Source organism: Sarcophilus harrisii, chromosome X (genome assembly GCF_902635505.1).
Source record: "Sarcophilus harrisii chromosome X, mSarHar1.11, whole genome shotgun sequence".
NCBI classification, from domain to species: domain Eukaryota; kingdom Metazoa; phylum Chordata; class Mammalia; order Dasyuromorphia; family Dasyuridae; genus Sarcophilus; species Sarcophilus harrisii.
The window spans coordinates 75,276,435-75,399,909 of NC_045432.1; the positions used below are offsets into that span (position 1 = coordinate 75,276,435).

The following is a 123,475-nucleotide window of genomic DNA, read 5'->3' on the forward strand; positions in this document are numbered from 1 at the left end:
CAGAATTAGGGAGATAGAAGTCCATGTTCAGATCAGATCTGGAGTGATGTGTATCTCAGGGGATTCTTGTAAGGGCTTAGGCAATATATATGAAGTATGTAAAGCTTTGTAAACCTTAAAGTGCTTTATAAATTTTAGCTATTATTGTTTCTAGAGGACCAATGATGAAACACATCTCACTTTTTTTCCATAGAGAGGTATTAGACCTCAGGTTTGGATTTAATCAGTCAGCTAGGATTATTAAGCTCTTCCTGTGTGACAAGCACCTTTCTAGTTACTGGTGACAAGTCACAAGGCAGTTGTGTCCTCAAAACACAAATAGTCTGTCTACAGTACACAACGTATACATATAAAAGAAATATAAAATGATTTTAAAAGGAGGAAGGCACCAGTTATTAAAGAGATCAGGAAGAGCAGAGTTGGAACTTGAACCAGGATTTTTTTGCTTAAGCAATTAGGATTAAGTGACTTGACCAGGATCACACATCTAGTAAATGTTAAGTGCCTGAGGTCAAATTTGAACTCAGGTCCTCCTTACTACTATCTAGATGTCCCATTGAACAAAGATTTTTGATGTTGTGGAGAAACCATTGCATTTTCAATCAGAAGATTTGGGTTTGAATTCTGGATTTGCTACTTCCTACCTGTGTGACTTTGACTTAACTACTTTACTTCTCTGAGCCCAATTCTTCATCTGTAAAATAGTATATGGCTTCTTTCAGTTCTAAATGCTTTGAACTGCAAGTCTAGCATTTTTTCTACTAGACCCATAATCAGCAAATCCAGAACTAATTAGATGTTTCTTCTACCTAAGGGGCTATTAGCCATTGATTAGGATCCTTAGTAAATTAAAATGGTATTTAATTTGATGGTGTTTCTCATTAAGTATCAGGAAGCAAAGCTAAGCAATAGTATATCTGATCAAGCAGAAAGGTTTACTTAACCTAATAAGTTTTCTCAACTGAAATATAAATATGGGATTAAGAGTTTTGCAAACTGAATGGAATTGGAAAGATATCCGAGAAGCTTTATACATAAAGAAGCCTTCCTTGGACATTAAGAACACTGGATCCAAGATCAGCAGACCCAAAGTTGAATCCTGCCTCTACCACTTAACTACCTGGGTGTCCTTAGACAGGTCACTTCCTGTTTCCAAGATGCTTTCCAGCTCTAAATATATGATCCCATGCTCCTTCACAAGTAGCCATCCAGTCTCTACTTGGAGATCTCTAGGGAAAACTCACTATCTCTGGAGACACTACAACTCCTTCCACTTTTAGACAACTCTAATTGGAAGATACTTTTCCCTTTGTTGTTTTTGTCGTTCAGTCATTCAGTCATGTTTGATTCTTTGTGACCCCATGGACTCCAGGGCACACCAGGCCCCTCTACCTTTAACTTTCTCTTGAAGTCTGTTCAATTTTATATTCGTTATTTCCATGATACCATCTATCCATCTCCTGCTCTGTCATCCCTTTTCCTTTTTTGCCTTTGGACTCTTCCCAAATTCAGGGTCTTTACCAATGAGTCCTGTCTTCTCATTATGTAGCCCAAGTATTTAAGCTTCATCTTCAGTATTTGACCTTCCAGTGAATAGTCTGAATTAATTTCTTTAAGCATTGACTATTTGGTCTCTTTGTTATCCAAGAGATTCTCAAAAGTTTTTTTCTAGCACCACAATTTAAAAGTGTTGATTCTATGGTACTCAGCTTTCCTTTGCAGCCCAACTTTCAGTCATACATTATTACTGGAAAAATCATAGCTTTGACTATACAGACCTTTATCAACAACATGATGTTTCTGCTTTTTAATATGCTGGCTAGATTTGCCAGAGCTTTCTTTTGAAAGAGCAAGCATTTTCATGGCTTCAGTCACCGTCTGCAATGATCTTGGAGCCCAGGAATATAAACTGTGACATTGCTCCCATCTCTTCTTCTTCTATTTGCTAGGAAGTGATGGGACCAGATGTCAAGATCATACCTTCAAACTAGCCTTTTCACTCTCCTCATCAAGAGGCTTCTTTTTCACTTTCTGCCATCAGAGTGAGTTTGTCTACATCTCTGAGACGATTGGGATTTCCCCCAGCAAACTTAATTCTGGATTTTGATTCATGCAGCCAGGAATTTTGTGTGATATACTTTGCATTTAAGTTAAATAAGGTGACAATATACGGCCATTGTGGTGCTTCTCAGTGATGTTAACATCTTTCTTGTATAGATCTTTGGCGTATTCTTGCCTACTCTTCTTAATCTTTTATATTTCTGTTACATGCTTACTATTTTTGGTTTTTTATTATGCCCATTTTTACATGAAATGTTCCCTTGATATCTCTAATTTTCTTGAAGAGATCTCTTGTCTTTCCCATTGTGTTGTTTTCTTCTATTTCCTTGCATTGCTTATTTAAGAAAATATTATCTCTCGCTGCTATTCTCTGGCATTCACTTGGGTATATCTTTCCCTTTCCTCAGCTATTTGTAAAGCCTCATCGGACAGCCATCACTTCCATTAGCCTTATAATTGTTATCATGCTTCCTAAGGCCCATTTGACTTCATTCTCCAGGATGTCTGGCTCTAGATCAATAACCACATCACCATGGTTATTGATAATGTTAACATCTTTCTTGTATAGTTTGCATATTCCTCCCCCTTCTTTATTTCTACTGCCTCTGTAAACTTCCTACCACTTTTGTCTTTTATTATGCCCATTTTTTTCATGAAATATTCCCCTGATATTTCTAATTTTCTTGCCTGAAGAACTACGGACAGAGGTTCTCAATTTCGTACAGGAGGCAGCAACAAGAAACCTTCCAGAGCAAGAAAGCAAAAATGGATGTCTGATAAGGCTTTATAAATAGCTGAGGACAGAAGCAGGGCAAAAGGAAAAGGAGAAAGGGAAAGATATACCCAACTAAATACAGAATTCCAAAAAAAGAAAGAAGAATTGGGAAGATTTTCTTAAATGAGTAATGCAAAAGAAATGGAATTTTCCTGTACATGAAGCCAAAATGTGCTTCAGCCTCCACATACTTGTTGCTTACTCATAGTTCTGCCACCTGGGGCCAAATAGAACAAGTCAACAAGTCCAATACTGCTTTCATGTGATAGCCTTAGAAATACTTGAAGATAACTAGTGTGTCTCTCCTAAGTCTCTTTTAGATTAAACATCATCATTTCCTTCAAGCTGATCTTGATACAGTATAATCTTGAAGCATCTCACCATTTGAGTACCCTTTCCTAGATGGGTTCTATTTGACCTAAACTGGAATCAGTCTATGATTATCACTCTGACTTTATTTTCTTCCATATTTTAACCTTCAATCTAGGTTCTATCACTTGAATGTTTAATTTCTTATTCCCTTCTCCAAGAATCCTTTACCTCTTTGACCTCTTGGCAGTTGTGACTTGATGATTCTTATCACTTGGAAATGTAACTCCTACCATTAATTTTTCCATTCCTGCCTTGTGTTACTAGAGAAAGTGCTAAAACTGACCTGATTTTACCCCTGAAATTAGTTCTGGACCCTCCTGTTCTCTCTCCAACCTTATCTGTTGCCTCCCTAACTCATTACTCATTTCTTACAGGACATTGCTTGAGTAATTATCTCTTCTCATACATCTTCAATTTCTTTCCACTGGTTCTCCCTAATTTGAATGTAAATATAATCAAGTTTCCCCAGTTCAGAAACAGACAAACCAGAAAAGCATTCCTCTGGCCCTTTTACCCCATTCATCTATTATCTCATCTCTTCCTCCTTATTGCTAAACATTCAGGAACTCAAATGAGTCAGTGTCTCTATTTATCTCATTCTTTATCTGTATCTTCTGACCTTGTTGACCACTTCTCCCTCTACCTCCCTTCCTGGATACTCACTTTCAATATTTTCTGGCTCTCACTCCTAGTTCTCCTGCCTTTTTGATCACTAACTCCTCATTCTCTTTTGCTAATCATCACCCATGACCTGCTCTTTATAGGTGGATATCCCTCAGAACAACATTGTAGACCCTGCTCTGCACACTCTCATCTCATCAACTCCCATGAGTTGAATTATTATCTATATGTAAATAACTTTCAAATTTATACAGCTAGTCTTCTTCTGAGCAATAGACCCTCGTCTCTGTGTGCTACATATCAACCTAAATATCTTAAACTCAACAAGTATAAAACTGAAATTATTATTCTTCCCTTAAATCCATCCCTCATCATATTCCGGTTTCTGTCGAGTATACCATCATCTAAGTACCAAGGTTCACAAAGTTCCTAGACTTTTCCCTCTCCCTTATATCAGATATCCAATCAGTTGTCAGGTCTCATTGTTTCTACCTGGACAACATCTTATGAATCAATCTCCTTTCTACTCTCATAGCTGCCACTTTGATTTAGTCCCTTATCACCTCTGACCTAGATTATTGTACAACTTCCTAACTGGTTCCCTTATATCTAGTTTCTCTCTCTTTGTAAGCCATTCTCCAAACAGCTTTCAAAGTTATATTCCTAAAGCATAGATCTATGAGCCTTTGTTCAAGAAGTTCCTGTGGCCTTTAAGGTAAAATACAAACTAGTCTGTTGGCCCATCACAATCTTGCTCCAACCCAACTTTACAGACATTTTACATTCTTCTCTTTAATGAGCAATTTGTTGCCACCACCCCGGGCTACCTGCTATTCTCTGACCTTCCATTTCTTACCTTTGCACAGATTGCCCCCAGTGAATGAATGAATGAATGAAAAAAAAGACAGTATTTATTAATGTGCCAAGCACTATGCTAAGTGCTTTCACTACAAATAGAAAAGGTGAGATAGTCCTGGAATCAAGGAGCTCATATTTTATTTGCGGGAGACAACATATAAGATCAAGTTCTGCCATGGGGCAAATGAAAAGGTCCAAAAGATGTTAAGGTATGGTAGTAGTAGCAAGACATACAGGTCCTTAGATTACAAATGACTGTTGGGAGTTCAGGAGGGGGAGGTAGGGCAAATAACCAAAAAATGAAGTTTTTGACTCCCATATCATCCAATCTGTGTGAGCAATAAAGAAGCCTGATGGTGGTGAGTCTGAAATGATAGGCTGTAGGACAACCTAGAACAAGTGAGGGAGGGCACCCTCAGTGTATGGACTGCCCCACTTCCTTTCTTTCTTCTCTTAGAAAGTATATCAAAATAATACAAAGTAACTTCAATGGGGAGAGATTGCTGCTAAGTGAGGAAATCACGAAAAGGTTTCATGTAGGAGGTAACATCTAACCTATGTTTTGAAGGAAGCTGGGAATTCTACAAAGTAGGTGTAAGGAAGTAGTTCATTTCAGATGGGGGGCGGGGAGAATTAAGGTGGGAGATAGAATATTATTAGCAAGCAAACTAATTTGAAAAGTAAAGTGTGTGTATGTGTGAAGGGAAACTGAGAATTCACTTTGTCAGAGGTACTTGGGAACCAAATTGTGAAGGGATTTAAATGGGAGGCTAACTATGATGTATTTTTTATCCTAAAGACAGTAGGGTGCTATTTAAGAATTTTGAATAGGGAGTGTCACAATCAGATCTCTTTTAGTAATATCAGTTTAGTAGCTGAATTGGGAGGGCAAATTTGAAGGAGAGTGACTCAATGCAGAGAAAGTGATTGGAAAGCTGTTTTAAAAGAGTCCAGGTGAAAGATAATGAAGGTCTGAATTTGCATAGTGTCTGTGTAAAAGGAGAAAAATAGGAGATAGAATTGGTGGGATTTGGCAACTCATTAGATATAGGAAGTAAACGAGTCAAGGTTAACATCAATGTTTTGAACCTAGTGATTGGTAAGAATAGCAGGAAGACTTTGAAAGTGATGTGGATTGGGGGAAAATATAATGTTGATTTTGGACATATCGAGTTGATTGAGGACATCAGGAGGAAATGTCTATCAGTCAGCTTGAGTAATCTAGGGTTTGGGCTTGGCAAGGTGTGATGTGTTGATATTACAAGGGAGAGGACAAGGGACTTAAGGGTAACTGATGGTATGATCGAACTGATCAATCAGAAGATGAGAAAGAAAACCAGATCAGGTTTAATGAACTGTTTGAACAGGGAAAGATAGAGGGAGTGGAGATCTTAATGTTAATGAAAAATGTGTTTAAGAGGAATAAGGCAGAAGGAGATATTGATGGTATAGGACAGCAATAGCCTATACGAATTGACCTTCCCTCAACCATGTAAGTTAGACTACTTTTCCCTTAAAATGTACTGAAACTGTCCTTGAAATGGATTGACTCAGGGAACTAAAACTCAGCTTTGGACATACTTTCTTAGTCATTTGAATATTAAAACAATTAAGACTGGAGGGGTTGGAGTCCCTCCCTGAGGTTTTAGATGATAGAGTGACAGCTTGAATAACACTGAGGAGGAAGCAAAGCTGGGTCGCATTTCCCAACATCTAGCCCAGACTTCAGAGGAATTATTATGATGTGACCAAAAGGAGAGCCTACAGTTTTGCTTCTCTATGTCAACAGAGCTTTCCAGAACCCGACGGAAGTGGACTTCAGCAAGAATTTACTTTTGCTTACACCCAAATCCAGAACAAGAATTTTCAGAGCTCTGACCAGGGAACAGCAAGCAGAATTTATCCTGGATCAAAGCACTTTCACAACACTGAAAACTTGCAGGACCCCACTGAAAATAACTCAATCAACTCTGAGATCCTAGAATAATGCAATGCTCAGTATCCCAAGAAGGCAGCAACACAACCAGCCCAGTCATTCCCTTCAGAAATACCACAGAATCTAGTCCTTGTATCAAAGTCCAGAGTCAAGAAGTATAATGAAATAATGGGCAAATGGGGAAAAAAAAAGTGCACATGAGACTATAGTGGTAGGGATGCTCAGAACTCAGAATGACTTAATTTCTATAATCACTACCTCAGAGAAAAGCAAAGCTTGGTCGCAAACTCAAACTAGAATTTCTGGAATTTTTTAAAGATTTATAAATGTTTTTATAAATGGAATGATAGCTCATAAGGAAAAACTGGGAAAGAAATGAGAGTTATGGAAGAAAGAATTGGAAAGGTAATTAAGAGTTTAACAAAGAGGTACAAAACCTTCCCTAAGCAACAAACTGAAAATTAGAATGAATCCAATAAAAGTCAATGACTCTGAGACAGTGTAAAACATTAAAACAAAGTCAAAAGACTAAAAAAATAGAAGAAAATATAAGGTATCTTGTAACAAAAATAACTGGCTTGGAACATAGATCAAAGAAAAACAATTTAAGAATCAGTGAATCATTTGAACATTATTACCAAAAAAGAGACCCCAGACATCCTGTGTCTAAAAGAAAACTATCCAAATCTCTTGGAACCAGAAGGCAAAGTAGAAATAGGAAGAATATACCAGTCATCATTTCCTGAAAGAGACCTCAAAATGAACTCTCAAGAATATCATAGCCAAAATTTAGAGCCTCCAGGTCAAATTAAAAATACTGGCAGCTGCTAGAAAGAAAGAATTAAAAGTACCAAGGAGCCATAGTCGGAATCACACATGGTATAGCAGCTACCATCATCAAGGAACAGAAAACATGGAATATCATATTCCAGAAGGCAAAGGAAGGACTTTACAACCAAGAATAACTTACCTAATTTTTATTAGGTTATTAGGTAAGAACATAATGCTACAAAGGGGAAAATTGATCTTTAATGAAATAGAGGAGTGACTTCCAAGCATTTCTGATGAAAAGACCAGAACTTCAGAGAAACACTAAAGCTCCAACAGGAGTGAAAAGAAACAAAAAGGTAAATCTCAATGAACAGTGATAAAGGACTGAACAATCTGGCCTCTTGTTCACCATTTTTTGACCATTGAAAAAGAAAAGCTTGTTTAAGTTCAGGAGCAACTTAAAAATAAGTGAAATTTTAATAGGTGAGGAAAGGGAGATGTATAATGACTGCCCAATCTCACTCCAGCCACGTGGAACTCCTCACACTACCCCACTGTTGCCTGGATCTTAGTCTAGATATTGGGAATAGATATTCAAAATGATGGGGTGGAGAGATGACTAGAACTAGGGATGCCTTTTGGGAAACTTTAAGTATAATTTTCCTTTTTTTTTCTCTTTTTTTTTATTTAATAGCTTTTTATTTACAGGTTATATGCATGGCTAACTTTACAGCATTAACAATTGCCAAACCTCTTGTTCCAATTTTTCACCTCTTACCCCCCCACCCCCTCCCCCAGATGGCAGGATGACCAGTAGATGTTAAATATATTTAAATATAAATTAGATACACAATAAGTATACGTGACCAAACTGTTATTTAAGTATAATTTTCCAAGACTTATATAACAGAATTAATTGTTTAGGTAAATTAGAAGCAAGGTCACCAAAGAATATTAGAAAACATGTATTTGTCAGTTCTTAGAAACTTGCCTCAGTTTCTTCATCTATACAATCAGCTGGGAAAGAAATGGCAAACCACTCTAGTATGTCAACTTAGAAAACCCTAAATGGAAGTTGAGCATAACTGAAAATGAGTGAACAACAGCAGATGCACATAAAATGTTGCTATTAATGGGGATTGTGTAAAATTTGGGGGCTAAATTTTGTACAAAGGAGAAATTTAATAGAGTGATAATTAATTCTTTAGATAGTCTGCAAAATGATTAGGAAATCTGCCCCTGAAAGCCTAATCTTTGAAACTTTGAGGTTTCCAAAGTGGGAGAAGCATGAAATGGGAATTAGAAGCCTCTATTTGAAATATCTCCCTATCTTTTGCCAAGGGTTAAAACTGAAAAGCTTCAGGGAAAGGCGAGGGATGGGGCTGGATTATGAACAAGAAAGGAATTGATTTGGTTTATTAGGTAATTTAAAAAGAAATCAAGAAAAAATTATTGGGGACTGGGAGTGTGCTACTTTGGATCTTTGAAAATGAGCTAATCGATGACGATGGACTCTAAAATTATGTGGTGCTGTCCATTAATGGCCCTTAAGGGGAAAAAAATTTCTGAAATTTTAAATGTTACCATTAAAGATTAAAAATCTAGATTTGATCTGCCTGAAATTTTGTTCTGCAACTAAATAGGATAATTATGGTAAATAGAACTTAATATAAACTGCACTTGCTACATGGAATTAAGAAACTTATTAGCTGTGTGACCTTATGCAAGTAACTTTATCTTTACCTCTTTCCTAATTTGTAAAGGGGATAGGATTAACTGACCAGGATTGTTGGATCAAATGATATGATTGTGAAGTGCTTAACATAGGGCCTGGCATGTGATAAGCACTATATAAATGTTAACTATTGTTATTATTTCTTTAGTTGAGTGTAATTGCTCCTTATTGGATAACTCTATACCGGGTTTTAAATGGGATTAGTATAAAATGCCAAAGGTGATAAAATGATTTTTTATGTAATATAATTTGGGAAGCCATTTGGTTGAATTGACATCCGTTGATAATAAGTTTTGTTTCATGTTTTAAATGCATAATGATGGTGTTTCTAAACTTTTTTCTTATAGTGTACAATGTGATTGTCAGAAATGCTGTTAGACAAGTTATTTTTCTTTTCATCTAGATCCTGTTAGATTAGGAATTGAGCAGTTAAAGGATGTGATAAAATAGATTTTTGAAAAGATTTAACAGGTTATATTTTGTTTTTAAAATAAATAACAATAATTTACTGAAGCGGGCGTGGGGTGTTGAGGAGGGGAAGTTGCATAGATCTTTTACTATCCTTATCTGTGAGATCCTTTGATCTTTGTATTCAAGCTGGGTCATAAAATCTGATCAGCTCTCTAGTGATAACTGCATGAAGTAAAATTCTAAAGTACAGAAGTTTGAGAACCCATAACTGAGAAAATTGGATCCCCTCTCCCAACCTTTGTCAAAAGGGAGAATTTACAAGTTTACTATAATAAAGAGTAAGGAATTCAGATTGGTTTAAAATATATACAAATCCAAATGAATCCACATTTGGCCTGAAGAAGGATCTTTTAATTAGAGCAAATAAGAGGCTTTGAGGATTAGACTTTCAACAAGAAATAAGGAAGCTAGCAAGTATGTGTTTATCTTATCTTTTGGTCTGTGTTTTTTCTTTGTAAAATGCTCAGAAAAAACATCTTTGTTTTACATTAAATATTGAAATTATTATTATCTGAAATTATTTAACAATCATTTATGTAGAATTATGAAGTTGTATCGGAAGAGTCTATAATGGAGTTATCTTTTTGAGCCGACTTGATAACAGTGGACTTTGGATTCAAGGATTTTAAGATAGGGTCTTTGAACTTTAGGTCTTTTGTTGCTAAGTGGATTTTGAGTCAACTATCATGTATTTACTCTTTGTGTAATTTGAAGGACTTCAGAATATGGTTATGTTCATTTATAAGTGAGGGATTAATGAAATGTAATTGTTAGGGAAATGTGGGAAAACTAATAACATTCAAGCCCTAAGCTGTGAGTCCTGAAAATTTTCTATTTGAGGTAAAAACTCTGGGAACTGTAATTTAATATTGTTTTTGAGTTTGGGTTACAGAGTTGGTTGTCTGAATTGTCATGAAACCAGTAGTTTAACATTTAAAGAGAAAATGGCATGTGCTGCAATTTGGGAACTACTACAGTCTGTCCCTGAGAAAAATTGGATGAACTAAGCTTAGAAGCCTCTTGACTCAGTTTCTCCATAATGCTATTTCCTTCTGAACAGGAAATTTTCCTACTTGGTTAATTTTGGGCTTGGCTATGGGACCCTGTCAAAAATATGGAGCTTTGTCACTTGTGCCTGGAATCAAACGTAGTTAAGGGAGCTTTTCTCCTCTTATGGTATATAACAGGGAACAGTCTTGACAATGTTTTAATCATGTTGTCCTTCCTTTTTTTTTCTTTTGTAGCAAATTTCCATAAACAGCTGTGAATTGTAGAAGTACTATACTAAATATATTGTAAGTATATACTAAATATGTTAATTAATAGATTACTACTGGACTGTATTTGTGGTCAAATTATAATATAGGGATGATATCCTCCTAAAAAGGAGAATTAGACAAAGTAATAAAGATGTAAGATAAGAGCTTTCTAATTAAATAGAATAGTATATTTTGAAAAAGCAACAGGATTAGACAATTTCTCTAAGAATTAAAATATATGATTGCCTTCTAAATGTTTGTAATGAGAAATTTGAGCTTTGACTATATTAAATTTTCAAAATTGGATTACTGATTTTTACATATAAAATTGCATTGATAATTATAAAGCAAATGAAATCATTTTCCTGTTTTGAAGTATCTGTTTTAAGAGACAGGAGGGCTCTTTTTCCAAGTCAAATCTTTATGAAATTTTTTTTTAAAGATTCTTCTTTTAGACTGTTTGTAGCATTGTCCCACATCAAAGAAGGTGCTGTATTTTCAGTGATTCAAAAGAAATATGAGATGTGTGAATGGAAATGATTTAGTTGTTGTTCAGTTGCATCTGACTCTTTGGGATCCCATTTGGGATCCTCTTGGCAAAAATTCTGGAATGGTTTGCCATTTCCTTCTCCAACTCATTTTACAGATGAATTGAGGTACTTTGAGGTTAAATGGTTTGCCCAGAATCACCTAGCTAGTAAGGGTCTGAGGCCAGATTTGAACTCGTGAAGATGAGCCTTCCCGATTTCAAGCTAAGTGCTTCATCTACTACTATGCTACTACATTGGCAGTATACTTTCCAAGAATGTCCACAGAGATGATGAGGTTGATGCACACATTGCCAAAATGAGCTCTGTGCTTGGGAGGCTCAGAAGGAAAGTGGGGGAGAAAAGAAGCATTAGACTGACTATTAAACTGAGGGTCTACAGAGCCACTGTGGTGAACTCATTGTTATTTGCCTGAAACCTGGACAGCTTGCCAGCGCCATGCCAGGGAACAGAATCACTTCCTTCTGAATCGTCTCAGGAAGATTTTGAAAAAAACCTGTGCAGGTACAGGACATAGAGGTTCTTTCTCAAGCTGAACTGCCAAGCATTTAATCTCTCCTGCAGAAAGCTCAACTCTAACAGGCTGGCCATGTTTGAATGCCCCCAAGGTGCATTTGCCAAAAAGACAATTTTACAGAGAATTCACGCAAGCCACGTGCTCACGTGGAAATCAGAAGAAGTGATACAAGGACGCTCTCAAGGTCTCTCTGCAGAACTTTGGAATCAGTTGTGAGATAGGGAAGACACTGGCACAGAAGTGCCCAGCATAGTGTCCCCACTTTAAAGAAGAAGGTACTGTATTCTTAGAAGATCAAAATAAATATGAGATTTGCAAATAGAGACATCTCCATTCCACGTGTTTAAGATGGCTTTTTTTGGGTCTGAGCTGTGGTAGAATCTTCTGAGTTCACATCGATCTGATCAGCTACAGTTGGACATACTGTACCTTGACCCCCAACATAGTGATGGCATTCTGGTCCTCTTCAAACATGAAGAACAACAATCATCAGCACCACCACCGGCCAGCATTGTCCATATCGGGTACGGAGGTCATGTAAAGAAAGAAATAGCAAGGAGTGCGTAAACACTGAAATTCTCTGAAATTGCAGGTGAATTATGGGTTCCTGATTTGATGTTCTTCTTGTAGCTCTATTAATAGGTTCAAACCCATAAGGCTTGACCTGATTTTCACCCCATGAAATACTTGTTGGAAAAACAAATTTGAGATTGTCCTAAAAGTGTATGAAGTCTTCTTAGGTGTGGAAACAGAAACCATTATTTTTTATTTCTGTTACAAAAGGATTCTTTTTTTCTAAATTTGTCAGAGCCTGTTCTCTGCTCTGTCTTGTTCATAAGGGACAGTTCACAAGCTCAAGAGAAGCCCAAGCAGCTGCAGGCTTAGTGATGGGCTAAGAGGTGAATCTAATGAAGAACACTGGACACATAATTAGCCCTGTCTGCAAGGTCCAGGGTATGTAGTTGGCATGGAGATCAAGAAGACAGTACAGTACCCATATACCCATTAGTAGCACTGCTGGGATTCTAGCATTGGAGTGAAGTGGAGGAAGAAATGCACCAACTAAGCAAGTTTAATTTCAGCTTAGTCTATGCAATGGGGAGATGTCAGTGAAGCTCGGGGCAACAATGCTTCTCTGTCCTGTGCTACCCACAAGGCTCAATGCTTCAGAAGACTGGCCCATAGCAAAACAAAAAGAGGGAGAACTCCGCTCACTGAGTATGCATGAGAAGGGCTAACGCCCCAAGTTCTTTCTTTGGGAATGTGTGGCAAATGAAGCACTCCACAGAATATCAGGAGGGAGGGACACATATTATGCTGCATATTATACAGAAGGACATTGGCCAGTCCCAGCGTACATAGATGGACTTCACGGCTAGTAGTTGAGAGTCCCCTTAGAATCACAAATCGTCAATTAGTGAACCCAATGGAACGATCTATTGGCTTCAAGTTGGAGATGAGGGCAGGGTCATCAGCTCTAGCATGTGTGCAGCAGAGTTGGGTATCCATCATGAAAAACAATGAAGAATCTGCCTGTTAGTTAATGGCTATTCCTAGACATATCTAAAAATCTCAGAGGAGCTGTGATTAGATAAACTTGGCGAAGGTCAGCAGAATTTGGGGAAAGAAGATATTTCGAGAAAAGCAGCTGGAGATTTTGATACAGGAGAAGAGAAGTAAGTTGGTTAGAATAGCCTGTGTGGGAAAGGAAATGTGTTTCTGAACCCTGTCTCTTGTTTCTTACTTTTGGCCATGTCAGCAAATGTCTGATTTTCTAAATTCCCCACACAGACATGATAAATGATTTCTGAGAAATATGATTGTAAGCAAGCCAAGCCAAATGAGATCTGAGAAAGAGAAGCCAAAAAACTCCTCAACAAAAACTAACCTAAAGCCTTTGCTGCTTCTCCACCTCCAGTTTAGGTATTCATGAAAACATTAGTCAAGAAGAGGAAAGAATGAAATATGAGCTAAAATGAGCAGTGGTGAGAGAAGTGGCCTCTCCTACCCTCATCCCTTACTTTGACGTTCCACGATTTAGTATTGTTCTGACTTTATACTTGGAACCCACAGGAGGCTGGCTTGTTGGAGGCCACTGAGAGCTGAAGGAGCTTAGTAGGTCTGATTATCTGTATTTCACTCCCCCCCCCTACACACACATGCCATCCCCAATTCTCTCCTACATCTTTCTTATTCCCAATTTTGATCAAAATCCCTGAAGTCTTTCCACTATGGCACCAGAAGAATTTCCACATCAGCATGGATTAATATGGTCCCTGAAAATTCTTCTGACCCAGGAGATGGACCAAGATTCTACCAACTTTGGCAGGGTGGTAGCACACTGGGTGAGAGCTTCTCAATGCTGTCCCTCGCTTATTCTTTACTTAATTTCTTAGCTCCTGGACTTTTAGAGTTGGAATGCTTCAGGGATCTAAGACTAAGCTCTTATGAGTGTTCCTCCAACATTGCATCTTTCGAGCTCTCTATCTTCCTTCTTATTCTATGCAAATTGTTGTCAAGTCATCTCTGAAATCTACAATAACAGAGCGTATATGGTATATTGGAGGCCATTTTTTAGGACTTGAACATTCAGTGGCTGTCAGAGTAGCCCATGGGCTGTCGGTTCCTTTCTCCTGTTTCTTGATTGGCTTACCTCCTTGCAACCCATAAAACTTAATGAAAATGAAGTCCATAAAGTGGTTCCTTTCTCCCTTTCCAGTCTTCTTACACTTTATTCCTTTCACAATCCCTATAATCCTGGGATGCTGGATTCTTTACTGTTCAATGCACATGACAGAACATCTCTTAACTCTGTATGTTCACTCATTGTTCTTCCTCATCACTGTGTCCTGGCTTCTTTTTTCTTTCTTTCTTTTTTTTTAATTAAAGCTTTTTTTATTTTGAAAACATATGCGTGGATAATTTTTCAGCATTGACCCTTGCAAAACTTTCTGTTCCAAATCTGCACCCCCCCCCCCAGAGGGCAAGTAACCCAATACATGTTAAATATGTTACAATATATGTTAAATGCAATATATGTATACATATTTATAGTTATCTTGCTGTACAAGAAAAATCAAATCAAAAAGGAAAAAAAAATGAGAAAGAAAATAAAATGCAAGCGAACAACAATAAAAAGTGAGAATGCCATGTTGTGATCCATACTCAGTTCCCACGGTCCTCTCTCTGAGTAAAGATAGCTCTCTCCATCACAAGACCATTGGAACTTGCCTGAATTACCTCATTGTTGACATCAGCCACATCCGTTAGAATTGATCATTGTATGATCTTCTAGTTGCTGTGTACAGCGATCTCTTGGGAACCTGAGTTTTCTTGACTGGGTTTCAGGTCCATGGCCTCTCCTTTATATAGCAGTGAAATTACTTTGTAAAATATGGGGGATTCGGTTTGTTATGCACATGGGAAGCAGTGTGCCAGGGCCTAGAGTGCTGGTCTTGCAGTCAACAAGATCGAGCTTCAAATCACACTCCAGTCCTAGTTGTGTCACCCTGGATAGGACAATATACTTGTTGGCAATTCAGAGAACTATTCATTTATCAGCCAGAGTAATGAGTGGGACTTGTCGGGCAGTTCCCACATGGATGGAACAGCAGATTCTTAAAGTTTGAGCACATCCATCCATGTAGATATGTACACATAGTGGCTAATTCTTTTGAATCCCTGTTTGGGTCCTAATTTTTTCTGGTAACCGTGGTCCTCTGAAGCTTTGTCTTATGTGGTCTGTGTCTGATCTGAAACTGCGCACTGTGAACTCTTTGGTTTGAGCAGAACTTGTGCAGTGCATGATTCCCAGCAGAGTTAAGCTTGGTTCTCATGTACATGCGGGTACCAAGTGTGACTTCTTCCAGGCCAGCCTCCTTCTGTCACTGTGGCAATGGGAACCTATATACACACACACTCTCCAGACACATGTGCACCTATTCATTCACGTTCTTACTACACACACTCGTGTGCTCACACACCATACACATGCACACGTTCACTTGTACACACTTATACTTACCCTACACCCCAGACTTATACACATACCCTGTCACATATACATATATTCACTCATATCCATGCTCATATATGGACACATGTGCCCACAACTGTTAGCAACTGCTTTTGATTTCACTGCTTTCCTAAATGACAAAAGCCTTTCCTTTAGAGAGTTCCATTCTTCTGGCCTAAGGGACAGCACCAGGCTGAGAGAAGATCTGGTTCTGAGCAGGCGCTTGACCATGAACTTGCTGTGTGCTTCAGAGCAAATCGATTTCCCTGTATGTGCTTCAGGGTAGTATTTGCATAAGATTGTTGTGAGCACCATGACCTCTGAGGAAAGTCAACTGCACAAAGTAGAGGAATGGGCTCCTGAGGATATTCAGGGACTTTGTACCTCCACTGTGATACAGGGCAACCTGGAAGTCTACTGTGGGGAGGACAATGTCCAAAGCAAGGAAGGCTAGAATCTGCCCTCTTCCCACCATCTTCTGCCTTGGTAGGAGACAGCTGGAAGACTGGGTAGTCTTGGGCACCAGACTTGAGGGAGAATATTGTTGAGCTGCAGACTGGCAGGCTGCTGAGGGCTCTGGGCAAGCACAAGCAATCGAAGGAGTTGGGGCTGGTTAACCTGGAAAAGGGCCTGGTTTAGCTGTCTGAAGGATGCTGGTGCTGGGGAAGACTTAGCTTTCTTCCAGGGTCTAAAGGGTGGAAGTTCCAGGGAGGCCAAATTGGTTTCGGGGTGAGGGAGTCCAGCTCTCTTTATCCCTGTCCCTGGAGATTTAGATGAGTACCTTCTGGGAGATGGAGGGTTCTGGTGCTGGGCAAGAGCTTGAGCCATAGTTGATTCTAAATCCTGCATTGCAGCTTGCTCATAATTTTTCTCAAGAATTATCCCTGGAGCATTTTTAAGTATTCACTGTGTTCTAGGCACTGTGCCTCCACCCTGAGGTTATCAATAAAACCATTCTAGATAGTCTTTGTCTTTAAGGTTTTTGTATGTCTAATTGGGGAAGACAACATGTAAAGGGGAGCTAGAGAGGGAGGGAATCTACATGTGATTGTGTGGCTTAGGGATATCTAGGGAGACCTAGGGCACTCCAGAACTTAGCAAGCACAAATCAAAGTGCAGAAGATCTTGGAATTGGGGGTCAGTAGCCTTGGGTTCTACTCCTGCACATCATATCCATAAATTGTGTGGCCTTGGGCTAGTTATTTAACAAAGTAAAGGAAAAAGCTGTCGTCAAAGTGCCTACAGTGTGCCAGGCTAAGCAAATACAAAGCAGAAACCAGCCCATGTCCACAAAGAACTTACGTCCTGTCATAGGAAATGATGTGTACGTAAACATACATGAAATTAATATCTGATAATTTTGTGATAGGGAGCCTGAGGTGCTGGGAGGAGCCGAAAAGACCTTCTTGAGGAAGATGTTACCTGTACTGTTTCATGAAGAAAATTGGGGATTTCGAGAGGTAAGGAGAGAGTGTCATAAAATCGGTGAAATGTTGTATGTGTAGTAAATACTCTGACCTCACTCTCATCACAAGGCTAGCTACTTTTCCCTACAAATGGGTCTCAATGCCTCTGAGGGATCGGGGCTAGCTTTCTCTAATGCTATTGGCTCAAGGGCCCATTTTAATGTGTTTCTTCCATACTAACCACCAGTGACTAGTGCCTCGATTCCATTTAACTAATTACTATCAGTTAGATTTAACCAAAGGATATTTACTTTGAAAACATGGTGAGAGAAACACAAACATTTTCCCCTTCAACACCTCAGAGGGCGCATTTTTCTCTGATATCTCTTCTCAGTCTTTGGGGAAAGTGGGCTCACACTTGATCCAGTTTCTACATCGGTTTGATCCCACCACATTCACATCCAAATTCAGGATTTTTGTTGGATGGATCCTTATCTCAGCTACCGCGAAGTTAGGGCCCTAAGTCTCTGTGCTGCACAGGGCTTTAGTGCTAGATTGTCTGGCTAGAAACCCTGGCAGGACCCCCTCATCTGACCTTTTTTATAAAATTATTTATTTTTAATACACATTGCTTCATTAATCATGTTGAGAGAGAAAAATCAGAACAAAAGGGAAAAACCATGAGAGAGAAAGGGAAAAAAAAAAAAAACCAGAAAAAAGAAGTGAACATAGTATGTGTTGATTTACATTCAATCTCCATAGTTTTTTTTCTGGATGCAAATGGCAATTTCTAGCAAAAGTCTATTGGGATTGCCTTTGATCTCCTGACTTTTTGAAAGTCACAAGGTTATAGCCTCTAATCTCCTCGAGTTCAGTCCAGGTAAGGGATAGCAAGATGGTACAGTGAATAGAGCACCGGCCCTGGAGTCCGGAGAACCTGAATTCATATCTGACCTCAGACGTTTAACAGTTACTACCCGTGTTACTCAAAGCAAATCACTTAACCTCAATTGCCTCTCTAAAAATAAATAAATAAAATAAAAAAGGAAAGTCTTTCAGTCCAGGTGAGAGACACTTGGAGGCCTGAAGAGAAATGGTGGCTGGTTGGGTGGAAAGATGAGGTTGCACATGAAACTCCTGGAGATAGAAATGACAAGATTTTTGGCAACTGCTTGAATCTGGGGGTGAAGGAGAATAAGTTGAAGAAGACCACAACGTTTTAGACCTGAGAAACTGGAATAATGGTGGTGTCTTTGAAAAAGAAATAGGGTGAGTTTAAGAGGAAAGATAACATTGAGTTTGAGATGTGTGTGTACAGGCCATCTAGTTTGAAACTGGTGATATACTTTTGGAGCTCAGAGGAGAAACTGAGGTAGGCTATATAGACCCCACTGGGCAACAATAGCATAGAGATGATAATTGAACCAATTTAAGCCATGTAAACTTAGTAAGAGAGAGAGTGAGAGAGCAAGAAGGAGGAGAAAGGAGAGAGAAGAGGGGAAGAGAGGAGACTGTTGGTTAGCTCCAGTTCTTTCTACTCTAGACTCGATGAAGGGAGCTCTTCTCCATTGGGCATCCCTAGGCAAACAGATTTCTTGAGGGAATGATTGTTTCTATTTTGTCTTTGTATCACAAACATGCAACAGGCACTTAATAGATGCTCTTTGAAGAATGTGCCCTAGTGTTTCACGTGCATGAGGGTAGACAGATAAATCACATGCTTCTCATGTGTCTAATTCTGTGCAAAGTGCTGGGGTTACAGATAGTCTCTGCAGTCAAGAAGCTTATGTTCTAGTGAGGCAGAAACATCTTAAAGAAAACTGGAAATTGGGTGGGGGAAGAAGAATGAATTTTCAGGGTGGCAGGTGAAAAGGAGAGAATGGAGTTGTGAGGTGAAGTGTGGCTGGGGAAGAGCAGGCCCCACTCCTTGTGGGGAAGACTGGTCCACCTTGTTCTGAGAAGGGAGCAGAAGAGTGCTTGGGCCGGATCAAGTTGAGCTGATCTTAGTTCTGTAGAGAGATAGTAAGGGGGGAATTTCTCTTCTCCCATCCCCTGGCAAATGAAAAAAGTTCTTAAAAATATAACTTTTCAAAAATAAGGCTTTGCATTGTTTTCGATTACATTATGAACTCAAAGAACACAAATACTTTCCTACACAAAATACCAGAGAAGAGGCCTTCACTGCAAGCTCTTATCTGCTGTACACAGCTTGTTGTTCCTTTTTTGGGCAGAGGGAATAAGTTTCCAAATTGAACATAGTGGTCCCAACTGCTCTGCTTATCTGTCCTTTTCTGAACTCTTGCTCTTTTCTGTTGGTTTTTAAAAATGATTTATGTTTTTTTCCTTTTGTTATTCGTTTTTAAAGTCATTACTATTACCACTTGGGCCAAACTCTCCCTACCCCCTAAAAAATCAAAAGCCCTCTTGTTATAAATAAGCAGAATCATTCCAACTAAGTCCACACACTGGCTTCTTCTGAAGATGTGAATTTCCTACACCGCTGCCTAGGTGACATTGTTCTTGAAAGAGATGCCAAAGTCCTGCTCCCAGCAAGCCTTTGAACTCAGGCTGTGTGTATACAGAGTGTGTTCAGGGGGAACACTTGGGCAAAGGGGAATGCTATGACCTGGCCCAGCCTCACTTTTTGCTCAAAGAGCCAATCCATCTCTGAATTGGTCATGAAATATATGTATGTGTCTGTTTCTTTTGGGTGATGCCTTGGGTAGTCAGGGGCACACCCCTCAGGAAGGCGTGGAGAAGGCCCGGACCTGGGAGGCGTAGCCCCAGCAGCCAAGAGTGATTCCAGCACACTGGGATTAGCTCACTCTAGCAGTGGATGAGCACCTGGGAGTGGCTTGTGACAGAAGAAACCTCCCAACAGACTGAATGGAAGGAGCCCATAATGGGAGAGCTTGGGCTGCAACTGTAAGTGATTTGGAAGACCTTAGGTGCTATTGTCTTTCTGTTTTTGAGCTGAAGGTGTGCATGTGTGGAGGGGGCAGCCAGGGGAAGAGGGACCCAACTTTGCCATCCTGAAAGGTAGATCTTGCCAGGAGGATTCCACACATCCCAGTAATCCCAAAGGGCGACGCTTGAAAGAGGAGGGCTGAGCTTTCATGAGCTTATATAATTGTTATAATAACTTGAAAGTCTTTATTACTGGGGATGTGTCAATATAAGTACAGAGATTAGAGGCCTAACTAATATAGGTGGTGAGCAGTAACACTAGAGCTGATATTTTGGTCAAAAGTTGGTTTCCTCCTTTGCTTTCCCCCATAATAAAAAGGAGGACAGATTTTCTGCCTGGAAGTTCTGAAATTTCAGGATGAAAGAGAAAAGGAGAGAGGGATACACACACAGAGACAGAGAGTGAGTGTGAGAGATAGAGACAGACACAGACATACAGAGACAGAAAAAGACAGATAGACAAAGAATGTGATAGAGTCAGAGAGAGACTGAGAGAGAGACAGACACCCACAGAGACAGACAAAGAGGCAGACAGAGAGAGACAGAGACATATCTAGAGGTAAAGGGCATTATTTCCCATATTGCATGGGGACTTTATTTCACAGTTAGGAAGGCCAAGAAAACTCCATATTAATAAAGGCACCTGGATCAAGTTTAGCCCACTGGCTCCAAAGTCTTGATCGTGGGGAATCAAAGGCTGGCTCCTCATGGGAAAATGGTCACTTTCCCATCACTCACCAGCCAGCTTTTTGAGAGACAACTTGATGGCCTAGTGATTAAAGCATTGCTGGACTTGGAGGCAGGACAATCTGGGTTCAAATTCTGTCTTACACACCCACTAGTTGTGTAACTTTGGGCTGGTCACACTATCACTATCTGCCTCAGTGTTCTCATCCAAAATGGGGAATAATAGCACTCATCTCTCAGCCTTATGGGGAGTCTTCGGTGAGGTAGAAAAGGTGTTTTGTAGCCTTTAAGGTGCTAAATAAATGGCTGCTATTATTTTATCCTGATTTTTGATTTTCCACTTAACCCAAGTAAGCCTTTTTTTTGGGGGGGGGGGGGCGAGGCAGCGATGTTTTGATCCTGAACTAAGCCACAACCAAAATGATAAAAGTGACTGCAGAATCAATGAAAACCTAATTCAGGGGAATGAACATGCAACCCTGTTTTATAAGTAGTACAAATAACATGATAACTAACTGATTTTCATAATCTATTATACATAAAAGCCAGTGGGCAAAGCAGGAGAGAGGCAGAAGGGGTGGAAGGAGCATGTTTGGAGTCAGAGAGCTCCTATCATCTGTAACCTGTCAAGGCTAGCTCCTTGACACCACCCCAAACAATAGCCAGGAATTTGTCTCCAGCACCCTACTTAGCCTTTGGGCAAGACCAGCTCTGGGGGAAGCTCACCTCCCTTTCTTCCTGTGCTCGCCTCCTCCATAGGGTTCTTTACCCAGAAGGATCTTGGTAAGGTGCCATTCAGCTGGAGTCCTGATTCCACTACCTAAGACTGGCATTGTGACAGCTCAGAATTAACAGTCAGCAAATCCAGAACCAGCTGGGCTTCCCTGTCTGTACTTGAACTCAGGTGGGGAGGGAAGAACTCTGACAGGAACTTCAAGGCTACTCACTTCTACCCATCCCCAGTGACTCTGCTTCCAAAACAGACTTCTCTAGTCATCCCAATCTATATGTGGTCAGTGGACCCAGATAGCTCTGGAGGGGAAAGTGAGGCAGAAGATCTTGGGCAGCCCTCCCTCACTGAAATCCAAGTCACTTTCCTGTCATGGCATCTGTCCCTGATGCCATGGGCCTCTTCAAAAATGGACAGACAACAACCACAAAACAAACATCATTGTCTCTCTGTGTCTCTGTCTCTTTCTCACAATATGGATGCATTCAAAGCATTGAAATGAAGCTTAAACTAATTTCAAACCTAAATAACTCTATCTTCATTTTAACCAATCCTGAGACTAGTTTACTAGGAAAGAAAAAACTAGACCAAAAAACTAGACCAGTGCTTTTCTGTGGAAAAACTTCCCCTAGCCTGTATTCTATTTGAATAGATTTTCTCACCAATAGTTAATTGCCCGTACTATGTATCATCCATATCCTGCTTTAACTGCTCATAGCCATATAGCTACTCAAGACTGTTAAGAATGAAAACAAGAACGTGCCAGTTTATAATATTTGGTGGTTTGCGAAGTTCTTTATGAATGTCACCTTACTTAATCACCACGGCAGCCCTGACGAGAGGATCGCTGTGAGAGGGATGCTGTCTACCTCAGTTTACTATTGAGAAGAAAAAATAAGGCTGGACTTGCTCATGGTATGAGTATTAAAAATAGCATTGAACTTTTTTTTTTTTTAACCCTTCTCCAATTGAGGTCAAATTTGAACTCAGGTCTCCCCGACTGCAAGTCTAACACCACATCTACAACACTCTCTGGCTCTTTTTTTCTGCTATACTTTGGAGGTTTTTAACAGAAAGTTTGTTTTCTGTACTCTTAGGCTTTCCTGTATCTTGTTAATAATGTAGCCAGGTTTCCCCAAGTAAGTGTAAGTAGGTTAGTGGAGTAAGGGTCTCCTTTGATTTTTTGCTTTTCCTATAAGAAAATCATGCTGACAGTATACAGAGCTATCTCTCTCTGTGTGCATCTCCCTTGTACCGCAAATAAGAAAGTTGGCCATTGATCTTGTAGTTTTTTTTCTTTTAGATATCTAAGCTTATCTCACAAACTCCACTCTTCAAGTCAAATAGAAGCCGGTAGCATAAGGTGGAAGGGCTAGGAAAACGTCTAAGTTGTAGTCAAGTCTGTTCCCACAAGAAAACTCTTTCTTCCTCATACGGTTATGAGGAACACACTGCATTAAATCAAATATTTGCATAAAGGAAATGTTTTGTGTATGTTTTAATAAACCCAGCCCTAAAGGACCAGAGCAGCTTTGACAAGACAGTGTTTTCCTAGTGTGAGATATGGATGAATGACTATCTTGTTGGCATTCTGGGGGCACGCTCGCAAATATTGTTTGACCTATTTTTAAAGTGATGGCTTGGTACTGCTTGGGTACTTGGACATATCCTTTCAGAGACTTGTTTTGTCCAGAGGGCTGTTGCTAATTGGATTGAGGATGGGGGTAGTAAGGTAGCAGAGTCTTGGAGGATGTGATAAGGTGCTGAGCCATGAGTGCGCTGAGCCATGAGTGCTCTAAGCCACTGTGGAGAAATAGCACCTGGGAAATGAGCTGAGATGCTGCAGCAAAGTGGTACGGAATGGAAGCCCTCAGCCTTTGGGTGGGTGGTTCTGTCATAGTAACTCTTGCTCTTTAGGAGGGCAAACAAGCCTGTATAAACACTCTGGAATTGGGAGGGAGAAGACCTGAGTGTGAGGCCCCCCTTTGCTTCCACCCCCTTACTTAGCTGGGTGATGGGGGCCAAGATACTTGACTTTTCCAGTTCTCAGTTTCCTCCAATATAAAGTGAAGGACCATGGGTAGTGGCTAGAAATCCACGCTGGCAGCTGAGAAAAACATGGATTGAAACTGTGCCCTGGACAAGTCACTTAATCTCTTCTTAGTGTCATTAACTCTCAGTAGTAAAAACGAGGTAGCCAGGTAGCATCTTTCTGACAGTTATTGTGAGGATGCTATGGAAATGTCAGCTCTGACAAGTTACAGCAAGTCACATTCTGCTTTCTGAGGACCACGCCAGCGAGGTCCAGAAAGACTCATCATCAATATATTGGCTGCTTGTGGAGGAATTCTTTGGTCATGGAAAGCCATGAAATAAGAATCCAATATGGCCCCCGGTCCTGGGTAGCCCCCTTCTCTAATGTGACTGGTAGACTGGTAGAAAGGGGAGGCAGAAGGAATGAGGAATTTTGAGATAATATAGAAACTGAGATGTAGGTACTCTATGAATGTGAGATTCTTGCCATCCAGTGACTCCAAGAGAAACTCAGTTGCATCAGTTCTGATACTGTTGGATGGCAGAGAATGCTCTGGGTTTGATATCCTAGACTCAGGCTGCTACATTTCCTTTTCAGGGTTCTAGGATCCCCAGGATGGATTGAGGTATCTCTTCTTGATTATCATTAGTTCACACCTCCCCACTTCTCCCTTAGCTACCACTGACTAAACCACTTAACATCAATTAGTTTTTATAAGTGGCTATTCTAAGACATGGCAAAAATAGTTCTTTCCGATACCTTACTGTTCCTGTCTCTCCTATACCACTTTGGTCTCTAGGGATAATGGGCTCAGACCCAGCCCAGTTTCTTTGCTTTTCAAAAAATTAAAGCTTTTTTATTTTCAAAACATATGCATGGATAACCCCTTGGGATAACCCCCCTTTTCCACATTAACCCCTTGTAAAACCTTGTGTTCCAATTTTTCCCCTCCCTTTTCCCCACCCCCTCCCCTTGATGGCAAGTAATCTAATATATGTTAAACATGGTAAAAATATATGTTAAATCCGATATGTGCATACATTTTTATACAATTCCCTTGCTGCACAAGAAAAATCAGATCAAAAAGGAAAAAAAATGAGAAAGAAAACAAAATGCCAGCAAACAACAAAAAGAGTGAAAATGCTATGTTGTGTTCCATACTCTGTTCCCTCACTCCTCTCTCTGGATGTAGATGGCTGTCTTCATTACACGATCAATGGAACTGGTTTGAATCATCTCATTGTTTAAGAGAGCCACGTCCATCAGAATTGATCGTCACATAGTCTTGTTGTTGCCGTGTACAATGATCTGATTCTGTTCACTTCACTCAGCATCAGTTCATGTCAGTCTTTCCAGGCCTCTCTGAAATCTTCTGGCTGGTCATTTCTTACGGAACAATAATATCCCATAACATTCATATACCACAATTTATTCAGCCATTCTCCAACTGATGGGCATCCCCTCAGTTTCTAGTTTCTGGCCACTACAAACAGGGTTGCCACAAAGATTTTGGCACATACAGGTCCCTTTCCTTTCTTTAGTATCTCTTTGGGATATAAGCCCAGTAGAAACACTTCAATACAGTTTCTAAGTAGCATTGGTTCCACCATCACTGGCAACATCTCTACCAGATGCATCCTTGTCTTATTGGTTCAGAACAGTAAGACAGTGGGTTGATGCTGAGCTGGTTGCAAAATTTGGACTTAACTGACCTTTAAAAAGTCAAAGTTGTAGCCTCTGTATTAATCTCCTTCACCTACAACACAAGAATAGACATTGAAGTAGAGGACAAAGGCCATTTCCTCAGGGCCACCTGTCTTGGATAGAGACAGGCTCTGAGCCCTTTCCTCTTAATAGCATTATCTCTCAGGGAATGTCATCAATGAAGGAGTCAGACCAGGAGAAGAGTTCTAATCCATTTAGAAAGGCTGAGAGTCAGAAAAGCCTTTGGAATATGCCTCCATTTCTGAGTCCACAACTATTGCCAATTAGAGAGGCCATCTTTTATCATGTCATTAGGAGACTGGAACCAATTATGGAATGTCTGGAAACACTTCAAAGGCTCTTCAAGGATTTCCGATCACACATGGTCAGGTCTCTCCTCAAAGCAGCTTCCTCATTTTATTGATGCAATAATTAGAGCTCAAATCAAATCCTGCTCAGATCCTTCCTAGGCAAGGTACTTTACCTCTTTCAGTCTCAGTTTCCTCATCTGTAAAATGAAGATACTAAGAACACCTACCTCCCAAAAGGTAAATGTGATAACATAAAGTACTGCTGCTCTTGTTTTGTTATTTAAGGGGGAAAATGAGCAAAATTTCCTGGAACATTTAGCCAAATGAAATTTCCATGCCAAGGAGGTAGCTTGTGCTCCAAAATCTACTGCAGAGGAAGAACTTCAAGGTAGAAAAATTCATGAAGAATTTGACAAGGCCCATCAAATGAAATCATATCCCTTGATACTTGGAGACTTGAATGAAAAGATGAGGACGACGAGGATGGTTAGAAATACATTGGAAAATCTGCATCAAGAAGAAGCAAGAAGAAAGGTCAAAGACTTGTCGATTACCCAGAAGCTTGTGCCTATATGGGAAAATTGTGTTTGAGAAAAACATGAGTAGGTTTTGGATATGGTGAGTAATTGATAATAGCACAAAAAGAAATTGGTTACATTTTAGGGATGCAGGTGAGAAAGAACTCACTAGTGATGTGAGACTGTCCCATATCACAGTATGACTGCCAACTTGTCAGAGCAAACATAAAAATCAATACTCAATCTAAAACAAGTATGAGAAAATATATAGCATGCAGTTATATAGAAAGTCCATTCTGACCTGTTCAGAGAAGTTATTGATGATGAAAAATGGGATGTAGATGGAAGAAAGGACATAGACACAGACTATGATAATTTCACACAGAAATTTAACTGATATAATTAATTGCCATGAGAGTACAAAGCAAGGCTTTTGAATTAATCAAAAAGTATTAAGAACCTACAATGTGGGAAGCTCTAGTCAACTTAAATACAAATACTGCAAATAGAAAAGTTAGGCAGTTCTTGCTTGTGAAGCTCAGATTCTTATGGGGGACATAGTAAAGATTGAATGTTTCAGTTAACAAGTCAATTGGAAACATTCCATGGTCCTTAGGTTATTACAGCAACAAAGCAGATGGTCAGGCCTGTTCTTTAATGTTACTTCCACTGATGTAATGACATTAGTTTCTTTCTGAGTTTTTAGAAGTTGTGGCCACCCACCAGAGCAATGGCCAGTCTGCATCTCCATGGGGTTTGCTTACCAGGAGGATGGCTGAGGTCACTGGGCTGGAGGCCTGGCTCTTCCTGAGGTTTTTAGGCTCAGGATCCCAGACCGTCTCCATTGAAGTCTGAGAGGAGACAGTGGCCAAAGTGGTGGTGGTGGTTTGGCTTGTCTGAGCACATAAGCCTCTTCTTTCTACCTGCCTCCCCCCAAGATGCCTTGCTGGTTGAGTCAGGCTAGCTTTACCTGCCCTATCGGTGATAGGTAGTTGGCAGTTGGTGGAAATGGAAGCTCCTTATCTTCAAGACCTGTTTCCCTAGGTGATGGATTCAGGTACTGAGGTGAAAGCAGGTCTAGAAGTTGGTGGGGCACTGATATTCCCAAGGCTCTTGAGTTTTATGGTCCTAGGTTGTCTCCATTAAGATTTGAGGGTAGATGGTAATTTAAGTGGTGGCTTGCCTAGCACAAACTGATTCTTATTTCTCCCTCGGGTGCCGCTCTACTTTTACGAAGTAAGTGTAAGCAAGTTAGTGACAGGAAGTGACAGGGCCAGACCTGTGCCTTGGAAATATTAATTTGCAGTGATGTGGAGAATATTCCACATGAAAGTTGATGAAGGGCTGAACTGTGGTGATGATAGCATAGCAGAGATTTATGATGGGCAGGGAAGAGGCCGGAATGAGTCCAATGTGAAGTTAAACCTGGGTGACTGGAAGCAGAATGGTGCTATCAGGAGCAACAGGAAGAATGTAGGAGGGACAGGTTTAGAAGGGTTGATTTTGAAATGGCGATGGGGTATACAAGTGGACAAGTGACATAATATTTATGTAAGCCTGTGTCTTAACAGACAAACGGAGATGTGGATTTGGAGCTCAAGAGAGAAAATAGGCTTCAGTGCCTAGATTTGGAGATCAACTGGGGAGAGTTGATAGTTGAAGCCAAGGGAACAGATATAATCACGAGGAGAGAGGGTATAAAAAGGAAGAGACTGAGAAACATTTCTGTTGGTGGGAGGCTGGTGCTTGATAGTGTTCAGTTGCAGGAAGATCTAGAAAGATGGTTATTGAGGATTTAGAGATTGAAATCTTTGGGATCCAGGAAAACAGCTTCACAAGGGTGGTGGCGGCATCAGAAGCCAGATTTCAAGGGGGTGAGAAGTTTGTCGGGAGGGAAGTAGAGACAGTGACTGTAGGAATTCCGTAGGGAATGGGAAGAAAGAGAGAGGAGAAGAGCTTACAGGAATGGCAGGATCGAGGAAAGGGTTTTTGAAGGATGTGGTAGACATCATTGTAGTGTCACTGTAAGGGAGGGAGAGGGTGAGAAGGAGGTGGGGAGTCAGTAGATAAAAGGGATACTAAGTAGATAAAGAGATACCTCCTGATGCATAGGTAGGCACAAGGAGACTGCAAAGTCAATGAGAGAAGGGACTGGGCCACTTTTCATCTGGGTAGGTCCCCCAGCAGCTGGCATCAGCATTGCATTTGGCAAACGTTTGTTGGATTGAGTGGAAACAGCTCACAGAAGTTCAATTGTTTAGTTGGGTGGTATGGAAGCCAAATTTTAGATTCTGGAAGTCAAGTACGAGGTGTTATCCTCTGGAGTGACATCTTGAAATAAGATGTGGAAGGACATGAAGATGACCTCCCAGAGGAAAAAAAAGAAAAAAGAGAAGAAAAGTGAAGAGGAAAAATATGTTCCCCAAAAGACTCGGGGCTAGTTGGAATGGTAGTATGACCTGGGGGCCCGAGGACATTACTTTGGAAAATCATCCTCCACCAAACTTCCTCTACTAAAATGTGCCGCTGTCGTAAGGTCAAATTAATAGTAGTAGATTACATTTATGTGGACCTTTAAAATGTATAAAGCTTTATCTTGGACTTCTGGCTTGCTAACAATAGTCCAGGGGAATTATATGCCCAGGAACCTAGAGGTATACTGCTTATGGCTTCCCAAAAGGCACTCCTGTCTCTCTCAAAGAGCTCACTGACACTAGTCTGGGACTTTGATGACTTCAGTTGATAACTCTCTTGCCTTTTCTTTCTCTTTACTCTTCCTCCTGGGAAATCCAAGAGCTAGATGTTTCCCTGCTGGGATTCCAACTTGACCTTCTCTCTTAAACACCCCTTGCTTTTCTTTGTTAACTCGTTCCACTCACTAAAATGGGTAAAGCCAAAACTCTGTACGAATGGGGCAATGAGATCTCAGAGTCACAAGAAGAGGAATTTCTCTTGGGGGACAGCAGGGGTCATGTCACCCCAGTGTAGTCTGCAATGTTCAGTGTTCTAATTTTCTCCCATCTCGCCCTCGTTGCTGATCAGGGTCACAGATGCAACAGCCTCTTCTTTCAGAATCTTTTGAGGGGAGAGTAGAAAGGATCTAATCTGCTGCTAAATGCATGTTTCTGCTAAAGTCCATCAAAATGGAGGGGACCACAGCTGCCATCCTCTTTGTCATGGCTTCCTTCTTCTATTCCAAATTCTTAATGAAGAGTAAATAGCCTCCTAAATTCTTAGTTCATGATCTCAATGACCAAGGACTCCTGGGAAAGTATCTCTATGACTATGTTTTTTCTCAGTGTTTGGTTTGGTCCTGACACAGGCTTACATAAACATTATGTCATTTGACTTTTCTGTTACCTTGAAATATAGATAATACTGCTTTCATGACCCCATTTTTTATATATGAGGAAACTGAGGCTTTGAGTTTGAGGTAACAGTGTCAGATAGAGGATCCCCTCTCCTCACTCCTCGCCTCTGGCTTAAGGAATTGAGTCTCCACATGGTCATTTGCTGCACAACTCTTTAGGACTTTGCGCTGCTGACAACTTGCTGATCGACATTGGTGCAGGGTGTTTCTATAGTGGAATTTCCTGTGCCAAAGAAAGCCTTGGTCCAAACCAAAAAAAAAAAAAAAAAAGCCAAACCCCCCCCCCCCAAAACCAAAGTTCTTGTTAATTCCAGTCCAAATTGCTTATGAAGAACCTTTAGAAATTTTAGCACTTTTTGTTCCAGGAATCAAAGCTCACATTGTTTTTTTTTTAATTTGAGTTTTTTTGAAGCCTTTTGTTTTTCCATCTTAATCATTTCCACATTCCTGTGCCCCTCTCCCCTCCCCTCTGTCAATCTGTGAGCCTTCCCTCATAATAAAATGAAGTAACTCCAGAGAACACAGCAACCACATCTGTCATGTCAGTCTGTACTCTTCTCCACAGTCCCATAGTGCTCCAAGGAATTTCCATGTTTCTTCTCTTGGGCCGGCTCAGATTGACCATTCCATTTTTAGAGTGTTTCGTTTAACTAATGTTGCATTAAACTAAACTTCATTTAGAATTTATATTGCAGTGGTACTGTAGGCCTCGGATAGGAAAGGACCAGTACCTATCTTCTAAAGTCCTTCATTTTCAGGTGGAGGCTCCTAAAAAGTGATGTGATTTGCCCAAGAAAGCCAGGCCTAGAACTCAGGCTTCTTTGACCATCACTGTTTCCGATGAAACGCTTAATAACTTATCTCAGTGGCTGTAGATCACATTTGTGCCTTTTGAATCTCTCCTCCCTGATCCCCCCTTTTCTCTCATTGACAGTCTGTTACACTCTGGCTGTTGGGTTTCGATGTCTCAAATGATGGCAACGAAAAATGAAAGTTTCACAGTAATGAAAATATTTCCATCAAAAGATGCCAATTATGACATTTCCATCACACTTGTATGTAATTTTCAAAAGTCGCTTCAGTGATATTATGAAAAACCCATCCGTCACGTTCTTGGAAGTAATCGTTTTTTTCATGAAGATTTATTTGCGGCTTTGAAAAAGACAACAGCACAATACCTGTAGTCGATTCAGATGCTGCTGCAGGAGGCTGGCTTGCTTAAGAGACATTCTTAGTCAGTTTCTCTTTCCTGACATCCTTCCATCCTTCAACTTTCAATCTGAGTCGGCCCAAGACTATCTCCTTTGTTCACTCATAAAATACAGGCTTGTGCTTGTCTTGATGAATAAAAGGCTAAGTTATCGACTGAATCATGAAATAAATGAGGAACATAATTTCTACTGGCCTAGAGATCAGGAGACTAAATGGAAAAGATTCAAACACAGCAGGGAGGAGTTAAACAGAATCCAGTCTCGGGGGGACGCCTAGTGTCTGTACCCTAAAATCTGAAGTGAGGCTAGGGCAAAAGTCACATTTATTTAAACAGAACTGGTCAGGGGGAAGGAGGAAGGGGAGGGGAACAAACCTTTATTAAGCACCTATTATGTGCCAGGTTCTGTGCTGAGCACTTTACAAACATGATCTCATTCGATCAGGTCACGGTCCCCATATTGGCAGGTTTCACTGGGTTACTTATTGTCACGAATATACTATTTGGCAGGCTCCCTTCCCATAATCCCTCTCCCCATCCAGCAAGATTTCAATGCAGTTGCTGAAGTAGTTTAAATGACTCTGCTGAAATGGAATAGACCAGCTCTTGTGGTCTGGCATTTAACACAATGAGTGGACCGGACTAGAGGCTCAGGAAGGGTTACGTAGATAGAGGGAGGAGGCAGAGGACAAGTTCTTTTGAAAGCACATCATAAATCAAAGTCAGATGTTGTTTATGTGGATGTGTATATCAGGGTTAGGGTGTAAAGGGGGGGCTGAGGGAGGGACCATCTCTGTTGCAGAATAAGTCTAGTATTATCTTTTTCTTAGATGACAAATAGAGACCCACTTAGTGAATCATAGGTGGTTTCCCCAGTACCAGTTTTGCTGTGACTCATACTGTAACATAATAAAGGGAACAGGAAAGAGGTTATAATACCCAGGAAAAATCCATGTCCCCACAAAAGCTAGCCAAGTCAGACAACTGAGCACTTGGAAATGTGCTGAGGCCAAGGAGGAGGACAAGAAGGAAGAGTGGGGCCATAAGAAGATTCGTCCACATAGGAGGAGATTTGGGGACAGCTGAGTGGAAAGTGCTCCCTGGGTGAGTCTGGAGGGGAAGCCACCTCGGGAGTTTGGGCAAGCCAAATTGGCATTTCCTTAGGTAGGTGACGTGGCCGGGGTAGGGGGGTTAGCACTCCCAAGCTAGACCTTATTTTGAAACATGTTTTAAATGTTATCGACTATCTCTGGTCGTCTGATCCGAAGAGCTGCCCCTGCCCCAAAGATGTTCTAGGAGGGTTTCCTGCTTAGGGAATATGCAACGAGGAATGACCACAGTTAGCACTTTTTAGTTTGTCAACTTTGTGTTAGTTAATTGGTGATTTATTATATCTATTTCCAATTAAGATTTCAGTTTATAAAATGGGACTGATAACCTGTATCCTGCCCCCAAAAGACTATTGGAAGGCTCAGATGAGAGATCTGAGGTGTCGAGAACTTTAAGATACAGAAGAATGGCTGTTTAGAAATGTGCCTTAGGAGGCAGGGTGGGTGACCCAGGTCAACTTTGGAGCTCTGACACAGGGAAGTGGAAGGAGTTTGCTGTCAAGGAGAGCTCTGCGCAAGGAGATCATAGGTCTGGCCCCCTCCACCTTTGTCTTATTGTAGGATTCCCCCTTGTTCTTTTCTTTATATTCAGACTCTCTCTTATTATCGATGATCACCAAAAGAGGTTGTGAAGAACCAATTATTTTTAACCCAACAGGTTGTGTTCAATGAGACCATAACAAATATATATCTCCTGGCCTCTAAAACGGTGTTTCCCCCCCCCCCCCCAGACTGCCAGTTGCCTGCTATTAGACCCTGGAGAAATGCACCAGAAGCTGAGATATCCCAAATGGGTCTATCCTTCTTTCCTTTTGGTGATGCTGGGACACAGCTATTCCTCCTCCAGGCATATAACAGGTAAGTCGGCCGCTGTAGCAAGTTCACCTTTCAGTCTCAGCTTCATTTGGAGGGGAGTGACTAGATGTTTCTAGTGTGCTACATGCCCCAGCTGAATTTCTGAAGGAGGCTTCTTTCAAATGGGCCTGGAGACCATTGTCCGAAGGCACGTTCCTGCTGAAAGTCTTGTTCTTGACCATTTGTTCTCCATTTTGGATTACAGACCTCCCCCCCAAGAACAAAGCCCGATGACCTTCTAGTTTTGCTGGGCAGCAACTGACAGAGGAGGACCTCTGCTTTCCCCAGCCAAAACCCAGTGGGTTGGGGTAGAATTTGGTAAATTACAGTGATGGCTGATGGGCATCCACAACTAGGTAAGACAGGTGCAGGGAAGTATAGTGGGCCGAACTCCGGAAGGAAAGCGAGACAAGGCAGGCAGAGGCAGAGAGCAAGGGTTTCCGTGGGCTTTTAAAACTGGGTCCTCAGTAGGGCCCATGTTATGGAAGTGTGGGGTGAGGGAAGGCCAGGCCACCTTTACAGCAAACATTTATTGATTTCCTACTGTGGCCACAGGAGACAAGGATACCACCCACCTCCATCTCTCTAGCTGCTGATGCCTTTTCTCTCTGAATGTCTTCCAGTTGGCACACTGGAGAGAGCCCTGGCTCTGGAATCAGGAAAACCTGAGTTCCAACCTGGCCTCAGACACTTACTAGCTATGTGACTTGCCTTCTGTCTGCCTCTGTTTCCTCATCAGGAAAATGAGGGTGAATAATAGCCCCTCTCTCGTAGGGCTGTTGTAAGGATGAAATGAGATGATATTTATAAAGCACTTAGCGCGCTGCCTGGCACATAGTAGGTATCGTATAAATGTTAGCTGTTCTTAGTATTGTATGTCTATAGTTATTTAGATATTGTCTTCCCCATGGGCTCTTGCCTTCCTTTGCCTCTGCAGCACCTACCTCAGTGCCTGCAATGTAGCAGGAGCTCACCAAATAGTTATTCATTAACCAACTGTCCAGACCAAGCACTTGGAAAACAAAGACAGAACATAGTCCCTGCCCAAGGAGTACCCAATGTTCTTAGAGGAAGCACTTAATTGATTGAGCATCTGAGGGAATGACCGAGATCCCATTTTATTACACCGACTTAGTTTGTCCTGGTCTTTATAAGGGAAACTCAGCAGAGCTTTATTTTTAAACCTAATTTGATTTAATTTTTCCAATTAACAGGCCTTTATTTTCTCTCCATGCTCTGGGGGGAAACCGTTGTGCAAAATATCACAATCAGTCAAAATAAATGAGAGGAACTCAGTTTTCTTGAATGTTCAGTGAATGTCCAGGCTAGCTTGGAAAGGGAAAGAGGCCTCCCAAATGGATCATGCTGCTGGATGCAGGAGAATAGCACGGTGCTGCCTTCTTTGTCTTTTTGATGATGGGGATGGGGTGGGGTTAAAATGGGTCTGTAGGCTGAATGCCCACTTGTCATTGGTATCATAAAGCAAATTCCAAAGGAGCACGAGCCTGAGAACTGAAGGACCCTTAGGTGCCATCTCTTCTACCTTTCTCATTTCAAGGAGGAGAAAATTGGATCAACAGGAAAAGTGTATGACCAAGCTCTGAGTTTGGTGCAGCAGAAAGAGTGCTGGCTTTGGAGTCAGGGGACTTGGGTTCAAATGTGGCCTCTGTCATTACCAGTGTGAGCTTGGAAACAGCCTCCCGATCTGTTTCCTCAAATGTAAAATGGGGGAATTGATGAACTGGCTTCCAAGTTCTCTTCCATCTCTAAATCTTATAATCCTTGATTGCTGCTCGGCAGCACGCTCCACACGGCACCACCCGGTCTCCCTGGTCAAGTAGGGGTTGAACTGATCCCTTCACTCTGAGAGATTCTGGGATTCTCTGGACTTGCCAGCTGTTAGGACCACTGCCTTCTCCTCCCTGAGCTATGGGAGCTAGACTTCCTCTAGCTTTCCAGTAATGGGAGCTATATTTACACGTTGTTTGGAGCCTCATGTAGTCAGAAACACAAATTGACCATAATGTCTCACTTTCTCAGAATTCTGCTTAGGACCAATTGACCCTCAGAGCCATTCCCCCTGCTTCTGTCATTCGGGGTGGAATGGCCCAAGTGCCATCTGCTGGTTAATGCTAACAGTACGTTTCAGGAGAGCATGGCATCTGCTCCCTCTTTGCCTTAAAGGCTTCAGATCATACCTGGCACTGAGCCAGGGCACAGCTCTCTCAGCAAAAATAAACAAACAAGCAAACCCAGCTGAACTCCTTCATGAAAAACCTGGCAGCAACTGGAATGGACAGGAAGAGGGTTCTGAAGGAGAGTCAAGTTTTTCTGTAAAAACCAAAAACCCAAACAAAATATGGTGAGAAGAACTTTAAGGAGGCCCCTGGGAATGAAGAGAATTAGTTTTATGAGGCAATTTTGAAAGAAAGTTATTTTGTGGCTTTTGCTGGAAGAGAAACAAGTCATTTGCATTCATTTTGTGAAGGGGAAAACTCGATTTCCTCACTCAAAATTCCCCTCTTGTACCTTCAAATGATAACAGGCTTGAATATCACCCTGATATTCTGCAATAAAAACACTCTCCAGTTGGACTCAGTCACGGGGCTGGAAAGAACCTCAGACACCATCTAATCTAATCCAATTTCCTCCTATGACTCGTCAGGAAACTGATATCCAGAGAGCAGAAATGGCTTGCCAAAGCTAAAAACATGGCCGAGCTGAGCAGAGCCCCTAGGTCACCTGACTTCCCGTGTACTCTACTGTGCTCAATTACTCATCAATTAAATGGAAGGAGAGAGTTGCTGAGATTGGAATCATCTCCATCCGGTTATAACTTGGATATCAAAGTTATTTTTTTCTGAATCCCAGCACATGGGCTGATAGGCTCTGGGATCCCTCCATCCTCTGGGGGAAAACCCTTGTGCAAAATATGATAATCAATCAAAATCAATGAGAGGAACTCAGTTTTCCTGAATGTTCAGTGAATGCCCAGGCTACCTTGGAAAGGCCTCCCAAATGAGCCATGCTGCTCGATGCAGGTGAACAGGAAAACTGGGTTCCTCTCATTGATTTTGATTGATTATGATATTTTACACAAGGGTTTTCCCCCAGAGGATGGAGGGATCCCAGAGCCCAGCATGTAGAAGCTGCGGACCGATTAACATATGATCTAGAACATATCTGAGAATGATTGTTGCCTGTAGCTTAATGAGGCTTTTCTAGCTGGATGGGAATTGCCAACTTATACTTCGATGCCCGTATCCCTCCTTCCCACTTCCCCAACACAACCACTCTAGTGGACACAGTGTATGCCCACAGTCAATGCAGGCGAACTCCTTATTGGCTGACGGGCTATTGTCAGAGCCACACTCCTGGTTTTGGATGGGTTAGGTGGCCAACACTCAATATGGTAGCTCTTATATTTTTCATGTGCTTTTCTTCCTTGTGAAATGTTGATACTTTTCTAAGCATTTGTGTCCTGCAGCATTCAAGAAGAGGGTTACAGTGGAGTTCATGACTAAGAGCACCTGAAGATGCCATATGCTGATACACTGAATGATGGGTACTTGCCAGGGCGAAGTTGTCCCTTGGAAGCTATCTCAGTACAATAGTTATTCTCCTGAATAGTTGAATCCAAATCCGATCTAGAGTAAAATTTGAACCCTCCTGAAAAGCCCCCCTGGTATTTTTTTTTTTATCAATGTAAGAGTCCTGTCATCAATAAGTTATTCCTTTTTAGGGAAGAAACTTAGCCCTTTTTGTGGGTTGTCCAAAAGAAACATCTGCATTCATACCTAGTAGGTACCCCGAAGTTCAGGGGGCTTCCCCAAAGGTAGCAGGAGCTGTCGACATTGACTCTCTTTGTCTTTCAGTGGATCCTCCTCATAATCTGAAGATTGTGGATCCTGGCTTTTTAGGTCACCTGAATTTGCAATGGCAACCCCCTCTAACGTTGGGCACGTTAAAGCACTGTACAGTACAATACGAATTAAGATATCGGAACGTTGATAGTGAAGACTGGGAGGTAAGAAAATCATGTCTCTGCTTGTGGGTTCTAGTTTTTACCATGATGGGAAATAGTCCTCCTGTCCGCTTTCTTGTGATGTTGGGAATATTCACTACGTAATAACTGCCCCATAGTCGTGGTTTTAGTAGTTTGCAGATATGGCCTTTGTGTGGAGGCTATCTGCCTCTGAGTCAGCCTTTTCTCCACTACCCCATTACTGGTTATTAAATACTGCACGCAGTGACAAAACCCAGGCCCAAGTTGGAGTCCTGCTAAAAGTGTCTGTGATCCATCAGCAGCAGGCAGTTTTCCCCAGCTCCCTTAGGTGCTGGATCTCTGGGTGTCAGGGTTCTCTTGAGAACCAATTTCAGATCCAGTTTGTCCTGCTTTACAGGGACCTGGACCTGGACATTGCTTAGGGAGTCATGGATGGTAAAGCTTTCTTTGAGCTTGGTTGGAACTTCAGAATAAGAAAATAGAATCTGCAACTTAGTCGTACCTGCCAGAGAAATGAAAATGGGGGCTTTGGAGGGAGGTGGGAGATGTAGGATGCAGGAGAGGAGAAAGGGGCATGTTACACTCTCGATCTTTACCCTCCTGGTAGTTCAGTCATTCCAGGCTAAGGACTACCGTCCCAGGAGGGTGGGCCGCTCTGCTTAGATCTATCTCTTCTTATCCAGTTACTGTTTGGCTTCTCTTTATGTGATGCCTGAAGTTGTCATCTCTCCACGAACATATCCATACACATCTTTTATGTGTCTGTATCTGTAGCTATGTTTTTTGTATATTTATTCTATTATTATCTATATCATCTATATTTTTACATAGCTATCTCTATCAGGTGTATGTTCTGTTATCTATATATTTATTGTTGTTTTTATATCTCTTTATCATCTATCTCTCTATATACATCTTTATGCCTTTTATGACCTATATAATTTGTCTCTTGTCATATATATATATATATATATATATATATATATATATATATGTATAGCTGCTTATGTACATTGAGTAGATAGTGACTAGAGAGAATACACTTTGTTAAGTGGTGATACCCTCTGTGGAATTAGGGTTATAAGATCTGGCGCATTGTGAAGCTTATTTTCCCCCCTGATAAAAAGGTTTGTAGCCTTTTGAATGTGTTCTCAATGACTGGCATGCTGTATAGTGGATGGACTATGCCAGAAACGTGTCTGGGACATCTTTTTTTGATAGCTATCATCTAGCTACAGCTATAGGGTGTCTTAGAAATTGGGAGCTGTCCAGGATATGAATGGTTTCTAGGGCCTTATTAATATGATTCTTTATTCCAAGGATGCTTCAGAGCTTGACTGTGTCATTTTTTAAAAAATCAAATTAGACCATCATTACTAAGAAGCTAAATTATGAAGATGGCTTTGACCTCAACCAGGGAGTTGAAGCAAAAATCCAAACGCTCCTGACGGGCCATTGTACAAATGGATCAGATGTTCACAGCAAATGGATACAGACTTCTTTCTGGATTCCCTTGCAAGGTTAGGAGATAGCTTTCTTTCAATTCAAATCTTGCTGGATCAAGGTGGATAGGAAAGGATTTCCCTTGGATTTATGAGATTATCCTGGAGATCTTGATACCCTCTCCGTTACCCTATCTTTGGAAGAATGATCATCCTTGCTCCCTAAAGTCATCTTTCTTAGAGAAGCAATATTCTTGACTTTTCTGATTAAGCTTTCAGAACTTTTTGCTGTTATCTTGTGTTTCAGTGGGGTCAGATCCACCTGGAGACTGGGGCCGTGGAATCATTATTAGGATCCTGGTAGGCCTCAAAGTGGCTTGGAAAATGACATATTAACATTATCTGTGTTTTATTTATTTTGTTAAATATTCCAATTAAATTTTAAACTCATTTGGGCTGCACACATTTGACACTATTGATCTAGAGATGTCATAGGATCATAGAAAGGGGGACTCTTTGATGGTTTAGATTCCAATCCAGTCCAGCCTTCTCCTTTTCCAGAGAAGGTGATTGACTCGTCCAAAATTACAATAAAAAGCAGTGGCATAATTCATACTACGACTCTTAACTCCCAGGCCAATGTTCTTTCCATACCATACGCTCATCTTTCTTGATTTTATTATAATACATATAATCTATATTTTAAAATTAGGTTTAATATAGAGTAAAGCCTCAATTAAATAGAATTTAATAGAGGGGCCCTCTATTAGCTGGGATTTATTCTAGTTTTTGACTTTTAGGGGAAGGAGGGAAATGACAACAAAGCAAGTTCCTAGTAATTAAAAAAAAACCCCAACAAACTAAAGTCCCAGGGAGTGTCTTGGGAGTTCATCCATTCTGAGTCCTCTCTCCTATGGGTTTCCTATCTCCATATCCCAACTCAGACAGTTGTCATTATTGTTCATATCAGAGACATGAACAGGTGTCTTTTGGGTTATCCCAGGGATTTAAATGGGATACACAAAAATCAAAAGTTGACAGACTTCCAGCTGGGCCCAGTGCTTTCAAAATGGTGCAGGGCCCTAATATTCTCCAGTGCAGTCACGGCTCTATTTCAGAATTAGGACTCTTAGGCCTTGTATAAAGCCACCCTGCACAAAGAATGATGAAGTCACAGGCAAGAAAATGTTGCAAGGAAATAAATTCATCTAATTTTTTTCTCAGTTATCTAAAAGTTTGAATCAACCAGAATATACCACATCAACCAGATGAAATGGTCATTGTAACAAGAGTTAGATTTTAGCCCTTTACCTCCAGGAAGCTCTTCAGTTACTCTTTTACAGGGGTGAGGAACATCTAGCTTGTGGACCTTAGAAAGCCATGAAATCACGTGCTAAAGTAACAGCAACTGAAAGCTAGGTACAACAGCCTCCCGTTGCTTGAGTTCTATAAGTTGATAATTTTGTATTGCCTGTGAATGATGTTACAAATCTCCAAATGGCCCTTGACATATAAAAGGCTCCCCACCCCTGCTCTAATGGAAATTGATTATTAGTTACCAAACATTCATTCCCGGTGTATTCCCTGGATGCTTTTCCCCCTAGACTTCCAGTAATCTTGAATGTACCCTATAAAGACTTTAAGTAGCTTCTAAAGAGCTGATAAATCCAGAGGCCTGAACAGCATTTCCAGCTTAGACAGGTCATTCTGAAGCAACATGGCCCAAAAAGGAGGGGATGGTAGCAGAACATCCGACATTTTGTTATTCCAACCCTGATGGTTTCTGGGAAGTACAAGGAATGATAATGCTGGACACTGACATTGTCCTTCAGATACATTTATTTCTGAATCTCACATTCTGCATTTCTTATGACACTCAACAGTGAGGTCAGTTCTGTAGGGGATGGCTTAGGGAGATAAGAAATAAAGATTTTATTGGCTTAAGGAACTCTTGGTTTGGTAAATTCTTCCACTGAGACAGGCAACTCTGAAAATGTTTAGTCTTAGAAAGTTGCCTGGGGCACTTAAGGGAGAGTTTAGGTGACTTTTCCAGGATTACGAAGTTAGTATGTCCCAGAGGTAGAATTTGAACCCAGATCTTCCTGCTGCCACTCTTGCTACCTCTTGAGGTAAGCATTTTATAGGGAAGAAAACTGAGGTTCCAAGAGAGGTTAAGTGATTTGCCTGGAGTCACAGAGCTAGTCACAGAGCTGGAGGCAGAATTGACATCTAGCACGTTGCCTCTCTAATTAAACTGACTCGTGTGATATAGGGGACACTTGCTGAAGGGCACTGAACTTTACTGGAAGGAAAATCAGCACTCAATTCTTCTGGAAACCTAGACCTACCAATCATGTTCCCCCAGAGCCTGTACTTTGGTGAAATTAAGCTATGTCACATTTTAAAGTCCGATATGCACGATATGCACTTAGTAGCCTTTGTGTGGGCACAGATTAGAGCTAATATATATATATATATATATATATATATATATATATATATATATATATATATCCCCAGAAGTTTTGGATGTAATGGGCCTGAATTAAAATGAAGGTGCTTCAAGGAACAATTTGGAAAATTACTGGATGATGTTGCTTGTTATGTGAGGTGGAAGGATGACTAAAGAGAGTTACTGAAGTTACTCATCAATGTCTTTCCAACCTTCTAAGAGGTCCTCATTTTTCCCTTTCGCAGGAGAGCCAGAGACCAAAATCCAGGAAATGCAGTGTATCAATTATAACTGGAAATCTCTACACTGCACTTGGAAACCAGGAGAAAAAATTCCCAGAGGGGCGAATTACAACTTGTATTATTGGTGAGTGTTGGTTAATTGAGATTTCTTTAAGAGAAAAAAAAGGACAAAAATGATTTCTACATTATGAATAGACATTCAGTTGAGGTCATCTTTTGTTATTTGTTGGGTCATTGGTTCACAATGGCCTGGAATTATTTATAGGCCATAGGGCCTTAGATCTACAGTTGGAAGGGGTCTCAGGAACCAGATGGTTCAACCCCCTCATTTTACAGCTGAGGTATTTGAGGTCTGGAGCAGAGAAGTAACTGGCCTAGAATCACACAGGTAAGAAGTGATGGGGCTGGGATTTGAGCCCAGTTCCAAATGTAGAGGGCCAGAACTCTGGAGAAGCACTTCAGTACTTAACTCAGTGGAATTGATGAGACAATGGTTCTCTAATTCACATATATACTTAGTACTTAGCATGGTGATGGAATGGTTCTGTAGTTCACACATGCTTAGTATACTGTAGTGATGTAATTACAATGAGGTATATAAGGGCTAAGAAGGACTGCAAGAGAGACCTTCTATCTTTGACCAGCTTTGTCGTGCCTCTCATGCCTCCTGCACTAAGATCAAGACTGGGCCAGAATAAAGACTCTAGACTCTATTCTTGACCATTCTCGTGGTGTCAATCCTGCTGAGACCAAGGCCCTTCTGGAGGACCTCCAGACAGCTAGCCCGGACATTACATCCAAAGTTAGTGCTTTTTTGTGTTTAGAATAATCATTGTAAATAGATCTGTATGAAGGAGTCGGAGCCCAACCTTGACCCATAACTCTCATCTCTAGAAAGAACTTTGGATTAAATGATCTGAAGGATATAGCTTCTTATGTATCTTCTACATAGATGGATTTATAATCTGAAAGGTTTTTGCGTTATGAGGATTCTGGCTTTAAATCCATCCATTCATTCAATGGACATTCAGTAAGTTCCTAATGTATGCTAGGGATCGTGATGTTGTCCCTGCCCTCAGAGAGCTTCCATTCTACTAGAGGGAAGGAGTATGGAGGAGGAAGAGAGGAGCAGTGTGGACACACACAAGTACACAGCAGCTATATACAACAGAAATAAAAAGCAGTTAGGGAGAATCATGAAAGGCCGGTGTGATAAGTAGCACTTGACCTGAGCCTTGAGAGTAGTTTGAGATTCTGAGAGACAAAGGGGAGAAGAGAGAGCCTTCTAGCAAGGAGGCACAGTCGGTGCAGAGACAGGGAGACAGCACATGAAATGTCATGGCTGGCAGTAACAAGAAGACTGGTGTGGCTGGACTTTACTATGTGCAAAGGGGAGTAACGTGCAATGAGTCTGCAAAAGTAGACTTGGGGTGGGTTGTCAAAAGTTTTAAAGACCACAAATGGGAGTTTATAGTTTATCCCAGAGGCAAGAGGGAGTCACTTCTGAACCTTCTAGACCCTTTCAGCAGAGGATCTCACCTCATACTTGGCTAAGAAAATAGAGTCTGTCTTTGCCTTTCTTCTGCTTCTCGGAGTCCCTTGACATCATCCCCATTTCTCTCCTTTACTCCGGCATTTGCAGAAGTTGCCCTTCTCAAGGTCATGGCCTGCATGTATCCCATTGATCCTATCCCCTCTTGGCTCCTTTCATAGATTGGCCCCCTAAGAATCCCCCCTCCCTTATCTTCAATGATTCCTATTCATTGGCTCATGCCTTGATGCCTACAAACAAATCCAGGCTTTTACTCTTCTAAAACAATCTAAACTCTTCCTTGACCCTATTCTTTGCTCCTATCATGGTCCAACCTTTCATTCCTTCCACAACCAAACTAGACTCTTGCTCCATTTCTTCCTCTTCCCTCACTTTTCACCCCTTGAAAGATGACTTCTGACCACCTCACTTTATTGAGACTGGTTTCTCCAAAGTTTGGTGACTTTTTTTTGCCTAGTCTAATGTTTTTTTTCACATCACTTCTCCTCGGTGTCATCTCCATAGCACTTGACACTGCTCACCACTTTTTCCTGCTGAGTAATTTCTATGCTTGGGATTTTCCAGACATTGCTTTCTCCTGGCTCTCTTCCTAGCTCCCTGACCACTCCTCAGTGGCCTTTGCTGGCTCATCATCCATTCCAGGCTAAGTAACTGTGAGTGTTCTCCGAGGCTCTGTGCTGGGAATGTCTTCTCTCTACACATTCTCACTTGATGACCTCATCAACCCCCATGGGTTCAGTTATACATGACTTCCTTTCTTCGGACTCTGAATCCTGACTCAGACAATTACTAGTTGTACGATCTTGAACAAGTCATCTAATGCCTTGTGGGTATGAGTTTCTGCATCTGTAAAATAAATGTGATCATAACGCCTGCTACTTGGGGTCATCGTGACAATCCTAAAGCACTTTGTAAACCAGAAAGAACTAAAATGTTGCTTGGTTACTCCCCCTCTCTGAGCTTGCTACCTTATCTGTACAAGGAGACGCTGAACTAGATCCCTTTTGCTTCTAATATCCTTGGATTTTCTTCATGTCCCAGTGGGATTGGGAATAATGAAGTAAACCCTTAGGCACCTGTGTTAGGCAACATACTGTGTTGGGCCTAGAGTTAGACACAAAGTTTAGCTGAGACCTAATTTTTGCTCCCTGGTATAGCCAAGCTCTCCACAAGTGATTCCCTATAGTCTGAGGTTATTAGAGGAGAGCCACCTTCCTACTTTCCTTCCTTCCTTCCATAGATCAATAGGGCTCCTCTTGCTTTAGTCAATGGTTTTTCTTGGTCACTGGGCCAAAGACATTCATCACCAAAGGGCCTGTCCCCACAACAAGGAGCCTCATTCCAATTAGTCTTTAGACAAGCACGTAACCCTAGATCTCTAGAATATCTGAATTGGAAGAGCTTGAGTGCAGCCTCCTTATGTTGTAAATCAGAAAAGTGGAGCCCAGGCAGGTTGAGATTTAGTTTGGGCCACACCTGCTAAGTGACAAAGGCAGGATTTGAACCGAGGGTCTCAACTCCAAATTCATTGTACCATACCATCATCACCAAGCCAAGACTACAGCTTGACAGGCCCTACCAGAGCTTCTCTTTTACTTCATTTGTGAGACTTTAGGGGAGGTGAGATATCAGAAGGGGTTAGTTAGGTGTTAGAAGTGAGACTTTAGGGGAGGTGAGATATTAGAGAATGATTTTAGTTGGGAACATAGATGACCATAGTTTACAATAATTGTTATAAAAGTGAAAAAAGATGGTCTGAGGAGGGACAAAGGAAGGGGAAAGGGGAAAGGGAACAAGAGCCTATTATGTGCCAGGCACTGTGCTAAGCACTCAACAAAAATGGTCTCAGTTGATCCAGGAGATCTAGAGCTTTACTTAATGAGGGGAGAGGGAAGGCTTCCTTAAACAAGGGGCAGTTGAATTGGGCTTTAAAGGAAGGGTAGGATTTCAATAAGTACCATTATCCTTATCTTTCATCATTCAAATGAGAAACTGGGCTATGAGGAGATCACTCAGCATCACCCAGCGGGTCTGAACTCAGGTCCCCCAAGTCTCCCTTGTCCCTGTCCAAGCATGTGCCTGTTGGGCTGCCATTTTAATAATTATGCATTAAAGGAATCTAACAGTCTCAATGTCTGCTTCAGTCACTTCTTGTTAGCTGGTGACTTGGCCCAGTTTCTTTTCTTTTCTCTTTTTCCCCTGAGGCAATTGGGGTTAAGTGACTTGCCCAGAGTCACACCACCAGGAAGTGTTAACTGTCTAAGATCACATTTGAACTCGGGTCCTCCTGACTTCAGGGCTGGTGCTCTATCCAGTGCGCCACCTAGCTGCCCCTTTAGCCCAGTTTCAAAGGGATTTTCTACTCTTTTTTTCAGTAAAGATCCAATTTCATATTGTGAGCTGCTCCATGAGGGGATTGGGGAGTGGTAGAGGAAAACCCTCCAAGATTCAGGTTTTTGTTTTCTGAAAGCTTGAGTGCTGGAAGACTGCCCCCCACCAAGTCTTTCACCCTTGTTTAATTATCATAAAGGAGTTTTTTTTTTTTTCCTGGGGATCTGGGGTACTTTCTTTTCTAGGACTGGGAGTAGCGGGAAGTCTTACATGAGCCCCTCACACTTAATCAGTGGATCTTTCTTTGTCCGTGGCCTTTAACAGCTCCCTCCAGCCAGGTCTCTTCATGGATGTTGCAACCTCTCATGTTTTGTTCCAGCAAAGCCTCTTCACAAAGCAGTCTTTTGTTCAAGTGGTTTCATACTTTAGAAAATAATTGCTCTGTGGCCATGGGAAAAGATCTTATTAGCCAGATGCTATGGGAATTTGACTAAAACATCACTTTGGTCATAGAAACCTCACTACTTTAGTCATCGTGATTGGTGATTTGAATCTCCAGTGCTTCTGTAATAAGATCTAGGCTGCTTTTTCATGTCAAGTCACATTATTCATTCTTGGGACTGCTGATGGGAGTCCTGAAGTCCTAATGAGAACTTGCATATAAAGCATTAGGAGCTCCCAGGAGGTCATAGAATCCCAGAGCTCCAACCTATACCTGAACAAAATTACCTCCTACTCCATCCTGTCCTGTGGGCTAATAGCTTCTGTTTGCAGGTTCCCCCTCTACCTCTAAGGGCAGCCATTTGGCTTTGGGATGATTCTCATCATTAAGAAGTTTTTCCTAAATCTTGGCCTTGTGGGGCCAAGCAGGATGACTCTAACTCCTCTTTCTCACAAGATCCTTTAGAAACTTTAACGTAGGTCTTATATTGACTTATCTTTTCTCAGCAAAACATCCCCTAATGGTGTGCAGCTATCAGTGTGGATCCCTTCTCTACTCACTCAACTCTCAGTCTCTTGAACATTTCACAAATGGCTTTCAGAAAGTCGTATCTCCCTGTGGTCAACCTTGTCACGAGCTGCTCCGTACTTAGCTCAGTTGGCATTTACATGACAGACTGTATATGTCCCAGTGTGATATATTCTTCCCAGACCCATATTCCAAGCCTTTCCAGTTGGTGCATTACTTTTCAGAACTTGTCCTTCACTGGCAGAGCTTTCAAGTAGCCCAGGTCCCCTCCATGAGGCATGTCCAGGCATAAAGCTCAATATTTCTTTTAGGCCTCTGGCTACAAGTGAGATCAGAGGAACCTAGATGTAGAGCTGGAAAGGAGTTCAAAGGTCATCTTTTCACAAAGCGGGTAAATGATCCTAGAAAGGTTAAAGGACTTGCCCCATATCACATAAGTTGGGCGTGGGGCCTACCAGTCCAGGTCTGGCACTCTTTCCATTGTTCCAACTCAGAATTTGCCGAAACACAGGAGTCTTCAATGACTCCAAGTACAGATAAACTGGCTGGGACCATGTCATGCTAATGTAAGCATCCATTATCTTAAGAATCTTCTCAAAATAATCTGTGAGATAGGTGTGAGTCAGATGGTCATCTTCATTTGGAACTAAGAATGGTGACATCTAGAAAAGTTAAGAGACCCACTTGATATTATCTAGTTCATTTAAAGGCAGCTTAGAATCTGGCTTCCTGACTTCTGGATGCAGCTTCTTAATGCTAGACTACCTGGTTAAGGATGGGCTCATTCATAGGCCAAATACTTACAGAGTGAACTCTATGCCTTTTTGACTTTTAGATTGGTGGAGCTGAGGAAAGGAAAAGAATCAGGGAACCTTCAGGGAGGAGGTAGCTTTTTAGGTTGGCGCTAAAGGCTCTCTAGATTTTAAAATGATGGTGAGGGGATTATTGTTATATGGAACAGAAAGAACAGTGGCACACAAATGGGAAAGGAGGAAATGTTGAGTGGGAAAGACAAGTAGTCGAGTTTGAATGAAGGGGAGCAAGGGAAGAGCTGGCTAGAAGAAAAGGTTGGAATCAGAATTGGGGGGACACTTTGTCAACTGCCAGGGTAAGAAGTCTGGACTTTAACTAGGTTGCAGTAGATCACTAAGTCTGGACATTTTAGAGGATACTCAATAGCAGTTAGTCAGGTTTTCTCTCTAGGCTGGAAATCATCTATGGCCACAAAATTTCCCTTTATTTCAAGAGGTAGCTGGGTATTACTGTTGGAAATTCTGTCAACTTTCAAAGGCCTATATATAATCCATTATGTAATATATGTTTATTATTTACATAACGTCCTTTGATTCACTACATTTCTGGGTTTTAAAAATGCCAAATGTTACGGTGACCTGTGGTGTATGATTACATTAAAAGCAAAAGCTTCTGGGAACACCTTCTGACGTGTCATCGGCCCGAACTGATCAAAGAATCAGGAAGTTTTCACGTAGTGGACCATTTTCCTTTCTTTCAATGATACTTAGTCTGGCCATTGTTGACAAAGGAAGCCTGGGTAATGTGACTTAGGAAAGAGAAGGCTGAGGGGCAGCCTGGCTGTCTCAGAGTACATCATGGGTTGTTAGTAAAAAGATAATTCCAAAGCAATGGAAAGAATACTGGATTTGAAGTCATGGGGTCTGGGTTCACCTTTGTAGGCCATCACTTACCAGCTGTGCAAGGTTTGGTGCTGTTTTGGGGTCTCTTTGACCCTTCAGAATAGTCATGAGATGCCTGCAGCTCCAGGGCTAGTCTGAGGAAAGTGCCTTTGTGAAATGGTGTGAGTAGGAGCTGTTCTTACTCTTTGTTGGGAGGTGGTAGTGGGGGGAACAGAACAAAGAGTCATCCAATAGATTTAGGATCAAGTTAAGGAAGAGCTTCTGAACGCCTCCATGTCACAAGGGCAGCCTGGGAAGATCATCTTTCAGCTTGCGGTTGACATGCATGGCAAGAAGGTGCTTTAAGTTTACCTTGCTGTGGGAGACGAGGGGAATGAGGTAAATGAGCTGTGATCCCTTCCAGTCCCCAAACTTAGAGGGTCCCAGATGAATTGACAATCACATTGAATTTTTCAACTGTCTGAGTAAAGCATTTATATTTGTTAGCAGCTTTTTAATTTGAGATTTAATGAGATGAAAAGAAGTGGTTGAGATAAGGAGAAGGATGTAGATATGGAAGGAATTCCTCAACTGACTTCAGTTTTTAATAGCTAAAAGATGGACACAGGGCATGTGTAACAGAGGATGAATACAGTGTCTGACATCACTGCGGATGAATAGTGTCGGGTGTGCTAGGGCTCAGAATCAGCTGGACACTGGGGGAGGTGGAGAATCACCAAAAGCATTGGGGATTTACCTTTGTGTTTGTTTGTTTGAGCAATATTAAGGAAGATATGGGAACCCAGTGACGGATAGACCCCAAGGCCCAGCTGAAGTCGGTTTATTTTTAATTTCTGATTTTCAATTTATACTGAACTCCTTGTTTTACTTTCATTTTCTTTCAAAAGGAGAGTGGTCTTTGGGACATCAGGGACAGCACCCAGCTAATGAGGATTTGATGGCCGAGTAGGAAGGCAGTAAAAAAGTAGAAGCTGGCCTTCTGGATAAGTTCCAGTTAGCGGGCCCCTGTGAACTACACCTTCAAGTACTATAATTCATTGGCAGATATGATTTCTGGGCCCCAGTCAATGACTTCTATGTCCCAGACATCTTTCTAAGACTGTAAGTTGTAGAGAAGGTCCAAACACTGGTCTAGTGCTTCTTCCTGACCCCATAACTAATGGGAGAAAATAGCAAAAGTCAGGAGAAGGGCAAATTTTCTGGTTTGTGGGAAAGGGAAGAGAATAGATTCTACAAACGATAGAATTCAGGCTGACTTAAACTGATTAAACTTAAATTGACTTCTATTGCTGGAAAAGTTGCAGAATGTATTAATAAAGGGATAGTTATTGAATTTATAGACAAGCCTCCAGTGATCAGGGAAAGCTGCCATGGCTTCACTAATAACAGATAGCACTAGACCAACCTTATTTCCTTTTATAGCAGGGAGATTAGACTGGGAGATGAGAATTCTGTAGATAGCATACATAGGTTGTAGAATTTCTCAAGAGATCTTTCTGGAAAAGATGGCAGGATGTGGGGCAGACAGTAGTGTACTACTTGGGGAGATGTAGAACTGGCCAAATGAGTAGACTCAAAGCTTGGAGTACAGCACTAAAGAGCATTTAGCTCTTGGCTCTATGCTATGGAATGTGTTTGGCAGTGATTTGGACAAATGCTTTGGTGCCATGCTTAGCACAAGAGAAGATGATGCAGGTTTTGGCCCCGGGTTAAACGGTGCTTCCCAGGCAGGTTTGTGTGTGTGTGTGTGGTCATAAGCAGAACATAGAGTGGAAGGGAAAATCTGGCATTAGCAAGAGGTTCTGTGAGAAGCTGTCATTTAAGAGGTCTGGCAACTAAATGCAAATGTAAGGGAAGCCAATTTTTTTTTAAAAAAGCAATCCAATGAACTGATGCTCGGTGAAATAAGCAGAACCAGGAGATCATCATTCACGGCAACAGCAAGATTATACAATCAGTTCTGATGGACGTGGCTCTCTTCAACAATGAGATGATTCAGGCCAGTTCCAATGGTCTAGTGATGGAGAGAGCCATCTGAACCCAGAGAGGACTGTGGGGACTGAGTGTGGACCACAACATGGTTTTTTTTTTCATTCTTTTTTGTTGTTGTTTGCTCGAATTTTTTCCTTTTTGATCTGTTTTTTCTTGTGAAGCAAGGTAATTTTATGAATATGTATTTGTATATATATTCTATTTAACATATATTTTAACATGTTTAACATATATGAGATTACTTGCTGTCTAGGGCAGGAGATGAGGAAGAAGGAGGGGAAAATTTGGAACAGAAGGTTTTGCAAGGGTCAATGTTGAAAAATTATCCATGCATATGTTTTGAAAATAAAAAAAAAGCTTTTAATAAAAAAAAACTTTTAAAAAACAAGTCCAATCTAACAATCAGCAAATTAAACAAGCATTTCCATATACAAACTTGAATGGATGTTGAAGGTTGTACAGGAACTTGGGCTCTGTATATTACGTAGAGCTGACATCCTTTGAAAGTGTCTTATAAAAATCAAAAAACTCACATTTTTACTGACCATATAAAAGTTTCTTAGTTAAAAAACCGAGATTGAGGGGATGCTTGCCAATTGGGGAATGGCTAAACAAGTTGTGGTATATGGTCATGTTCCAGTACTACTATGCTATAAGAAATGATGAGCTCAGTGATCTTAGGAAAACATGGAAAGACTTGCACAAAATAACCAAGCGTAAAATGAACAGAACCAAGAGAATGTTGTAAATGGTAAAAGCAAAACAGTTTTAAGAAAAAGTTTGAGATTCAATATTGACTAATTAATCCTTGTTTTTATAGAGGGGGAAAAGTGGGGACATTTATGCAGGAGATGTACTTTTATGATGTCAAATAATTTTGACTGTGATCACAAGTATCTTAGAAAAGGTTTCATGCTACTCATATAAGGCCACTCCTTGTAATTTGTATATAGCTACCTTATGAGTATTGGTTCAAGAATCTAAGGGTATTTAACTTGAAGTATAGAAGACTAAGGGGTACATGATAGCTGATTTCAAGTATTTGAAAGACTCATGTGGAATGAAAATTAAATTTGTAAAAAAAAAAAAAAAAGAAAGAAAGAAAGAAAAAGTTTGAGTAACCAAGTCATTCTGCCTATTATAAGTAATTAGATTAACTACAAAGGTCCTAAGAAGGAAGATGCTGTGTCCAGAGAAACAACTGATATCCCTCTCTCCCTTTCTCCCTCTCTCCCTTTCTCCTTCTCTTCCCCCCTCTCTCTTTCCTCTCTTCTCTCTTCTCCTCTATACATACATACACACATATGATAGCCATCTCTAGGGGGAGGGAGGGGGTAAAAGCTCCATAACTTTGTTGTATTTTTAAAAGGAATAGCAAATCATATGTAATAGATCTGCAGTACCAGGTATAATTCTCTTTTTTTTTTCTATTCTACTTTGTCATGGTAATGCTTGTTTTACTTCTTAAATTCAGAAGAAAAAAATAGAATAAAAAAGAGATAACCTTCCTTACATCCCTCTAAAATGGTGATTGCATTGATATTTGTTGTGGGCACTGCCTTACCCAGGTGACATGCTGGACATGTGCGTCTCTGCTCCTCCTGATTGCATTTTCCCTAGAGATTGCAATAGCCCCGGCTGATTTTTAGTCTGGATAACTCAGAGTTCTTGCCCAGGTGCCAGCCTCACTGAGTCCCCACAATCATTGATGTATTTTTCAACTATAGAATACATTCAATATCATTTGCCAACCCATGGGGCTTGTGCATTGTCTTTGGACTATATTTCTGTGTACTTCTGTGAATTAAAAGATTTCTCCCATGTCCATCTTTTGTTGCTTTTCTTCTTCTTTTCTGACAACCCTACTGCTTACCACCTCCCACCATTTAAGTCCCCCCTACTTCACAAAAACCGAGGGACAAAAGGAAAAACAAAGTTTCCTTTGTAGCAAGTATGCCTAATTAAGTCAAACAAATAAATTACACATGGCTCATACCCAAGATGCTAATGTCATCTTGATCCTCTTATCCCTCTGTTTCATCAATGGTCCTCTCTTCGGAGCTTGATTGCCTTTCAGAGTTCTTTTTCTTGATAATGTCTCAGCCTGCTTTCCTTCATGTTTACCCTTCTAGGTATAAGGGCCTAGATCATGCTGTCCAGTGTGCTGACTATATAGAATCTAATGGAAGACATGTTGGATGCCAGTTTCCAAGCATGGAGCTTGCAGAGTATCAAGATTTCAACATCTGTGTTAATGGCTCTTCGTTAGCCCTTCCTCTGAGGGCCAGCTACTTTTCTTTTCAACTTCAAAATATAGGTAAAGGCAAAGAAATGATTAAATCTTCCACCTGTTTGATTTGGGCATTTCTCTTCTCACTTGTTCCTTATGGCCTCATGAAGCTTTCATGCTATTGTAGAGAAGGGTTCTAAAATGAGGAATAACAGAAATAGCCCACGCACCAGGACCAGAGGTGTCGAGCTGCTTGGAGCTGGGTGGGTTCCACTGGCAAGCAAAGCAATTTTTCATCCATTTTGATCTCATGGTTTGTCACTTGATTCTTAGTGATTAATCGGAACCCCCAGATTATAGGTTGGACCCTGTGGCCCTAGGGAGAGCTTCTCGATTCCATTTAAAAGGCTTTATTGATTTTTTACACCATTGTTGCTTTCCATTTCCTACCTACCTGTTAAATCCTGCTTTGAAACAGAGACAAATGGTTAAGCAAATCTAGCAATCTCATCTCCCAGGCAGCGCTACAGTTGCAGCCATTGCTTACTTCTTCTCTCCCAGGGGGAAGGTCCCACATCCTTTCTAACTCTTCCTCATCACAGCCTCAGCCCTGCCAGTCATCCAAAGAAGAACCTTGAGGAAAATCGGCTAGAACACATTTGCCAGCTCTCTTCCCCTTACCTGCCTCTAGGGATCCTGGCATTATAGTAGCTGGTGTTCATCTGTGACTCAGCCTTGCTTTGTTTTCCACGCGAGGGGTGAAATTATTTCTTTTGTTATTCTCTAGACGAATGATGTTCCATTAGGTATTATTAATATGGGATGGGATAGTAGTTAATAGTGTATGCACTAGAGACATGAAACTCCATTTTAGATGGGACTTATTACAAGTTGGTTATCCATTTTGTTGTTGTTGGGCAGCTAGGGAGCACCAGAGTACACAGGGTGCAGGGCTTGGAGTCAGGACATTTCATCTTCTTGAGTTCAAATCCAGCCTCAGTCACTTCCCAGCTATGTGATCCTGGCCAACTCACTTCACCCTATCTGCCTCAGTTTCCTCATCTGCAAAATGAGCTCGAGAAGTAAATGGCAAACCACTCCAATATCTCTGCCAAGAAAACCTCATATGGGGTCATAAAGAGTCAGATATGACTGAGCAGCCACAAATCCATATGTGACAACCTGAAGGAACAGAGGTCTTGGGCAAGTCACTTCCTTTCCCCTTCTCACCCTCCCCATCCTCCCCCCCTCCTGCCGCAGCTTCATTTTCTTCCTTTGTAAAATGAATGAGAGTATTGTATTAGATGCCTTCCAAGTTTCTATCCAGTAATCTATGAACCTGTGACCTTTGGGTGTGATTTTGTGAAAGGAGATACACTTAAGTTTAGCACTGGGATTCCCTTTGCCTCCATTGGCCTTTTATCTCGTTATTTAATCTCCCCTCCATCCCAGCTCCTCTCCCCCAGATTTGGTCACCAAACAGAAGGCATCATTTCAACAAATAAAACCCAACTTAGATGAATTCAGGGGAACAATCTGCTCTGGGATTTCATAGTCATATTTAAGACTCTGCTCAAGTTTTTCTTTTTACGTTTTTCAAAATTTAAGCTAATATTTTTTCATTTGACAAAAATCTTTTTTTCTCCCTCTCATTTACCCCTCCAATTGCAAAAAACTGAGCCCTTCTAACATATTTATGGTCAAGCAAAAGAGATTCCTTCAATGGCCATTTCCAAACCGTGTGTCTTTCTGATCCTGTGGCTGTCACTTCTCTCTGTTTCGTCATGAGTCCTCTGGAGATGTTGGCCTTCACATTTGCTAAAGATCTCCAGCCTGAAAAGACTCAATTGGCAGGGAGCCTCCCCCCACCCCAAATTTCAGTCTTGTCTAAGAACTAATTAGAGGCCGACCAGCATGGTCCTGTATGGCCAGTCTTCACACAACTTTCCCATGAGGAACCACCCATGGTGAAATAGTCAGCACCCACTTTCCAGTCAGTACATCCTTTGCTTCTTCTCTGAGTATACACCCAAATGACAGTCGTGTCCCGTTTTTGAAGTCTGGCATAGGAGGAAGAGAATCATCCCTCCATTTTCAGCATCTCCCCCCCCTCCCCCCACCGTAGTGCTTTCCACTCAAAGGCTGTGCTTATCAGGGCAGCAGTCCTTATCTGATCTCCTTCTCTTCTGCCAAATAACCATAATCAATCTGTGTTTTTGGAAAAGCCCTTTCTGAATTTTCCCATGTGGGAACAAAGCAGGAAGCCTACAGTTTTCCTGGTTGCAAAGAAGTGAATTATCCTACTATGCTTTAACCCACGTGCCCAGATATGCCGAATCGCAGCGTGGTCAGCAATGCAACAGTTGGGGAATCCTGGAATCCCAAACTCCAGAAGCAGATAGTCAAACTTTGGCCTTTCTATGATGACCTAAGGGCCTGAATTGGAATATGGCCAGCCTGTTTACATGGCCCTGGTTATTGAAAAGGAAGCTCCCAGTGTCCAGTGTCCCAGCATCAGGCCCTCTTAGCATTTAGCCTTCCAGCAAGGCAATCTGGGTAGAGGCAAGGGTAGGTACTGCCTTGCTACTCATTCAGAAGCAGCAGGTTTGGCACGGTGGGCCACTGGACACCGTGCCCCCTTTCCAATGGCAACATGGCTACTCTGAACTGGAAGTGATCTGGGGGCTCATGGCTTCTCTTTTGCTTTTCAGTGAAACCTTCTCCCCCTGAACAGCTAAATCTGACTCAGAGGAACCCTGAAGAGCTTCACCTGGAGTGGAAGCCACCCGAGGGACCCGTCCCCTCTCATTGCCTGACATATGAAGTTCAGTTCCAAGAAGATGATGCTTCCTGGGTGGTAATAAATGAGTCTGTTTTTGTCTGACCCAGATCTGTGCTTTCATTGGTATGAAGGAGTGTCACTGAAGACACTGCCCCCCACTAATGCTGTTAGAAGACGACTTTGTAGGCAGGGACAGTTGCTAGATCCCAGGGGCATCAGTTGGGGTGCCAGCCCGAGGAAAAGGTTTTAAAGTCTACAAATTCGGGTTTGGCTCTGAGGTGGGATCTGTATCCATTACTGCCTTGCCGCTTGTCATAATCTATATTTAATATAAACTGTTATTAGGTAGGAGAAATAAGAGCCTGCTGTTTCCTTCCAGTAATTATCTCTCTAGCTTGTTTGTATAGAGTTATATGTGTGCTGTGAACTTTTTAAGAACAGGAACCATCTTTTACCTTTTTTTGTATCTCAGCGACTAGCACATAGTAGGTACCTAATGAATGTTCTCTAACATACTGGCCAGACAGGAACCCTTCCCAGGACTGAGGATCCCAGCTATAGGGATATAAAGTTTTTGTTCCCAGTACTAACACACTGAAGCTGCACTGGCTTATCAGTTTTTGTTGGTACAATGGAAGAAGTATTATCTCTGGAGTCTGAGGACTGGGGCTCAACTCCTACTTAGACATTTACTCTCTATGTGATCTTGGACAAGTCACGTTACCACTCTGTGCCTCAGTTTCCTCATCTGTAAAATGAAGGGGTTGACCAACATGGACTCTGATGTACTTTAAGCTCTAGACCTATGATTCTGTGCATATATGTATAAATAAAAGTTTGACATAAATTTCTTTCTTCTCCCTAAACTGGTACCAGTGTTGATGTGGAGTTATTTCAGCCATGTCTGACTCTCTGTGGCCCAATTTGGGGTTTTCTTAGCAGAGATTCTGGAGTGGTTTGCCATGTGTTTCTCCAGCTCACTTTACAGATAAGAAAACTGAGGCAAGCAGGGTAAAGGGACTTGCCCAGGACCTGACATTTAGGAAGTATCTACTACCAGTTTGAATTCCTATCTTAAGCCACCCTGACATCCAATTTATGGTCAGAACAATGAATACGTAGGAGCTATTGCTCTGATCTAAGCCCATCATTGTGCAGATGGAGAAACTGAGACAGAGAAGGGAAGGTGCTCATCTTAAGGTCCTATCATGAATTAATGTCAGAGCTATGTCTTTCTTCTGATTCCCTTCCCACTCCTGTCCCTGCCTCATGGGAGCAGCCATATTAAATTAGAAAAATGTGTTATTTGGGTGAGGCTGATTTCTGGCTCTTAGAAATGCAAATGAAGGCCACAGTCTCACAAGCAGAATCTCTGGCCTGTGGTAGCACTCCGGACACAGAAGGAAAAAAAGGCGTTCATCCCTCACCTGGGATGATTCCTGAACACCATGAATATGCCAAAAGGCAAATAAATCCCTTCCGTGCCCATTAATTCAAATTGTCAACCCTAAGGGATTCCAGATATGTGACCCTTTGAGCCACCATCAGGATCTTTGAGATTTACTCATTTCCATGAAATTTTCCCCCATTTCCTAACTCCAGTTTCCATCTGAGACGCTTGTCTTCTTTTTTCCCCCTCAGTAAACATTTTTAAATGATTACACATCAATACTCATCCTGGGGCAGCTGTGATCATAATTTATAAATATATTAAAAATATTTATTTTGTGGTTCCCAGTTAGGTTGCCAGAGCTAGCCAATGACATATGTGTGGAAGATTCCTTCAGTGAGCTTATCAGAGCCAAGTCTCCATATCAGGCCAAGTGTTTTGGGCTATGGGATCAAAGCACCCCGGCTTGTTTTCTTGCATTTCAGTCCAGATCGACAGAAAAAGAAATGATCACCCTGCAAAAATCAAATGGAAGTAGAAGATTCTGCATCTGGGTCAGAGACAAAGTGAATATTTACTGTGCCAATGAAGGGTTTTGGAGTGAATGGAGCTCCCAGCAGTGCTTAGAAGGTAGGATATCAGGGAGAATAATGGGGAGAAAACCCTAAAACTCTGGGAAGACACATCAATCCATTTTTTTTTGCTATATCATAGAATTAAGAGGATTCTTGGTTAATTGTCCTAAATCAAGGAAGCAAATTCATCCATCAACCAAGCAAGTTTTTATTGGGGATCTATCATGTGCACAGCACCGTGTCTAGACCCTGGTCATACTAGTATTGGCAACTAGCACCTTTATTTGAATCCAGTCTTCTTAGTTCATTCCAGTCCTATTTTCAGATTGAGATAATGTGTATGAATTTTATGTGTTGATTATATATGTTTTGATATTTCCTTATTATTTTCACATGTATCCTATTGGGTATTTTCTTTGGAGTAGACTGGAACTGACCGTAGTATTGAAAGCTGTCGTAGGGGCAGCTAGGTGGCGCAATGGATAGAACATTGGCCCTGAAGTCAGAAGGACCTGAGTTCAAATCCAAACTCAGACACTTAATACTTCCTACCTGGACAAGTCATTTAAACCCAAGTGCTTCAGCAAAAAAAATAAAGAAAACTGTTGTACCAGAGCATGAGTTTTGGTAGCTCAGCCCCAAACCTTAAATATTTGGAGTACAGCCCCAGGCTGGGCCAGCCATGTTGAGTTTAGAGAAACCGATTGGATGCAGTGATGATTTGTTATGGCCCTAGTAAATCTTAAAGATCATCTGCTAAATCCTAGAGCAGCTGTGGTTAGGCCTGTAGGATTTACTTTGCCAAAATTGGTGATCTCTGAAAAAAAGCAAGTCAAATGTTTGAATTGCTCAAGTTGGCTAATTGTTCTAAACCAAGGCAGCAAATTCATCCATTGATGAAACAAGGAACTGGTGCTTTGAGAGAAATCCCTTGGGCTTCCCTGGCCTGGGACTAGAAATTCTTGACTTTGGCCAGAGGGTTTATGGGTAGATAATGAGTTCATCCCATTACCGTTATTATTGGTTCATCAGTAGCCAAAGGGGGCTGGACTGACACTCTTGTAATAACTTTAGAGAGTTTGGGATTATTGACAAAAGGAATGATTTCTCTGCTGAGCTTCTGCCTCTTAGTCCTTAGTGCTTCTTTATAAATGATTCTATAGACAACTTTATTTGATCTCCGGTATTTGTACATCGTTTTTATTTTTGCATACATTCTTCCTCTACACTGTAAGTCTTTCCTTACAACAAAGAACAGCAAAACCAGAGTGCAGATCATCAAAACTAACCGACACATCAACCTAGTCTGACAGTGCATGCAGTGTTTCACATCCAGAGTTCCCCACCTCTCCCAAGAAGAGTGGAAGTGCATTTGTTTTTCTTTTCTTCTTTGAAGACCAGCTTAGTCTTTTTAATGATATAATGCTGAGTTTGGGGTTATTTTATCTTCATTTATACAGTTGTAATCATTGTGTATTTTGTTTTCCTGCTTCTACTTACCTCATTCTGCATTAGTTCATGTCAGTCTTCCTAGGCATTTCTATTCATAATGTTCCTCCTTTATTAATAGGGTAGCCATCTTCCATCCTATGCATATACACAACTTATTTAGCCGTTCTCCAATCAATGGACATCTACTTTGCTTGTTTTTCTTCATCATAATTCTTGTGGAAACGTCCATTGGATTTAGGCGAAGAGAGAGATTTTTTTTTCTTTTAAAAATTAAAGTTGGCCTTAACCAGGGAACTTAGGCTAGAGAGACCTACTCCCCAAAGAGTCTACGATTGCCACTCCTTTGCCTTTTAGGGCAGTTCTTCAAATGTGTATCCTTGTTGGGGTGAAGGGCCTCCAATCATTATGACTAACTGTTACTAGTAGTAGCAGTAGCAGCAACAGTTGCAGCAGTAGTAGTTGGTGCTTAGCACATTAAGGTGTTTAAAGCAGTGTATTTGTGATCTTCTTTGAACCTCTCAGCTACTCTGGGACTGAGATACTATAGGTAGTATTGTTCCCATTTTAGACATGAGCAAACTGAAGCAGGAAGAGGTGGCTTCACTTACCCAGGGTCACACGGCTAGACCGTGGCAGGGATGGGATGCTAACGTTATAGCTGCTGTATAATCCTACTTCTCAAGATGCTCATGATTTTTTTTTTTTGATTCCCTAGCAGAGGGTGGATTGTAGCAGACTTTAGACAGGTTAGTTTGTTTTTGGTGTGAGGCAAGTTGGAATAAGGAGAGTGCTGCTCAATCTCATTGGATTTGGAGGTGTTCTGTCAAGAGGTGGGTGTAGATTTGGGAATGGGGAGTGATTATGCTGAACTTGGCCTGTTTGGTCTAGCCCATTCTTATTACCATCTATGCCATTCAAAACTCCGATTTCTCTGGAATCACTAAACCATGGCAACCTTGTCATGCTGTTTCCTTGGACAGTTCACAAAATAATTTGGAGCTAATTCAAGCATCTGACTTGTTTTCTCTTTTTTTTTAATGGACTTTAAGAGAAACACTGAACCTATTTATCCAGTGCCAGTGGGCCTTGCATTTCATTACTTTGAGATGATTACATAAAGTCACAAGGTCAATTTATAAAAATTGACACCAAGCCAGAGAATTAATAGGCAGATGAAGCAAAGGCTTTTGGGAGAACTGTATTTGGGGTGATATTTTTTCCCAAATGAACTAAACAGCTGATGCTGTTTCAGTTCAGCAAACTGCATGGTCCATGTAGCAAGGCCCTGGCCTAAAGGAACAGTGGAACCCCATGTAGGTGGCTGGCCACATGTAGCCTGCTCTCAATTTTTTGCTCTGATGATTTCAGCTCTATCCTTGAAAATATGTCAGATGATGGGCAGGTGGAGCCACCCTCCCATCTTAGCTCTGCCCCACCTTTCAGAATTTCTTAAAACAAAGCCCAACATCTAATCTTCATTTGTTGTTTTTGTTTCTAGAGCAACGAGACGATGATAGCTGGCTTCTCTTTATCATCATCCCCGTCACTTTAATCATGCTCAATGCCATTGTGGTAGCTTCATTGTTGGTGCAGAAACAAAGAACCTGTTTGAAGCAGGTAAGTTCTGGGAGTCAGAACAGATACAACCCCTGACAGGAGGAACATTCTTATCTGCATGCAAGAGGGAGAGGTCAAGTGGGCCGCCACTTAGAATGGTGTCATTTTTGAAGCTCCCTCCCAAAACAAGAATAAATAGTCTCCTGGGTCATGTTTATCAAAGTGATCTCATCATTCTGCATGTGACTTATGAGAAACTATTCATTCTTAGCTTCCAGGAAGAGTTTGAGGTTCAAGGTAATAGGAAGGTAACAGGAGGGTGACACAAGAAAAGTTTGACTTTCCCTAGAACACCGTGAGGATGTGACAAATGAACGAATCAGCGCCTACTGTATGCTGAATCTTCTGAGAAGTGGAAGACAAAAAGGCGTGCTCTCCCCTCAGGAAACTCGGTCTCTTGGTAAAGCAAGGCTTAGATGGATTAAAGAGTTCAAAGGATAGATTGGAAAGGACTTTCTAGGACCCTAGTCCAACCTGTACCAAAAAAAAAAAAAAACCCTTCTTCAACAAGAATGGACTCCCACATTTGTTTGAAGACCTCCAGGGAGGAGATACTTTGTCCTCATGGGGCAGGCCATTACGCTTCCCAAGTTTGTCTTTGCGTTGAGCTGAAAGCTGCTTCTTCCATTTTTCCCATCATTCCTAGTTCTGCTGTGTGGGGTCGAGCAGAACAATCTCCCTTTTAGATGATTGTCCTTCAGATACTTGAGGATGACTATCTTGCACACATGTCCTCCCCTGCCTACCCCATCAGTCTTTTCTTCTGTTGGCTAAATGGTCCCTGAGCCTTCAACGGATGCTAGTGGCCTTCCCCTGGACATGCTATCAAATTCCATCTTAAAGCAGTAAGGACCATTTCCTCAGAGGGCCCTTAGCCTCCTTAAGAGCACAGCTCAGGTGTCACCTCTTGCTTTCTGCCTTTGCCTCCCCCCTCCCAGCATCGGTGCCTTTTCCCCTCATGTGAGCTCTTGGAGGGCAGAGACTATTTTGTTTTCACCTCCCCTACACCCCCAGCATTTAGCACAGAGTCTTATACATAGTCGATGCTTAGTAAGAAGTCTCTCAAATTGACTAGAGCTGAATGTGTGGCTTACATGTGACCGACCACTGACTGATAAGAGCAGTGTAAGCGTGAATGTTAAAAAAGCTCAGAGGGAGGAAAGATCACAGTTGGCTTAACCAGGAGAACCGGACATAAACAATAAAGGCCCAGGCCATTACTGAGGTGAGAGAGAACACAGGGAGAGCTTTGATTTGCTGCCACATTCTGTGAGGTTGAATCCTCAGCCCACGACAGACAGTAGCAGTCTTCGGAGAAGCATGAACTTCAGCACTCTCCGGGATCCAGGCCCTTTTCACCTGGGTGGTACAGTGGGCAGATCACAGGGCCTGTAGTCAGAAGGACTCGAATTCAAATTTGACTTGGCTCACTTCCGAGCTGGGTGACTGAGTAAGTCACTTCACTTCTGTCTGCCTTGGTTTCCTCACTGTAAAATTGGAATAATAATAGTATCTACTTCCCAAGATGGTTGTAAAGATCAAATGAGAATAATTGTAAAGTGTTTAGCATAGTGCCAGGCACATTTGTTGCTGTTCACTGGTTTAGTTGAGACCCCATTTGGGGTTTTCTTGGCAGAGATACCGGAGTCTTTGCCATTTCCTACAGATGAGGAAACGGAGGCAAACAGGGATAAGTGACTTGCCCAGGGTCACCCAGTTAGTCAGTGTCTGAGGCTGCATTTGAACTCAGATTCTCCTATCTCTAGGGTTAGTGCTCTATGCACCGAAGAGCCACCTCACTGTCCCTCATGAGCCTGACACATAGTAGATGCTTATTCAATTCAATTCAAAACAATGCTTGTTTTCTTCCCGTCTTCTTTTTTTGGGGAAGCATTTCTTTCATTGGGAAAGGTCATAAACCCATCCACAATCCCTCTTCCTGTGCCATTCTTGTTCCCGTCTTTCCCTAACCCCCTATCAAGGATCTAAGCAATGTGATGGAGACCCTCCTCTAGGTCTTTTTTACCTTCCTTGGATCCCAGCGAAATACTTGGGTTGTTTGTCTGTCGGCTTGTTGCTCTTATTCCATGACTATCCTATCGCCTTTTGTGATTGTAGATTTCCTCCTTCCACCAGCCCTCTTCATGAAATGCACAAACACACACATTTGTAGAGTATATAAACACATATATACCCCTTACTTCCCTTTTTGTGCCCGTCATCATTGGTCATGTGCAAAATCATGTTATTATTTTTCCGTACGTCCATGGATAATAGAAGCACTTTGCAATTTCAGGTTCTTGGCAAAAAGGAAGTCCATTTCTACCACGAGGCAATGTATTGATAGCCCACTTCCCAGTCCCACATCCAGCTGGCTGTTCCTTTCCCAGCAGGAAGACAGATTCAACCTTATTTGTTGAACACCCGGAGGAATCTTCTGGCATCCGATTTCTCTTAGGATCATCTCTGAGAGCAGCAATGACATATTTCAAATGACTTTACAACATGAACACATATGTAAATATACATATATATGATATTGAGCATGTGTGTACACATACATACTCTCTATATGTATATGTATGTATTTATAGAAATAATTTTTTTGGAGGGGGTTGTTTATAGAAGAAAAAAAATCACTTTGTGTTGTAAGCTTTCTAGTTCCCAATAATAGGTCCGCTTCTTGTGAATTTTTAATGTTGCACAATGGAAAAGCCAGGGATAAGTCTGTTTTTTAAAAATGATCTATTCTCAAAAACATGAGATTTCATAACTTGTACAAAGCTGAGCCACACAGACTTTGCCAAATCCTGATGAGTTTCAAGTTTGTTAAAACTTGCCCTTTAGGTAAGTTCCTGGACTGTGAATCACATTATTTGGCTAAAAATGTCGCTGCAGGCGCAATGCAGTGCCAAGGAAATAATTGAAGATGCACATACTGTTCTTCAGATCCTGATGCCTCGGGCCTCAGGATAAGAAAAAGGGTTGGGGTGTGTGACTATGAGTGGGTACACGGAGGAAATAGAAGAGGTGAGATGACACAGACGGCAACTTGGAGAACTTAGAAAAATCCACCTATCCTCCAGAGAAAGCCAAGGAGTTTCCTGTGCTTCCTGGTAGCTCTTTGCATGTTCAGGTTGAGCGATAAAGAGACCCGGGGTCAAAAAAGAGGCGTGAAATTGTGAGGAGATATTAAAAAAGCACATCCTACCGAGAGAGCAATCCAGTCATTCACATGTGGCCATTTCCTTGCAAATTTCACGAATTATAGATGGAGTTGGGGGTGGGAGGTACTTTGTCAAATCCTTATGGCTGGGGTAGGGTTTGGGCCAAAAGGATTGATGGGTGGAGATGTACAGAAAATCCTACCCAACGATACCGTGCCTTCTTCCAAGGGAGACCCTGTCCAGCAGGGTGACGTGTGATCCTCGGCTACTTGGCCATCTGTTCTCGGTAGCCAGTGGTTATGCCAAAGAAGCTACGGTCCCTGTCGGTCTAGCTGCCGAGACCATGTGGATGTCCAACAAAACTCAAGAGAGAATAATGAGAATGGCCCTTTGCGAAGCACTACACATGTGATCTCATTTGATCTTCCCAATAGCTCTGTGAGGGGTGTCGTATAAGCTTGCTCTGGTTTGGTCCAGATCTGTGATTCCATCCCTTTCAGGTCAGCAGCTCATCTGCAGGTGGGTCTGAGAGGCGGGCAATCACTTAACAATTTTGTGCCAAGTGAAGGGCACCCAAAGAAAGGCCAAAGAAGCAGTCCCCACTGTCAAAGAGCTCACTGCCCGATGGGGAGACAACATGCAAACACCATGGCCCTAACAAAATGTGGAGGGGGGCAGCAACATAAAGGGGGGTTCAGGGTAAGCTTCTGGCAGAACACTGGGATCCTAGCTGAGGCCTAGAGGGAGGTGGGGTGAGAAGCAGGAAGCTCTGAGTGTTGGGCCCACCTTCTCTAGGCTCTCACCGCAGGCCTCAGAAGCACAAGACCAAGAGGAACTGTGCAAAAGATATTACTCCGCTCAGTCTGCTGGGCCACAGGAGTGGATTATGAAGGAGGGATTGAAGTAGTAGAGAACCGGATCTAGATTTACTCTTAGGAAAAACTTAAAGTGGGTGATCCAGGATATCTCCTCTCAGTGGGTTTGAAGCCAAGGTCGGCTGACCATTTGCTGGGTGTTTTGTGAGACTCTTACGGGACATTGGCCAAGTCCCTCTGCCTCTCGGGGCTCACTTATGTCATCTGTAAAGGGAGAGGTTGGGCTAGATGCTCTCTCTCTGAACACAGACATGGGAAAGAAGTGGGAGAATTTTCAGGTAAGGAGATTAGCATGAGCATCCTCCAAAATTCCAGTGGCTTGTCTGCATGCCCGACCTTCCTGTGGAACCCTTGTCTGGCACCTGTCCATCTGCCCTGGGGTCTCTTGACACCACAAGGGTATCTGCGAGTGGGCACTAGGGTTGCTCCTCATTTGCCATTGATATCAGTCCATGACCAGCTCCTGAGCACAACTTCAAAAAAAAAAACTTACTTTGTCTTAAAAGAGCTGTTTAGTATTTGGAGCAAGAGAGAGGGGGACAAAATGATGGGCAGTGGGCTTCTGCAAGTGGCACAGTAGAGAAAGGGGGGGCTCTGGAGTCAGGAAGGCCTGAGTTCAAATTCAGTCTCAGATACTCGTTAGCTGTGAGACTCTGGGCAAGTCACTTTACCCTGTTTTGTTTGCCTCAGTTTCCTTATCAGAAATGTGAATAATAATATCACCTATCTCATAGGGTGGTTGTTAAGATCAAATGATACCTATAACTATAGCTATATATATATATATATATGTATATAGATATAGATTGTATATATATGTGTGTGTGTAATATCTCTCTCTCTCTCTCTTTGTGTGTGTATATATATATATATATATATATATATATATATATATAGTTATCTGAGAGAATGAGCGTGCACTTTGAAAACCTTCATGCTTTCTATGAATGCTAGTGATTATTTTTGAATTGGCCCCAAGACATTTGGTTAATTCTGGTCATCAAAATGGTCAATTAAGCAGGAGGAAGAAGTCAGTAAAATTAGTTGTTTGAGTAACCTGAAGGTCTCACCCTCTCAAACTACACGTGTGCCTTAAGGGGGGTATGTATGGCATTGATCTCAAGGCAAGACCCCCTCATTTACATTTCTGGGTTTATTCTCTCACAAAGACTCAGATTGTTCACCCTCGAGGCATGTGGGATAATGGGAAGAGGCACAAAGACTTGGGTACCTACCTCATCTGGTAACCATGAGTTTGGAATGAGTTACAGCACGCAAGTATTTTGGAAACCCATAAGCATCGTATCAATATCAATGATTATTATCATAACCAGTGTGAGCCAAGGAAACCATCGGGCCCAGTTAAATGCAGTCAGACGCTTGTGGTTGTCCGGTGGGGTCTCCGCTGGCAAGCCCAGCTTGGGCGCTTCGGTTACTGGAGAAGGATCTGCAGCCTTCACAATGCTGTGAAAGACGGGAAGAGCCGAGCTGGTTCAGGGGAATTCACATAACCAATGTGTGGTCTGAGCTAGCTGCTGTCTGACCTTGAAGTGTGTGTCTTGGGGCCTGGGCCTAGGAATCCACTCAGTCTGTGGTCTGGGGCCCAAAAGAAGTTCTTCTCACACTTCTACTTGGGCAGTCTTCCAAAGCTCATCTGTAATTCTTTTCCTTTAGAGCCCAGGCTCCAAATGAATGAGTTTTCCTAAGTTTCTTTCCCCTGAGCCCCACCGTGCCTCTTGGAGATGGGAAGATGCACGTCCCCTACATTAGCAAAGCCAAAACTTAAAAAAAAAAAACCTACAAGGAATTGCGGTTTCTCTCAGCTCTATTTTGAATGTTGCTGCCGGCCAGTTGGACGTTTCGAGAGCCTCCTTATTTTTAGAGCTTTATAGAGGTTTGGAGATTTGAGAGTCTGCCACTGGCCCTCGAATACTCACTCAGTCCCGCGTCTCCTTTTTCTCCCCAGCTCTATCAGAGAGGGAGATTGGAAAAGCCTGTTATGGACTGGACTCCTGAGGACCCTTCCAAGGCAGGTGCTTATGTCCCTAGATGACTGGTTCTTTCATATGTAGCTCTCTTTAGAAAGTCATTCTTTGGGGGGGCGGTAAACACTGATCCCCACCCCAAGAATAAGAATCCCTTTGAATTCGAAAAACATCAGGCTACCATAAGTGCTGTGCAGCTTATTAGCTTGGCCTGACCCTGACAAGGCACTTAATCTCTGAGCCTCAGTTTCCCTGTCATTCAATGGCAACACTAATGCTTCCTGCCTTAAGGGGCCAGTTTGAAGCTTTTTGTACTCATAAACAGTAACTATTATTACTAGATTGGAAGTTCCAGCAAGGCAGGGACCAGATGTTTTTCTCCTGGCCTACCCAGCCTAGTGTTTTGCTCATAGTAAGTGCTTAATAAATGCTTGTTCTAATGTAGCTCCTCTATTATCGTGTTATATCGGAAACCAGCAGACCCGTGAAAAGGCAGGGCTCTTCTTTGTTCAAGGGGAGCTTGAGTGGTTTTCTCATGTTGTCTCAGAATTTTCCCAGGAAACCTTGTGGGGGTCTGATGGTGTACTCCAAATTAGAGGTGAGGGGAAAGCTCAGAGAACTGGTGCCAGCACTGATCTTGGAGGTCAGCAACATGGCCTGGTGTCTACCGTGTTAGATTTGGTGTCAGGAAGGCCTGGGCTTGATATTATTATACATCTATACTCCGTGTGGGATCCTGGGCAAATCATTTCTCTGAGGTTCATTTTTCCTATCTTTATACAGTGGGGAGAAGCAGAGAACCCATTTCTTGACAAGATAACTTGTATAATGAGACTAGCAAATCTTAAAGCGCTATGTCAGTATTGGCTGGTGCTTCAGTGGTTAGAGTGCCAGGTCTGGGTTCAGAAAGATGAGTTCAAATGTGACCTCAGATACTTCCTAGCTGTGTACACTGGGCAAGTGTCTCCTAAGCTCTGCCCCAGTTTCCTCAACTGTAAAATGGGATTAATAATAATACCTTAAAGGATTGCTGCCTAAATCTTCTCACTGTAGTCACCTAACTGGGCCCTCTCTGTTTACAATTATATTTTCCTGGATGGCATCATTGAAACTACTTTAAAAATGTTTTTAGTTGTTTTTCTTCTTTTTTTTTTTTGGAAATGTTTATTTTAAGCCATTGTGGAAACAAAGGAGTAGAGTTCATATTTGGAACCAGACCATGACATGAAGTTACTGAATAACACAAAACACCAGTGTTAAAAATACAAGATGGACAAAGGTTCTGCTAAAGGCCTCATTTCCAAAATATAGAGAGAATTGACTCTAATTTATAAGAAATCAAGCCATTTGCCAATTGATAAATGGTCAAAGGATATGAACACACAATTCTCAGATGAAGAAATTGAAACTATTTCTAGCCACATGAAAAGATGCTCCAAGTCATTATTGATCAGAGAAATGCAAATTAAGACAACTCTGAGATACCCACTACACACCTGTCAGATTGGCTAGAATGACAGGAAAAGATAATGCGGTATGTTGGAGGGGATCTGGGAAAACAGGGACACTGATACACTGTTGGTAGAGTTGTGAACGAATCTGGAGATTCTGGAGAGCAATTTGGAACTATGCTGAAAAAGTTATTAAACTGTGCATACCCTTTGACCCAGCATTGTTACTATTGGGCTTATATCCCAAAGAGATCTTAAAGGAGGGAAAGGGGCCTATATGTGCACGAATGTCTGTGGCAGCCCTATTTATAGTGGTTAGAAACTGGCAACTGAGTGGCTGCCCATCAGTTGGAGAACGGCTGAATAAATTGTGGCATATGAATATTATGGAATATTACTGTTCTGTAAGAAATGACCAGCAGGAGGATTCCAGAGAGGCCTGGAGAGACTTACACGAACTGATGCTGAGTGAAACGAGCAGGGCCAAGAGATCATCATTTATTTCAACACCAATATTATATGATGATCAATTCTGATGGACGGGGCCCTCTTCAACAATGAGATGAACCAAATCAGTTTCAATAGAGCAGCAATGAACTGAACCAGCTACACCCAGGGAAAGAACTATGGGAGATGACTATGCACCACTACATAGAATTCCCAATTCCTGTATTTTTGTCCGCCTGCATTTTTGATCGCCTTCACGGGCTAATTGTACACTATTTCAAAGTCTGATTCTTTTTGTGCAGCAAAACAACTGTTTGGACATATATACATATATTGTCTTTAACATATACTTTAACATATTTAACATATATTGGTCTACCTGCCATCTGGGGGAGGGGAGGGGAAGGAGGGGAAAAGTTGGAACAGAAGGTTTGGCAATTGTCAATGCTGAAAAATTACCCATGCATATATCTTGTAAATAAAAAGCTATAATAACACATTCACATACACATCTGGCTCATTAAACTAAGGTTGTGAGTTACTGTACCATTGCACAATTAACAAAAATAGCAAATCCAGTTAACATAAAGTACTCCTCAAACTTCAAAGTGGACTTAGAGAACTCCAACTGTCCAGGAGTGTACATAAATGTTACAAAACATAACGGGAGTAGTTAATATTGTATCTTTCTCTTCAAAACAAGAATCCCATAAGTGCTTGAAAAAGTTTCTTGGTGATCTTTGTATGTTGTTACTGTTTTCACCGAAAAGAAAAAAGTAGCAAAGAAAGAAACCAGAAAAAATTGGGGGGGTTTTTTGTACTAATAATCACCAATGTCGATTAATTTGTATACATTTCCTGTGTGGGTAACAGGATTTGTAAATTTGTAAATCTGGGTTCTTTTCCACAACCAAAGGATGAACATTCTCTTCCCTTCCACAAGAAGACATGAAAAGTGACCTTAGAAAACTGCACATCTCTAAGAATGATATATTACTAACAATATTAGATCTTGAATATTTTTTTTTGCTAAACCAGTCCTCAGAATGCACATTGATGGAATAGAACTTCCTTCCAAATGCAAAGTTCACTTCCAATTCCTTAAATGTATATGAATAAACTACTCATTTTGCTGTTACTAAATGGCACATTTAGTAAGAAATTTAAACCCTTCTCAGCGGCAAAATAAAACCCATTATTTAGGCTAAGTTAAAGCTTTGCCGATAATTTCCTATCAATTTTGCAAGCATTTGAAAAATAAAGGCAACATCACACATTTCCGTCAGGCTTTTCTTGACAAAGGGATTTCATATTTTTCCTCCCTCCTTGTCAAACCTTGAGATTCCCTCTATGGTTTGTGAAGGAGTTGTTTGTAAAACAAAGGATCTTAACAGAAATCAGATATGAATGTTAAACATACCCAAATACTTTTTTATGAGTGACAGCAATCTAAGAGAATCAAATCTTAGCATCTACTTTAATCAAGCTGAAAATAGACGTATTAAGGCGAATCTCATTTTATCTTCAGTCTTTTTAGATTTATTTCTACACTTCCCTCAATGGCTTGAGATGAAAATGATTAAGAAAAGAAAATTAACACAAGTCTCAACTTAAAACATCATTACAGGCCAGAACACATCATTACATTTCATCAAGATTAAAATCCCCATGAATTGGATGTCTGATGAAATTTGAACATCAAAAGTTTTGTCATTAAAAAACATTAATGTTGGCTGTTCCAGAGTTAAAGCATAACTTTTTATTTAAAAGGTAAAGTTTATTTAAAAGTTAAAGTCAAAACCGACTGGAATATCTCTGGAAAAAATCTCTTTCTCTCTCTCTCTTCCTCCTCCCTCCCCCTCTCTGTCTCTTTCTGTCTCTGTCTCTCTTTCACAAACACACACACACCCTTTGAAGAAAAATTATTTTGTACTTTGGGATTGACATTTTTTTAAAAGTGTCGTTCCTTTTGAATCAAATCTCGGAGAAAGCTGAGAAACTCCGAGTCAGGGTCAGGCCTACCACGGGCTGCATTTCAAGGGTCACAGTTGCATTGTGGTGGAAGGGAGGAGATGTGTTCAGGTGCATCCATTTGATTTTTCACCTCTGAAGAGGTAGGGAGAGAGACCAGACCTAGAAGGCTCCAGATAGACGGAGCTTCCAAAGTTCTGTACCAGGGACAGAAAGAAGCAAGCCCTGCTAAGGCTGGGGCCGTCTTAATGTCCAGGTGGAGCCCTTTGAAAGGTGATTGGCCCGTGTGCAACTGGACCCAGAGGGAGGCTGGGACTGAATGTGGAGACCTGGAGGTTTGGGCCTAGAAAGGCCGCTGCCGTCCCCGGCGGCTGGAGAGCACATGGGAGTACAAGTGTAAGGCCCAGGGGATGATCCGGCCAGGGAGCAAGAGGGACAAAGAGGAGGGAAGCCGGAGCCCAGCAGGTAAGTGCCTTGGCCAGAGCCTCCTATAAAGCGTCCAAAGCTGCAGTAGTGGGGACCCAAAGCCCAGGGCCCTGTGCACTCCCCGGCGGTAGGTGGAGGCCCTGCTTTTCCCCATAGACCCACAGAACTGGCTTCCATTCGTTGGCTACGGCCGCCTCGGTGGGAGGGGGGCTGTGGGTGGGTCTCCTGGCTCCAGAAAGTCCCGGTTATACCAGAGGTTACCATTGAAATAAAGGGGTCCCTGAGAGCAGCTTGGTGCCAGCGGCTGCCGGGGACTCGCCCCACTACATATATAGTATATATATATATATATATATATATATATATATATATATATATATATGTGTGTGTGTGTGTGTGTTATACACAGAGACATATAGATGTATGTTTTTATTTCTCTCTAAAACATAAGGTATCAGGGCAGCACCATCACTTCCCTCTCGGGGTTGTTGGGAACCTCAAACGAGATCAGACCGGCAGTAGGTGCGTAGCACGTGCTTCTTTCCCGCCCCAGTCAGCGGGGGGAGGGGAGAGGCAGGCTCCCGGGCCTGCCGCAGGTGCAGCTCTTAGCGCGAGGGCCACGTGAGTGGGCGGCCACGTTCGGAGAGGCGCGGTGGGGGGAGGGGAGGGGCTGCTGAGGTGCGGGGGCCAGCCGTGCCCCCAGGACGCCAAGTGCCCCCCGCCCGGTCTGCCCTGCTCCCGACCCCGGTGCCGGCCGCTTTCTGCGCTATTCTTCTTCCCTGGGACTTCTCCGGCCTCGAGGCTGTCCTCCCCGCCCCCACTCCGGGAACTTGCCTCGGCTCCGGCGCCCGTTATCTCCCGCGGTCCCCCGCCCTGCCTGCGGCTCCCCCATTAGCCCTGGGCCCCAGTCAGCCTCACGGGCCGCTGCAGGATGGGGATCCCTTGGGGGCGGGCGCGGTGGGTTTGGGGACCGCCCTGAGGGAGCCCCTCCCCCGCCTCTCCTCCCTCCGTGGCGACCTCAGCCCCGCGCCTTTTGAACGTGGTAAATTGGACGCGGCTCCAGCTCTCGGGGCTCGGGGCGCAATTCCCGGCTCGTCCCCCCCTCCCCCAGCCTGGCAGCCCCGCGGGTCCTGCCGAGGGCACGCCCACGGCCCCGACGCCCCCCTTCCGGCAGCTCTCAGCTTTACTGTTTTTTTCTACTCCCAACGTCTTCGTTGCCAAACTTTCTACCATCTTTCTCTCGCCTGCCCTGGTTGGAAGGGCCCAGAGTCCCTCCTCCTCGTGCCTCTGTCTCTCCGCCCGTCCGTCCCTCTGTCCTTGTCCCCGTCCATTCCTCTGTCCCCGTCCATTCTTCTCTGCCTCCCCCTCTGTCTGCCCCCCAAAAAAACCATTTTGGGGGGGAGGGGAACATCCGTCAATCCAGTTCCCAAGTCTGTCAGTGTCTCAGTGTTGGCCATCAATAGCCCCTCATCCCTGCAAAGATTTCTCCTCTTTCCCCTGGGGCCAAACGAGCTGACCCTACTTTCCCAGGGTGCATTTGCATTCTTTCCATTTCTCTTTCCACCAGCATTTAGGGAGCACTTGTGTGAGAGGTGAAAAAAGGGCGGGGATGGGGGGGGCACTCGCAGGACTCGCTCACCTTATAAGTACTTCAATGAGGATTGAGCCCTGGCCCAAGGCGGGATCCTGGGGCAATGGGGGCGGGAGGAAGTGCAGTGAGATGGAGGGAGGAGGCCTGGGGATTCAAAGGTTTTTCCTTCCCTCCCTCGGCCACGCGTGCTGCCAGGCTGGGAATAGGGTGATTGAGATTGGACGGTGGCCGGGCAACAAGAGGCTGGGCCTCAGAATTCGCCACCTCAACAGGAACAAGTACTTTTAGGCCCCGATGGGGGCTGGCCCTGGACGCGGAGCGGGCCCTTTTCCCCCTCGCTGGAAGCCGTGTCACTCAGGTGGGAGAATGATCACAAGCTGGGATTGGAGGCAGCTGCTTAAAATGGGCTTTGGAGCCCAGCTCTCGGGGAGTAAGGGTGGGGTGGGGTGGGGTGCCTCTGGGGAGAGGAGATCTCCCTTTGGGGCCAGTGAGGTACTCTGCCAGGGTGTGGCTGGCAAGGCTTCGGAAACCCTGCGTGTAGGAGCTGGAAAGGAGTCTGGCCGCCATTTGCCCAGACGCTTAATCTTGGTTGAAGGTGTTTTTGGACGCCTTGTATCTGTGGTGCGGATCTTGCTCGGAGAGCAACCTCCATTCCTGGGAAAGGGACACTCCCTTCCCACTAAGCCAGGGAAGCCAAATGGAGGGCGCCGTGGCCTTGGCCACGAGCCCGTTTCCGTGGCACTCTCTTCCCTCCCCCTCCCTCACGTTTGGGCGGCCGTCTGGCTTGAAGCTGCTGCCCTGCACCCCTGGAGGGAGCCAGGTTGGGTCTCTGTCTCCCCGTCTGGTCATTCCCTTTGCCCTTCGTCTGCTGGAAAGCTCCTCCGTCTTTGCATTTTGGCATCCAGACCCTGTGGGTTATGGCCGTCACATCTTTACAAAGGGAACTTCTTCCCCCCCCCACCGCCTGTACCCCCCTTCACAGTTTGTGATAAAGCTTTGCCTTTTCCACGTGGCCTTGTGTCTTGTCAGCCAGGGTTACTTTCCAGGTCGCAAAGCCTTTGTAGCCTTGCTCTGGTTATGGGACCTTCTGTGCTGGAACTGGCTGCCTCCTTGGGCTTTGGGACAATGAACTTGCCCAGTCCTTCTACCTTTGGTTCATCCGCAGACGTGTTAAGTGCTGCCTGGGTCCCTGGCACTGCTGATTCTTTGGGTTCCTTCACTGGGCTGAAAAGCTTCAAGGTACTTGGACCTTCAGTGGTCCTTTAACTTGGAGAACTTGGACTCCTTGGATGCCCTCAGAACTCCCTAGTTGGGCAATGTTGACCACAACAAATAATACAGTAGAACGGAGATAATGCTAATCTGTGATTTTCTAAGTCCATGTGGCGCTCTGCAGCTTTAGGGATTCTTTTTGCCTTACGTGGGCTTCCTCTGTACGGCATATCCTGCTAGGTAGAGCTCAGAGCTGGTTTCATATTTATGTGCCTCAAGGAGCTGATCTGCCAGGTGGCAGCCTCTGTACTAGGCCCTGCTTCTCTAAAGCTGTTTAGTCGATAAACATTGATTTAGCCCCTGCTACAAGGCTCCCCCAGTGCCAGGAATACAAAGAAAGGGAAAGGACCTGTCCTTCCTTGGAGCACTCATGATGGCAAAGGGGAGACCAAGTTCTGGGACAGGTGGGAGGAGGGAGACTGGGAGAGCGGCTTAAAGGACAAGAAGGGCTGGGATCCGGAGAAGGCTTTTATATTGGGCAAATCTCACTTGGATGGTGAGGTCTCAAATGAAACTGGAGAGGGAGGCCCCATTATAGGTGGCTTTCTCAAGGACTGTAGCCCCAAGGGGAGGAGAGCAGCTATGGGCTAGTAACCACTGTGGATGGATGGTTAAACCACTGCCCTCAAGGAGCTTCCGGGGTGTCACGTTTCCCCTGTTGATTGACTGGTGATCTGCCTTTCTTTCTAATTTGTAAGGTGGTAGTTGAAATCTCATTTTTTCTGTCCTGAAGTTGCTGAGACAATTGAGGTCGTATGCAGCATAGTGTCCAGCACTCTGCTATTAAGTGGGGAAGCCAGGGTTTGAGGCCCAACATCTTGGTGGGCTTTCCCAGGCGCCCCGGCTGCCTCTCCAAACAGAGTCTGACAATTAGCTTTGGAAATCTGTCTTCAAGGGCTGCACAGGGGTAATAAGGCAGAATAATTATTCATTTAGTTGCTTGGGAGCACACAGAGACACCCAGACACACACTCCTTGAAGCCAATGGAGAAGAGAATGAGGGCTGGATTTGGAGTTCAAAGACCCGTTTCAGGCCTGGTCCTGCCTCCCGATGACTTCTGAGACCTTTTGCTAATCCCTTCTGGCCTCTAGGTCTTGGCCTGGCCTCCTGATAAAGGTGAGGGGTGCAATAAGCCAAATAAGGCTCACTTTGATGAGTGCATTTGCTTTACCGGACTCCTGATTATTTGGTACAAGGGATCTGGTACCTTCTTTTTTTTTTTCCTGATGAGAAGATGGAAGAATGGACGGGGTCCTAAAGGGACGAAAAAGACTAGGAAGGAGAGAAAAGGTCATCGGGGGTTTTTTGTTTTTTTTTTAAATGTAGGTAAATGAGGAAAACAACTTTAAAAGCTACTGGTTGCTTTTTTTAATAGGCTTAAAAAAACCCTCTACATAAGATGCGATTTTCTGTATAAATTTTTTTGTTCTAAATTTATGGAAAGTACCCATTTAGTTTCGTATTAATTTCAGAATAAAAATAAATTGATTTTTTTTTTTTTAAGCCAATCCAGGTTGTCTAGGGTCACACAACTAGCAAATGTCTGAGGCCAGATTTCAAGTGGGCTCTTTCCGATTGTAGTGTCTGTGCCCCCTCCACTGCCCTGCCTAGATGTCCCCAAATAAGTCTACAAAAGGGGGATTGGGTATCTGAGGCCCTGCGCCTCCAAATCTACACAAACTCCCTGAAGTCTCCCCAGCCCCTTGGCTCCCTCTTATTGACAATGAAAACCCATGATGTGGTTCTGCTATAAAGCATTCGGCCACCAGGTGGCAGCAAAGCATTGAGGATGGGGCTGCCATCCACAGTGTGGTCAGTTGCTTTGCATTTGTCCTGACATCTGTGGTTGGGGCCCATCTTCTACCTAGAAATGTCGGACACAATAATCATGTAAAGGAGCCATCAGGGCTGCGCCATAATCCAGATAAAGTCGCAGGTAGACAAGACTTCCTTTATAGCCCTGACCTTGGGAATCTCGGTTCTTTGGCCGACCAGTCTGATCATCTCCAGTTGTAGTTGACGTCCAAAGAGGGGAATGGACTTGGAAAAATAACACGGGAAGTAAGGTTAGATATCTCAACCTTTCGTGGCCACACCAGGCAGTGTTGTGTAGTGGCTAGGTCACGGGAAAACCTCTGTTGGAATCCTGCCTCAGACACTATTTGCTGAATGACCCCGGGCAAGTCACATAACCTTATTGTACCTCAGTTTCTTCCTCTGTAAAATCAAGGGGTTGGACAATCTCTCCCTCCCTTTCAGGAGAACAGTATGGTAGACTGATCAGATCGCAGGTCCTATTTTCCTTTTGGTGGCTTGACTTACCAGAGGGTCCATAGATGCTCGCCAGTTGTTTAAGAACACACAGCATTGACTACTCTAGTGCCTATCTTATTACTGAAAACCAATTTGCTTAAAACAACGCGTTCACAGAGTGGAAACTCAAAATGGAGTTAGCTGTGCTAAGATGACAAATTTATTCTTCTATCTTATTAAGGTAATAAAACTTATTTTCAGTACACAAGCCCCAGTGACTGCTGGGTTAAATTTTGCTCCACTGAGATAAAGGAGTCATTTTGAGCATCTCTCTCTGATGGGAGTAGTAGTAGGCAGGACAGGCCCCACAGGGAGTCTACAAATACTGTCAGCTAGTTCATTATTATTTTTAATTTTCCTAGTGAAAAATTTCCTAATTTCTTTTTGTTCTTTTAATCTTCCTTATTTACTCAGGTAATTGTTTTTTGAGTTTTTATTAAAGCTTTTTATTTTCAAAACATGGACAGATTTTTAACATTCACCCTTGCAAAACCTTGTGTTCCAAATCTTTTCCCTCCCTTACCCCTACTTCCTCCCTAGACCACAAATAATCCCGTATATGTTAAACATGTGCAATTCTACTATACATATCTCCATACTTATGCTGCACAAGAAAAATCAGATCAAAAAGGAAGGAAATGGGAAGGAAAAGAAAATGCAAGCAAACAGCAACAAAAAGAATGAGAAAGCTATGTCGTGGTCCACATTCGGTTCCCACAGGCCTCTCTGGGTGCAGATGGCTCTCTCCATCACAAGATCATTGGAACTGGCCTGAATCACCTTGATGTTGAAGAGAGCCATGTTAGGTAACTCTTTAAAAATTTATTTGGTATTTTATTTTTCCCCATTTATGCACAAATATAATTTTCAACATTCCTTTTGAAAGTTGAGTCCCAAATTTTCTCCTTCCATTGAATAGGCGAGCAGTTTGATACAGGTTACACATGTGTAGTAACTCAGAACATATTTCCATCTCAGTCACCTACCTGTTGAAAAAAGAACATCTCCCAGACAAAGAAAATTTGGAGAAAGCATGCTTCGATCTATGTTCAGTTCTTTCTCTGGGGCTGGATAGCATTTTTCGTCCCAAGTCTTTCAGAGTGGTCTTGGGTCATTGTATTGCTGAGAATATAGCGAAGTCATTCACAGTTGGTTGTCGTACAATGCCACTGTTACTTTATATGCAGTACATGTCACTTTATATCAGGTCACGAAAGTCTTTCTAGGTTTCTCTGAGAGACAAACCGCTCGTCGTTTCTTATAGCACAATAGTATTCCATCATTATCACAGAACAATTTATTCAGCTATTCCCCCCTTGATGGGCATCCCCTCAATTTCCAATTCTTTGCCATCACAAAAAAGCTGCTCTAAATATTTTTGTATATGTAAGTCCTTTTCCTTTTTAGAAATCTCTTTTTGCTAGGTCAAAGGGTGTGCATTGTTTTAGAGCCCTTTGGGCAGAGTCCTAATTGCTCTACATCATGCTTGGATCAGTTCACGACTCCACTAACAGATCATTTGTGTTTCCATTTTCCCCAAGTCTCTTCTAACATTTGTCCTTTTCCTTTTTTTGTTCTCTTAGCCTCTGTAATAGTAGTGCCTTGGAATTGTTTGTTTTTAAATTAAAGCTTTTTATTTTTCAAAACATATGCATGGATAATTCTGCAACATTAGCCCTTGTAATGGGCTCTCACCCCCTTCCCCTAGATAGCAAATAGTCCAATATATGTTAAACATGGTAGAAATATATGTTAAATCCAACATGTGCATGAATATTTATACAGTTATATTGCTGCACAAGAAAAATCAGATCAAAAAAGAAAACAATGAGAAAAAAAAAACAAAATGTAAGCAAATGACAAAAAGAGTGAAAATGATATGTTGTGATCCACACAGGGTTCCCATGGTCCTCTCTCTGGGTGTAGATGGCCCTCCTCATCACAAGATCATTGGAACTGCTCGGAATCATCTCGTTGTTGAAGAGAGTCACATCCATCAGAACTGATCGTTGTCCAATCTTGTTGCTGCCATGTACAATGATCTCCTGATTCTGCTCATTTCACTCAGCATCAGTTCATGTAAGTCTCTCCAGGCCTCTCAGAAATCATCCTGCCAATCGTTTCTTATACAACAAGAATATTCCATAACATTCATATAGCACAATTTATTCAGCCATTCTCCAATTGATGGGCAGCCATTCAGTTTCCAGCCACTACAAAGAGGGCTGCCACAAACATTCTTGCACATACAGGTCCCTTTCCCTACTTTAAGATCTCTTTGGGATACAGACTCAGTAGTAGCACTGCTGGATCAAAGAGTATGCACAGTTTCATAACTTTTGGGGCATAATTCCAGATTGCTCTCCAGAATGGTTGGATTCGTTCACCACTCCACCAACAATGCATCAGTGTCCCAGTTTTCCCACTTCCCCTCCAACATTCACCATTATTTTTTCCTGTCATCTTAGCTAATCTAACAGGTGTGTGTAGTGGTATCTCAGAGTTGTCTTAATTTGCATTTCTCTGATCAATAGTGATTTAGAGCACCTTTTCATATGACTAGAAATAGTTTCAATTTCTTCATCTGAAAATTGTCTGTTCACATCCTTTGACCGTTTATTAACTAGAGAATGGCTTGATTTCTTATAAATTAGGGTCAGTTCTCTATATATTTTGGAAATGAGGCCTTTGTCAGAACCTTTGACTGTAAAGATGTTTTCCTAGTTTATTGTTTCCCTTCTAATCTTGTCTGCATTAATTTTGTTTGTACAAAAGCTTTTCAATTTGATATAATCAAAATTTTCTATTTTGTGATCAATAATGATTCCTTAGTTCTTTGCTGGTCTAAATTCCTTCCTCCTTCACAGACCTGAGAGGTAAACTATCCTACTATGTTCTTCTAATTTATTTATAATCTCATTCTTTATGTCTAGGTCGTGAACCCATTTTGACCTTATCTTGGGGTACGATGTTAAATGTGGGTCCATGCCTAGTTTCTGCCATACTAATTTCCAGTTTTCCCAGCAGTTTTTGTCAAATAATGAATTCTTATCCCAAAAACTGGGGTCTTTGGGTTTGTCAAACACTAGATTATTAAAGTTATTGGCTGTTTTGTCCTTTGAACCTAACCTATTCCACTGATTATTGAAGAGGCTCAGACTATCCTGGGAACAAAGCAAAGAATATCTAACTTAATACTGAAGAAAACAAACAACCAGGATGGTTTGTAAAGGAAAAGTGGTCTCAAGAGGCCTAATTGAAAAGCTCTAACCCTTCTCTTCTCCTCCCTCCCTTTTTCAGGGTGCACTCCTCTTAGGGATATGATAATTGGCGGGCCAGAATGTAGGATTTTAGGCATACATCTATATACATAGATATGTGTGTGTGTGTGTATGTGTATGTATATATATGTATGTGTGTGTGTGTTCCAGGCCCATATAGCAAGTAAAAGAACAAGGGTATTTCTCATTTCTAACAATTTCAAGTTGATGACGGCAGAGCTATATGTGGGGCAGGGTAACTAGGCTTTTGTCTAAGGGGATACTGATGGTAAAGAATGATGACTTAAGATAACAGAGCAGCACAAATGGTAGCTCCTTGCCTCTGACCAGGGCAGCTCTCCTTCCTACAGTGTCAATAGGTTGCTGTTCTCCCACAATTGAAAAAAGGGCACATTTCACACAATATTCCTTGTTATGGAATACTAGGCCCAAAGGTTCCACAGACACATGCTATCAGATCACGTGGCCTAAATGGGTAGGGATGGGGGAGCAGTGGACAGAGTACAGTCAGTTCTACAGGACCGATGTTAGAAAAGAATCATTGACCAACTGATACTATAATGGAGTTGATCAAATCCCTCGAGAGCGTTGGATATAACACATTTAGAATTTTGTTGTGATTGACAGTGGCTGATTCCTTGCCGTGGTATATGCGAACTTCATACAAAGAAGCCAGTTTTTCTTATCTGGCAGTTATCAGTGTCTGACCGAGAGGATCCTTTAGTGTTAACCTTCCCTCTAGGATTCCCTGTGGAGATTGACCCCTGGATGGCCTTACAGTAAATGAAACAAAACTAATCACAGGGACCAAAAGAGGCAAGGGAACAAAATAAATGCTAAGTCAGAATGGATTTACAGTGGGGTCACAAATAGAGGACCAAATACTTACATGTCAGCTTTAAATGCTAATAAATTAATACAATGAAATGAAAGAAAAGCATAAATTGTTTTAATTCCAGAGATGTTGTTGAAAAATGTTCCCTACTTTTAGCAGAAAGTTCTTCAAGGCCTTTATACTGGTGCAAGCTTAGGATTTTTTATTCTCCACCCTCATTGTAAGTGGTTGTCATAAGAAAAGAAAGTCCTCAGTACAATGTGTGCTTTATGGGAAAGCGTGTCTAAAAGGAAAAGACTTAGAGTAAAAATGAAAGGCTAGAATGAAATTTACTATGCAGCAGACGAATCAGAAAAAATCGGGAGCTGCGGTTATGCTTGAAGCAAAAACCAATTTATAAAATCAACGGAGATAAACAAGGACATGCCATTATGCTGAAAGGAACCCTAGGCAACAAACCAGTATGAAAATTAAGCTTCTGTGCTCTAAACGGCATAGCCTCGAAATCCAAGAGGCAATAACATAAAGGGCAATCACATTCAGACAACTGCTAAAAACACACAGTATCGGAGAGGCAGCTTTCTAAAGCCTATTTGTTGAACTGCAAATGGGAAATGACCCTTCAAGAAATGAAGAACTTCAATCTAATCCCAGTACTAGGATCAGGCAAGGCTAAAGCCAAGTCTATATGGGCGGAATATTTTTCTAACCCTAATTCAGTACTTGTGGCCAGGCTGGGCCAATATAATAATAATAATAATAAGCAGCTAGGTAGCTCACTGGATGGAGAGGTTGGGACATGGAGTTAGAAAGGCTATGTAGTAGCTATGGGAACTTGGACTTTTCACTCTCTGCCTCAGTTTCCTCATCTGAAAGATGAAAATAATAGCACTTAGCGCATAGGATTGTCATGGGAATCGTGTGAAGTTGTGTGTGTGTGGGTGGGTGTGTGTGTAATAGAGCTCACTTTACTTTTTTTGTTTTTTATTTATTTATTCATTTATTTATTTAATTTTAATAGCCTTTTATTTACAGGTTATATGTATGGGTAACTTTACAGCATTGACAATTGCCAAACCTCTTGTTCCAATTTTTCCCTCCTTCTCCCCACCCCCTCCCCCAGATGGCAGGATGACCAGTAGATGTTAAATATATTAAAATATAAATTAGATACACAATAAGTCTACATGATCAAACTGTTATTTTGCTGTACAAAAAGGATCGGACTCTGAAATATTGTACAATTAGCCTGTGAAGGAAATCAAAAATGCAGGTGGGCAAAAATATAGGGATTGGGAATTCAATGTAACGGTTCTTAGTTATCTCCCAGAGTTTTTTTTTGCAGGGCGTTAGAGCTCACTTTACACAGTCAAAGCACTATCAAATATTACCATTTTTTGCTATTACCAAAGTTCATTAACAGATTTATTGCTACACCAAACTAAGAAATATCTTCTTTTTTAGAGATCAATAAGATAATAGCCAACCAAAAGTCATTTGGAAGAACAAGAGATCTAGACTACCAAGGGAAATAATGACAGAAGGAAAGCACGGAGAAGGTAGGAACAAGATCTCAAACTATGCATTTTAAATTTTATTTAGCAATGTTTTATTCTGAACTTAGATAGAAGGGGCATTTTGCATAATAAAAGAATTAGACTTCTGTGTGATGCTGAAGATTCCTACTGTGGATAGCTTGTAGGTCACCTGTAGCTTTCAAAGTTATCCTGCTTGTCTGTGCTGCTTTGTAGCTTTCCTTCTGTTTTCTCTGCCTTTATACTTTTTTTTTATTCCAGAGATTAAGTGAATTTTTTCCCTTTTTCTTTGAAATATTCACACTGAATCCAGCTTCACTGGGGGGGGGGGGGGCGCATCTCCATCACATCTGCAGTCTGAGCAGAGGCCAGAAGTGTCCAGTCACTCCTGTAGAACGTGGGCTTGCTCTGTTGGTAGGAATGCAAGCTTCAATGTGCCAAAAAGAGTAGATACTCGTCAGTCAGACACCTGAGTTCAGGATGCAGTGGAAGAGCCTGAAGGGTTGAAGCCAGGACTCTGTTCGTTCAGAACCTGGCTCATTCCTTTAGGACTGTGGGAATTGAGCTACCGACACCTTCCTGCTGCAGGCAGGCACGCTCTCTGGCCAGCTCCCTAAGGTCCACCTTGCCTGCAGCCTTCTACCGTGTTCTAAGCATGTTTTGTGTCCACCCTGTCTCACTAATTCATTCATTATCTTTTTACCTCAAATCCCACTTCTTTCCTGACTTCCCTGTTATTGTTGAAGGCACATCCATCCTGCCAGTGCCCCAGGGCTTGAAACCTCTCTGTCTGACCTGAGCCTTCCCTCCCAACTCCTAGAGCTCCTAGATTGCCAAGGCCTACTATTTCTTATCTTTTTCACATCTCTTCATTAGAAGCTCCATCTCTTCCTCTGCTCGTCCCACTCCGGTGTGAGCCTCCTCCTCTCATACCTAAAGTGTTGCTAGAAATGCTGGTGTTTCCTGTTGGGCTTGCTGCTTGTTCTTCCTGACTCCAGTCTTTTCCAGCTCCAATTCATCCTCCACTTGTTTTTTTTTTTGTCAAATTGATCTTCCTAAAGCACAAATTTAATGACAATAATAGCTAATATTTATATAGCACTTAGTGTGTGCCAGATTCTGGGCTTAAGTGCGTTACGATTATTTCCTCATTTAATTCTCAGAACAACCCTGGGAGGTAGAAATAATAATTCCCATTTTACAGATGAAGAAACTGAGGAAACAGAAGTTGTGATAGCGCCTGAAGCTGAATTTGAACTCCAGCCTTCTTAACTTAGGGCTCTATTTACAGCATCATGTAATTATATAACCTCCCCATTGGAGAAACTCCAGTGGCTCTCTTTCATCTCCAAGAACAGAAAGAAAATCCGGCTGACTTGTGAAGTGCTTTGTAACACGATCCCTGCCTATATTCCCAGTCTTCCTGCATTAGTTGCCTCTAAATACCCTTTGGTTTAGTGCCACTGTCCTTCTCACTTTGCTTCCAACAAGACCCTCTGTCTTCTCACTGAGCATTTTCACCCACCATCTCCCAGCCTGGAAAGCTCTCTCTCCCCTGGTTTCCTTCAGTTGAAGTTAGGTGATACTGCAGTGAATATGGTGCTGGGCTTGAAGTTAGGAAGACTCATCCTTTTCCCGAGTTCAAATCTGGCCTCAGATACTTCCTAGCTGTGTGACTCTGGATAAGTCACCTTGTTTGCCTCGGTTTCCTCATTTGTAAAATGATCCAAGAAAGGAAGTGACAAGCCACTCCAGTATCTTTGCCAAGAAAACCCCAAAAGGGGTCATAAATTGTTGGCCACAACTGAACGACATCATGTGACAAATGTACACCGAAGCAGATGGATTTCTACATTGACTGAATCTGAAGACTTTTTTTACCTTATGGCCATCGCTTTACTGTCCAGAGGTGGGTTCCCCAATTGATCATCAGTTGTGGGCTCATAGTTGGTCACTGCATCAATCTGAGTTTGCAAGTCTTTCATAATTCATTTTCTTTGTAATGGGATTGTTCAGATTGGCTTGGTTTTGCTCACTTCATTCTGTGTTAATTCATCCACCTTTTTCTGAGTCTCTGAAACCATCCATGTCACTTTATATCACCTGGTTTGTTTAGCCATCCCCCATTAGCCCCATAGTTTCTCATTTTTGTCATGAGAGGAAGCTGGTAGAAATACTGCTTTTTATAAATGGCTCCTTTTCCTTTTTCTTGATTGCTTTGGATGTTTACAGCAGAAGTGACATATTTGGGTTAAAGAATCTGCTGATTTTTCGAGACATTTTAGGCAGTTGTAAATTGCTTTCCAGAACAGAGGAGCCAGTTCATAGCTCCCTCAATGAATGGTGTGGGGATGTGTCTGTTTCCCCTCCAACAGTCATCATTTTCTTTGCTGTTGTCATTGCTGATCTTGCGGGTATGATGTGTTCTCCCAAGCTTCTTGTTTCAGTCCAGTATTGGGACTTTGAATACTACTGGTCAGAAAGTTCCCTGGATTAACCAAACCTCTGCAGGTGATCCAATGTCCTGGAGGCCAGGAGGCTGATCTCAGGGGGTAATTCAGAATCAAGCAGCTGGTTTGTGTCAAAGCTAGGCTGTCGGGCCAGCTCTCAGGCCCTATTGCCTTGCAGAAAAATGTAAAGGTATTACAATACCTTGATCTACTGGGCTGAAAGTAAATGGGCAAATCAGTCTTTTCTGTTTATTTATTTATTTATAGCTTTTTATTTACAAGGTATATTCATGGGTAATTTTTGCAAAACCTTTTGTTCCAATTTTTCCCCTCTTTCTCCCCACCCCCTTCCCCAGATGTCAGGTAGACCAATACATTTTGAATATGTTAAAGTATATGGCACATATAAGTATACATGTCCAAACAGTTATTTTGCTGTATAAAAAGAGTCAGACTTTGAAAGTGTGTACAATTAGCCTGTGAAGGAAATCAAAAATGCAGGTGGACAAAAATAGAGGGATTGGGAATTCTATGTAGTGGTTCACTCTCATTACCCAGAGTTCTTTCCCTGGGTGTATGTAGCTGGTTCATTTCATTACTGCTCTATTGGAACCGATTTGGTTCATCTCATTGTCAAAGAGGGCCATGTCCATCAGAATTGATCATCATATAGTATTGTTGTTGAAGCGTATAATGATCTCCTGGTCCTGCTCACTTTATTCAGTATCAGTCCATGCCAGTCTCTCCAGGCCTCTCTGAAATCATCCTGCTGGTCATTTCTTACCGAACAATAATATTCCATAATATTCATATACCAGTTTATTCAGCCATTCTCCAATTGATGGGCATCCACTCAGTTTCCAGTTTCTGGCCACTATGAATTGGGCTGCTACAAACATTTTTGCACATGTGGGTTCCTTTCCCTCCTTTAAGATCTCTTTGGGGTATAAGCCCGGTAGTAACACTGCTGGATCAAAGGGCAGTTTGATAACTTTTTGGGCATAATTCCAAATTGCTCTCCAGAATGGTTGGATCAGTTCACAACTCCACCAACAATGTATCAGTGTCCCAGTTTTCCCACATCCCCTCCACCATTCTGCATTATCTTGCCCTGTCAGTATAGCCAATCTGACGGGTGTGTAAAATCAGTCTTTTCTGAATGGCAAGAAGTTACTTCTGCTGAGTGGACAGCCACTCACATCAAGTGGTAAGTGGCTCAATTTGTGAATCTGAAGAGACTTCAGAATCATCTAGTCTCCCTGCTTTTCCTTATGGACCTGGAATGGATTAGTAGAATGTTGACCTTGTAGATGTGGGGACTCATTGCCTCTCTGTGGGGCTTGCTTCTAATTCTTTCTTCCTTCCCTGGATAGGAGTACAGCACTGGAAGGGTCCGTTATTCCTCCTTCTCTGTCAATGGACTCACTGACTCCCTTTTTCAAGGTGTTCAATGGGGCAAGCATTGATCAGGTACCTACTTAGGATGTTCCAGGCACTGGGTATACGGTGTCCGTGACAAAAACAGTCTCTGCCTTCAAAGGATTTGCATTGTGACAAGCATTTGATCGAGAGCCAAGATTTGGGGTATTCTGAGAAGAATATACCAAGTTGGGTATCTGGCTGTTTTTTTTGGGGGGGGGCTCTCTCTCCCATCACATAGATAGCCACTGACACTGAAGGGGGAGCCAAAGTAATCCAAACAACATTTTCAATTATTCTTTGACTTATTCTTCAGCTTCCACAGGGCAGACAATGTGCCTAGTGCTGAACTTAGCAGAGGAAGACAGTATTTCGCTCCCAATTAAGTGTGTGTGTGGGGTGGCAACATGTACACAGAAAAAGAAATATTAACACAAAAAGGCATCTTGAGAGACAGGACATCAGTAATTGAAGTGAAAGGGGAACCGGAATCGGCCACTGTGTGGGAGGTACTGCTGGAGGTGAAGCTTGAGCTTCAGGGGAGGGGGGAAGTACATGCCAGGGAAGGGGCCAACCTGTGTAAGAGCAGAAGATGCGATGTTCTGTATAGGAAACAACACTTAGTCCAGATGGGCAGGAGAAGAATAAAAGATCATCGGGTCATAAATGCACACTGGAAGGGACCTTTGAGGACATCACATCAAACCCTCTCATTTTTTAATGGAGGAAACTGAGGCGGCCAGTGCTGGAGACAGTATTTAAACTCCTGTCCCTGACTCCAAGTATTTTGCCATGGTACCCAGTTGTCTCTAGTCTGAGTTCAGGTTGCAAAGATGGATTGGATTCTCCATACTACATAGAGGTATTTGTATTTTATCATCAAGACCAGAGGGAGTCATTGAAACTTCTTGAGCAGACGAGTACCAAGTACTGATTGTAGAACTGTGCCTTAACTCCCCATGTTATGACAAACCAAAACTAGAATTGGGTGGAGAAGATGGTGTTTTATAATTGACGGCTCTCATCACAATCCAGCAGGAAGCAGCGGGGCTCTCCAACAGTGATGTCCACTCTGATTAACATCCAAAGAGCATCTCTGCTCCAGGGGAGAGCCATTAAAATATGAAATATTTTGCCCAAACAAATGAAGCACCTTCTAATTAGGGGTAGATAATTGGTCCCCTTCAAAACCCAATATTGTAGTTGAAGTAAATACCCACTGAGTGGTTCAGTAAAATGCATTGAATAATTAGCTTACATTTTTAATCAAACAGTAATTTCACTTAGCTGTGACCTAATTACAGCTAAACACACAGAAAAGTTCAAGAAAGCAGATTTAATTTACTTCTCTACAGCGAGTGGTGCATGATTAACTTATTCAGTTGTTAATACCATTTTTTGCCTGTTTGATTTTTAATGGAGAAACCCCTCTCCCCAACAACAAAAGGATGTGGGTTGCTGACAGATGCCCAACTTAGAGCAGGCCTCTCATCACGTTCACTTTTTCAGATCCAAGCTGGAATCTGCTCATTTTACACCAGGGGAAACTGAGGCCCAGGAGGGTGAAGTGACTTGTCTAAACCCACATTGTTTACATACAGGAGAGCCACTGTCTGCTTAGTATATGCCACATGTTCCCTGTTGACCCACAAGACTGGCTTGGCAGAGTTCCTTTTATATGAATAAATGTGACTAGTTCTCATTAGGATCGCTGTTTAGTAGGTCACACAGGGTGTCTTAATCATCAAAAAATAACTTTAGCAAGTCCCTTCCCCCAGCCCAGAACTGCATAAAAACACCGAAAGAAACTCTGGACACTGAAAAGATTATCCTAGGAGAGAAGTCAGCCTGAGGAGGGTAAATAGAGCAGAATACTCTTGTCTCCCCCTAACTCTAGGGAGTGAAGAGGCTACCCGTTACCTAGAACAAGAAAGGGGAGGGAGAGTGATGGCACAGAAGACCACTCAGAGTCCAGATCAGAGGAAATTGGGAGGAGTAGGGAGGGGAGGACAGAAGGCCACCCAGATCTTGGATCAAGGGAAGGACAGTGCTACGTTGAGGAGGGAGGAAAACTGGAAGCCCGGCCAGCCAGGAATAGCCAACTACAGAGCTCCAACTGGGCCTGAAGTCTGCCAGTGTCCTGAGCACAGGAGCGCCAAGTAGGCAGCCAGGAAATTAGGGACAGATCTAGACTATCTCATCCAGTATTGTGAGAGAAGGAGCAGCCTAGTCCTGAACTTCAGTCCTATTTGGGAATGTAAAACTGGAAAAAAGGAGGAAACATTGACAAAATCTATTTGGGGCACCAGGGACACTCAGCATTGTCATTAAAAGGAAGAGAATGTCTCCATAGCATCTCCAGGCAAAGCCTCAAAGGCAATCTCCACTTGGTAACACTTGTCCATTTCCCAAAGAATTGAAATGAGATCCCTTAGAGGAAAGAATTGGAACTGTGTAGTCCAGAAGTTTAAACAGACTCCTTGAAAATTAGATTGGACTCTTGATTAGAGAACTGCAAATTAAGACAACTCTGAGGTACCACTAAACACCTGTCAGATTGGCTAAGATGACAGGAAAAGGTAATGACGAATGTTGGAGGGGATGTGGGGGAAACTGGGACACTGATACATTGCTGGTGGAGTTATGAACCGATCTAGCCATTCTGGAACTCTGCCCAGAGGGCTATCAAACTTTGATCCAGAGATGTTTCTACTGGACCTGTACCCCAAAGAGATCTTGAAAGAGGGAGGGCAAGGGACCCACGTGTGCAAAAATGTTTGTGGCAGCCCTTTTTGTGGTGGCTGGAAAGTGAATGGCTGCGCCTAAGTTGGTAAATGGTTGAATAAGTTATGGTGTATGAATATTATAGAATATTATTGTTCTGTAAAAAATGACCAGCAGGATGATTTCAGAGAGGCCCAGAGAGACTTACATGAACTGATGCTGAGTGAAATGAGCAAAAATGATCGTTATACATGGCAATGACAAGATTGTCACGATCAGTTCTGATGGACGGGGCTCTCTTCAACAATGAGATGATTTAGGCCAGTTCTGATAATCTTGTGATGAAGAGTCATCTGCGCTCAGAGAGGACTGTGGGAACCGAGTATAGAACATAGCATTTTCACCTTTGTTGCTGTTTGGTTTTATTTTCTCTTTTTTTTTCTTTTTGATCTGATTTTTCTTGTGCAGCAACATAGATGTGGAGATATGTATAGAAGAATTGCACATGTTTAACATGTATTGGTTTACCTGCCATTAAGGGGAGAAGGGGTAGGGAGGCAAAAATTGGAACGCAAAGTTTTGCAGGGATGAATGTTGAAAATTATCTATGCATATGTTTTGAAAATAAAAAACTTTAATAATATATGTATAAATATATAAAAGAAAATTACATCAGACTAGACAGAGGCCATTACTTCTGAGCTGGCAAGAAATACAAGGACAAAGTTGAAAGAGTGAAAAAAAATCAGAAAACATAAGGTATTTCATTTCAAAAGTATCTCAACTTGGAAAACAGGTCAAAGAGAGTTCATCATAGGATCATCTGACAACCTTTCAAAGAAGAATCCTTCCAGTAGCCAGAAAGAGAGTTCAGAGTACTAAGGAGCCAAAGTTAAGTTGACATCATGCGCAACGGTCATCACTCAAAAGGAGAAGGGAAGCTGGGTATATGATATTCCAAAGGGAGTAACAGTTACAGATAACTGGTGAAATTGAGTAATAAATCAGAGACCAGGCATTTATTAGGTGCCCACTGTGTGCCAGGCACTTTATTAAGTACTGGAGATACAAAGAAAGGCAAAAATCCCTGTTCTCAAGGAGCTCACAATCTAATGGGAGAGAGAACATGTAAAATGTACTTTCAGAGTAGGTTGAAAAGCAGTCTGGGGCGGGGACTGTACTAACAATTGTGTAGATGGTAGCATTTGAACTGAATCTTGAGGAAACTGAGGCAGTCGGAGACACAGATAAGAGGAAAGAGTACTGAAGGTATGCAACAGTGTGAAGGCACAGGTGCATGAAGCAGCATATGGTTTGGTATCACTGAGTCATGCAATGCATAGAAAGAAGTTAGTCTAAAACTAGAAAAGTTGGAAGGGACCCATTTGTGTGAAAGGACTTAAATGCCAAATAAAGTATTTTCTTTTTGATTATGGAGATAATAGGGAGTTACTGGAACTTCTTCAGTAGGGGTGGTCAATGGATCTGGTCAGATTTACATTTTAGACGGGCAGCTATCTGGAGGACAAGATTGGAGTGGGAAGAGACTGGAAGCTGGGAGACCAATCAGAAGGTTATTAAAATAGACCAGGGGAAAGAAAACAAGGGCCTGACTTTTGAAATGCAATCATAGAAGATTGATGTGTGCTAGTGTTAGAATGGGGGGGGGGGGGTAAGGAGCAACTTTCTTCTCAAAATGCTTCAGTTAAATATAACAGATCATATAAATTAGAAAAGTAGGGAAAGAAGTATTTTTTCGTAGCTGTAGATCAGGTAAAACTTCATGAAGTCAATAATGTGTGTTAAAAATTCCAATCTAAACAAACAAAAAAGACATTGAACCTGCTCTCAGTCCATAAAAAGAGAGTTGGAAAACAGGGTAGAAGGAAAAGTGATGTTACTATATAGGGACATGTTGGTGATGTCCAGAGAGTGGTGTCCAGGACTGATCTGGATCTTCTTCAAAATGGAAATTGTGGGGGCAACTCCACCAATGTGTGAAGGGAGCCAGAGGAATGGTTGAAGAAGGGACACTTGATGCAAAGATTTTTTTGTGTGCAGTTAATTATTTCTCTTCAAATTTTAATTGTGCTCGTTTGGGTAAAAACTTAAATTTTATATGATCACAATTGGGTATTTCATTTTCAGGGATCTTCTCTATTCATTATTTGGTTATGAATTTTTACTGTATCCACAGATTTGAAAAGTAATTGCTTTCCTGCTCATTTAATCTGTTGGTATAAATTTTCATATCTAAATCTTGTATCTTGGTGGACAGAGTGATATGTTGGTGTCTACCTAATTTCTGCCAGATGGCTTTCTAGTTGTCCCAAGTATTTTTGGCAAATAATGAGCTTTTACCCCAGTAGTAGTTTGGGTTTCTCAAATTCTAGGTTAGTAGATTGTGTTTTTTTTTTTAATTTTGCTTTATGTTGAACACCTAAGTGTGCTTTCTTTTAAAACTAGTACCAAGTCATTTTGATGATTACTGCTTAGTAGTACAGTGTGAAATCTGGTGCTGCTGATTACTTTTTTCATTATTTCCTTTGAGATTCTTTTAAAACTCTATTGGAGCCCTTTGATAGTTTGGTCAGTACATCAGTGAGTAAGTAAATTAAGAAGGTTTGTCTTTTTTTTTTTTTTTTTTTTTTGTTATATTGGCTTGACCCCCACATGAGGGGTTAATACTTCTCCATTGATTTAGATCTGTATTTATGTAAAGAATATTTATATTTGGGTTCATATAGTTCCCTGTGTGTAAATTTGTAGCTAATCTCACAAATATTTTGTACCATATGTATTTATTTTAAATGAAATTTCCCTTTCTCTCCTTCCCTCCTGGATTTTCTTGGCAATGTACAGGAATTCCAATAACTTATGTGAATGTATTTTTTATATCTTGCAACTTGACGGAAGTTATTCATTGTTTCAATTAATTTTCAGTTGACTCTCTAGGGTGCTCTGGGTAAACCATCATATCATCTGCAAAAAGCAACACTTTTGTTTCCTTTTAGCCTATGCATATTGCCCCATTTTTTCTCTTCTTATTGATATAGCTATTATACCTAGCACGTATCAAAATATGGCAGTTCATTGTTTCCTGAGCTTCCCAGTGTTTGTTTTAGCAGAAATGAGTGTAATATTTTGCCAAACCCTTTTTCTGTGTCTATTGTTATAATCGTGTGATTTTTGTTATTGTTATTAATGTGGTCGATTATGTGTATCGTTGTCTTAACATTAAAACAACTCTGCATTCCTGGTTTCACCTGGTCATAGAGTATGATGTTTTTAATAAATTGCTGTAGCCTCTTGGATACAGTTTATCTAAAGGTGCTGTGTACTGTTGAGAAATAGTTTTATTTTTTATTTGTTATTTACTTTTTTTATGAGACCTTTATCAGAGAACCTTGCTGCAAAGGTTTTTTTCCCCCCTCTGTTAACTGTTTCTTTCCTAATTTTAATTATATTGGTTTAGTTTGAATAAAACCTTTTGAATTTTATATTACTACAATTGTGCACTTTATCTTTAGGTACTTTTTCTTATCACTCATTTGGCTGTGAATCTTTTAAAGACAACATTTTTGGATTAATTTCCATTATGGACATTGATTTCAGTCATTTTCTTTCTTCATTCTGACTCTCCCTGGTTCAAGTATTAAAATTATAGCTACATAATAGCAGGAATTTGGGAAGATACTTTTATTTCCTATTTTTCAAACAGGTTAGGAAATATCAGAATTAATTGTTCTTGAAATGTTTGATTGCCTTTGCCTGTTAATCTATCTGGTCTCAGGGTTTTATTGTTGTTGAATTCCTGTATGATCTATTTAGTTTAGTTCATTTTGCTGAGTTGGGGTATTTAAATTCTCTATTTCTTGTGGTAATCTGGGCATTTTATATTTTGGGGAATTTTTATTAATTTCATTAAAGTTTTTGTGTAACAGGCATCTCATGAGAGAAAATAGTTTCAGATGATTTCTTTTTTGTTGTTGTGGCTATTTAATTTTGATAGTCTTCATTTCCTTCTCTTAAAAAATCGAATAAGTGAATATTTTATTTTCACCTCCACAATTTCAAGTTTTTAATTTTCTATTTTTATTCATTCAATATTTGTTTTCAATTTAATTAATTTCTCCTTTACTTTTCACAATTTTTTATTTGTGTTTAATTTTTTATGGCCATTTCTGTTCTTTTTCCTTTTTGTACATTAAAGAGGTAAAGATACAAATTTCCTCCAAAGATTGCTTTGGCTGCTTCCTATAAATTTTATCATGTTGCCATATTGTGGTAATTTCAAGGAAATGATCTATTTTTAGAAATTTATTCTTTGACCTACCATTTTTTTAAATATTAAGTTGGTTTCTAGTTAATTTTTAATCATTCCTTCATTGGTGGTTCACTGATTTTTTTAATTGCACTGCATCATGTGGTGAAATTTTTAGGTACTAATTCACGGTGAATTTTTAGAAAGATGCTAGGAAATATATATACTCTTCTTAATTTAAAATAAATTTTTTTATGGATATCTTTGGTTTTTACATTGTCTAGATTTCCCTCTGTATCTTTCTCCTCTCCTCCCACAGAGCTATCCTTTGGAAAAAAACAAATTAGAGAAAAAAAAGGTGAAGAGGAAAAAATTAGCAAAAATGAGCAGTACCCATACATTCTACTCCTCTGCACAGAAGTAGGTGAAGGCGCCTTCTCCTATATATTTTTTGGGGGTCAAGATTATTTGTAATTTTGCAGTATTCATTTTCAGTTGTTTTTTGTTGTTTCTTTCATCTGCATTGTTGCAAATGGCTCTCCTTGCTTCACTTTGCCCAATTTCATATAGGTCATTTCATATCTGTATTCTCTGTATTCATTAGATTCATTTTTTCACATAGCAGAGTCATGTTTTATTACCTTCATGTACCATGATTTGTTTAGCTTTTCCCCAATTGTTGTACATCTCTTTTGTTTCTGATTCTTTGCTCCCACAAAATCTCTGCAACTATTTTGGTATAACTTTTCTTTTTGTCAGTGACCATCTTAGGATATAAGCCTAGCAGTACAATCTCTTGGTCAGCAGGCATAGGATTTTTTAATTACTTTTTTGTATAATTTCAAATTGCCTTCTAGAATGGTTGAAGTAATTCACAGTTCTACCAGTGCTACAAGACAAAGTTGACTGCCTTTTCTTGATGGCTCCAAAGTAGAATTGACATTTTTGGCACCTGGTGAGGGTGAAGGGCGAATTAACCGTGGAATATGATCTAAGCCTAGTTTCTGCCAAATAGTAGTTCCTCTTAAATAGGGAGTTCTTTTCTAATTATTTTATATTTTCGGTTTTGTCAAACAGTGGGTTATTAAGTTGCATTCTTCTTGATTTTTCCTCTCATCTTCCCATTAGACTGTAAACTCATTTGAGTAGGGATCATTTTTTTCTTTCTATTTGGCACATAGATGCTTAATGAACACTTGTTAATAATCTCCTTTGTTACATTGATCTGTGTTTTTAAACCAAGATCAAGTGGTTTTGAAATTTTCTGCTTCATAATATAGTATGAGATCTGGAAATAGTACTTTGTTTTCATTCCTGCTCCCCCCCCCCCATTATTTTGTTATTTTATTTAGTTTTAGAAAGTCTCCTGTTGGTAGTTTGGTAAAACCCTGAAACAACTTGTAATTGAATAAATTGACCCTCAAATATTTTGTGTGTTTTGTTATTTGGAATGAGATTTTCCTATTACTGTCTCTTAGTTTCTTGTTATTATACAGAAAGGCTGTTGATTTTGGGGGGGGGTCTATTTTTTAATCTGCAACTTGGCTGAAGTTATTGTTTCGATTAGATTCTTTGCCAATTCCCTAGGATTTCCTAAGTAAATCATTAAGTCACCAAAAGAAGTATGGTTTTGTCTCTTTTTTTGCCAATCTTTATGCCTTTAATTTCTTTATCTTATTGCTTATTGCTAACATTTCTAGAACTAAATCAAATAATAATGGAGAAAGAAAAGGCATCCTTGATTTACTCCTGTATTTCCTGGGTAAGCTTATAGGATATCCCCAATGAATATAATGCTTGCTTTTTGTTTTAGATAGATGCTTTTTATGTTATTAAAACACTCCAGTATATTGATACTCTGTGGGGGGTTTTGGCATGAAAGATTTTTATTTTTGTCAAAAACATTTTCTGCCTTGTTGATGATTTTCAATATTTTGTTTTTAAACACAATTATGTTGGTTTCATAATGTAAAATCATCTGCATCACTGGTATAAATCCAATGTGATCATAGTGAATCATTTTTAAGATGAATTGCTATGACAGATTTTTATTCACAACTTTTGAATGGATATTCATGAATTATACTGGTCTGTAGTTCTTTGTTTTTTCTTCTCTGGTTCTGGTATTAGGCCTATTTTGTGTCTTGAGACAGCTGGTCACCATGATAGAGTGCTGGACCTGGAGTCAAGGACACCTGTGTTCAAATTCTACTTCACACATACAATATCTGTGTGACCTTGAGCAAATCACCTAGCCTGTTGTTTCTGCCTTGGTTTCCTCAACTGAAAAATGGGGATAATGTTATTTACTTTCCTTTTACTTTCCAGGCTTGTTGTGAAAATAGAATGTAAAAGGAAAGCACTTTGTAAACTGCTTAGTGTAGCTCCTAGCACATCATAGACACTTAATAAATGATCATTCCCTTCCCACAAAGATCTTGGTAGAGTGTTTGTTCCCTCAGTTTTGGGGCATCATTTTTATAGTATTATTGCCAGTTATTTAAATATCAGGTACAATTTTCCTGTAAAACCATGTCTATTAGCATCCCCCCTTTACTTAGTTCCTTTATAGACAGTTTCATTTCTGTTCCTGAAATGAAATTATTTGATCTTTTTAGTGTTTTGTTTGAGTGTTGTATATTTTTGATAGTTTTTTTTTGTTCTCAGTTTTGTTGACATTTGATCTGTATAGCAGTTGTGGATAATTTCTTTGTCTTCTTGTTTTGTTGTGATTTTACACTGTTAATTTGTTGATTATCTAATTTGTTTTAAAAATCAAGTTGATTGAAAGCTTTTTTTTTTTCTTTTCAAAGAACCAGATTTTAGCAGTGTTAATCATTTCTCTAGTTTTTTGGGTTCACAATTTTTTTCTGTTTCTCCTCTAATTTTCAAGATTTCTTCTTTTGTGCTTGCTTTGAGCTTTTGATTATATTTATATAATATATATGTGCATATATTGTGTGTGTGTGTATATATAATTTTTGTCTCCCAGCTTGCTTTATCTGCATCCCTGAAATTTTGGTATGTTTTATCATTGATTTTGTTGCTCACATAAGCTTTGTTTTTATGATTTGTGCTGTGACTTGTTATTTAGGGTTTCATTATTTAGATTTTTGTTGATAGTCTCTGAACTGATAGCATTTTTTTGTTCTTTTATAATCTATAAAGAATATATTTTATATTTCTGCTTTTTAACACTTGCCTGTGTCCTAATATGTGGTCGTTTTATAAAAAACAGTGCTGAGAAATGTATGTGTGTACGCACACACACACGTACACACACACACATATTTAGTGTTACTATTTAGAGGATGTAATATATCTTACTTGAAATTTCTTTCTCACTGTTCAATTTGGCATTTTCCCTTTGGTTTATCTTTTTATTTGATTTGTCCATGTCTGAAAGAGGAGCATTATAATTTCCCATTATTTGATTACTGTCTATGTCTTCCTTGATTTTAGTTAATTTTCTTTTATTTGCATGCTATAACATTTGCCACATTTTGATAACATTTTTCTATTATCTTTGGTTCTTTTCAGCATACTGTAGTTTCTTTTTGTAATATTTGTATTGTGGATTATTGTTTTTGATTTGTTTAGTAATATGATTGCAAATATTATTTTTTGAGATTCATCTGATGCACAGTGAATTTAATAACAGCTTCTCACTTTTATTCTGTGTATATCTTTACTTTTTAGATGTATTTCTTATAAGCCACAGATTGTGTTGTTTTCTTTTCTAAACCAAGCTATCATTCTTCACTGGATTTTAAAATGTATTCTCACTTATAAAAGTTGGGCTTGTTTCTTTCATTTTTGCCTCAAGAATTTTTTTGTCCTCCCCCCCCCACACCTTTTAAAAGAGAGTACTTTGTCCCAATGATTATTTTTGCTTAATCTATTTTAAGGCTACCCTGTTCCTTTAAACTCCCCTTTACCCTCTTGTTTGTCAACCCTTTTCTGTTTTGTTGAAATTTTACTTAATTATTTCTTTTTCTTTTTTCCTTTTGTTTAGTAATGTAATTTTTCTTCCCTTTCTTCTTAGTTTCCCCTGTCAGTTAAGCATTTAGTGCAAAATCTCCATATTTTTCTCCCCTTCAAATTCTTTTATTTGTATAGTTTTTATTTTTAGTACTTTTCCTTTTCTATGCCCTTATTTAAAGATGATTTTAACTTATTGTCTTCATTGATTTTTTTCCCTTGTCTGTTTTAAGATCTGAGTTTTTGATTCATAATCTGTTTATTTATTCATTTCATCTTTACTTTCTTTGTGTCACTTACAAAATTGAGTTGCTGCTTCTAACCAATTTCTATGTTATTGCTGTTGTAGATTTTTTTTCTGTTCTGCTTCTTAAAGCTATCAGTCTCTTAGGAAGACAGGACAGAAGAAGCACTGTGATTCGCAAATCAAAGAGTATATTTCTACCCCTTTCTCACACCATGATCATTTTCTTTCATTTTAAAAATGCAATCTCTTTCCTGGCTCCATGATCTCCCATCTTTCTAGGTGTCATTTGCTCCAGAGTAGGAATTCAGTTCTCCTGCTTCAGGATATTGTCAATGGCATAACTCTCAGAAACAGTTATCTTCTTGTACATCAACTTCCTGAAGATGAGACTTATTGGAAGTTTCCCATCTCTGCTTGTGAGAGTGTTATTTAGTGGGACTCTCTCTTCCCCCTTACATCAATATTTCCCTCTTTCCTATTTCTCATGATGCCACCTTACCTATCCTTCTATAGCCCTTCTTCTTGCTGATTGACTACAAGAGTTATCTTGCCTTGTTGGTTACCATTGATTTAATTAGGGTACGTGACACACTCCCTTTTATCCTCCCATCCCTCTCTTTCCTTTTATGCATCCTTCTTTTCTGATTTATTTTCATGAATTACATGGATTCATCTGTGATGGATATGTTACAGGTTTAAGTCAGTGTTAATTTAGATATGCTTCTCTACTTTCTCTTTTACTTCTTTAAATTCCCCTTTCATTTTCTTCCTCTTAGGTACTTTTAGAAAGCAGTCTTTTACTTGTCCTTTTGCTGTTTCTTTTCATTTTAACCCAATAGTTGACTTAGTCTTCCTAAGTTTTTGTCTTTTCTATAGGCTTTAAAGGTGCAGTAATTTATTCATTTCTTGTACCTTGGTCGTCGTATTTCTTTCTTGTATTTCTGTTGTTTGGAGGAGTGGGTGCTTGCAAGTCAAACAAACTGTTTACAGCTCCCCTTTTTTTCAGGACTGTCTGAAATGCCTCTTAGTAAATGTGCAGATTTTTTTTTCCCAGTGATGATTAGGCTCAGGATTGTAGGGCATGCCATTTTGGGTTGAATCTAGAGCTCCTTTGCCCTTTCAGAATATATTATTCCATTCCTTTCTGGAATTTGGGGTAGGTGCTAAATAATATTGTGCTACTTAAATTTCATGTTAATTTTGTGAGAAAGTCTATCTTTTTTGAAAAATTGTAGTACTTGTTTATCATTAAGTTAAATTGGTCATTGAAATTTGAAGCATGGTGTTTTTTTGGAGATGATTTATAGATTTTTGTGTGTGGTGTTTCCTGCATTCCCAAAAGTCTGGGATTTTTTTTGTATTATTTTTTGTAATATGTAATTGAGGGTTTTTCTCTTGTTATACTCTTGGAGGCTTATGATCTTTAAGCTATCTCTCTGAATCCTATCTTCTAGGTAGATGTTTTTTCCTTGTCTAGAGATCGTGTTTTTGCTTCTCTTCTTCCAGACTTCAGTATATTTAGATTCCCAGTATATTGTTTTTAAGCTTCAACAGAGTTAGCTGTGGATTTTTTTTTGTTGTTGTTGTTGTAAGTAGAGGTTCATTGCTGGCCTGAATTTTTTTGGTAAACTTAGTTGGCTTTTAAAGAGAAAATTCTTCCATCTGTTTTGAAAGCATTTGTGTGAATTCCTCTAGTATCTTGTAGGTCTTATTTCAGTGACCAGAATTTTCAATATAACAAATAGGGTGATAATAGGAATCCTTGAGAGATAGATTGTAAATAGATAGATTGAGAGATATATGTTAAATGTATTTTTTTATTTGAAATGCAGGTTTTCTGTCATGTACTTTGTTGGCTCTTGGTAGCAAGTAAATGCTTTTATGCTGATTTCTTGGGAAATTCTTTTCCCTCTTATTTTAGGACAACGCCTCCTCACTAAATATATATGTTATATATGACATATATATATATATATATATATATATATATATATATATATATATATTACCAATAATGTATCTAACAGATTTTTAAAAAGCAATGGCAAGGATCTGGGAAGATATCCTCAAGGGAAATGTCAGCATACAAACCAAAGTTATTATTTAGGACAAATCAGAATGATTGAAATGAATTTGTTGAACTTTTAGAATGGATCAAAAACATAATTTTTGAGTATATTGCTAATAGAATGCTCATCTGATATAAAAGAGTACACTCATATTAAAAATAAGGTCAGGCTAAAATATGCTATAAATGCAAGGTCAAAAATATAAGAATGGTGCTAATGGTATCTGAAAGAATTCAGAGAAGAAAAAATCATCAGTGATGAAAGTAGGCACTAGGTAGTTGGTAAAAAGAAAAAAAAAAAAGCAAATATAAAATTTTAATTTTTATGTGCCAAATTACCCGAAAGCCAAAGTCATTAAAAACCTACCAACCATAAGTCCTTGATGCCTATGTTTCAGATAATTTGACCATTTAATAATACAGTAAGAAATGTATAAAAATGTAATAGGTACTTCAACCATAATTTAATAGCACATGATAAAGGTAAAAAGATTTAATAATTGAATTTGAACTGTTTAGGTAATAAAATTTTAATTTATGGGAAGAAGTAAATATGTGATGCAGGGAAAATGTTTTTGGAACATTCACAAATTGATCCCATCCATTGTCATACAGAGTCCCTATAGAAAAATTTAAAAACACAGAAAGTAGAACTGATCATTGGTACATGTATAATTGAAGAAAATTAGAATTAATAAAATAGCCCCAGCACATGCTGACTGCATGGACACTGAAATACCATTTTGGAAAATCCATGGGACATAGATGAAGAGGATTTTTAGAAACAGTTAACCCTTTCATGCTCTCCTATCTAAGAAAAAGAAAGGGAGAGAAGAAATGAAAATTGTTGCTCCAAAGAACAAAGCAATAAACGAAAGGAAGATTTTTTAAAAAGTTATGGGGAAAAATGAGAAAAGCAGGATTTTTAACAAACAGTAAATTTGTCCAAAGAGAATTCGAAATGGCAACCGTAAAAATGGAAAAGGGGGCCTGACAGATATGGGAGGTTTTCCATCTCATGTTGTTTCTACACATAATCATAAAACTCAAATCATCCCATTTAGTTCATTTCTTGGTTTGGATTAGGAGGCCCCGAAATGATAAGAGGGCAGGTCTGACACTTGGACAAGCCTTTTAATCTTCCTGGCCCTCAGGGTTATCTGTAAAATGGATGACCTCTGACTTCCCTTCCTAACCCTACATTCCATGATCCTATTATACTATTTCTTCTTTCCCTTTCCTCCCTTATTTTTTGAAAAGGGGGAAAGAAATAGGAAATATAATTGATAAACATTTATTAAACACTTACTAAGGTTACAAAAAGAGGCAAAAGACAGTTCCTGTTCTCAAGGAGCTTATAACCCAATGAAAAAGACAGTATGCAAATAGATATATACAACCCAAATTATATATAGGATAAATGGGAAAAAGTTAACAGAAGAGACTACAAGGAGAAGCGTTCCTGAAGAAGATGGGATTTTAGTTGGGACTTAAAGGAAGCTAGGGAAGAGAGTTGACAAAGTTAAGGGGGTAGGGAGAGCCCTCGAGGGAAGCCTGAGGAAATACCTGGATTTAAGAGATGGAGTTTCTTGTTCATGGAACTGCCTGGAGGCCAGTGTTACTGGATAGAAGAGTACATGTAGGGGAGTAACGAGTAATAAGGTTGGAAAGGTCCTCAGCAACGAGATCAACCAAATCATTTCCAGTGGAGCAGTAATGAACTGAACCAGCTATGCCCAGAGAAAGAACTCTGGGAGATGACTAAAAGCCATTACATTGAATTCCCAATCCCTCTATTTATGCCCACCTGCATTTTTGATTTCCTTCACAAGCTAATTGTACAATATTTCAGAGTCTGATTCTTTTTGTACAGCAAAATAACGTTTTGGTCATGTATACTTATTGTGTATCTAATTTATATTTTAATGTACTTAACATCTACTGGTCATCCTGCCATCTGGGGGAGGGGGTGGGGGTAAGAGGTGAAAAATTGGAACAAGAGGTTTGGCAATTGTTAATGATGTAAAGTTACCCATGCATATATCCTGTAAATAAAAGGCTATTAAATTAAAAAAAAATTAAAAAAAATAAGGTTGGAAAGGGGGGATAGGTTATGAAGGGCTTTGACTGTGGCAAATAGAGGATTTTGCATCTCATCTTGGAAACAAATGGGGATCTACTGGAGTTAATAGAGTAGGAGAGGCAACGGGGTCAGACTTGGACTTCAGGAAAATCACTTTAGTGGATGAATGGAAGATGGATTCAGATGGGGAGAGACTGCAGGCAGGCAGATCCTCTAGTATATTATTGCAATTGTTCACATATAAAGTAATGATAGTCTGCCCTAGAGAGTGGTAGTGTTAGAGAGAGGACAGAAAGGGTTATATCGAGGAGATGTAGCAGAGGTGAAATCCAAAGGTCTTGGCAACAAATTGGACTTAGGGTTGAGAGATGGTAAAGAGTCCACAGTCCTTGGCAGCTGACTGATTATGGAAGAGATAGTAAGAAGTCCAGGATGACTCCTAGGTCGTGAGCCCGAGGCTGTGGGAAAATGTTGCCCTCTATTGGAAGTACAATTCAAGATATCTGAAAGGCAGCTGGAGATGTGAGAGTGGAGGTCAACAGAAAGTTTGGGGCGACATAAGTAGATTTGAGACTCATTAGCATAGAGATGATAATTAAATCCATGGAAACTGATGAGATTAAGACAAAAGGGCTCAGGACAGGACCCTGAGGAACATGGATGATTAGAAAGCATATGCAGTTATCTACCTGCTGTACCTGATGCTCTTGTCTAGAATAAAATGGGAGGTTATTGTGACTTATTTATGCCTGGATCTTTTTAATGCTATCATTACAAAAAAAGTAAGAAATATCATTTGTAAAAAACAATGAAGTTGTCTAAGAATTATTTTTGTCCCTTCTTTCCTCCCTTCAAAAAACAAATCCCAATTTGCTTGCAGCAGATTTCCCCCCAAATTTACCAAGTAATCTTCTTATTATGGCATTTGTAAATAGAATGGTACCCAGGAGCTTTCATGTAAATATTGTGTGCTCTGTCTTAATTGAGATCATAAAATTCAAAACTACAGATCCATTTTTGCCAACATAGAAGCAAAAATAATCCCATACTTTAGTCAGTTTTTGTGAAGGTGCCACACACAGCTTAGAATTATGTGTCAAACTTTTTTTTACTGGTTTTGTCTAGTTCTGAAAGGGAGTACATTAAAAGAAAGGTACTCCACTATTGTAGCTTTACTATATATTTCTTCTTACAACTCATATTATTAGTAGTACTCTAAGTATTTGGATCTATGCAATTTGATGCATTTGTGTTAAGAATTAATTCACTATCTATAGTGCCTTAATAAGTATAATGTCATTTTCCTCTTCCTCTCTTTTAACTAATTTTTTTTGCTTTGGCTTTATCTAAGGTAATAATATCTATCACTGCTTTTAACCTATTGCTGAAGGATAAGATTTTGCTTCAGCCTATCATTTTAACTCTGTGTGAAATATTATTTTTCAAGTATGTATTTTACAAATAATGTTTCATTGGATTCTGCTTTCTATCATTTGGTATTATTGAACAAACAAGTTCACCCCATTCACATTCATAGTAATCGTTGTTACTCCAGTATTTTCCTCTGCCCTGTGCTATTATACTTTGGCCCCTGATCCCTTCTTTACAAAGAATGGGGAGGTGAAGAGCATATAGAGTACATATAATCTATGCTTGACAATTCAATCTGTTTCTGCTCTTCCCTTTGCCAAGACTTCAATCATAAGTTCTTACTTTTATTTTCCTCACCCCCCTTTTTTTTAGAATCTTCCCTCATAATCCACCATGAGGGCAGAATTTTTTTTTGTGCCTTCCTAAACCTACTCTCCTCTTTATTTCCCTGTCTCCCAGTTTCCTCCAGTTCCTTTGAGTTGAATATATGTTTCTGTGTACCTGTGCTATAACCTATTGATGAGTTGAGATAAAAGTGAGAGTTAAGCGATACTTTTCTCTTTGTTTGCATAGTCTTTTATTTGTGTATCCAGATTTTGTGAAATAATAAAATTCCTTCCCCTTTCTTCTTGAGTTTATTTCTTTTTCTCTCCTTTTTCTTTTGATATTAAAACCCCAACCACTCCCAGGCTCTTTATCCTATTCAATTCTCTCTATTGCACTTGAAAACATTAAAGTTCATTTCAATTTGATAAACAATTTATCAAGTACTTACTATATGCCAGGCATTGTGCTAAGGCTGGGAATTCAAATGGGGTTACCCAAAACAATCCCTTCCTTTAAGAAGTTTAACATCTAATGGCAGAAGACCACATGCAACAGAATTGGAGGGGGGGATACTTGGAGGCACCATATTCCATGGATTCCAAACCAAGTCACTTTGCCAATGGAATGTGGAGAGTTTTGAAGGTTCATTCATTTATTTTCTCTTTGATTATAATGTAAATGTTTTGTCCTTGACCAAATACATTTACTTTTTCATTTCAAAGTTTCTACTCATTTCTTTTTTAAAAACTCAGGAATAGTTATAACCCCTCTATTTCATCAAAAATCCATTTTCCTTCTTTACAATTATGCTCAGATTTGTGGGGTAAATGATTCTTAATTATAAACCATTATCTCTTTTGGAATATCATATTTTAAGCTTTCCTTTGAAGTTATAGCAACCATTAATTCTTTGTCTTAGAAGCTCTGAATTTGGTCCATGATATTTTTGAGAATAGTTGATGTAATAGAGCAGGTCATTTGACTCTGTTTAGTATGTCTTCAGGTAATCTACATTTGAGTCCACATTCAGCTGTTCATTTCCCCTTAAAATGCTGTGAAGATTTTTATAAAAATAAGGTCTATTGATGGTGTTTGTACTTACATCAGTCATATCTGCACAGAGTCTGCCTCCCACACAGATTTAGGCCCTACATTCTAACTAAGAGAAAGCATCACGGGAGAAAAACATAGGCCGTCATGTCATCATTGTCCATGATCTGCTGAAGTCTGCGGTAGCATTTAATATAGGCTTTTTGGGACAGATTACAGATTGCTACTGAGGAGAATACTAGAAGACATTTTCATCCTCATAGGTAGCCATACTCTTTTCAGAAGAGTTGCTTATTTCACTTATTCTCAGAAAGTTCCCAATGAAATATTTCCTTTCATAGCTATTGTGCCTCAGGGATTCCACTCTTCATACTTCTATGTTTACCTTCAGTAATTGGTCTTAAGTCCTTTGCTTGCTTGTTTTATTTTCTCTAAAAAGATTTTTTTAAACAGTCTTCTCTCCTTTTTTTGTTGAAAAACTCTCTCCATTGTGGTTTTAAGTATTCATTTTTTGGCCAACCTGGAAATTGCAATGCGCTGGGTTAGTTCTTTGAAAATATGTCTCATTGGCTCAATTCCGATGGATGTTGCTCTCTTCAACAATGAGAGGATCCAAATCAGTTCCAATTGATCAGTGAGGAACAGAACCAGCTACACCCAGCAAAAGAACACTGGAAAACGAGTGTGGATCAGAACATAGCATTTCCACTCTTTCTGTTGTTATTTGCTTGCATTTTTGTTTTTCTTCTCAGGTTATTTTTACCTTCTTTCTAAATCCAATTTTTTTCTTGTGCAGCAAGATAATTGGACTATCTGCCATCTAGGGGAGAGGGTGGAGGGAAGGAGGGGAAAAGTTGGAACAAAAGTTTTTGCAGGGGTCATTGTTGGAAAATCACCCATGCATATGTTTTGTCAATAAAAAGCTATAATAAAATTAAAAAAAAGAAAATATGTCTCATAATCTGTTCCCTAGGATCAAGTTTATCTATAAAATTACTTGGTTCTTTGGTGACAACTTTTTACTATGGGTTAGTATGCCCTGGAAGTGTTTATTCCTGGCTCCTTACATCTATTTTGGGTCTCTATATCATAACCTATTATCAGTTTCTATAAAGCTATGGTAGGAAGCTATTCCTATGTCTGATATATGTGTTTCAAGTTCCTTTCGGTGTTGCTTTTGGTCTGTAAAAATAGGGTTTTCCCCAAACTTAGTAATGTCCATTGCCCTTCTATGAGATCTTATCCAATTCTAAAGATTAGTCACCTAGAGTTGGGTTATGAGCAGTGTATTGACACTTAACAAACTTTTCCTTTAAGATATTGATCACTATTCATTTAGTTCGTGATAGTTCCTACTGAACTCTTTGGGTGATTTGTCTGTGTTCCATTTGAACTTAAGCTATCATTCCTACTGTCTTGAACGCCAGTTTTTATTAATACTTGCTCTGAAAGTGTGATTGCAACCCCTTTGTTGGAATTGCTAAAAGTTTTTCTATCTTATTCTAGAATCTTGTTTTCACTGAGTTATCAATTAAATATTTCTAGTGGAAAGCAAATGGTTAGGTTTTATATTCTCTTTTCACTTAAAAAAAGCCCTATTGGGTATATGTATATATATTTACTCTTTCTGTTTATGGATTTCTGCCCCCTCCCCTCCTTGTGCTAGCTAAATTATGTTGCTCATGTCATTAATTTTATCTAGTTAATATTCTTCTCAGAAGTTCTCCTTCCTGCCTTGCCCCTTCCCTAGACTGTTCTGACCACACCCCCCAAATCTGTGCTATGTCTCCTCATTATTTCCACTATGTGTGTTTTGAACAACTCATTGTTCAGGATGTCATCTAGTCTCCATTTATGTTTGTATTTGTTGTTTGTCTTTTCTAGTCATTACTAGTTTTGTTGTGGTCTCGAAGGGTATCCTGGAAATTTGCATGTTTGGCCGTCATTCATAATTGCTTTGTATCTGAGTGCATCATGAATTTTTATGACCGTACTTTAGCATTCTGTAAAATATATATTTATATATTCTATAACACTTGGATAGAGAAGGTGCCATCATTTTTTCAAATTCGTTTTTTGAATAGTTTGCTTCTGGTATTTATTTTTTAGCTGTATCTAGTTAGGATTTCATACAGTTGTTTTGTTGCTATCTGTTTTGCCACAATTTGGCTAGCTTTCCTTTCATGAATTTAGCTGCTACACCATGTGTGACATGTATATTTAATATTGTTTATGCTACCTTAAGCACAATTTATTCTTGTTTATGCCTGTTGACACTCCAAATATTCACTTGCCAAGTAATAATTTCATTTCCTGTTATCGTTGAAATCTCTTTACACATAGAAATACTGTAGCACTGAACTCTCATTCTATGTATCTCTTAATTTTAAAATATCTTTTCTTGTATATTGGCTTGTGGTGGTTTCCCTTCTTCTGTTCTTTCATCTTCTTGGAGTTGCATCCAGTCACATTTAAGTTACTAAAACATTCTACTTATTTTCTCCAGAATTCTGGACATTGATTCATTCAGTCTTGGATGTGAGATACCATAGACTTTGAATTGCTTTCTTTTTCATTCTAGTTATTAGAATTTGCACGAAGCAATCAGGATTATGTGACTTCCTCAGGATCAAACAGCTAAGTGTCAAGTGTCTGAGTGTGAATGTGAACTTGGGTCCTTCAGATTCCAGGCTCAGCATTCTACCCATTGAGTCACCGAGCTGCTCCTATGCTTTTATTATTAATAGCTCTCCCATAGTTTCCGTGGATTCTTAAGTGTTAAAATAGGTAGCTGAGAGGATTTTTTTTTGTTATAAGTCAGGTTTCCTTTTTTATATCGTCTCCATATCTATCACTAATTCACATGTGAAAATCTGAGTAAACCTTCTATGGTTTTGCTGGACTCAAGGCTTTCCTGACTCATTTTGAAAGACATACTTGATTTTTCAAGATGAATTAATATCATCTGCTTTGATTCAATTCATGTAAATTCTTCTAGTATCTTATTGAAATGCCCAGAGTTTCTAATACTCTGAATAGGAATCCTGATTTTAAAAAGCAAACTTATCTGTTTAGCAGAAGTATATTTAAGGGTTTTCCATCGTTTTCTAGGCTATACTACCTTGGCTCGGTTTGAGATAAATGCTCTGTTGCTAATTTTTAGGGAAACATCTCTGTCTATATTCTTTTTGTCAAGGATGAAAACTTAACATAAGGACACTTCATCCTCCAAAAAACCCTCAACCAGGCCATACTTTCCAATAGCTTTATAACAGACCATGAACCCAAACCCCAAAGAACCAATAGAAGCTGAGAAGCTCAAATACCAAAATCTTCTGTGTTAAATAGGGTTAAATATGAAAGAAGCACAGGAGTTTGATCGTCCAAACAACAGAAGAATAACATTTAGCTTTTTAGCTTAAGAGTTAAAGAAAACCAAGATGGACAATTCCAAGGAAAATATAAACATACGAATCAAAATTGTTACTTGGGACCAATCTGAAGGGTTTATATGCTTCTATTGAACTTGCCGAGTAATGCAACCCCCGGCTATGTTGCATGTGGGTAATTCATCTGATATAAAAAAGAAGCATTTATTAAGCACTTACTATATGCCCAGCACTGTGTGCTAAATATGTGAGGCTAAAACATTTTATTATTGCAACATCAAAAAAAAAAAAAAGAGACTTCAGTAGTAGTTACAGTAGCTGGAAAAAATTCAGAGAAGGGAAAAAAATGAGTGAAAAATGTGGCTAGCAGGTAATGGTGAAAAGAAAAGGAACAAATAGAAAATCTCTTTTTTTTTTCTTTCTTTTTTTTATTTAATAGCCTTTTATTTATAGGTTATATGTAGGGGTAACCTTACAGCATTAACAACTGCCAAACCTTTTGTTCCAATTCTTCACCTCTTACCCCTCACCCCCTCCCCCAGATGGCAGGATGACCAGCAGATGCCGAATACATTAAAATATAAATTAGATACACAATAAGTATACATGACCAAACCGTTATTTTGCTGTACAAAAAGAATCAGACTCTGAAAACAAATAGAAAATCTCAATCCATACATAGATGCCAAACTACCTGAAAGTCGGGAATTCTAACATTTGACCACTTAATGATACCATAAGAAATGTACAAAACCATAATTGGAGACCTAAGCCTTTCATGTCATGTGGTAATCAGATAAAATCTGGTAATCAGACATGAACTTCGTAGCTAATTGTTAATTAGATATATATGGGAAAGAGTTAAGGGCAGAATCTGGGATAACATATAAAGAACACTATCAGATTCATCCCATATTATATCATAAAGGAGCCCAGTAAGAAGAAAAGTTCCATTTGTTAGACTATTACGCAATAAAATTCATGAATACAAACCTTAGGTTATGACTACATGAATATGGCAAAACATCACTCAGTATCTTTTGATGCAAATATTTTGCCCAGTCCTAATTTTTTTTTGGCTGAATAAAAAAAATTAATATAAAAAGTGAAATACATTAACATTTCATTCCATGACATTCTTATTTAATTATCCCATGTGCAAAACCAAAAGCAAAAATACTTCCCTATGATCTCAGCTACCTTATCTGTGAAATAAAGGTCCCTTTTAGTTCTAAGGGTTTAATGATTTTCTGATTGTACTGTATATGACCCCAAAAACTTTACCAGATTTCATTTGAGTTTCTGTTACTGAAAACTAGGACTATAAGAAATAGTAACTTCCAATTTGGAACTATGTCCAAAGGGATCTCAAACTGTGCATCCCCTTTGACCCAGCAGTGTTTCTATTGGGCTTATATCCCAAAGTGATCTTAGAGGAGGGAAAGGGACCCACGTGTGCAACAATGTTTGTGGCAGCCCTTTTTGTAGTGGCGAGAAAACAGGAAACTGAGTGGAGAGTGGCTGAATAAGTGATGATATATGAATGTAATGGAATATTGTTCTATAAGAAATGATTAGTAGTCAGATTTCAGAAAAACATGGAAAGAATTATGTGAACTGATGCTGAGTGAAGTGAGAACCAGGAGATCATTGTACACAGCAACAACTAAATTGTGTGATGATCAACTATGACAGACTTAATTCTTCTCAGCAATACGATGGTCCAAGACAAATCCAGTAGATTTAGGATGGAAAACACCATCTGCATCTAGAGCAAGAAGCTAGCAATTCCCTCCTTCTGAGAATGTGTCCCAGTAGAGAATGTGTACTTGCTAGTTCTACTCTTTTTTCCCCAGATATGAAGAGAGTTGGATGTTGGCTTTTCAATGATACATTTTAATATTGGGTGTTTATGACTCCTTTCATTTCTAGTTTTTTCCTATCTTTTCCCTTGAGGTGATTTTTTTTTGGGGGTGAGACAGACAGGGTTAAATGACTTGACCAGAGTCACATAGTTAGCAGGTATCAAGTGTCTGATGTCGGATTTGAACTTTGGTCTTCCTGATTCAAGGGCCAGTGCTGTATCCACTGTGCCACATAACTGCCCTTTCTCCTTGAGATTCTTGCTTCATTAGATGAATCATTTGATCAAATGACTTTTAAGAAGAGCCATTAGCACCAACTTTGTTGCTGCACTCTAAGGACCCTGTGACCTTTCCATCTGAAACTCCCCCAATTAGAATGGAAGTTCCTTGAAAGGGTTTTTTTTTCCTGTTTATGTACCCAGAGCTTACTACAGTGCTTTAAAACATGGTAATATATTCTTTACTTCTTCATTTCTGCACAAAGTATTTTGTGGTTAGAAGCAAATAAGATCTAAATGTGTGCTGGTAGAGAGACTCATGGATACTTTATACGGTTTTAGGTGTTTTTGGTGGAATTTCTTCTTTGGGGCTTTCTTGTTGTGTTCTATTTTAAATATACAGGAAATTTGCCCAACTTGGCCTGAAGGTAATTAAATATTCTAGTAGTTTATTGGTTATTTTTTTTAGCTGAATCTCTAGAGTCCCGTAAGGAAACAACTGTGTCATTTGCAAATAGTTATAATTTCATTTTTTCTTTGTCTAAACTTATTTTCTCAATTTCTACCCCCATCTTATCGCTCAAGTTACTATTTTTAGAACACTCTTAAAATATAATGGTGATAATGGACATCATTCATTTACCTCTAATGTTATTGCAAAACCTACTATTTCTTTTCCACACACAATGCTAGTTCTTGAATTTCCATAATTAGTGTTTACCACATTAAGGAATGCTTCATTTCTTTCTGTTTTCTAGCATTTAACTTAAATGGGCGCTTTGTTTTCACCATTTGGATGCATGTATTTGAACCCCTTTTTGGTGTCATGAGCCAGGGGAGCTTTATACCACGTTCATGGGTAAGTCTAAGGCAGTTGTTCTCAGTTTCCCTTTTATCCTTGCCCGCCTTGTGGTTCTATTCCTTAATGACATTTTCTCACTCAGTTCTGGCATATTGTTGATTAATTGAATCAGTGAGCCAGATTAGGTTTTAGCTGCTCACGATTCTCTTAGGATAGAGGTACCCTTCTTTGCCTCTGCTGGTTGGAATCCACTCCAAATATATGCTTCTCAAACAAGAGCCAGAATGTCTAGATTGCTCTCATCTCTCCAGGCTTCCAACTTCCATAATCTTTCAGTCTTTCCTTCTAGCTGTGAAAACATTTCCCAAGAGTGCCATTATTGATGAAGGATTTCATAATGGTTTACATAGGAACTATTTATTGTTTGTGTTATTAATATCTATAATTCTATTAATTTTGAAGGAATTCTACATTTCTGGTATAAAACTAACTTGGTAACATCAAAAATCCTTCATATAGTTTGATTTATTCTCTGCTAATATTTTATTCAAAATATTGGCAGTAATATTCACTGGAAATATTGGTCTATAGCTTTCTTTTTGCTTTACCTTTTCATGGTTTAGTTATCTAGGACCATGTAAGTTTCATAAAAAGAATTTGGTAGGATGTATTTTTTACATTTTTGTGAACTATTTATTTTTATAGTTAATTATTTTCAGAATGGTTAACAATTACCTTGCAAATCCAATTTGTACTTGAATTATTTTCCTTTGGGAGTATAATTATAGCTTGTTTCAGTTTTTTTTAGCTGATTAGTGTTCCTTATTTTTAAATATTTTTCTCCAAATATTTGCAAAGATAGTTCTCAACATTCACCTTTGCCAAACTTTGTGCTCCAAATTTTTCTCCCTCTCTCCCCCCATTTCTTCTCTTTCATTTAAGATGGCAAGCAGTCCAATATAGGTTGAACATGTGCAGTTCTTCTAAACATATTTCCATATTCATCATGTTGTGCAAGAAAAATCAGATCAAAAGGGGAAAAATCAGAAATTTTTTTTTAAATTTGAGGTGAGGTTGTTGAAATTCTCCATTTCTCAGTAATCAGGGAATTTTATATTCTTGTGAGCATTTAAACACTTCTTTTCAATTTTGATTTTTTTTTTACATCAATGAACAGGATAGTTCTCCATCTTCTTTTTTTGCAGTTATTTAAAGATATTTTTAATCTGAACTTTACAAATACCAGATAATGGGCATTTCCATGTATATGAGAGAGGAGAAAAGAAGAATGTGTCTGAAATTGCAAGTCAGTGTCTGTCTGTCCACTGTCTGTGTCTCTCTCTCTCTCTCTCTCTCTCTCTCTCTCTCTCTCTCTCTCTCTCTCTCTCTCTCGCCCTCCCCCCCAAAGATGTTCCTGTCCTGGACCTCCTCCTTCTGTTCTCTGCACTTTTCAAAAAGGTTGTTTCTGTGATCCTCCTATTGTTTTAATTTTTTTCCTACTACAAAAGGAACTACTTTGAATGATTTTATATACAGAGATCTTTTTCTGTTATCTTTAATCTCCTTTATATATGAATTAAATATGGTATTGTCCAGTCAAAGGCTATGTACGGTTCAGTGACTTTTGGGCCTTAGCTCCAAATCACTTTGCAGAATGACTACACCTATTCATAGATCCACCAACAGTGTATTAATGTGCTCATGTCCCCTATTCCTTCCAGTATTTGTCATTTTCTTTTTTTGTAGTCTTTGCTGATTTGTTGGCTGTGGAAAGAGCATGAGAATTACTTTAATTTAAACTGCTATGGTAATTAGTGATTTACATAATTTTATTTTTGGATAGCTTAGATTTCTTTTTTTGAAAACTGTTTTTTTTTTCATATCTTTCACTATTTATTGTTTGGGGAATGGATTTCATTCTTAAAATTTGAATCAATAACATCTTAAAGGAGACCTTTTTGAAATACTCTGTGGTATGATAAGCTGATTGATTTAGAAAAACATAGAAAAACTTGGACTTATGAAAGAAGATGCTATTTACCTTCAGAGAAACAAATGTCAGGTGGAAATAAGCATAGTGCAGTCTTACATTTATTTGTATGAGTGTCTATGTGCATATATGTTTACATTTATAGATATCCATGTGTATAACATGTACAGTCACACACACATGTATATATACCCATATATATGCACACATGTAAATATACACACAGATATCTATAAATGCAAACATACATGCTCATGCACACTCATTATATATGTATTAATTTATGTGTATACACACACACACACACACACACACACATAGACATATATACACACTTAATTGGAGCCTTCTTTGAGGTAGGGGGAAGGAGGGCAAAAAAATAATAAAATGAACAAGGAAAAACCAACAGGGAAACAAAAAAAGCTGAGCAGCTTTGAAAATAATATGTAATATTCTGTAGGTTTTCTTGAAATGTAAATTTATTGTTTTATATTGAATCCTCCCTTATGGTCTCCTGTATACATGGTGATTTTTTTCTTTTTTTTTTTTTTTTCATTTTATATTTAAGTTAAAAGTAAAAAAAAAAAAAAAAAAAAAAAGAAAGAAAGGAAACCTTTTTCAGAGAAATTTTCTTCTAAGAGCTTCCAGTTACCTTTTCTATTCTAATTTTAAACGCATGCTTTTAGATGTAAAAACATAACTTTTATATAATCATTAATTTTTCCATTTCAACTTCTTTGATCCTCTCTGTCCCTTGTTTGGTTATGAACTCATCCCCTACCCATAGATATGAAAAGTAATTTCTTGTTTGCTCCACTAATTCATGACTTCCCCTTTTATGTGTGAATCATGTACCTATTTGGATCTTATTTTTGGTGTTGGTTAGATGTTGGTCTGTATTCAATTTTTGTCAAGTTGCTTTCTAATTTTTCCAGTACTTTTTGATAAATAGTGATTCCTTACCCTAGTGGCTGGGGTTTTGGTGTTTATCAAATTGTCCTGTATCTAATTTTTTAAGACTAGTACTAAATTATTTTGATGATTACTGCTTTGTAGTACAGTTTAAAATCTAGTATTTCCCGGTCTCCTTTCCTCTCACTTGAAAAAAAATTATTTCCCTTGAAATTGTTGACCTTTTATTGATCCATGTGAATTGTTATCTATTTTTAGTTCTATAAAGTATTTTTTGGAATTGAGTTGAAATGTCAATGAAGAAGTAAATAAAGTAGTATTATAATTTTAATTATATTATCTGAGCCTACACATAAGCAATTAATATTTCTCTACCTATTTGTTTCTACCTTTATTTCTGCAAAGACTTTTTTGTAGTTGTATAAATATAATTCCTGGGTGTTCTTAGTAGATAGATTTCCAAGGCATTTTATATATTGTGTAGTCATTTTGAATGCCATTTCTAACTCTTTTTTTCTGAGTTTTGTTGGTAATGAATAGAAATGGTAATGATTTACACAGATTTATTTTGCATCCTCTAACTTTGTTAAATTCATTTTTTTTTTGCTTGCCTCTTTTAGGATTTTTTAGATAGAGCATGGTATCATCTGCAAAAAGCAGTAGTCTTTTTTCCTCCTTTGCCTCTGATTATTCCCTCAGTTTATTTTTCTCATCTTACTGCTATAGCTAACATTTTAAATCTTATATTAAATACTAGTGATGATGATGGACATACTTGATTTACCTCAGATCTCACTGGAAAGGCCTTCAACATTTTTTAATTACATATAATGTTTGCTCTTGGTTTTAGATACATACAGAGATAGATATTAGGGATCAATGTTATATTTATTCCTAAGCTTTGTAGTATTTTTTAAAAGAAAAATGACTTGGATTTTTGTAAAAAAAAAAAAAGTCTTCAACATCTATTGATATAGTTGCTTTATCATTTCAGTTATTCATATTATCTATGATGTTTATAGTTTTGTTTACATTGAACATACCCTGCATTTCTTGTATAAAGGCAAACTGTTCATTTGGCTAACTTAAAAATACCATTGTAGCCTATTTACTAATATATTTAATTTTTTTTTATTCAGTGCTTACTAGGGGTATTTTTTCTTCTGTTTTGTCTCTTTCTGGTTTAATTATCAAGACCATATTTGAGTCAAAGAAAGAATAGGGAAGAGGTCCCTTCCTTTTTCTGTTTTTGCAGACAGTTAATATAATATTGGAATTAACAGGTTTTTTTTTGAATGATGAATAGACTTGTAAACTTATTTGGTCTTTTTGGAATCGTGACTTTTAATTTTTTTTCCTGATCTGGGTTATTTGAAGAATAACCAAAAATGTAAGGAATTTAAAGAGCTCCTTGAGTGAAGAAGCTGTCTCTTGCTTTTTCTGTTAACGTAGGTATTTTGCATTTTTGCAAATATGCATCCTTTTTATCCAAGTTACTGGTTTTGTTGACATGTAATTGGGAAAAAATTCTTATGGTTTCCTTTATTTCCTTTTAATTTGTGAATTTTTCCTTTTTAAAGTTTTGATATGAACAATTTGATTTTCCTCTTTAAAAAAAAAAAGACCACCTCTAGGCTGTATTCTATTTTAGTTGTTCCCCCTCTTCCTCCAAAAAACTAGCTCCTAGTTTTTAGTTCAACTAATTTTTAACTTAAAAGTAATTGCTTTTAATTTTATATCTCTTTTCTTTACTTTTTTAGAGTATCTACTTTGGGGTTTTGATTGCATTTCAAATTAATTGCCTTTCCAGTTTTTTCTTCTATTACAATCTAATTCATTCATGTTTTTATTAATGAAAAATGTTTGCTTTAGCTTGTATTTTGCAATGTTGCTTCATTGTTATTTTCCTTGAGGAAATTTCCTTTTCCTTCTTGAATGTGGTCTTTGATCATTAATTCCTTAGGATTAAATTATTAATTTACTTTTAATTTTTTTATTTAAAATCTCTTTATGGGAAAGAAAATGGAAATTGAGGGGATGCCTCCTGCTCTTTTGAATATAAACCTGTCAAGCTATCCTTTCATTTTCTGTCCTTTTTTGTTTGTGTATTTTTTTTTAATTTTTCTTGTCTAAATTTATTTCTGAATCTTGTAGTTCCTGCAGTTGGCATTTGTTGTACTTTATTTTGTTTTTAGTGAGACTAATGTTATTGGTTGTTTTGGTGTCACTTTCCATATCAGGACATTACTTTGTTTATTGTGTCATAACTTTTTAATTTTCCAACTCAATTTGTTTGCATCTCTCACTGATTCTCCCCGCTGCTTTTTCTGTTTGAGGTGTGGAATTATTCCCAATTGTTTATCCAGTTGTTTGTCCTTTGCCCTTTGGCTTCTGTTCATATAGCATGGCTTTTAACCTTTCTCTTGGCCCTCACTGTAGTAGTCTTCTCCCATGCAGATTTTGAAGACTTCATGGTTCCAGAAGCCATCTTGTGTTATACGGTATGGGTCACTGCCAAATGGATATGGAAGAATGACTGAAGTTGGGCTTATGTTTATACTACAGGAGGTGTTGGCAGGGCTGATGAAGATAAAGGCTTTCTCTGTTAAGTAGTGGAAGGGAGTTGAGGCAAAAGGGCAGTAAAAGATCAGAATGAATTTATGCCAAAAATGGATGGAAATATTCATAGTGAAGGCTTGAAAGTGAGGCTTTGAAACCTCATCTTGCAGGGATGGGGTTTGATAAACCCTGGAGAATTGTATTGCACGAACTAGGCATTGCCCAGTATCTAACACTGTGTGACAAGATAAAGTCGAAATGAATTCATGATGTAGACATATAAAGGATGATAAGTAAATTGGGAGGAAAAAGGGATAGTGTATCTCTCAGATCAGTGGAGAAGGAATTTATAGCCAAAGAACATAGATAATTTTATGACATCCAAAATGGATAATTTTGATTACATTAAATTAAAAAGGTTTTGTACAAATAAAACCAATGCAGCCAAAATTAGAAGGGAAGTAGAAATCTGGGGAAAGTTTTTTTACATCCTGTGTTTCTGATAAAGGACTCATTTCTAAAATATATAAAGAATTGACTCAAATTTATAAGAATATAGGGCATTCTTCAATTGAAACTAAGTGAAGTGAGTAGAACCAAGAAAACATTGTTCACAATAACAACAAGATTGTGTGATGATCAACTGTGATGGTTGTGGCTCTCTTCAATGAGGTGATTCAAGACAATTTCAATAGACTTGTGTTAGAAAGAGCCATCCACATCCAAAGAGAGAGAACCATGTGGGCTGAATGTGAATCAAGTGATAGTATTTTTCACTTTTGTTATTTCTTTGCTTGGTTTTTTCTTGTGTTTTTTCACCTTTTGATCTGATTCTTCTTGTGCAGGATAATGAATATGGAAATATGTTTAGTAGGAATGCACATGTTTAACCTATATTGGATTGCTTGCTATCTATGGGACAGAGGAGAAGGGAGGGAGAAAAGGTTGGAACACAAAATATTGCAAAGGTGAATGTTGAATACTATCTATGTATTTGGAAAAATAAAAAAGCTATAAAATATTGTATATTATGAAACTTTCTTTATAGAAGACATTAAAAAGGGTTAGTAGATTGTTAGTGTGTTAAACTCTGAATTTTTGTTTAAATTCAACCGAGTCTTTTTGAACTTTTAAAAAATATTTTTAGATCCTCTTTGGTAATGTTTTATAGCCTATTTTTACGTTGGTATTCATGAAGGTTCTTGGGGGGCACAAAATGCAAGCAGCTTGTGTGGACTTTTGGGAGTCAGTTGTTAAATTTTCACCATAAATTTTCCATCCAGGAAATCAGTAAATGCTAGAAATTAGGGCTTGATTTATTGTTTTGTTGGTTATCTAGACTTATTAAGTAATGGAGAAAATGTTAATAATAAACATTAAACTTAAAAATGTGTCATGTATACATGTATATTTCTGCTGAATTTTTTTTCTTCTTGGTTCAAGTATTAAGATTAAACTTTTATATCATAGGAAAAAAGTTTTCTTATTTTCGAAAACAAGCTGTGTAATAATATTGTTTGAATATTTGATAGGATTCACCTGCAAATATATCTAGTCCTAGTGTTTTTCCCGTTTGGGAGTTGACTGATAGCATGCTAAGTTTTTTTCTTATACTGACTTATTTAAGAAATATCTTCATTTATTCTGATATTTTATATTTTTCCTAAGTATTCATCCATTCATTCATATGCTTTTGTTGGCATATAAATGGGCAAAATGCTTTTTGATAGCTTCCTTTTTTCATCAATTTCTTGTGTTTTTTTTCCTTTCTTGTTTTTGATATGAGATTTTTTTATTCTCATATTTTAAAAAATCAGGCTAGAAAGCTATTTATCAATTTTGTTAAGATTTTTTTTCTTCCAACGGTCAGCTTTTATTTTACTTATTTCAGTGGGATTTTTTTTCCTTTCATTCCTTTGAGTCTCAAAATGTCTACTTTGGTGTTTATTTTGGAGCAGCATGATTTGTTGCTTTTCTAATTTTTAAAATTGTATATCCAATTCATTTACTTATTTTTTCTTTTGGTAATGTCAGCATTTGGACATATATATTTTCATATACAGAATACTATAGTTGCATCCCATTTTTTTGCTTTATTATCTCATTAGTGTATTTTTTCCAAGTTGAAGTTTTAACATTTGTTCTTTGGACCATTAGTTCTCAGGAGAGCTATTTAGATTTTTATTTTTTATTTTATAAAAAGACCCTTTTTCTCAGTTGAGAAATGGTCAAAGGATATGAACAGAAGGTTTTTAGATGAGAAAATTAGAACTATCTCTAGTCATATGAAAAAAATGGTCTAAATCGCTGTTGATTAGAGAAATGCAAATTTAAACAACTCTCAGGGACCATCTCACATTTATCAAATTAGCCAATATGACAGAAAAGGAAAATGATAAATTATGGAGAAGATATAGGAAAACTGGGACATTAATTCATTGTTGGAATTGTGAATTGATCCAATCATTCTGGAGAGCAATTTGGAACTATGCCAAAAGGGTTATAAAACTGTACATACCCTTATATTCAGTAATATTGTTACTGCTGTATCCCAAAGAAATCATCCTTGAAAAGGACCCATGTGTATAAAAATATTTACAGCAGCTCTTTTTGTGGTGGCAGGGAATTGGAAATTGAGGGGATGACCATCAGTTGGAGAATGGCTGAACAAGTTGTAGTTTAAGAATATGATGGAAGATTATTATCTTATGAGAAATTATAAATAAATGGATTTCAGAAAAACCTAGAAAGACTTAAATGAACTGATACTGAGTGAAGTAAGCAGAAGAAGAAAGCATCGTACATGGTAACTGCAACATTGTGTGACGATCAACTATGATATACTGAGCTATTCTCAGCAGTGTAGTGATCTTAAGGTAATTCCAAATGATTCATGTTGGAAAATGCTATCCCCATCTAGAGAAGAAATTATGGAATCTGAATGTAGATCAATGTATACTATTTTCACTTTTGTTTTTTTTTTCTTTCTCATGGTTTTTCCCTTTTGATTTGACTCTGCTTTTATAACATGACTAGTGTGGAAATATGTAACATAATTGTACTTGTATAAACTGTATTGGATTACTTGCTGTTTTGGGGAGAAAGGGGAAAAAATTGGAACTCAAAATCTCACATAAATGAATGGTGAAAACTATCTTATAATTGTGGAAAAAAGACCCTTTACTATAATTCTTTTTAAATTTTGTTCCCCAAAAGATGTGCTATTTAGTGGGGGGGTTTATACTTCAGGTAAGGTTTTTATGCACCTCCTACATATGCTCAATTCTTCTGAAAGTGTGATACCCATTTAGAAATGCCTAAATTCCTTTCTGCTCCCATTCTGTAATCACCAGAGATTCATCTTCTCTAATTTTTTAAAGTTATTTTCAGATCCTTAAATTCTTTCTCTTCTTATTAGATTTGTCTTGATTTGAAAGAGTTATGTTTAGGTCCTCCAATATTATAGTTTTATTGTTATTTCACTAATTTCCTTCAAGTATTTAAATACTATGCTTTTTGGCACATGTCTATTAAATATTGATATTAGTTTGTGAGGATATTTTTAAAGTAAAGGGTACTTTTAGTGTAGTTTCCCTATTTTTCATCATATTTTTACTATGATTTTTGTCAGAAATTATGGTTACAACCCCTTATTTTTTTATACCATCCTGAAGCATTAGTAGTGCCTCATTTTAATGCTCTGCTTCAAGTGCGTTTGTTGTAAATGACATTGTTGGATTTTGCTTCCTGATCCATGCTGCCTGTTGTCCTCTACAGTTGTGTGGGTCAGTTCATCCATTCTTATTCATGGTTGTTAATGGGTGCGATGGTTAATTTTGTGTTTCCCTTCATTTTGTTCTCTTTCCCCTCTGTTCTCTTTCCAAAGAAGAAAGTGGTAAAAGAAAAATTTGCCTAACACTTAGGATGCGTGAATGATTCAGTTTTTGTTCCTCCTCTTTTCTCTTCCTTGGTTCATCCTTGATCACAAGCTTTTCATCTTCATTTATTTCTATTTAATTTCTCTATCATGCTGCCCCCTCTGATCCTGGAGTTCGTTTTGCTGATGACTATAGCCTCATCTATCCTGTCCTGCCTCTTAAATCACCTTCTCCTCATCTCCTAGTTCTCTATTGCATTGAGTGCATTTCTCTACCACCTTGTGTATGTTTTCATCCTATCTTTGGCTAGTACTGATGAAATTGAGATTCCTGGGATGCCTATTGTTCCCACCCTTTCTTCTGTTTGTATGCTCTTGATCTCATGACCCACTACTAAGGGAGGTGGCGAGTTCCTTCTCTTTTCCTTCTCACTCTAATCCTTTATCTTTCCATATAGATCTTTAAAACAGAATGAAACCTCTTCCTAGGTCCTTAGTTTTAGTCGAGGTAAGGATAATGAAATACAATATAACAGTCAAAAGACAGAGATTTCTAATTAGGAATAACATACCCAGCAAAACTGAGTATAATCCAAAAAGAAGAAAATCGACCTTTAATGAAATAGAGGATTTCCAACTATTCCTGAAGAAAAGACCAAAAATGAGTAGACATTTTCAAGGAGAAACATGACAGAAGAGAAACCTAGAAAGGTACATACATTTAATGAACTGGGAAGGATTGCATTAAAATGACTTCTTTATGTGGTAATATGGGAAGAACAAACAAGTAGCCTCTGCTAATTCCAAGTTCATTATTGTAGGGAAAGAACTAAGCATCTATCTAAAAGCAAAAGCAAGCATCATAAGCGGTAGGGATGCCCTAGAATATTTTCTAATAAAGATGGGAGTAAGACAAGGGCGCCCACTCTTTACACTATTTGATATAGCTTTGGAAATGCTATCGAGAACAGTAAGACAAAAAAAGGAATTTGGAAATATTTAAAAGCAGTGGCTCAGTGGCACAGTGGAAATCTCTATATACGTTACATAAAATACTTTTGTGTCATACTGTTGTTAAACATTTCAAAACAGAGTCAAATATTCCCCTTAGTTCCTTGTCAATTTCTTATTCCCCAAAGGTATATGTACACAAGCTTTTCATCTTCATTTATTTCTATTTAATTTCTCTATCATGCTGCCCCCTCTGATCCTGGAGTTCGTTTTGCTGATGATTATAGCCTCATCTATCCTGTCCTGCCTCTTAAATCACCTTCTCCTCATCTCCTAGTTCTCTATTGCATTGAGTGCATTTCTCTACCACCTTGTGTATGTCGACTCGAATGAATCTTGGAACTCTGAGCAAGGCTTTGCTTTTGCCTCAGGATTCTAGCAGTACTTGTGAGGAGGCCAGTGTAATTTCATAATGTCCTCTGCTTGAACCTCCAGAGATAGATTTTACACCAAGATTATTGGCTGAGAATTGTTGTCGTCAGTCATCCTTAAGTAGATTTTCAACAGGGGTATTTGCTTATGGGGTAGATTAAAAATCGGTGGGATAAACATTCCCCCCAACTATCGGTAACATAGTCTCCTCCATATAGTGTCTCGGAGAAAGTTAGCTCAAGTTTAGGGAGCAGCTTTGACACAAAATCCTAGAAGTTCTTTTCTCCCATTTGTGATGGTATTCAAAGTGTTTCCCCATTAGTATTTGTATGGTTTCTTTGTGGGGGATCCTTGTGGAGTTGTGAGTCTAATCTGTTTTGGGTCCTGACACAGACACAGCTGCTAGCTTCTGTCCTCTCAGGAGAATGATGAAGGTGGGAATCCAAGGTTCTCCAGAGCCATCAGAGTCCTACAAAGAGGAGGTGGGAGGAGACCCAGCCAAGGCAAAAAACAAGGTATTTACTCTATCACCATCCTGACAATTACTACTCAAGGATTTTAAAAGAAAATTATACTTTCTCAGGGAGATCTGAATTCTAATCCTGCCTCATATTTTTGCAAGTTGTATGAAGCCGAGCAACTCACTTAAACTCTGTGTCAGATTAAAGTAGCTTTCCCCACGTGTTAAATGGTGATAATAACACCTAGCTTGACAAGGTCATTGCATGCGCTCTTGATGTACTTTAAAGTGCTACATGAATCCTAGTATTTTTTTTTTATTATTATTATAGCTTTTTATTGACAGAACACATGCATGGGTAATTTGTCAACAATGGCCCTTGCAATCACTTCTGTTCCAACTTTTCCCTTCCTTCCCTCTACTCCCTCCCCTAGATGGCACACAGTCTCATACATGTTAAAGTATATCTTAAATATAATAAATGTGTACATATTTGTACAGTTCTCTTGTTGCACAAGAAAAATCAGATTTAGAAAGAAGGTAAAAATAACCTGGGAAGAAAAACAAAAATGCAAGCAGTCCACACTCATTTTCCAGTGTTCTTTTTGCTGGGTGTAGCTGGTTCTGTTCATCACTGATCAATTGGAACTGAATTGGATCTTCTCATTGCTGAAGATAGCTACTTCCATCAGACTTGATCCTCATATAGTATTGTTGTTGAAGTGTATATAATGATCTCCTGGTCCTGCTCATTTCACCTACCATCAGTTCATGTAAGTCTCTCCAGGCCTCTCTGTATTCACTGTGCTGGTCATTTTTTACAGAATTATAATATTCCATAATATTCCTATACCACAATTTACTCAGTCATTCTCCAACTGATGGGCATCCACTCAGTTTCCAGTTTCTGGCCACTACAAACAGGGCTGCCACAAACATTTTGGCACATACAGGTCCCTTTCCCTTCTTTAGTATCTCTTTGGGATATAAGCCAGTAGTAACACTGCTGGATTACAGTTTGATAGAGTTTTTTTTTTTTTTTTGAGCTTAGTTTCAATTGTTCTCCAGAATGGTTGGATCTGTTCATAACTCCACCAATAATGCATCAGTGTGCCAGTTTTCCTGCATCCCCTCCAACATTTGTCATTATTTTTTCCTGTCATCTTAGCCAATTCTCTGATCATTAGTAATTTGGAACACCTTTTCATATAAATAGAAATAGTTTCAACTTCTTCATCTGAAAATTGTCTGTTCATATCCTTTGACCATTTATCAATTAAAGAATGGTTTGATTTCTTATAAATTAGAGTCAGTTCTCTATATATTTTGGAAATGAGGCCTTTATCAGAACCTTTAACTGTAAAAAATGTTTTCCCAGTTTGTTGCTTCCCTTCTAATCTGGTTTGCATTAGTTTTGTTTGTACAAAAGCTTTTTAACTTGATATAATCAAAATTTTCTATTTTGTGATCAGTAATGATCTCTAGTTCTTCTTTGGTCCCAAATTCCTTTTTCTTTCACAAGTCTGAGAGGTAAACTATCCTATGTCCCTCTAATTTCTTTATAATCTCGTTCTTTATGCCTACATTATGGACCCATTTTGATTTATGTGGATTTATTTTGTATCCTGCAACTTTGCTAAAGGTGTGGATCATTTCTAATAGCTTTTTAGTAGAATCTCTGGGTTTCTCTAAGTATATCATCATATCATCTGCAAAGAGTGATAATTTGGTTTCCTCATTATCTACTCTAATTCCTTTAATCTCCTTCTCCACTCTTATTGCCAAAGCTAGCGTTTCTAATACAATATTGAATAATAATGGTGATAGTGGGCAACCTTGTTTCATTCCTGATCTTACTGGCAAAGGTTCCAGTTTATGACCATTACATATGATGCTTACTGACAGTTTTAATTATATGCTCCTGACTATTTTAAGGACAAGTCCATTTATTCCTATACTCTCAAGTGTTTTTATTAGGATTGGATGTTGGATTTTATGAAATGCTTTTTCTGCATCTATTGAGATGATCATATGGTTTTTGTTAATTTGGTAATTGATATAGTCAATTATGCTAATAGTTTTCCTAATATTGAACCAGCCCTGCATTCCTGGTATAAGTGCTACTTGGTCATAGTGCATTATCCTGGGGATGATTTTCTGTAATCTTTTTGCTAGCATTTTATTTAAGATTTTGCATCACTGTTCATTAGGGAGATTGATCTATAATTTTCTTTCTCTGTTTTCAGCCCAACTGGATTAGGTATCAGTACCATGTCTGTGTCATAAAAGGAATTTGGTAGGACTCCTTTAGTCCCTATTTTTTGAAATAGTTTATATAGCATTGGAGTTAATTGTTCTTTAAATGTTTGGTAGAATTCACATGTAAATCCATCTGGTCCTGGGGATTTTTTCTTAGGGAACTGATTAATATACCTTGTTCTATTTCTTTTTCTAAGATGGGACTGTTTAACCAATTTACTTCTTCCTTTATTAATCTGGGCAAGCTATATTTTTGAAGGTATTCATCCATTTCATTTAAGTTATCAAATTTATTGGCATAAAGTTGGACAAAGTAACTCCTAGTTATTGCTCTAATTTCCTCTTCATTAGTGGAAAGTTCTCCCTTTTCATTTTTAAGACTAACAATTTGATTTTCCTCCTTCCTTTTTCTAATCAAATTTATCAAAGGTTTATCTATTTTGTTGTTTTTTTCATAGAACCAACTCTTAGTTTTATTTATTAATCAATAGTTTTTTTTTTTTTTTACTTTCAATTTGATCTCTTCTTTTATTTTTAGAATTTCAAGTTTAGTATTTGACTGGAGGTTTTTAATTTGTTCTTTTTTTAGCTTTTTCACTTGCAAGCCTAATTCATTTTCTCTTTCTCTGTTTTATGCAAGTAGCCCTTTAATATATAAAATTTCCCCTTATTACTGCTTTGGCTGCATCCCACACATTTTGGTATGTTGTCTCATTATTGTCATTCTCTTGGGTGAAATTATTAATTGTGCCTATGATTTGCTGTTTTACCCATTCATTCTTTTGGATGAGATTATTTAGTTTCCAATTACTTTTTGGTCTATTTTCCCGTGACTTTTTATTGAATGTAATTTTTATTTCATTGTAATCTGAAAAGGATGCATTTACAATTTTTGCCTTTCTGCATTTGAATTTGAGATTTTTATGTCCTAATATATGGTCAGTTTTTGTATAGGTTCCATGAACTGCTGAGGAGAAAGTGTACTCCTTTCTGTCTCCATTTAGTTTTCCCCAATGATCTATCACACCTAACTTTTCTAGTGTTCTATTTATCTCCTTTCTTATTTATTTTGTGGTTTGATTTATCTAGTTCTGAGAG

General features: G+C 39.6%; 1 protein-coding gene across 3 annotated transcripts; it reads left to right on the forward strand.

Annotated features, from left to right (window-relative positions):
• The first annotated feature begins 17,271 nt into the window (after nt 1-17,271).
• IL13RA2 (interleukin 13 receptor subunit alpha 2) lies at nt 17,272-62,243 on the forward strand. 3 transcript variants are annotated; one of them, XM_023507056.2, is made up of 11 exons: nt 17,272-17,399; nt 20,072-20,270; nt 32,718-32,844; nt 36,717-36,868; nt 38,214-38,367; nt 40,987-41,107; nt 51,616-51,800; nt 54,425-54,570; nt 56,371-56,515; nt 59,411-59,529; nt 61,826-62,243. In XM_023507056.2, exons 2-11 carry the CDS (start codon nt 20,232-20,234, stop codon nt 61,871-61,873), a joined length of 1,236 nt encoding a protein of 411 aa, XP_023362824.1. In that variant the 5' UTR covers nt 17,272-17,399; nt 20,072-20,231; the 3' UTR covers nt 61,874-62,243. The 3 variants fall into 3 exon arrangements, with proteins under 3 accessions (XP_023362824.1, XP_012408822.1, XP_023362825.1); XM_012553368.3 differs by lacking the exons at nt 17,272-17,399; nt 20,072-20,270 and adding an exon at nt 31,689-31,981; XM_023507057.2 differs by lacking the exons at nt 17,272-17,399; nt 20,072-20,270 and adding an exon at nt 32,328-32,515.
• The last annotated feature ends 61,232 nt before the right edge of the window (nt 62,244-123,475 follow it).

Excerpts from the sequence above, each read along its gene's own strand:
- IL13RA2 (XM_023507056.2), top strand. The coding sequence starts at position 20,232 with ATGGAAGGAGCCCATAATGGGAGAGCTTGGGCTGCAACT. Across the intron at positions 51,801-54,424 it reads TTTTCAACTTCAAAATATAG|TGAAACCTTCTCCCCCTGAA; the intron begins GTAAAGGCAAAG and ends TTTGCTTTTCAG. Across the intron at positions 56,516-59,410 it reads CTCCCAGCAGTGCTTAGAAG|AGCAACGAGACGATGATAGC; the intron begins GTAGGATATCAG and ends TTTTGTTTCTAG.